Below are 139,236 nucleotides of genomic sequence, written 5' to 3' on the forward strand. Positions count from 1 at the left end.
TTGCACAGTAAATCAGTGCAAGTATATTTTGTTTTTATATGTAAAATTATGTCAAATTCCAACCTCAGATAAATAAAAGTGAGTTTTTCCTCTCGGAAGTGGAGCATTTTTTTGTTGATGAGGACTTCCTGCATAATATCTAGCATCCTTGACCCAACCTAATGAAAGCCAATGACAACTCCCATTCTTTGTAATAACAAAATGCATTTTCACTAATTTCCAAGTGACCCCTAAGGAAGGTAAGCTCCTGCTGAGACTCTTTAAATACTTGATGTGATATTCCCATCAATCTTCACTAGAGGGAGCAACTGGTCTTTGAGAAAATGATGTCTAGTCTATGAAGAACTTTGGAATGGTCTTTCACTATAAATGAAATACTCTTGTAATTTAAATTAAATCATAATCTTTTATTCCCACTGAACTGCAATTGTTACAAAATAGTTTTCTCAAACAGCTTTAGGTTTGTTATGATGGCTTCCAATAATCAAATCAGGCCAGAGTATCTCAAATGACCCTGCATAGTCTGACAAGGTCCCTACCTATGTAGACTAGAATCATGGACCTGGTTTCAAATTTGAGCTCTGCCATTTATTATTGGTTTGACCTGAGCAAATCATATCATCCCTCTGAACCACAGTTTCCTCATAGGTAAAATAGAGTTTATAATACATACTTTACAGGCCTATTAAGGAGAAGAAATAAGACATGTGCAAAGTATTTAACACTATAATCTTTTAATGAATAGAAGCTGGTAGTAAATTTGTATTGTTTTATGCCAAAATATGCATTAAAATTAAAGTATTGTACAAGATATAATTCTAAATTCTATTATAAAACAATTATGTGTGTAGGAGTCCAGAGAAAGACATCCACGTGGATTAGAGTGGTCAGTGAAAGATTCATGGAGGAAATGAGACTTGACTTATATCTTGCTATGGATAAGAGTTGAATAGTTTGAGAAGTGGGTGGGGCAGGAAGACATAGTAAACATACTTGTCCACTGTTCCCGCTATTTTAAATGCATTCTAGATCTGCAGTGTCACTAGCTACATGTGGTTATTTAAATTAATTAAAATAAATGAAATTAAAATTTTAGTTCGTCACCCTAACCATATTTCAAATACTCAGTAGCAACATCTAGCTAGCGGCTACTGTATTGGACAGCATACAACAGTTCATTATGGCAGAAAGTTCTATTGGATAGTGCTGTTCTAAACATAATAGTGTCTTCAGGTGGTAAAAAAGCGGGGGGTGGGGGGGGTCCTTGATAGAACTAAAATGTCATACCACAGAGATAGCAGGCCATTACTTTATAAAAGTATTAAGGAAAAAACATTAAAATTCATGTTTTCAGTTAGCATTTTTTTTGAGCAAAAATTGTGTGTATTTATAATTGGAAGTAAGTATACTAGAAGTACTTATCTACTAGCATAGATAATATCAAAAAGATAATCTAAATGTTGTGTTTCTTTACTATAAAACTTATAGACTTAAAATAATTTGCAAATGTGTCTGAGTCATTATCCTTCAGAGAGAGGAAGCTAAATGAGTCCAAATCAGGAGGTGTTAGTTGAAAAATTTGTGTAATTACATTCATCATTTAAATAATCGATAAAATATATGCTTGGTGAGACAAACCCCTACTGTATTTTTAGTAAGGTAAACTAATTTAAAACAAAATGAAAATAATGTATGTAAAACAAAAATAATTACATAGATTTACAAAAGTCATTGAATCACAATGATTTGTTCGGTACAATACCAAAAATTGATAGTCAAGCCTTTTAATAGACATTTCTTATATTTCGAAAGCACCTTAACATCCTAAGGTTCAGAAATTTCATACAAGAGAAAATGTTTCTTTGCATTTTCTAAATACTATGTTTCTTTGCATTTTCTAGAAGTTTAGATTAGTAGCTAAACCATTTAACAGTGTTCCTATGAATTTGTGTTGTCACTGTTCATTAAAACTCCAGAACTTGTATATAATCTTACAAAAATATCAGTAATTTTTGTGTGTGAGTACAGTCCCAGGGTCAAAGGATCTTAGAACAACTAGACTTTAATGATAAAACATAGCCCTCTTGTTTTAAACCAAGTTTCGTCAAAGTCATTTACTACTTTCCACATAAAAAATTTAATATGAAAAGTTCACATTATGATATCTAACTTGATACTTTGGTTGTCATAATATTTCATCCATTAGCTGAGACTTCTGCCTTGTGAATTCTTTGACTCTAAGACTGTAGTACAATTTCCTTTGGTTTGTGAGCAAGTCATTCTATGCACATCTGTTTTAAAAATGAAAGGTTAATTTGGAAAGAGACCACCATTCATTCATTTAATCATTAATAGAAATGATCTTATCCCTTCTATGACATAGGTAGAATTCACTGTGTTGTAAAGATAGGAAATTTTAAAGAAGTCAAATGACTTGCCTAAAGTTACATAGCTAGTAAGTAATAGAATGTGAATATAAACTCAGTTTGCCTGACTTCAAAGTTCTTTCTACTGTGCTTCGTTGCTTTTCTGATTTCTTGAAATTTTTGACAGTAATGGGGGAACTCAAGGACTGTTGTCTCTTTCCTGATAACTCATTTTTCCAGGGTTTGTATATTCATTGCCCAGTACCCAGAAGATTCTTGTACACTGTTGGCTACATTGATTGAATGATTCCACACTGAAGGCTAACTTAAACAGCCATGAGAACTTTAATATATTAATCTAACCAAAGCATATGGCTTTCAGGAAACAAATGCCCTAAGTGGAAGCATTTATTAAATATGAGACAGATTTAAGAAATAAAATCTCCTGACACTGCAGATACTTCTGATGATATCATTTCCAGATTCTCAGACTTGGGGTTCAGAAATTTTATTTGCTGAATAAACTCAAAGATAAAAGACCTCTAGCCAATAAATATTTCATTAGTTTACACTGTTCTATATCGAGGAGGAAGTTTTGAAAACAAAGCTTTGTTATCAGAAAATTTATGAAGTCCAATTTGGAAATAATTCTAACTCAGAAGAGAGAGGCAATCTGCGTCTACCCATTTAAGTCATCTACCCATATGAAGATGGTATTAAGGTTGCTAATCAGCTGACCTTGAGATAGGGAGATTTTCCTGGATTATCTGCGTGGGCCCAATGTAATTAAAAGGAATTTTTAAAGTGAAAGAGGGAAGCAGGAGAGGTTAGAATAATGCAATATGCTGTTGAGAGTGGAATATTGAAGTTTCTTACTATTTTTGTATTGCTATATATTTCTCCCTTCATTTCTGTTAATGTTTTCTTATATAATTACATGATCTGATATATATATACACACACACACACACACACACATATACACGTACATACACATGTACACACATACACACATATGTATATATTGATAATGTTTATGTTTTCCTGAATAAAATGACATTTTTACTATTAAAAATTAAAAAATAATGCAATGTGGAAAGAACGCTACCAGCATTGCTTGCTTTGAAGATGGAGGAAGAGGCCACTATTCAAGAAATGTGGACCACCTCTAGTAACTGGAAAGGGCAAGGAAATTGATTTTCTCCTGTGTGTCCAGAAAGGAATGTAGTTCTGCTGATTTCCTGAGCTTAGTCCAGTGAAATCCATATTGGATTTCTGATCTCCAAAACTCTAAAATATTAAATTTGTATTGTTTTAAACTGCTAAGTTTGTGGTCCTTTGTTACAGCCACTATAAAAAGCTAAGTATGTAAAACATTAATGTATTTTCTGACATTTAATGCTCATGCAACACTGTTAGCTAACTCAATTCCAGTGTCAAGACTCGCAAGAAGCAACTTGACCTTTTCTGTATTTTGAGATGTGGGCTGGGGGCCGAGGAGCCACCCTCTCCCACTCTCTATCTATTCATCGACACCCTTCTCAATCATTTAACTCCTGAATAAAATATTTTTAGATGCCTCAGCCTATATGTATTATCTTTTTCCTTTGAACTGTTAGGCGTTGTTTGTACAACTGTTATGTTGACTTGTTTTGTTTTACCTTGTTTTGAATTATTTGTGAATTTATTTTACTTATATCTCTTAATTTGGAAACAAGTTGAACATAAAGACAATTTTTACTAGTTTTTCTATTCCCAGGATAGTATCAGCTTGCATAAAGTAGGTAATTATTAAATATTGTTAAGTAATATGGGGAAATAAGACATGAAGGTGAGCAGTTTTCTAATGTGACCTAAAAATTCCAGAGTCATATCCACTCACATGCCAATGGCAAATCTTGGTTTGTAAAGACGGCAGAGAGAAATTAGTCTCTAGCTAATGTGGTTTCGTGTTCACCTAAAATTCTTGGGGAAGATGAGAGGACTGTATATTGAGAAATAAAAAGCAGTTTCTCCCTCTACCAGTTTTAAGAATAATTTGAGCCAATTAAAAGTTATCTATAATTATGAGTTTAGAAAGCTATTAGAGAACAGAATGCCTCAAAGTCATGGTACACTAAAAATGTTGTTAAACTCTCTCATCCTGAAAGGCGGCTTGAATTATAAAAAATTATTCTTTGATTTTGGGTTTCATTTGAGCTTATAAGTCTTACAACTATTATGACTAAAATATATTTGACTATCCTGGGCCAAAAATTTTAAGAGTATAAGCCAAGTTATATCAGTTTTGTAGAGTCTGCCCTTCAAAACGTCCTCATTTTTAAATTCCCTGTTTTAATGGTGAGCAGACAGCAAGACAAAAAGGAAAAGAAATGTGTGCCACATTTGTGGGTAGTGGAGAGGTGGGTAGGAGTAAACAGTTCTGAGTATAGTTACAAATATATATTAACTCAAGTTCTGGATGGATTTTTGAGGTATTACTGGTTGGACCATCAAGGATTTTTAGGAAGAAGAAACAAAATTCTAAACTGATCTATTCTTCTGGGGATGCTATCATTTTTACTTGGGATTTTTCTGCAATGTTATTAAATCTTTTAGTTAATGCAGAAGCCACAGCAGCATGTGTGTAAGTTACTTTAGAATGTGGGAGGGTTCCATCCTTTTTCCCAAATGAATCATAATGAAGAAGAGCTCAGGTAGAACCCCCATAGTAGAGGCCTCACAGCCTGTGGGCCTCACCTTTCCTTACCCTGTAGCTTAACAATAGATTGTCCCCCGAGGCTTGGAACATCCCCTTCCACAGAAAGTTGCCCTGAAATTTATGATTAATGTTCTTATGCTTACTGATCACAGTCTTTATGGTCTAGCATTCGTTCCAGACGACTCTCATCTTTGTTCCTGAGGACCACATTGCCAGAGGGGAGGCACCATGAAGCGCAACAGATGCCCCCAGAACCTTCGCACAGCCTCTGGAATAATGCCCAGATTTTCCCTTAAACTGGACTGAGAAAGTTAGGCAGTTTTTGAAGGTGTTAACTTTCTGCCTTCTCAAATCACCAGTCCTAGGACAATAAACACCCATTCTAAATGGCTCAACTCCTATGGGTCTATTGGCTGAGCTGCACAGGCAGCACAAGCCCTGGACTCAGTTGCCCTCAGGTTACAGTAAGGCATTATAAGCAGGGAAGACATAATCCAAAAATATATTGATCTAGATAGATATAGATTAGATATTAGATATATAGGAATAAAGACAGAGACAGAGATAGAGATGAGGGAGGTTTCTCTCAATTTGTAGGATGTCCACAACTTGAACAAAAATATTCATGGCTTTTTTTTTCTCACCTAAGAGATCCAAGCACAGCTTTAACAATTATTGATGTTGAAATGGACAATTCCACAGTATATTGTGACTTCAAATTGACCAAGTAAAATTAATATGGCCTAAAGGAAAGTTACTTAACACACTGCTGTTTTCTGAGATTGCTAGTGTTTGGGTGGTGGTTGGCTATGGGCAAGGATAATGTGGAACGTTAGATGGAAATATAGTTGTGGTGCTCGCTTTGGCAGCACATAGGCTAAAATTGGAAATATAGTTGTGAAATTTTAATAAACTGCCAGACTGCTAACAATATGCTTTTGTTCAAACCATTTTTTAAAAAAACTTTGGCAGTTATTCCTAAATCTTAGTTCAGAAAGAAAGTGTAAATTTTAATTAGAAAGATGGGTACAGTATTAAGAGAGTAAAGAGAAGACACACATTCACACATTTCAGAAAGACTTTATTCAATGCTAAACTACTAAATTTGAGATCCAAAGTCACAATTAGAGGGACAATTGGAAATAATAGAGTAACATTTGAATAGTAAGTTTCAAGTCTTGCCTTTTAGGTAGCTGTTACTATTTTTGGAATCCTAAGTAGTTTTTAATAGTACAGTACTCATTTCCTTCCATATTATAATATTATTTTCATATAGATGCAAAAATGAAAGAAAAAAAGCCCAACTTCAAGTGTACAAGTTCCTTTTACTTCTGAATATATAATTTTATCACTCATTGGTAAACTATTACAGTTGTGAAGAGCTGATAATTTCTAGAATTCAGAGGAATCACATATACCATTTGGCAATGGCTTAATATGTTTCATGACATATACTTATCTTATCTTTCCCCTCCTGCTAAAGATCTACTTTGCATAATTGTTTTCCTAATTACTCTGCCTCAGGCTATCAAGTCTAATGAAGGGATTTTTGGCCTTCTACTAACTTAGTTTTCTAGTGTCAAAGAACTATTGTCCTTTCTCCACTCCTCCCACCCTTTGAATCTAAGTCCAACATAAATGAATGGTAACAAGTTTTCTTCACTGCTTTTAGTATAGAGTTTCAGTTCAGGAAAAGTTCTGTTCAAGAATGAATTCCAGCAGTGTTCCTAATGCCAGCAGGCAGCATAAAAGTCTTGGAGTATGGAAGTAAGCCAGAGTAAATTCTGCCCTGTTTAAGTGAAGTCATTTATATATAACATAAGATTATGATTCTAATGCAAACTTCGTGGCCATCTTAAGAGTTTAAATGGTGAGCATTTATGAAAGACAAACTTAAAGGCAAAGTTATCCCAACTGTGATTTTTACTGGGATACTATTCAAACACACACACACACAAAATATCGAGGGAAGGCCTAAGAGATAGAGCATTCTTTGACTATAGAATTGTAGTTGGACTACTGAGGTAGTCAGGCCGAAATGTTATAGTGAGTGTGTGTGTGAGAAGGCAACATTTTCTGGGATAGGCTTCTTCCTCAGAGGTGAAAGATGGTCCTAACGACCCACCTGGAAGGGAGTCTTGATTCTTTTCCTTCCTGGAGACGGCAGATCCTTCCTGGAAGCCTTGGCCTTACCCATGTGGAGCAAGGCTTTGTAACCCGCTGTTTCAGGACCAGGGAGGTCCAGTTCGGCTCAGGGGCATGCTCATTTGGAGTGTTTTCATGTTACCTCTTCTATTAGATGTCTGTGTATCCTAAGAGGGAAGCACTATTTTATTCAATTCTTCATTCATTCACTCTTGATCTTACAATTCCTTCTCTTCCCACAACTGGAGTGATCTAATAAGTAGTATCTGATTAGGACACATCTTTACTTAAAGCCCCTCAATGGCTGATTATCTCTAAGGTTAAAGACTAAACTTCTTTACTTCACCCCAGGTTCTCTCTTTCTGCCCTCTAGCCACAGTTGTGGCTTTCACATCCACACTTTGGCCAAGTTCCTTCTTGCCTTAGGTCCTTTTAATGCAGATTGCTTTGTCAGCAATTCTCCCCACCTTCATTCTCCTCGCCCTCCTCTCGCTTTTCACTGGGCTACCAGGCTACCTTCTACTGGTTTTTCTCATCTCAGCTCAAAGGCCACTTCCTCTGGGAAGACTTCCTTGAGCTTCTATGCCAAGTTAGGCCCCTTCCTCCTCCTTACACACTTTTACCACAGTCTGCATCCCCATTTGTAGCACTTACTACAATTGTAGTTAATTATTCATTACTTATTTAATATCTTGGTAGACTGTAAACTCAATGATGACATTAAATATGTCTGTTAATTGCTGTACTTCAAGTACCTAAAACAGCGTCTGGCACATTATAGAGATTTAGTATATATTTTTTGAATGAATGAATGATCCAATAAATGACCAATCAGATGGTTGAATGGCTGGCTAGTCTGATTCCTTTTTGCACACACATCCCCACCTGCCAGGGTTTGGCACAGGACAGCAGGGAATAGGTGTAGGTTATGAGTCTCACAGGGCACAGCATAGTGAGGATGGAGTAAAGCTGAGGAGGGGAGGGGCTTTGTTTAGAGGAAGTTATGATTCAAGAGGGTCAGCGATCAAATAGCAAAAACCATATCAAGGAGAAGAGTGAGGCTTTGAATTGACTGGCGAGCCGGTATTGGTTGCTGAGACACAGAATCAAGTAAAGCGCCAAAGGTGCTGAAATGAGGAGCAGTCATTCTGGATATAAGGTGCCAAAGCTTGGGGGCCTTCTGTGAGCTCCACTCACATTTTCATCAGTGAAATGTTCATTTAAAGGCCACAGTCTAGGATGCAAATTATTTACCAACACTTTTTAAATACACTTCTGTATTTCCTTACCTGAAATCTTTCAGCGCCATGAATTTGAAATTCAGAATTTTTTAGAGTTTAGAAAGGAGAAAGATAGGGTAGATATACCATGAATTAATTATTATTCCCAGTGAGTTCTGAGGCAGCCTTTGTTATCAAAAATATTAATATTCATGCAGTGCAATGTATAAATATTCAGTGAGTGGGATAAATACACACTATCGAAAGCTTCAGAATCATTTCAGGTCAGGTTTTGCTGCCAAATGAGATACGAAAATAAGAGTATTTTTGGATTTGGAAATTCTGGATAAGGATGGCAGACCTGGTAGAAAGTGCTGTATGCTTTCGGAACTCTGTTAATTCCTGTTTGACTGATTCTCGGCAACAGGGGAGGAGCTGCCCTGATCCTCTGACTCAGGGATTCCTCAAGTTTTTTGGGAAATCCCCCCAGTCCTCTCAGCAGTCATCTTCCCAGAAGGAAATTTGGCCATATCTGGTCTATTCTTAGGCTACTGTGAGATGGTCGTCAGTCTACAATCTTTATTAAGCGTCTGCTGTGTTCAGAGCTCAGCCAGGAGATAGAAGGATAAGCAGAAGATGGGTTTATCTTTCTTTAGGTAATCCTCTATCCTAGATACCTCACCTGAGCTTCCTGTCTTATTTCTAACTGTATAATACACAGATGCACTTATAATTCAAAGACAAAACTGGTTATCTTCTTTCAACCTAAAATCAGACAAAAAGTAAAATTTATTTCTTATCTAATGATCCTTTTCACCATACATTAAATGGCCCAAGCTAGAATCAAACTCCATTTTCTTTATTTTTCACACACAATCAGCACTAAATGCTGTTGAATCACTCGCATGGGTGCCCTGCTCTCCCGTCCCATTAGGCCTTCATCACCTCAGCTGTTTTCATCTCCTGAGTCTCCTCTCTGCCCCTTGTTTGATGCTCTTTCTTAACCATCCACTTGTCACTGACTTTAGTCATTTTTCAATAATAAAGTATTTTAAAACATACCATTTGCTTTTAAAATCCTCCTTGGTTTTTTTAAAATGTCAATGTCATGAAAAATAAATAAAGGTTGAGGAACTTTCCAGATTAAATGACACTAAAGAGACAAGAAAATGAACTAAAGCACATGATCCTGGATTTAGTCTCATACAAGATAAACATTACTGTAGTAAAAGGTCATTATTAAGACAATGACAAAATTGGAATAGATAAAAGTATTACATCAGCATTAAAACTTCCTGAATTTAATAACAGTAATGTGGTTATAAAAAGGAATGTCTTTATTCTTGGAAAATAGACACTGAACAATTAAAAAGGTAGAAAAATTACTCTCAATTAGTTCAGCAAAAAAAATATGTGTATGTATGTGTGAGCCTATATGTGTGTATATATCCATGTATGTTTATATACATACACATGTACATCTATATATCTCTATTTTTATATGTTTACATAAGTAATACATTATACAGAGAGAGGAAAAGAGAATAATAAAGTAAACATGGTAAAATAGTAATAAACTGGGAAATCTGGGTAAAGAGTATACCGAAATTCTTTGTACTATTCTTGCAAACTTTCCGTAAGTTTGAAATTATTTCAACATTAAAAATTTTTAATATTCAGTTTTCAAATATTAAACTTGTATTACTGTCATCCAAACAACTTTATTATAATGCACACACACATACACATGCACACACACACACGCACACACAATTTCATCACACTTCCATTGCCCATAAAAAGAAATTTTAAGCTCCTTCACATCATGCTCAGGGACTATCTATAATCTGGTCTCAACTTAGTTTCTCTACCTCACTCTTTTTTTTTCCCCCTATAGGTAATCCTTACTCTATCTATGCTGAAATGCTCACCTTTAATTCCTCCTCCTGTGTTTTTGTGCCTGTCGTTTTCTCTGTATGGCATGCCCTCGCTATTCCTCCATTGCTGATCTCCTATGTCTGTTTTAAGACCAAGCTCAGGAGTCACTTCCTCTCCAACCATAGGCAAAGTTAACACTTCCCTCCTGTTATGGACTGACTGTTTCTGTTTCCTAAAATTCATATGTTGAAACCCTCACCCCGATTGTGATAGCATTTGGAGATGGGGACTTTGGGAGGTAATTAGGGTTATATGAGTTCATGAGGGTGAGACCTTCATAGGGGTTTCATGCCCTTATAAGAAGAGACACCAGAGAGCTTGTCTCTCTCTCAATCATGTGAAGACACAGCCAGAAGTTGGCTATCTGTTAGCCAGGAACAAAGTTCTCACCAGGAACCCAATCTGTTGACGCCTTAATCTGAGAGTTCCCAAACTTCAGAATCGTGAGAAAATACACTTGTTTGTTAAGCCATGCAGTCTGTGTATTTTGCTATGGCAGCCCTAGCAGACTAATGCACCTCCTCTGTGTATGCATAGCACTGCACAGAGGTAAGCGATAGCAGTTAGGACTGTCTTATACGGATTGCTGACGGAGCTTTCTCTTCCACTGGGGAGTGAACCCTCAGAGCAGAAGCTATGTGCTTTATCTTTCTGTCAAATCCCTTCTGCCTTTAAGGTCCAGCTATGTCTTCTTTCAGGAAGCCTTCCCTGACCAATAATTGTGCCCACAGAGACTTATCTTCCTCCACACCCTCACAGTGCTTGTGCTTGAATTATTTGACTGGCTACCATATTACTGATATCTTTCAAAATGCATTTATGTGTTTTTTTTTCAAAATAAGAAACACATTACATATGTCAAAGCTGAAAAAGTAAAAATATTGTTCTCTTACCACTGACCGCCCCCCATAGTCCCTAGACCTCCACACATCATCTAACCCTCAGCTCTGTCGTCTCTTCTGCAAAATCAAGGCTTGAATTAGATGATCTCTAAAGTTCCTTTCAGCCTGAAAACACTAAGGTCCTAACACAGATTTTAAGAATGAAAGGTAGCACATTATGTGGGTAGATATACTCTGGAATCCAACAGAACCTGATTAGGAAACTCAGTTCTATATCTTTCTTCTCTCATTTCTTACTTATATCTTACTCCAGCCACTGTTCTAGGCTCTGGGAAGGCAACTATAAATAAGGCTGTCAGGGTTCCTGCATTCAAGGTGTTTACATTCCTCTAGGAAAGACCAACAATTAAACATGTATAAATATATATGAGTAAATAATATAATTTTGGATGGTGATAATAACGCTGCAGAAAAATAAAGCAAGTCATGAGATTAATGAGTAAAGGGAATGTAGAAAATATTTTAAATAGTGTGTTGGGGAATGTTCTCAGAAAGGTCTGGAGAACATTCCAGACCAAAAGAGCAGCCCAGAGACAGCAAGGCAGATAGATAATCAGAGCACACATTCTGTAACTTCCTTTTTTCACCTGATTTTATAGATACACTGTGATCTTCTTAATTTTTTTTATATAGGTGCATCTTATTCTATCATATGCATGTTCCAAGATTTATTTAATAGCCATCTATTGATAGACATGTAGGTTATTGCCATTTTGTTGTTGTTATTATAGGCAAAAAGTAACAAATATGAAATAGTCAGCTCAGCCTGCTGGAATCCAGAATCTGAGCTGGAAACACAACTCTTTCTTTCTTTTTTTGCCTCACTCATTATTTCTATTATATTTCACTGACTGTTTTAGACACTAGGGATATAGCAGTGAACTAGATGCCCACGTCCCTGCCCTCAGGATGCTTATTTTCTGATGAGCAGAAGAAACAAAATGAAAAATGAACATGTACATTAAAAGGATATAGTTTTGGATTGTGGCAAATGCTTTAAAAGAAATAAAGGAGGACAAGGAAATAATAAAGGGCAGAGATGTGGGGAATTTTAGATATGTTGGCCAGGACAGCCTTTGAGGAGGTGGTGTTTGAGCAAGATGTAAATGATGTGAAGGACCAGCCATATAAAAGTGTGGGGAAGCATATATCTGGCAGAAGGAGCAGTGTGTGTAAAGACTTGAGGCAGGAAAGAACTTGGCACCCTGGAAGAACAACAAGAAAGCACAATGGTTGGGGTACACCCAGCCAGATGGAAGAAAACTGGAGCTGAAACTGGAGGCACAGGCAGGGCAGGGGACAGAGGTCCTGTGGCCATAGAATGCATTTGGATTTATTTGAAGTGTAACAGGAAGCCATCAGGGAGAAACACTGAAAAGAAGAATTACACGTTCTGATATATGTTTTGGAAAGCTCACTCTGGCTGTGTATAAAAGGAGACTATGAGGAACATGAGCGGAATGAGGAATATGAGTCTCGCTGTAGCCCGGGCAGGAGTCGATGATGGTGTATATCTATCTATTCTATCATCTATCTATCTATCTATCATCTATCTATCTCTTTAAATAGAGATTGGAGTTATGAATTTTAAAATAAAACCAAACAGAAATAAACCATCACACTGCTTTGTAAACAGGTTTATGGAGCACTTGGTAAATTTGATTAGAAATCTTTATATATGTTTTTGTTGATTAGTAACAATCATTGGCTCTCTAACACCCATAGATGTGAGCATCTTTTTTTTAAGATTTTTAAAATTTAGTTTATTTTCCATTTATAGTTCACATACAATATTATATTATTTTCAGGTGTACAACATAGTGATTAGACATTTATATACCTTATGAAGTGATCACCCAGATAAGTCTCATATATAAGTCTTATATTCATCTAACCATACATAGTTATTATAATATCATTGACTATATAGCCTATACTGTACTTTACATCCTAATTTATTTTTATTTATTTATTTTTTTTAGGCGAGGCAACCCTTGGTTGACCTCACAGATTGCAAGGACCTTGTCAGCTTACAATCCCTTATTTATTTATTTATTTATTTTTATGCTTACAGCATCTGGTCTTCCTAGGTGGTCTCCCATCCAAGTACTAACCAGATCCAATCCTGCTTAGCTTCCGAGATCAGACGGGATTGGGCTTGTTCAGGGTAGCATGGCCATAGCCAAATATCCTCATTTTTATAACTGGCAATTTGTACTTCTTAATGTCTTTCACCTTTTTCATCCATCCTCCTAAACTCCCTCCCATCTGGCAACCATCAATTTATTCTCTGTATCTGTGAGTTTGTTTTTGTTTGTTTGTTTGTTATGTTTTTTGATTCTACATATAAATGAAATTATATGGTATTTATTTTTCTTTGAGTTATTTCATTTGGCATAATGCCCTCTAGGTCTATCTATATAGACACAAATAGCAAGATTTCATTTTTTATTATGATCGAGTAATATTCCATTGCTTTATGTGTACCACATCTTTAACCATTCGTCTATTGACTCTTAAGCTACTTCCATATCTTGGCTATTGTAAATAACGCTGCAGTGAACATAGAGATGCATATATCTTTTCAAATTAGTGTTTTGGATTTCTTAGGATAAATAACAAGAAGTAGAATTGCTGGGACATATAGTAGTTCTACTTTAAATTTTTTTCTCTATACTATTTCCCATAGTGGCTATACCAATTTACAATCCCACTAACTACGTTCTCTTTTCTCCATATCCTCGCCAACACTTGTTGATGTGAGCCTCTTTAAATGTTTTGCGCGTGATTTTTTTTGTGTGTAAATTAATTGCCAACAGAGTTAGAATAACTTATGCTAACTCAGATTCTGAATCAGAGAGAAAATTCATAGAGCAATGAATTATATGTAAACTTAAGCCTCCTAGGCATGGAGCAATTTTCTCACTGTTTACATCAAGTCTCACTTTACTTATCTTTGTTTCCAAGCCTCTCAGCTATTGCCTTGATGATTTCCTTTTCCCTATTTTTTTTCTGTCAATTTAATCTCTTAAACCAAATCAAGAGTTACTGTTTTGTCTTTTTCTTTTCTGGTCCATATGCTTTCATAATAAAGACAAAAGAAGATTTTTGCTGCGTTATCATAAGGCATGACTAACAGAGCAAATTATGTTTTTCACATAGGTTCTAGAATGTTTTGCTACATGTTTAAATTGGTTGTTTCTTTTTCCTTTACTCAATCTCAAATTTATTTATTTTTTTTAGTTTTGAGAGTCATGGGAAAAAATTTCAGCTTGGTCACATCCTATGGGTCTTAACCTTCATAATTATCTTGTAATCCAAACAAATATTAATCATTCTAATAAAGGGTTAGGAGAATTGTTTGGACATCTCATAGGACTTTGGCTCAGATAAGTTATTCCAATAATACATTTTCTCAAGAAAATGTCTTCAATTATCGCTTTCCTGATTTCTGGTCTCTTGTAAGTTTTCTAAGTTCTATCTGTTTTTAAGAATGCTTTAAAATACTGCTCTGGCATAAGAATATTTTGGGAATTATCATATTTGCTTTATTCACACAATAGTCTATTTTATTTGAGGAAAAATTTAATAGAATAATAACAACTATTATTATATATTTATATATAAATATTATAATTTAATATAATAATAATTTATATATTTATATATAACTATTATAATTTAATATAATATAATAATTATATTAAATTATAATAGTTATATATAAATATATAAATTATTATATTAAATTATATCAAAATGCATTTTTTAGTGTCCTTTTACATTTTTCCTTAGCCATTGTTTACCTATTCATGATGTAAATAGAGATCAGTAGATAACTAACCCCTCATATGATTATTTTAATATAAAGATGCTTAAGGAGTTGATCCGTGCTACAGGCAAGGTGATTTCCTTTAGCCCTTTATCTTATCCATGTCCTCAGGGATGCCAAATAAAAACTGCATTCTGATGTATGGCATCAGCAAGAGCTACATTCAGGTACAAGAATCTGTGTCAAGAGACAGATCCTGGTCCCATTGTTTTAGCATTTGTCTTCCAGCTCCAGATTGAAATTCTTCTAGAAGTGAGTGAGGGGCTCTGGTGAGGGTCCAGAACCTGATTCACCTCCTCTTTTAGCGTTACTTGGCATATTGCTCCACTTCTCTGGATATTAGTCTCCTCATTGGTAAAATAAGAGAACGACAGCACTTACTGAATATTCTGTGCCAGGCACTGTTTCAACCACCTTACATATAAACTCTTTTTAATCTTCACAATTCTATGAGTGTGGAAGATCTAATAAACACACACACTTTCAATCCCCCTAACACACTTGGCCCCCTTGTTGTCATATCACCTTCATATACATGTTTTATGTTGTTTTGTCAGTGTCCTTACTCTAGAATGTAAATGTCACATGGGCAGGAATTTCCATATGTTTTGTTCACTAGAACATGTCCAAAACACAGCCTGGCACGCAAACACTGAATGTTGAATGAACGAGGTACAGAGAGATTAAGTAATTTACTGATGCTCACGAAGCTAGTAAAGGGCCAGAGTCGGGAACTGATCTCTGGTTGTTTATCTACAGAGCCCAGACTCTAATGCACCATGTTATACTGCATTAAATTAGGCAATCGATGGCTTTTGAAGCCATGACTCATGACACCGGTTTCACATCAGAACTGTATCTAGTGCTTTAAAAAATACAGATGTCTCCTGCTTCTCACTATCCCCCAATAAATACTTTGATTCCCTTTTAATGGGCCTGGAGTCACTGCATTTTGTCCTAAAATTCCCAAGTGAACTTAATTTGCATCTAAGGTAGAACATCAATGCTTAAAATTTACCTCAATAAATCTCTTAACTTCAGAAATCTTTGAAATGTATCCTGAAAGGAGTTCAGATTGAGACTAGAAAACAGAGGGACAAGTAGAAGACAGTAAGACCAAAGCTTTTGAGTTAGATTCATAATCTAGCTCATGGTTGGGTTCATGGTTAAGTTCATGAATCTTTCTGTAAATACTTTCCAACTAGTTTTAATTACATAGGATTGGCCTGTGGCTCATGAGCAGAGGTTTTATCATAGTGTGATAATGAACTAATAATAATCTACATGATTTCAAATTAGTGGTTTAACCATTTAGTGACTTAACCATCTGCCTAAATGCTCTATTATCTAGAATAAATGTCTTGTCTACAAGGAATACAAGAATATGCGCCAGCAAAGAAATAGATTTACCAGTCTAATATCCCAGCAGTAAAAATAACAATGAATGTTCTGATAAAACCTGTTATCATTGTTTTTACTAAAATAGTAATTACTAATTTCAAAATTATACTTCCCTTTCAGATATCTGTGTCTGACAATAAATGGACAGTCTAACTCACCATTGAGACTGGACTTTAGGAAATTGTTTCTTTCACAGCTTTTAATTAATATACCCCACTCTACTAGATAAGTAGGATTTTTAAAAAGTACATTTTGATAGAACATATCCCTTCAAGTCATGTGATAATCATTACCACAGCAATGCAATAGAATACAGTACCAAATAACCTGAAATAACAGCTAGCCCAGGAAGCTTGTTTTGTGTGTGTGTGTGTGTGGTTGTGCTATAGGTGATTTCCTGATCCTAAATCTAAAGACTGAAAATAAGGTATTTAACAGATACCCGAGAAATTGATTGAATATCTTTTTTTTTAAAATATGCTATTTAAATACCTTAACTCATTTACTTTTCTTAAAATTTCTGTAAGTTTGTGTTAGTATGTATTCTCCGTGACGCAGATGCCAATTCAAGATGAAATGCACAAGAAATTTATTAGAGTAAATGCTTGTGAGAGAAAATGGGGAGGAAAAATGAGGGATGTGAAATGTGAATCGATCATATCTTGGTTCTACTTAAAATCCTACCATGCCTTCATATGACCCTGAAAGTACGTACAGCATCCTTCATACAGTCTGTAAGGCTCTGCCTGATTTGGTGCTTACTTATCTTCACAGCCTCAAGTTTTGATTCTTTCCCTTTCATTTTCTTCACTCCAGACATGTTGGTAAACTCTTAGCTTCTTGAATATATTCTTCTCTCTTCTGTTTGCAAGCCTTTGCACTTGAAATTAGTTCCCACATTTCTATATAGCTAACTCCTACTCCACCTTCACATCTCAGTTTAATTCTGACTTATTCTGGGTAACTGTCTTTGTGTCTGTGTTAACATGTTGTTGAATCAGCTCCGACACTGGAGACCCTATGAATGAGTGATGCCCACAATGTCCTGTTCTCAGCAGCCCTGCTTAGCTCCTATAAACTCATGCCTATGGCTTCTTTTATGAAATCAGTCCATCTCATATTTAGTCTTTCTTTTTCCCTGCCACCTTCTATTTTTACCAGCATTATTGTCTTTTTCAAAGAACCCTGCCTTCTCCTGAAGGGTTGTGCCTGAAGTAAGACAGCTTCAGTTTTGCCATTTTTGCCTCCAGCAATGTTTTAGGCTTAATTTATTCCAGAATCCACTTGTTTGTCTTTCTGGCGGTCCAGAGTATCTCCAGTAAAAGGTCCCCTATTATAAGAACTCAACAGTCAATAGATCCCCTTCTCATTCCTTATCTCCAACCCTCAAAGAGATTTTTTTTATTCTTCAACACAGAAAACACAGGTCCTAAAGCCATGTCTGCTGTTGGTCTTTCCCACTAATTCCACCATTATTTTGATGTGACTTTATATTTTATTTAATCATCATGCCAGATTTTCCCTAGTTTTTCACCTGGCTCCAAGGTACATACAACAAGAGGCATAATCAGGGAAGTAAAGATATTTTGCTTATTTTTTTTTTCTTGTCTGCTTTAATAGCTGAGAATGAGCCACTTGATGGGATTTGGGAGTTTAGGAGTCAAACTCACTTTATAATCCCAACTCTACTCCCTAATAGCCATTTTTGCTGACACTGCGAGTCTCAGGTTTCCTCAGCCAAAGGGGCAGTGAAATCATGGTTGAATTGGAAGAACAGGGTAGTTGCAGGTTATGTAACTTTGGAAACTTCGCGAGATTGTTCTGCAGATTAAGGATTATGTGCAGTGATGTGTGTGTGTGTGTGTGTGTAGCACAAAGAGAGCCTGGCTTTGTTCAACACCAGTGGTAGACAAATCCACATGTCTCCAGATACCCATTATCTTTCCCTCTACACCCACCCGACTCTGACCCTCAGTTTGTAGTTCAATCAGCCTGAGTTAGCTCAAGGAAAACACAAGCTATATCTTGTTCACTGCTCTCTCCTACCCATCCCTATCAATGGGTGGAGCATTAGAGAGGCAGGGTCTCATTCTTCTGAGGGTGCATGTGATTCATGTCCGCCTGGCCTAAATTGTGGGTAATGAAGACTCAGGAGATTGTATGCACTCTCCTACTTTTCTCCTTGTCTCTCAATTTATCCCATTTCGTATTTGCACCATGAAATACTAGTAATAAGTGCTTGTTACCCCTTTATATGACAATTAGAGACTAAGTAGGGATGTATTCCAGTGTTAGGTTTTTTTGGAAGCAGCAGAGTTTAACTGGTCCACCCAGGGTGAGAAACAACCCTCCTAAAGTGACCAGCCACCTGAAAGGCTAGGGCCAGGTGTTTGCTAGCTCAGGATAATGTTGGGTGGCTTCAGAAGAGTCCTTCAGACACCAAAGATCTCAAATCCACAAGTCACTGAAAGAGGTGGATTTTCTGCAAAAGGAAACCCCAGAAGCATAAGACTGCTAGTTGCCCAAATCTTGCAAAGTTTCAAGGCTATGCTCTCAGACATTGTTTTAGTAGGTCTGGGGTGAGGCCGGGCACATTTTTGAAAATGTCCATCACAAGTCGTGGTATGTCATCCTGAATGAGGTCTGCTATAATATGTCATCTCCAAAGTCCTATCAGCTCTTTTGTTCTAGGAGCAGGCTTAATTGTATACATATGGGTTCTCTCCCTTGTTTTATTAGAGAAATTATGTAAAATAACTTGTACTTTCTACCTTGCCTTAATCCCCATATCCTTGTAACTTTCAACATTTTTCATAAAACTTAATGTCCTGTATTGCAACTGAGATAGGTAGATGGTCTCTTGCAAAGTTAAAATATTTATACAACTTCTCTTTGTCACATTGTGATGCTCTGATGCATGTTAAGTGATTTTTTTTCTTTCGCTTTCCATACGAAGACCAATACTCTCTGTTTTACCATTCTGCATCTCTAATGCATACCCACTTATAATTTGCTGTCTGACTTACAGCACACATGCAGATAGTCTCTTGGCTCATCACCATTGTAAGGGGGAGAGAGCCTCCATTCTGGAGGAGCTTAAAGAAGATGAAGGCCAGAAACCTGAGGAGTGAGAGCCTCTCTAGAGAAGCAATGAAAATCTGAGGTAAAGGTACCCTTGAGCTCTTTCTTTAAAAGAAAAACCTTTATCTGTGAAATATCTTTCAGTTTTGGGGACTGCTTGCACCAAGACTAATAAAATCATTTGGCAGTTACTGTGATCTTCATGCCAATTCATCTCTTTAGATCTTGCCAATAATATTTAAATGATGCTGCCATAACATTGTTTGACCATCTGTCTGTCTTCATTGCCATGGACTTCCATCCAGTGCTGTGGCACCATGGGTGTCTTTTGGCTGATGCTAAGGTGACCAAATCTTGACTTGTTACCGTCATACCCTGTGTCTCTTTTGCTTGTCCCTCCCCCCCAAAAAAACTGTTAGTTTCTCTCTTCATTTGTCAAATGTAAAAATTTTAAATGCTCCCTGAAATTTACTGCTGAATTATAGAGCATGAATTAGGGTAAAGACTGAATGGAAAGAAAAATACAATGCATCAAAATCTAAATGAGAAAAAGAATGTACAAAAGCAAAATAAAACAGAAAAATTCCTAAAAAAGATGAGAAAATAAATATATTTTCCTAAATTCATTCCAGTGAAATAGTCTATAAAGAAGGAAAAGCCCAAATTGAAACATAACTCTAAGTAGACTCTTTAAAATAATTAGGCAGTTAAATTTTCATGATGTTTCACATTTACAAAACTTCCTTTTTGATATTGGGTTCATTTGTGTGATCTTCAAATATGCAGATCTCCTACAAAGGCCTTCTAACTCCAGAAAAAATAGATGGGTTCCCCCTAATGAGCAACTGGAAAATTCTGAAGGGGTTTTCAGTACAGATAGCAAGGAAAAGGTAAACAAAGGAAAAGACAAAAACAGGGAAAAGTCAGAGAAAGGTATCTCCAGCTGCTATAGTGCTATCCTTCTTCAGAACAAACCTGTTTTTCTGTTACTTAGTTACACAGCACATCACAAAAAGTAAGCTATTGACTCAGGTACAGAGTTTAGTCAAAGACTTTATTTCCTAGTAGAAGATTAAAATAAATGTTTCATGGATTTCTCCTTCTTTTACAACACAAGGTGAACAAATAAGGAGAGGGTTAGTATAAATTTTTGAGCTCCCAAAAGTGACCTGGGAGGTCATTACTGCCCCCGAACTGTTTTATGAAGTTGGGGTTCCAGAAAAGGTGGAGTTGGAGGATGATGGATTTTCATGTCAGGACCTTGGGCAAATTATTTGCTGGGAGAACTGTAGCTGGTGTCAGGGGATAGAAATCACTGGCATTACAGGGAATTTGGAATTCAAAACTTTAAAGCATTCTCAGTACTTGACTCCTACCTCACTGACCATTTTAGATAGTTTTTAGAAAATGCCTTGTTTGTGTTGTATATTTTATCTGCTTAATTTTGAGGGCTGTTGAAACTGCTATGTGTGTTACAAAGAAATTATGTTCTTACACAAGTAAACCAAGAGGCACAACTGCAAAGCATCAGACTCTTCATTGGCATTTATGTTACTTTTAGTACAAGTTTAGGTCTGTTTCTCTGCACAGCATACTTCTACCACAGAGGCCAGAGCAGCACATCAAAGCCAGAAGTACAGCAAGTCTCCAGAGTTCAGATTCTTTCCTGCCCCGCTTTGGAGGGGTCAAGAATACAAACATCCTCAATTGCTACAGCAAGAGGGAACATTAGTTCATCAACAGAACCAAACAGGAAGCACCAAATGGGCATTTCTTCTGTTTATTTTGTGACTATTCAGACAGACATAGTTTAGTTCTGTCAATCAAATTTGTCAATGAAGCATAGAAACACCTTAAAAACACCTTACAAAGTGTAGTGATTTTGTTTAGTTTCAACTCTGCAAAAAGATTTAATGCTATTTTTTCCAGTTATTTTACTTACTACAATTTATGCAGTACTATATTCTTAAGATGTTGGAATTGTGTCATATCTTGTTATTTTTTAAGCTGTGAACCAGAAACTTAACATTTGCTGCAGTCTGCTGAGATTCACATTATGATTCTCTTAGACTTTAATTCAATTTCTCAGATATATCCTTTCTAGATCCAGGAGGATATGCGTATATTGAGCAGAATACTTTCACCTCCCTTCAGTTTGTGATAGGGCGTTAAACATTTCAGATAAGGCCAGGAAATACCTCAAATGGTACTGCAGAGATTTGTTTGTCTTACTGAAAATTTTAATCTTGGTATATCAGTTCATTATCCACTCCATTACATCAGAGTAAGTTCTATTTCTCCACTGCCAGTGGTGGCAGATAAGCAAACATGAGGCACGTTTATAATGATTTAAACAAGCCTAGTGAAGGAGCAAAAGGGAATGTAATTTGTATTTTTTTAATGAATAATTCTAGAAATAAATCAACGAGCCACATTATTCGTATAATTATTTAGAAACTCTTAATTCCAGAAGATTATTTGGCCTGCTGTTAAAAGGAAATAAATGTTTCTTTTCAGTTTTCATCATTATTTTTCTCATCCAGCCAGTAGTGTAGCAATGATGAGAGAGGTCCACCCCTAGGACAGGCAATAAGGGAGTGCTTTGTGTGTAGATAATTTTAAAGGAATAAAATGAAACAATAATAAATGATAGTCTTCTTTTTATCACTATGCACTGACAATCTAAGCAATGCCAATGACACTTCTCCTCTCTGGGGAAAAAGAACAAAAACAAAAACAACTTTTGTTGGTGTAAGTTCTAAACAACTGCTACAGTTACTGAAATTTAATAATATGCTATATGCAAGCTAAAAATTACCATGTTCTTTATTACTAATTCTTTAATAAACATTGTATGCTACATGGAAGTAATTCTAACCCTGCTGCACATAGACTCAGCTACATATGTTTATTTCAAGACTATTGCAAGTTCTGTTTCTTCATTTTCATAATCACTGTGTTATAATTGTTTATTTTTAATCAATGTTGAAACATAAGATTACACAGTACTGCATGGTTTAGAGATATGAACTGAGCCTGAAGCAAGCTCAAATAATTAACAACCATAACAAGCTTTGGAAAATTTTTACCAAATATAATAGAAATTTATGATAAATTTTCTGGTGAAAGTATTTTAGTGGAAATGTTTCAACTGCAGAAACGTTTGAGAGCTACTAGAACTGATCGCAAAGAACAAAGATAAGGACGATACTGCAATTTCTGGAATTTAAGTTAAATGAGAGTTTTATGAATTCCTGATAAACTTACCCTTGTTTTAAAGCTTTCCTATTTGTATATCTGTTTCTTCAAGTGAAAGAAGCATTTAAAATTAAAGTAAATAACGTGTCCTTCAATCAACCATGAGTGAAGATAGATTGACAAATCTGGCTATACTGATTCTGTCAACCATGAATATGTAAAGACCAATTTGACAAAGCCATTGACAAATTTGCTGAAGTGAAGGCTCAAAGCCAAAACATGTGATGGAATAATTCATCATTGTGGCAAATCAATATGTAAGTATAATTATTTTTTCTTTTTTTCTAAAAACACATTAATGCACTTAAAAAGTATTAAAACTTTGCTTTTTTTACATTTTACTAATTTTTTACTAACATTATTATATATGCAAAATTTAATAAATGAAAATTTTCACTTTCTGCATTTCTTTTCTGGACATAATAATTGTTATTTGTTTCATTTCATGATTATTACTGAAAATGCTTTTGTCAGGAAGGAAGGAAGGGATGTTAAAAATTATCCATTTCAGGTGACAAGTATACTAGGTATGCCACTGCATCCATCTTTTCATTTTAACTTGAAACAAATAAAATACATTCTCGGTCTTCTTAGTACCACAATTATGTTTTTGAAATTTATGCCAAAAAGTAGTTCATTTTAATAGGGCAAGGTCTTAATAACCAAGAAATAGTTTTCATTCACCATAGATTTTGATAATCTATTTCTAATAAATGTATTCTTCATGTTTTAACTATTTTATATAAGCTAATTAGGATAAATAATACAAAAAATTAGCCTACTGAAATTTGAAGGTGAAAAAACAGAAATTATGAATATCTCATGACAACTAAAAATAGTTGCATCTCTAATTTAAAACTATCCACTACAGGTTCAGATAGTTTCACTATTTAACTCTAGCAATTGTTTAATGAGTAATTAACTTTATGCCTTTTCAGAAAACAGAAAAACAGGGAACACGCTCCAACTTAATTTATGAGACCAACATATCCTGATATCAAAACAGGAAATTGCGTCCTGTTTTGGGGGATGCAATTTCTGGGCAACCTTAATTGTGAACATATACATCAAAATTCTAGGCAACCTCAATTGTGAACATATATATCAAAATTCCTAATGTCAGCTCACCAAACATGTACAAATGATAATATGTCACAAATAAGTTGAGTTTGTTGTAATTATGAAATGTTAGTTTAACATTAGAAAACTAATTAGTAGAATTTACCACATTAATGGAATAAAGGGAAAAAGTTAAATGATCATCTTACTAGAAAAGCAGTTGATTAAAGTAAGCGTTTGTTTATGATTAAAATACATCTTTCGGCAAACTAAGAATAGAAGAACATTTCTTTAATCTAATAGAAGATATCTACAAAACACCAATAGCAGACGCCATAGAAATATTGAAAGCTTTCCCTCTGAGATGAGGAATAAAACAAATCTGAGAACTATCACTACTTCTAGTTGGCCTACAACTACTACTTTGCTACCTTCCAGCAGAATTAAAGCTAAATCATGTTCTGAAAGATAAAGGTTTCTACTTCATTTTTCCATTTGAAGTGATTCACAAACAATTCCACTTTCTCTTGCTCTTTTCACACACTGCCTAAGTTTCACAAACCGTGTTCAGAGAGCAAGACTCTCTCTGCTGGTGGTATTGTTCTCTTCTGCATGTACTTAATCATAAACATTTCTTTCAGAATTATGAATGTCCCTGTTGTATATTTATATTCAGATGTGAACTCCTTTGGAATGCAAGAAGAATTTTATTTTGGCTATACTTGATAATAAGTAAATTTCTGTTTTAAAGAAGAAAATCTAAAAATACATATCTTGCAGTATATTAACAGAAGATACAATCCTGTTGAAAAGGTTCATGACGACCTAGACAAAATCTAAACTGCTGAATGAGAGAATGAAATACAAATTTACAAGCTGCTACAAGCTGCTAAATAACGTGATAGAGTTCATTTTAGCCAGTCTTGCTCATCTGAATGTAATGGTTAATTATAGCTTCTAAAAGTTGTGTTAAAAATAAAGAAGTATTATTTTAAAACTAATACCATATTCCCACCTACCTAATTGACATGTGGGTTGCTCTGTGTGCTTACATTCTTTAAAAAAAAAATCAAATTCTATTAGTATAATTTTATTGTGCTTAAAATACCAGACTATGTATTTTAGGCTAAGTTCATAGTTTTTGCTGCAAAAAATATTAATGACTATATATATATATATATATATATTAATGTTTATGACTAATGGGAATAGCTAATGATAGTGATTTACCGATAATGCCCATATTTACCTTTTTAATTCATAAACTGAGTCACAGGCAATAAATATTTGCTTAACATCACCCAGATGATAAGTGGTAGAGCTGGTACATAAATCTAAACAATCTGAGTCCAGAAACCCTGCTCCTCGCTGCCATGCTACAGTTCCTCATATAGGTGAGGAAAAAATATATTTAAAAAGTTGCTTTGCAAGGGATTTACTTTTGCTAAACTTTGCAATAGTATCATTATTCATCATTTAAAATTAGAAATGCCCTAATTGCAGAATTAATCTGGATGAACTGAAAAGCTTTGGTATTATTAATGGTTACAGACAGTCTCGAGGTGAAATAAAAGCTGGCGATTTAGAAAAATTATGTTTGGATGAAGTTTGAGATTTCAGATATATCATAGTAAAATGGTTTTGCACACTTCTTAATGCCAAAATGTCCTGTGTGATTTGTTTTTTCAGAAATAGCTTTGAGGACATTGAATATAAGTCTGCTCTGATTTATTTAGACTTTTTATTCCTGCATTCAATAACACCCTCGGCAGTTTTGGTAGACATTATGAAATGTGCTATAACTATGAATATCACACCTTCAGCTACTGCAACAGAAATTTTGCAGTTACCATTTTGCCCCCGCCACCCGAAAGTTGGGCGTTCCTATAAAACTCTTTGTAAGACAAAATGGCATAGAGAGTATCCTCCACCCCCTACTTTCAAAAAGTTTGCTTCATTCTGCTTCACTTTTGCGAAAGACCTAAGTTAGTACCTATTCTCACTAACCAAAAGAAATCCAAAGAAGATTTTTGCTTTTACAAAAGAAAGCCATTACTGTATTAATGTAGATATTTCGTAAAAGCAAAGTGGTATAATTCGAACTTTCAGAATTCAGGGGATACCTGCACCTTGATTCTGTGAGGTAAGAGAAATGATAATAACCACAAAGAATAAACTACATCAGTTCTTTCATGTAGTAAGAGCTTTGTTATTCTTCAGATCTCTGTTTGGTGTCCTGATTAACCTTGCTTTTGGTGCTCTATCTTTAATTAACATGAATCTTTTCATAGTGAAACATTTTAAATTTGAATCCTATGAATTCAGATTTCATTATAATTTATAGACTAAACCAAAGATTACTTTGGCAAAAGTACAGAGAGTAGAAGTCTTAGCTAAACAATTTGACCCACACCCAACCGCATTTGCAGAGTTTTTGTTACCTAATTTGCAAAATCCATGTAGCCTATTTCATTCACAAAGCTGTAGAGTGATACAAAGCTTTTTCCATTTTTCAGCAAAGCACTGTACAGGCAACAGCATGTTTATAAAAGCAGCTTCATGCCAGTTAATCAAGGTTCTTCAGCTCCCTATTGTCAAGGGTCTCTGGACCTCTGAGGGCTTGCCCATACATCCTTGCCCAGGTCCTTCTGGAACTACAAGTTCCTCTACAGTTCCAAATAGCAAAACTGAGTATTTCAGAATTGTTTACTTTATTCTTTGTTTTACTTATCTCATGTGTCCTGTGCTAGAAGCTCTGTTCATCTATATCCACTTATTAGTAATGTGCTCCTGTTCAGTAGAGGAATTAGTTTGTCTTCTTGTCTTGTAACTAGTTGAAAATGTCCAGGGTGGGAATCTCTTTCACCCTGACCCTATCCATTTGCTCACCATATTCCATGGCCACATGTCCTGAACTTTTTGTCTCCTTTAGCTGATGTGGCCACTCTACGTTTCCGAGAACTTACATAATGTTAAATCTTAGAACATTTACAAGTTGTCAGGAAACATGTGCCCACCCACAAGTAATAGCCCTTTTCCTCATTTTTTCTTTCTCTTTTTTTAAACTCTGTGGTTTATTTCAGTTGAATTGAAAAAAATCTACAAATTTTTTCATAACTGAAATTGGGGTTTGGTGAAGGGAAGTGGTGAATACACTTTAGAAAGGAATGTTCTGCTAACAAACTCAGATTTTACTTTTTTGAGTCATAAGAAACTATCATTTATTGTTTTAACAAGGAGTGAAGTCATCAGAGCTACACTTTAGAAATATTAACCTGACTCCTGACTACTAAATAGAGAAGAGGACAGGGTTGTGAAAGCCAGTTGTTGTTGTAGGATCAATCTGGGTGAGAAAGTAATAAAATCCTGAATTAGGGAACCAGCAGGAGAAATGAGTAGGAAGGAAAAATTGTCAGTAGAATTAGCAAGATTTAGCAACTGAGTCAAATTGGGAGAAAAGGAAAGTCAAAGGTGGCAGGGAGAAGCTCCAGGCCAGAATGTCCAATTCTCATTAATCTTATGCAAAGTTCAGCAGGTTTTCAAACCTAAACACTCCTCAGATTGCTGTATGCCTTTGGCTGACGTTTAGAATTGCTGAAGTGATTGTTTTTATCAATTTTATCCAGCTTTATAGTTGCCGTTTGGAGAGAACTTTTGTTAGTCTTCTCACTTGGCCATAACTGGAAATCCACGCCTATTTTTTGTCTTAAGAAGAATGGATTAAGTCTCAATTCTGTTTCAAGTTTACGTGCATAAAACTTTTTAAAAGATTACTTAAATATGCTTCTCCTTTTTGTAATGTTTAGGAATCTGACCTTGTAACTTTAAGGGACTAAATGACCCAAACCTAAGTTTCATTTTCAAATTTCATACTTTACTTTTTCTTGATTTCAAAGTTATTCATGTGTCATGAAGGAATAGGATAATAAGAAAATTAAAAAGTGATCATGCCATTTCAAATGCCTTAATCAAAATTATTCAAAAGAATATAGTCAGAAACTGTTAGAAGGTCAATGTAATATCGATCTACATTATTCCAGGACCTACTTCCTCACAGAGTGGAAAACATCTACTCTCTAACTTCTGTGTTAATAAACTTTATTTAAAGAAGCATAATTACATCAAAGCTCATTCTCCTGAGAAAGGAGCTTGCATCTCTCCTTTTCATATCATAAAAGCTTACTCCAGAGAACCCTGGGTAAGCCAATCTGAAAATCGCATTTAGAACTTGCAGGGTCTTCAAGCTATCTCAGGGAAATGTATCAGATAGGACCCTTATTAGCCCATCATCAGAAAAAAACCCACTGACACAATTGTCTATTCTTCGAAGGAGCAAAGAAACCAGTCAAGCGTTGTATTATATTCAAATGGTGATTATGATATTTAAGACTGTTCCTTAAACAACAATGTCTGTGGCTCTCCAAACACCAGGCAAGTCCTCACTGTTGTCACGGTGTTTTCAAAGAGAAGTTATGCTCCATACACTCATTTTTGTTAAACCTGCAGACTACTATATAATCTTCCTCCAGACATAAGGCTGCCTTGAATGACAGAGTATCTGTCTTTGAATCAATATGGTGCTGAATTGGCATGGGTCACTAATATTAATTTCTAGGCTCTGCTTGGAGATAGCTGTGCTTGGAATGGTGGTTCTGAAAAACAAAAAGATTTAAAATTCACAGGGTTAGTGCTAAGTGGGGCAGAGGTCAGCTGCTCTTGAACTAGTTGGTAAACAGCAAAGAAACAAGAAATAGAAAGCAGGGACTTTGGGATGCTTTGAGGAGCACACTCCAAACCACCACAACCTCAAATGTTTGTATTAGAAAAGAGGGCCAAGAAGAAAACATTAGTCAGATCTGGGACTCCACTCATTCTAATAATATTCCTGGCAGAGAAATCACTAGCCATATTTTTGCAACATAGCCTTAGGGCAAGCTCTGGGTGGGCAAAAAAATTGGCTTCCCCAAATTGACCTGGCTTGCCAACCTAACCTACACACATGCTCCACACATAGAATCTTCCGTTCTTTCCACCTTCCCTTTTTTCCCCTTTCATTTTCTCCTTCCCTTTTTTCCTTCTTCCCTTCCCTCTCCCTCTTTCTCTCTCTTTTTCTCTTTCTTTCTTTGCCAGAATGATTTGTGGGACTATGGAATGTGTTTGTCAGACAAGTCCATCAGGGACAGTTCAGAGTAAGAGAGAGACATGTGTTTCATGGTCATCATAAGTGCTTGAGCTTCCCTACCTACCCATTCATTTATGTTAGCTACGTACTACAATCAAGGTTTTTACTAATTTATACTTCGAATATACATGGGAGTAAATAGGTTTGTGTCTGTGTATATACATGGAAGTGTGTCTGTGTGTGGGTCTGCGTATGTGTAAACATTGATGGATATTTTTCCAAATGAACTGATGATGACCTCTCATTTGTGGTTTAGAGAAGGAACTTTGTATTCTACTTTTCCTCCGGAGAAATGAAGAGAGTACTAAGGGGGGTTTGGTGGGGCAGCACCAGGCATGTGTGTGTGTGTATGAATGTTAGGTAATACTGGATGGAAAATTTAGGGATATTTTCCTTCGTAGTATTCCAAATAAATATGTTTATGTCACGGATAGTTACAGGGAATAAATATGTCTCTTCATGAGGGCCTTCTCAATTTCCAGAAAATCTAATAAATGTTTATTGGCTAGGTCTTTAAATAGACTTTGTTTCAATAATAGTAACTACCTTTGAGCAGTTAGTCTGCCTAGCATTGTGTCCAAGATTTTGCATTCTTTGTGTTTCATGCTCACAACCTCATGAAATGGGCATTAACATCCCCAGAAAACTGAGATTTGATGAATGGATGATGGGTTCGTACAATAAGAGAACCAAGAAGCTCAAGGACTTGATGTACGATATGGCCTTACAAAAACTTCAGTTAGAACTCTGTCACAATGGGAAGAAGCTCAAGAAACTCTCTCTTTCCACCTTAGGGAAGGATGATATTTTTCTGGTCCATATATATTTATGATTGTTATATCTTTTTGAGGAATAGACCCTTTTATCATTATATAATGACCTTCTTTGTCTCTTGTTACCATTTTTGGCTTAAAGTCTATTTTGTCTAATGTAAGTATAGTTCCCATTGCTCTCTTGGTTTACACTGGAATAACTTTTACATCCCTTAACTTTGAGCCTATGTGTGTTCTTAAAGCCGAAGTAAGTCTCTTGTAAGTAGCAGATAGTTGGGCTTTTGAAAAAATCCGTACAGTCTCTGTATGTCTTTTTATTGGAGGATTCAATCCATTTACATTTAGAGTATTTATTGATAGAGAAAGACTTACTAATACCATCTTATTAACTCTTTTCTGTTGTTTTGCAATTCTTTTGTTTCTTTCTTCCTTTCTTGTTTCCTTTTTTTTGTGAATTGATGAATTCCCATAGTGGTACACTTTGATTCTCTTCTCTTTATCTTTTGTGAATCTATTATAAATTTTAGCTTTGTAGTTATCATAAGGCTTACATAAAACACTCGTAGATATGACAATTTATTTTGCATTGATAGCTTTTTAACTTAGCATACAACTTAGACTGCATCTATGTTTTTGATGTCACAATTTACCTCTTTTTATGTTGTGTATCCACTTCTTTCAGCATTTCTTGTTAAGTGGTGATGAATTCCCTCAGCTTTCCTTTGTTAGGAAAAGTATTTTTCTTGCCTTAATTTCTGAGAGATAACTTTGCTGTGTAAAATTTTTTGGTTGGTAGTTTCTTTCTTTCAGCATTTTGAATATATCACCCATTCTCTTCTGGCCTGCAAGGTCTCTAGTGAGAAATCTATTGATAGCCTTATGAGGGTTCCCTTATATGAGAAAAATTATTTTTCTCTTTCTGCTTTTAAAATTTCTCTTTGTCTCTGATTTTAAACAGTTTTATTATAATGTGTCTTGGAGAAAATTCTTTTGGATTGAAATTTTGGGGTGATCTATTAGTTTCATGAACTTGGATGTCCAAATTTCTCCCCAGGTTTAAGAAGTGTCAACTATTATTTCTTTAAATAAAATTTCTACCCCTTTCTTCCCTCTCTTCTTCTTGGACACTAATGACGTGAACATTGTTTCTTGTAATGGTGTCCCATAGGCTTTCTTCATTCTTTTTTTCTTCTATTGTTTTCTCCTGTGATTGAATAATTTTGATTGCTCTGTCTTATAGACCACTGATTCTTCTTCTTGGCCAAGTTGATGTTGAAACTCTCTATTCAGTTCTTCAGTCATGGTATTCTTCAGCTCTAAAATTTCTGTTTGGTTCATTTTAATGTTTTCTGTCTCTTTGTCGACCTCATTTTCTTCTTGTATTGTTTTCACGATATCGTTCAATTGTTTAGCTATGTTTTCTTACAGCTCTCTGAGCATCTCTAGAACAATTATTTTGAATTGTTTGTCAGGCATTCTCTGCATCTACATTTCTTTGGGGCCAATTCCTGGAGTTTACTGTATTCCTTTTGTGGACCCATATTTCCCTGATTGTTTGTGATTCCTGTAGCCTTGCATAGATGTCTGTACATTTGAAGAAGCAGTCACCTCTTCCAGAGTTTATGCATTGACTTTGTTAAGGGAAGACTTTCACCTGTGGGTGAGGGCACACTGGAGCTGCTGTGACCCCAGGTCTAGTGGTGCAAAGCACCAAGTGTGTGGGCATGTGGAAGGGCATGATGTCTCCTGGGTTCAGGCTGCTGTGGTCCACAGCATCAGCAACTGTGTGGTACTTGGTGAGCACTGAGAAGGGGTACACAGTGTCTTCAAGGGCTGTCAGGGTCCTCAGGAGCACTTCGCGGTCTAGTGGCTAGAAACCAGGGCAGGAGAGAGAGTGGGGAGGGACTCAGGAGGCTGGCATTAGTGAATGAAGATACCTGTGCGGTAAAAGCTGGTGAAACCTGCAGGTGGTTGTAGCAGCTATGTTGGTGATTAGTTTCTTCAGTGACAAAGACTGCTGGGTTTGTCTGAAGATCAGGTCACTGCAAACTGCAATTGCCCCTGCTGCTTGACTGCTATTGGCAGCCCTTGCTTTTTTTCTTTATTCCTAGCTGTTCCTATATTTCTCAGCTTTGCTGGTTTGGGTAGGGTGAAACCAAAGTGGAATCTTCATGTAGTGTCTGAAAAAGCTGGGTAAGCTTTTCTTTTTCCAGGCAAAGGGAACTCATTTTAGCTGGAAATTTCTCTTTTGGCACTGAGTAATGCTGACTGGGTGATGGGATGATGCAGGCAAAATAAAGCTGTGTTCATTCTCTTCTTTTGTGGTTGATCTCATGTCTTTTGTTCTACGGTTCTGCTAAACTCTCTTAAGTGGACTCCAGAGCTCTCCAAGAGCTGTTTTTGTTTGTGGATAACTGTCTAATCATTGATCTTTGTTGGGAGTACAAAGGCTGAATTCCCCTATTGTCACCATATTGGTCTCACCTACTGCTTTTCGCCTGATACTTTTAAACCTTTTCTCTAGGTAGACCACAGATACCCTCATCTACATTTGAGATCCCTTTCTTTTTCTTTTGGGATAACATTGGCTTGGGCTCATTTACCCCAATTTCGACTTACTTGTTTTCTGAAAATTCCCTGGTAGCCTCCTTTGTCCATGCTTAAATAATTTTGGAAGTCAAGAAGACATACTTTTTTCATGTCAGAAATATGAAAGTATTATGGGACTCTTCACTTCGATAAGTTCTCTCAACTACTCTATCGCCACTCAAATAAAGACATCTGAGAGTGAGAGTCAGTCCTAGATTGAGATTTTCAAACACTGCCCTGCAGACTGGTATGAATTGGATGCATGTCAGACTTATCTAGTGAGATTTTCCAAGATATGATCCATGCCCAAAGAAAAATGTAGCTCTTATGCCCATCCTGAGAACTTTATACTGCTCTCTAGAGCTGTACTGTCCTGTGTGCTAAACGTGACTATTGAGTTCTTGAAGTCTGTGTGGCTACTTGAGATTTTAGACATGTTGAAATGACAATATTTTGGACAAATTGAGTTAGATAAAAATATTATAAAACCTTATTTTACCTGTTTCTTCTTACATATTTAATGTAGCTATTAAATGCTTAAAGTTACTTGTATGGCTTGTGCTATATTTCTGCTGGACAGTTCTGATCTAGAAGGTATCTTCCCCATAGCTTAAAAACTTTGAATCATGAAATTCTAAAGTTCAAGAAATATTGTAGAAGATACAACTCTTTCATTTCATAAATGAAGATAATGGCATCCAAGTGAGTAAAATGAATTATTCAGGTCATCTGACTTGGTAATAGAGCAGAATGTCCCTGAATCCCAAATCCCTGGATCCCCATCCAATGCTAGCTTCTCCCTCCCATGCTGCCCATGTTTGGCTGCATAGCCACACTGAGTGTTTAAGAGTTTCTACAATTCTAGGTGTATAAAGGCTCACCTCCTGCAGACCTTGCTGCAGTCTCTGCTTATCGAATTCTGTCTGCATAGCTAGTGCTTCCAAAATTCATTTCTAAAGAGCTGTGTTTGGGCCTTAAGCTGATGTCTTTCCTTTTCGCCTTCTCACATTATTATTTTCAACTCCACACAGAGTTGTGGTTTTGTGAGGTCTTAGTATTCTTTTAAAGCATGGCTCCCCAAATAACTCCTTTTTGCTAATTGAGAAGCGTGAATCTTAGAAATTCATGAATAATGGTCCTCCTGCAAAATAATTTTACTATATCTTGGTTTTCTCTGGTATCCATAAAACAGTGTTTTTTCTCCTCCCTTCCCCAGTACTAGTGCATTTTTCAGAAGAATCAAGTGCTAATGGGTAGTGAGCCACTCCCTGGCTCCTGCCCTTTAGTCACAAAAACAAATTATTTTTTAAATGGCACCAGGAGAGCTTGCTTATATAAGACTGTTTTTTAAAGCCAAAAAAATATTTTTCTTTCTCTCTTATTCTTTGATAAACTGTTTGAAAATTTTAAGAAAATAGTGTTATTAGTAGCATCCAAAATATTTCTAGAATCCCTCCCCCAACCAATGGGAATATTTGCTGCTCTGAATGGTGCATTCCAGGGACCTACTTTTCTAGGTGATTCCAGGCCTGTTGAGATCCATGTACGTACATGTCCCAAAATGTATAAAAATCCATTTGTGTCTGTGTCAAAGTCAGTGAAGACACAGGGAAATACCTGACTGATGGCTTTGCATTTTGATATATATCCTTCTGGATTCTTTAAGTTTAAGTTGAGCTGTCAAAGGTAGAATTTATAGAGAGTAATTAACCCAAGTCACTGATAAATTAAAATGCCCCAGGCAAATAAGAGTATGTAAATAAATTTGGTTTTAGGGTTTCTTAGGAATAGGTCACAAAATGCTTTCTAAGTTTAGTCCTTTACTGTCTAGAATCCTCACTGCTGGAAGAAGGCAGGCAAGTCCTCTTTGCCTGGTTCCAAAGACCAGTATCCAACGGGGCAAAAATTTCTGCTTATGGCCCTGTTTTCCTCATCACTTATAGGTTTCTTTTACTACTGCTGATTCTCTCTGACATAGAGATATTCATTCTGTGAAAAAAACAAAAGTAATAATCAATACATGGCACGTTTAGAGATCACAGTATCAACACTATCTGTAACAGCAAATTGCAGCCTATGTGAGTATGTATACTACCATACAATTATTTATAAATGGCAGAGGTGGGAGGAGCTTTTAAAAGTCTCTAGCTTTGTTGAAGAGAAGAGCGACTCTTTAGTTATTAAAAACCTATGATTAGATAATAAAGGCATGCGGTGACTATAGTCTGGATGTGTAGTCCTTGGAAATATCCTTCCCAGTGACAGGAACTGATAACTCATGATCATCCAGGTGGACCTTCTCACTGATGAGCTGATGACTTCTAGGCTGTGGGGAACTCCTGGTACCTTACAGCTCTACCAATTGCAAAGTTTCTTAGTATGCCTCATAAATACATAATCTTCCTATTATGAGATCTATGTGGCCATTGAGAAAATCTTAAAGGTAATATATTGCTTTCGATCTTATCTATTTACTGTTTCCTTCTCCTGCCTGTATGGATTCTAAATGCCACCAGGTGTTTGTTTTTAAGAAAAGTTGCCTCAACTTCTTGTTTGGCTAAAGCATCAAGGCGTCTTCTTATGTGTTTAATAGTCAGATCTGTGTAGTTTAGAAAGAGACCAGAAGCCATTGTTTCAGTTGCATATTTCTTAGAGATCCATACTCTTAAACTTGAAAGTAAACATGAACAATATCTCTCTACACATACTTGATAACCCCAGTGCAATATTTCTAAGCTGCAAGTTGCAATCCACTAGTGGGTCTTAAAATCTATTTAGTTGATCAAAGACTGTCTTTCTTTTTTAATGAAATAGGCTAAAATAAAAATATAAACATTGGTTTCTGAAACTTTGTTTTTCTATATCTATTTCTATATTTTATTATCTATCTATCATCTATTGTCTATTATCTATCTATCTATATTAATTTTTACTTAAGAAAAAAAGATTTGAAGAAAAGCTGCCTTAAGGGAATGTCAGAAATAGATTGTTAGACTTTGTAACAATTCTTATGATTTCTTGTTAAATGAAATAGGGAACATTTCCTATAAGTTTACAAGTGTGATGACGTCCTTCTTTCACAACTTCCTCCTCCTGCAACTCCCACATTTTTTTCCTTTTAAAACAGTGTGTAGAGACATAATACCAAGGGGATAATAACAAGTTCTTAAGAACATCTAGATAAACTATCAATGACCTTTGCCTGGATGGACCCAATCTCTCTGAGGTAGACCTGGCTCATGTTTTTCCTCACTGATGCCTTCCAGCAGAAGACGCAGGTAGAACGTCAGCTCCTCGAAGACTTTGCCTTGATGGGCACTGATTGTCAATGATGCATTAAATGAAAGAGATTGTAGAAGAATTTAGGCACCTGTAAAAACACTGTCTTTCATGTATTATACCTCAGACTTGTTCTTAGAGGTCAGTAGCCAGTGAGACTGGTTTATACTTCTGAGCGGTACAAACACCAAGCCAGTAACAGAAATTTAAAGTGAAAACTTTATAATGACATATAAAGAAGAGCATAATTTCTAAAAGAGAAGGTATCATGAGAATTATTGCTTCCTAATACAATTCTGATACTTCCGTCACCCACTTAGGATATAGAATCTGGCACTTCTTTAATAGTCGATCAAAATAACTGAGCTGTCATTTGTCATCTCAATGTTGAAGCAACAAAAGTCACCTACAAAGATAGAGGCCAAAAATAATTTATATCTTCTCATTTTTCCTTCATCAGAACTTTTGTGCTCATTGAGGAAAGGAAGACACTGACACATTCTGCTTTCAGTTTCTGGTAAGGATGGCAAATACGACTTTCTTACATATTTCCGAACTAAGAAAATACGTAAGAGCTGACAATGCTTCTTTCAATAAAAATAAAAGAAAATTATGTTTAGAATGGTATTTTAGCAATTTCCTCACTGGAAGGGAACAGTATGTTTTACTCAGTTTCTTAGTAACAAAATGCAATTTAACAATAACCATGGTTATCAGAATGTTATGGATTTCAGTAGTCATTATCAACCTTCATTATCAAATTTAAATGTATTTTTCTTCCTATTAAAATTTTAGCCCAGCTGCTTTAGTCATATATCTTGTTTCCTATACATAGAAAATATTCTTTCAGTATTTGTGAAGTTCAGAATTTTCTTGACTTTCAGAGAATGACATCTGACAGATCAGGAACACACCGAAATTAGTAGTATTCCTTCACACTCAAAATAGATAACTCTGTAATATAGACCTTTCATTTCAATACAGTATATATAACAGGTGATGCAGTTAAGTGGAAACAGCTGAAAGTGTTATAATATTATTACAAATCAGAATTATGTAATACTTCCTTTTGTCTTCAAGCATTTGTTAATCTCAGCTCATTTGTGGTTATAAGTGTTATAACTTACTTTTCTCACAAAATCGTATGTGTTGACTTTTGAGGCAAGATGTCTTAGGTTAAATTGCTAGGCCATGGTCATTCTTAGAGGCATCCAATAGAAACAAAACTCATATTTAACATTCTTTTCAAACAGTTCCTCATCAAATTATTTTTTACTTATAAACTTGTTTACAAAGAAATATTGCCCTGTATCTGCATATGGAAAGAAAGTCACATCTTGACATGTATTCTAATATTTCATTTGCAATTTCCTGGTAATATTTACTTGTTGAAAGATGCATAAAATATTTGAAAGCTAGCTTGTGAAAGACTTGTAAACAAAGGTGACACCATAACCCCCTTTCAATAGAGCGTGGATTTTTGAGTGGCTGTACCAATTTCATGTGAATACCCCAGTTGCTTTGTGACCATTAGAATGGAGATTTAACACACCCACAAGTTGGAAAATGTGGCTACCTTCACCTCATCAGAACAGAATTTTAATTAAGCCAAGTGCTCAAATATTATTCTTAATAACTTTCCTATTAAACCCCAGGACTATTAAGAAGATTGTTAGTTTTAATTCATTAGTTACTTGTTCCTCTCTGATGAATCTTAAGTTTTTAAATGGAGTCTTTAAATGGTTTCTATGCCTGGAAGAGAAAAGAAAAATATCAAGAGGTTCTGTTTTCTACTTTTATGTGCCAGCTTTTGTGATGACAGACAGTATTACAGTTAAATTCACTGGTCAGAGGTCTGGTGATTTGAGATATTTTAAAATGTTATTTTTTATATAACTATTACTGCAAGTTTTGGGGGGAAAGGCATCTAAAATCCTACAGTCATTTATATCCTAGTATCAAAAGAGATTTTAAAATTATATAACTCTGAGTATAAGTTTTAATACTAAGAAATACCCATAGTTCCTTTATTTATATGGTTGAATGATCCTTTTGGAGATTTATAAAATAATCTCATTATGTTGTTTGCTTTTTAGAATTATCCCTGGAGTCTAAATTTAAAAAAACATATACATATATATATATATCTCATAAACATCTGGTTATTATCCAAACACTAGTTTTATACAGTGAAAAGACACTGACCATCAAATCAATTTTTGATTTTTATGAAGAATAAAAGATTATTTATCTAGCAAATGTACAACAAAAATGGTAATTCTTAAAAAAAATCCTGTTTAATGCATTATATCATCAAGTGATAGATGAAAAATGACTAACGAATGTGTTTGAAACTATAAAATAGAACTATCTTATCACCTTCTTTTGATATACATTATCTAGATTATGTATATTATATTACATATATATCGTATATGTGAATATATTAAAATCCATACTATTTTAGGACTAAAAAGACCCTTAGAGATTTTCCATGCCATTGGTTCTCAGATTGGATTCACCTGCAGAGCTTCAGAACTTGCTTAGAGTGAGCATTCTATAACAAATCAAAATCTCTGTAATTGGGCCCTAGACATCAAAAGTTTAAAAATTCCTCAGGTCATTCAATGTGCAGCTCAGTGTAAGAGCAAGTGGCCTAGGCCGTTGATTCTCAGATGTGACTGAGCATAAGAACTACTGGTAGAGTTTGTTAAAACATGGATTCCTAGTCCTTACTTTCAGAGACTCTAATTCAATAGAGCTGGGCTTGGTTTGGAAATTTTTCAAAATTTCAAGTACTGTGGACTGAATTAACCCCACAAAAAGATTTCACACGTTGAAGCCTTAAACCCCAATGTGACTGTATTTGTAGATAAGGCTTTCAGAAGGTAAAGTTACATGAGGTCATAAAGGTGGGGTCATAATGTGATAGGACTGGTGGCCCTGTAAGAAGAGAAAGAGGGAGAAAGATATGTCTCTCTCTACATTTGTGCATATACCAAGGAAAGGTCATGTGAGGATACAACAAGAAGACAGGAAGAGAGCTTTCACTGAAACCAAATCAGTCGGCACCTTGATCTTGAACTTTCCAGCCTCCAGAATTGTGAGAAATAAATTTCTGTTGTTTAAGCCACCCCAGTCTATGGTATTTTGTTGTGGCAGCCCAAGCTGACTAATATACCGAGTAATGCTAATGCTGGTGGTCCGTGGACCACATTTTGAATGCCACTAGCCTGTGCCACATACCCCAGAAATTCTGTTTTAATTTGTCAGAGGGTAGGGCAGAGAAGCATTATTTTTTACATTTCCTGAGTGATTCTAATGTTTAACCAGGATTGAGAATTACTGATCAAGGCCAGTTTCTTCAACTTACAGCTGAGGACACTGAGACTCAAAGAGATTAAGTGATTTGCCCAGGTTATCATGTATGCTATAGCTGAATTTTCCAAGTTCAAAGGAGAAAAAAGAAACAATTTCTTCTGGGTCAGATGGCTGGTATGTGAAAGACAGTGCTAGTACCCAGCACTCCAATTTCCAGTATTAACCCATTTATTTCCCCCAAATAACATTAAAATTTGTTTAATTCAGGCAGAATTACTTTAAGTGATTTTCCATTATAGTATAATCCGAGAATGTTGTATTCCATGTTCTAGTGCTGCTTCATAACAGTTGTATTTGTTGCAACATGCTTAATGACTCATCTGAAAGTGATATCATATATATATGTATATACGTATGTATATATGTGGCTGATCTCTACATCATAACATTAATCTACGCATCATGAACAGAAGCACTGCTATCTAGAATTCTCCTTCTTCTATATATAAGCAGAAAACTTAGCAAAATTGATTCATGCAATAAAAAAATGAAAATTTGTTAAAACTTTTGAGTGTCTTAAAAACCCAAGGTACATTGACGATAAATGACTCAAGATGGGTAAAGTGTATTAACAATTTCACCATAAGGACAAGAGCTAAGTAGCAACTCTAAGTACATGATGATGAACTTACTTTGCCCATGTAAGTGGAAAATTAGAAGTAACATATACCATCAAGTTTAACCATGCTAAACAAAAGGTACCATCCTATTTACATTTTGAGTAGATATTTGACTTCCTCCAAAAATAAAGTTAATTTCTCATTATGCATTGACATTTTGTTAATGGAAAGACTGCATTTTACATTTTTCTATAAATTGCCACAGTTTGTGTAAAAGATGAGAATCTCAGAAGGAAAAGTTAGTTGCGCTTTCTTGGCTGATGATGTAGCATGGAGAAGTGGAAAAAGAAAGTTTGGCTAGGAACGAGGAGGCTTGACTTTCTTCCCACCTCTATCAGTAATTAGTAGCAAGAACTGATAACAATCACCACCTATGTTAACCTTGATTTCTTTGTAAAATGAAATGGTTGGCATATAATTATTCTAAGTTTCCTTCTGCTTTTCTTGCACAGATGATAAGTTCTCAGGAATGCTGCTTTTCTATTAGACTTTAGTCAGGCTCTTATTTTTTGTTATTTTAGCATTTTTATTTATTTATTTTTATTTTAGCATTTTAAAAAACATGAATGTTTTCCATTTGGTCATGAAGAATTAAAATGGCCACCCCAAAACGGCACTATTTTTAAAAAATCATAAAAGTTAAAACATAGAAGAAGAAAGTCTGTATTCTCTGGAGTTAGATTAGAAAAAGATATAGAAAAATGTCATTAGATTACATAGTTCGGTTTGACATCAGCAAACTGTCAATTATTCGTCATCTAAAAGATACTGTAAGTGCAAAACAGCCAAGATTTTCTTTGCTTGATATAGTTAATCTCCTTAGCAGAAGAAAAAGTCTGAATAGCTTGGCTGTTACAATGTTTTATTGGAATTCATTATTTATATTATATTTGGGCCGCAAAAATGTGAAGAGAAATATTAACACAATTTGAAAGTAACTTCAATAGTTCAGCCAATACTGAAATCAAGTATCACTTTCCCAAATTGCATATATAACAAAAGGACTTAGAAATAAGTATATTAGTGAACTGGTGTAAATGAAATCTAATAAATGGTAGAATTTTTATTTAATATAAAAATAATCAAGACATGTAAGTCATAATGTAATTATCACCCTACCAGGAGCATACACATAATTTTATAGGCAGTCAAAGAAAGAAGAGATAAATACAGAGTTTGCATTTTTAGTGAAAACCAATCTTGACAATATTTTATATAATTATTAAACCAGTACAAACATGGCAGATACACATATTGTTTGAACCTACTACTTCATTTGGTTCAAGTGCCTGCTTAGTAATACTACTACAGAACAATGGTTCCCAAACTTTCTGTATGTTGGAATCAAAGGGCTTTACACACCCATTTTTATACTTTGATTGGTAGAAGCTACAGCCTGGGTGTCAGAAGTTCTAAAAGCTCTTTCTAGATGGTTCTAATGACTAGCAAAGTTTGGGAACCACTGCAATGGAGCATTGGTTCTAACTTTGGCTGCACACTGGAACCATCTGGTATCTAAAAGCATATGGGTTGCTTGGGCCTCATCCTGGAAAGAATTGAATTAGAATTTCTGAGACATTGGTGTGTTTTAAGTACTCCCCAGGTGATGTTAACATGAAGCCAGGGGTTAGAATTACTACTGTAGAATATTGCTCGAGCAACTCCTTATCTCTTCCTGAATATGTTAGCACAAAATCCCCCAAGGTGTGGCTTCCAAATTAGTGCAAATCTGGCATACTCTCTACTACTTTCAGTAGGGTCGTGAGTAAGTGGGGTACATGAAGAGAGCAGTTGTGCTATTTCTTGAAATAACAAACCATAACAGCATGTGCACATGGGAAATCAGATTCCCAGACCGTGAACTTGTCCTCAGAATCTTCTTCACACAATTCTTCCTTAACTGCACTTTTCCAGAAAAAGCCAGAGTTTGGTAAAAAGAGAAGGATAAAATACTATCTACGTACATATTATAAGGAATCACCAAATTAAATTAAGCTTCAGTAAACATTCATTTTCTAAACTTCTTAGTGATGTCTGCAGTCCTTTACAGTTCTCAAAAGTAATGTTTAGGAAAATGTCATATGCTTAAACTTCTTTTGGTCCATTTTATAACTCTGAGGAAAAAGACAAATATCTAATTTCATTCATTCATGTGGCAAATATCAGTAATCATTTTTGTAATTTCAGAGAATAGTGCTGTAATTTAAAGGTGTATGGGACAACTTGGGTAGTTTAAAATAAATCTATTTTATATCGCCAGGAAGTGATATAAAAATCATCCATTTCAAAAATCAATCAAAAACGGAGAATAACTTTTCCCTGAGGCCAGGACACTCAAACCATAGTGGGGCTTTCGAGTTACTACAGGCTGAATAGTTTAGTAGAAAAAGCCTGGATTTGATATCAGAAAACTTAATCATATGTGGTCAGAGCCATTTATATCTTGGGATATTCATTTCAACTTTCTGAGCCTCTGTTTTCTCATAAGTCTAATGAACATAGTAATGCCGACATCAGTGCCTCTGAGGATAAAATGAAACACATATCGAAGTTTCTGACATACTTAATGATGTTAGAAGATCGTGAAGCCAGAAAATATGTACCTGAAGAATTATATATAAAAGCCTCAAATTGTGACTGGGGTGGAGAGGGTGTGCAACTCAATTACGATTAAGAATGTAGGTAAATGTTTCCTTTTGTTTTTAATTAAGGTAATATTGGTTTATAACATAAAAGTTTTAGGTGTACATTATAATTCGACATCTATATTCACTATATTGTGCTCACCACCAGGTCTAGTTTCCATCTGTCACCATATAATTGAACCCTTTACCCATTTCACCTTTCTCCCACCCGCTTCCACTCTGGAAACCACCAATCTGCTGTCTGCAGCTATGAGTTTGTTTTTGCTTTGTTATGTTTGTTTTTGTTTTTATATGACACATATAAGTGAAATCATATAATACTTGTCTTTGTCTGACTTATTTCACTTAGTATAATACTCTCAAATTCCAATCATGTTGTCTCCTTTTGTTTTAATGATAAGAACTAAGTTCAGGAAGCTTGAGTCGGCAGAACAGTTTAGGTCATGGAGAGAAGCAGGCAGCACTGGAAAAGTCAGGGAGGCCTGAGTAAGGGAGGCTGGAGATGTCTTGGTGGCTGTCAGGCCAGGGCTGAATGCCCAGAAATACAAGGGGAGACTGAAAGAGATCATCACTAAGTAAGTAAGTACAAGTATAGAACAGTAGAGCTTGAGCAAAACAAGATGATCATACCTTTTCAGTGACTCGAGGATGAATCTTTTAGGTATAGAGTAAGGTTTTTTGTTTGTTTTTGTTTATTTGTTATTACAAATAGACTAATATGGCCTGAGGTAGTAGAAAAAAGCATTTTAAGGATTGAAGCAGTTGTACAGTTATACACAAGCTGGCCAGTTAGTAAAATGTAAAAGTAAAACTTGAGTTTAATTTAATGAATTATAAACTAGAGAATAGAAACCATGTAAGACTGGGGGCCGTTAGGCTAGAGTCAAGAATAAACTAAGGACAACAAAAAAATATACTTTGTTTTGTTTTGTTCAGACAAGAAAATAGAAAGGATATCTGTACTTGGAATAAATGGATAACCAGAACTAATTCCCTTTTTAATTCTTCTCTTCCCTATCATGAAAAAATAACCATCTAACTGAAAAAATAAAATGAACTTTGCAAGAGTTCATTGAAAACTAAGATAAGTGAAGAACTTGTAAGAAAATATCCTAGCTTTCTAAAACTTAACTTCTCTTACCTAGAAAAATATTACATCTCAGCAAAGAGAGTTTGTAAGTAAGGACTTAACATTTAGAATCAGCACAGAGTAAGATGTTTTTGGAAGAAAAAAACAAAACAACCAGCTTGATTCTTAAAACTAAGACAAGGGGCTTTTCATAAATCTTGAGCAAAATTAATAAACCTATTATTAAAGTAATATCTGAGGACTTAAAAAAGGAAGAAATTCAGAAGTTATTGAGAATTCACTAAGTAGTCATTTCCTTTGACAATGTTGCTACATCAGTAAAGCAAACACATCAGATAGACAAAGCACATCTGCTGTTTAGGGATCTTTCTGGAAGAGATTGCTTTTTCCTAATCTCTCAGCCTAGGTAAGGGTAGTATACTCTCTTCTAATTTCTGTAAAGATACCATGCACCCTGGGACAAGGAATGAAAATATGACTCAGTAACACATGAGTGCTCGACGAGATCATTAATCGACAGCATGCTAATTCAGTGACAGTTGGCAAGGAAAGTTCCCGAGAATGAGAACTCGAATGGTGACATGGCATATAGACCAAATTTACAGAAGATGTGAAATTGAAATTGAGAGGTAGAACTACTCAGTTACATCAATGATATTCAACATATCAACAAGCTAAAAGATGAGGCCTGAGTTAGCACACTGGAATGTTATAGACTAGCATGTTAAGTGCTAAACACAAATTGTAATGAGCGTAGGTTGAGAAGGTGTGTTTTGTAGCAGTTGTGAAAAAGACTTTACTACTTGAGAGTTTTAGTAAATTGTAATATAGGAGTCAATAGGGTAATATTGCTTCCATAATAGCTCCCAGGATTTACTTGCAGAAATATAGTAATTAGAACAAAGCCATAGATTACATTTTTACTGTGTGTTATTTGGATGAAACCTTGAATTCAGTTCTTAGGATCAAATTTTGAGAGGGATGATGGCAAAATAAATCACCTTCTAAGGGCTTTCAGAAAGGATGTAGAAAGACTGATACATTCTCCTGTGGAATCAGGCTAGATGCATTCTGAAAGACTCCAGAGGGCAGAATTGCAGATCTTTGAGGCCTATTGTATAGGGGATCCTTTGCAAGAGGTGGATATTATCCAGTAGCAGATTTCCAGGTCCACTGAAGGCAAAATGGGGTGAAAGGGAGCAATGCAGTGGGTACTGCCTCCTTTGAAGAGTTCTCAGTGCTTGTTGCACATTACGATCACCTGGAAAGATAGTTTAAAATGCTGATGCTTAAACTCCAGCCCTAGGATTCTGATTTATTGGTCTGGTGTGGGGCCCTTATTAAAAAGCATTTTATCAAGGCTCTTCTGATGATTTGATGTTCTAGGTTGGAGAATCACTGAGCGAGAAGGTTACTTGTTGAGAAGCTAAATCAATCAAAGCAGATGCTTTTTCTAAGGTCTCTTACAAATGTGAGAAGCTAAATGGAAATTAACAACTATGGGTTATGTACTATAGCTATGCACTCTCACAATTAATCATCTCTAATAATTAATACATGTAAGTCCCTAAACACAGTTTCTAGCATGAAATAACTCAAATATTAGCTATTTGTATTGTATTCTCTTTATAATTGTTCAATGAAAGTATTATAGCTCTACATTACAGACGAGGAAACAGGCTCTAAACTTAGTTTTCCAAGACACCTTGCAGTAAATTGCAAAATAAGAATTTAAAACCAGATTAAAACTAGTTCTAAAATTCTATAGCCCCTTGTTCTGTTTCCACAGGCCACCTCTAAAACATCTGGAAGTTTATGCAAATTAGTGGTTTACCTGAGTGAACAAAACAAAAATTTAACAAAACCCGTTCCTCTTGACCTATTTGTGTGGAATCTCTTCAAATGCAGTTTCTGAGAAAGAGAAGCATAAAAGTAGACATTCACAATTTTTTTTTTTTCCTAACGTAGCCTAATGGAAAATCTTCTGCAGGTCTTGAGAACAGGGGAAATGATGGAGGTGGCCCTTTAGAACTCAAACAAAGCACTTTGAAGCAAATGGGAAAAAAGCACTGCTCTTAGGTAAAACATCTCCAGTTCTAAGGAATGGGTAAACATCGGTCACTTCTGTACTCTAACTCTGGTAGGTTAATCACAGGCTAACAGTGAGGGACGCGAAGTTAGCCCTGAGGTGATGTCCCTGTCCATATCTGACACCTCCCTGAAGCCAGGTTGGTGCAGTGGCTGCTTTAAGAGAACGAAAGAAACTTCTCCAAGGGGGCTGTGACTACTAAGGTTGCAAATCCTCCCCCTGCAGAAGTCAGATGGATGAGGGGTTTCCCTCTCCCTCTCCTCCAACCACCCACACAGGCCTAGGAGATAGGGTAAATGGAATATCCTCGTGAGCTGCATACATCAAATGCTCTGTTCCTGACCCTTACCTTTGATGATTAAAATCTATTCAGTTTGCAGGGTTCATTGGTTTGGGTCTTACTGTATTTTGCTAGTACAGTTAAGGAGAGAACTGCTTCTAAATAGGTGATTTTCTCCCTTCTTTCTGAGAAGAAAGTAAAACTAAATGCAGGAGAAAAGGAGTAACTATTTTGGAGAAGGTGAGTGGAGCAGGCAACAGCCCCCAGTTGTAAGGTTCTCCACGTTTTCCTCGATTTCTTTCCCCAGGCTGTACGGAAGCATCGGCTTCTCCCCCTGGGCCTCTAAGAGTATCTTTCGGTTGGAGGCGATTCCAGAGTCAAATCCGAGACGCATGGGTCACTAGAACCTACTAGATCAAGTCAGAGTCCCAAAGGCCTGGCAGGGCTGTGTTCCGTGGAGTCGGGGCCCGGGTGGAAGGGAAGGCCAAGCGCAACTCGCAAGCTGCCATTCCCGGGAGAGGGGGGTGGGGGTGGGGAAAGCGGGGCGGGCCGGAGATCGGGGTCCAGCAGAGGGAGGGGGTCCCCTTTTTCCTCCTCCCCATCTTTGCCTCCTCGGGCTCTGGTGACGTTGTGGTTTCCTCCTCCCTCCGGCTGAGCCTCGGCGCCCGCCGCGTCCCGTCCCGCCCTCCCCCGGGTTCGCCCACACCCCACCCGCCCGCGCCTGCCCCGCTCGCAGTAGCGCCGCCTGAGGCTGCAGCGGCGCGTCCCGGGGCGCGGCGCCCACCGGCACCGATGGCGCGGCGGGCGCGCTGAGGGCTTGGCCCCGAGGGCGCCAGGCGCCCTGGAGTGAGGGGGGCCGCGGAGGGGCCCTGGAGCCTGGGCCAAGGCTGGGGAGGAGACGCCCGAGAAGACGAGGCTGCAGCGCGGAGCGGTGAGCGGAGGGGCGCGCGAGGGGCGGGAGGGGCGCGCGGCGGACGCCGCGCTGGGCCCGGCGCGGGGCCACTTTCTTCCGGAGTCCCGGGCGGGTCGCAAGCGGAGGCGGAGAGCCACGTCCCCCGCCCGGCGCCCGGGCGCGGCTCGGCGCGGTTTCTGGGGGCGCGCGAGGCGTGAAGCCGGAGCCGCGGCTTCCCTGGTGGCGGGGCAACCGCGGGGCCAGCCTTTCGTCTCTTCCCACCCTCCGCGCTCCCGGCGCCGATCCCGGCGCACCGTAAAATCTCCGAATCGCTCTTTGGGCGTCAGGTCCTGCCCGCCCAGCCGCGATTTCCCGGACGGCCCCCGTGGCTCCGGCTTCCTTCTGCCGGGTTGGCTGGCACAGACACTCCCGCCCTCCTTGGCCTGCGCCCCCTGGTAATGGGGCTGGTGGTGGTCGTGTGTGCCCATCCTGGCGCTGGCAGCCCGCCCGTGCAGCTGCGGAAGCCCGGGAAGCACATCCCAAGCCTCCATCAGTTGTTGGATTCCAGCGCCGCTAGGCTCGGCCGACGCTCGGCGAAATTGTTGGTCAGCCTCACTCCGAGATAGCCCCTGGTGGTGCTGGTGCTGCTGGTGGTGGGACGCTTGACTCACTGGCTGGGAAGTTCTGTAAGCAATGCCACATGGGCTCAACATCTGTCGTGGCTGGAATATGAGCTAAGTTTGTGACCCGAGAACTTTCTCATTTTCATCGCTCATTTGATTGCGGCTGTAGCCTCTGCTTGGGCCGGCTGGCATGAAAGGTTGAAACCGAATCCATTGCTTAAAAGCAGAGGTGATCCGCATTTACCTGGAATCCCTTAGATCAGGAAATGACAGCTTTTAGTTTCTATGGATCTTCGTGTAATAAAAATCTTTAAAAATTTTTTCCTGTTAGTCATGGATTACAAAATAATGGTTTACTTAATGTTACATTAAATTGAGAATGGATGTTTTCACTTAGAAATAGTTTCAAGACAGTTTTTTTTCCCCGGTATTTTCCACGTTATAGAAATCAATCTTTCGGGAATTAGCTTTTCCTCAGTTTTTTGGATCTCTCAAGAAATGATGACTTCTGAAATGAAATGTGATGTGCAATATTTTTGTAGAATATTTAGATAGTACTACTAAAATCGGATCACAAAATGTATATTGTTCACAAGAACAAATAAAATACAGGATTATTTGAGTATTTGCCTATTCTGTGCTACTATTTTTTTTTAAGGTCACCAAACAGATATGTCCTTTTATGGAGCGTGTAGGTAAGATGTGTTCTAGTTAAAATAAAGAAAGGATTGAATTTGATACCTCCATCATCTAGTCACCATCTGTGTGGCTTCGGCCAAAAGTACAAGACAGTGCTGGTCACTTAGAAGCCACATAGAAGTATATGAGAAACTACCCTAGCTCTCCTGGGGCTGCTAACGTAGAAATGGGCGGGGCGGCGGGGCGGGGGGAACTAAACTAAATAAACATCTGAAAATTTGAGCTTGGGAAGCATCACTTTTTCATTGATGGGTATATGTCAGAATCAGTTTCATTAAGTTTTGGTTAAATACATTTTTACATTCACGTTAAAAAATATTGATAGTAACAGTCACCAAGTAGAAGGGGATTCGCAACAAAAAAGAGAACTTGGACAAAGAGAAATTTGCAACAGAACACTGTAGACCTTTGTCACTGAGGGGATTATTAGGACCTTCCCAGTCCTGCTGGGTAGAGGCTGTTTAAAATTCCTCTCTCTGAGGCTGGGGCCTGGTTTTGGGAAAACACCCAATAAGAAGTCGGCTAGATTGGCCACTTGAGGTCAGGACGATCATAGTGACTAACATTTGTATGTGCATCTACTTTAATACTCATAAAATTAGTCAGCATATTAGTTAATATGGGTTTTCAATGAAATTTGTGGTCTTTTCAGTTCAGTATCCAACATTGCTGCATGGAGAGGACCTGGTGGTTTCCATAAGGTGAAATTCTTAACTTTATAGATGCTGTCCTGCCTTTCCTGATTCCTTATTATAAAGATTTTTTTCATCTCCAAAAAAGTGTTTTAAAATCATAGGTTAAAGTGCATTCTTCAATTAAACAAAATATTTAATTATACATTTCTTAATGTTCTTTGTGATAGATTTTTTGGTGTCTTTTTCTTTTGCCTTGGATCACACTGTGTTGCATGAAAGAAATTACATGATTCTCATTCAGAATTATGATTTCAACGAATAATTGGAGAGGCATGAAGGAAGATAAAATATTTAAATTTGGGTTTTAATAAAACAGTGATCTTTGTTTTTAAAAGGAATAAAGAAACTAATAATAAAAAGACTAGCATTTTGTAGTTGCAGCATATATTGAATATTACTTAACCATTAGCATGTTTGAGTCCTAAATATAGTAAATATTCTTATCATCTTTCACCACTCCAATAAAAAAAGAGAAATACTGTTATTATCCCATAATGTGTATGTGGCAGGTCTTTGAGGAGATCTAGAACCTGTGGCAGAGGGAACACCAACATCATAGTGGATATCGTCATTCCATTTACTGAGAAGGGCTGGATCTTTACTTTTCTGAAAAAGGGAGTAAGGGACGTGATGAGATTTGATGACCAGCAACCTTCTGAAAGAATGTGTCCAAGCAGAGGACATGACAGTTTTTATTACTCATGCCTTAGGTTTTTCTCATCTTGGAATTACATTATCTTCCCCTGTAGTGATCTCTAGAATAAAAGTCTTTTGGGGGAGGGGTCACCAAATTACCAGCAAATGATACAATAAAATTCTCTAAACCTAGTCAGTGCCCAACATGGAAATTAGGCAAGTATATAAACCCAGAGTACTGAAAAAAATTATTTTACCATGAAATTCATATAGTAAATTAGTGGCAGAACGAGAAATAGAGATTAACATTGCAGATTCCTGAGGCACTGATCCATGCTCCCATTTGGTGATAGCAATAATTAGAAATGGATGAGTTTCAAAAAGTCTTGCCAACTCTAATGCTCAATTCTAGTAGGGAATACCCTTTTAAAAATTAAATTTTGCACTAAGTGGATACTATTTTAATTGAAATAATTTTTTTTTTTTAAAGAAAATCTTTCTCTATATGTTAGTTAATAAACGTAGACCCAAGTTCTGACCTATCTAAATTTAGTGTTTCACAATTACTAGTTATGTATTCAGGAGTGGTTTGGTTAGTTGATGGTGGAGGTTTTGCAGAAAAGAATCAAACTAGAGAGAGAAATGCAAAGTATTGTAGATGGGTTTATTAAAGAGGGGTCATTAGGATTAATAAACTCCTCCTTACAAGTTCATATGCGTTTAGACAATTGAAGGAAAGGTGAAGTCCCTAATAAAACATACAGCTGCACATATACTTGCATTTTAAAATTGCCTAGTACTTTTTAATTTTTTTCAAATAATTCTAATATTTTCATGTTTTAGTCTAGTGGAAATGGAGAGTGATGTAGAGCAGGTGTCTACTCTTCTTTTTAGGGGTGGGGAAGTGGAAATACTGTGAAGGTAAACAGTTTGTTTTATCATACAAATAATCAGTGGCCTCTCTCAAACATGAGATTAACCTAAATTGCACATTTAATTATACTTTTCTCCTTTATGACTCCAAATTCATGTTATTAAAGTTTCATTTTCTTACAGATCCAGTTATTACTCTCTTTTACTACTTACTATATTGTCTATGAACTGTCAACTTCCTAGAATTGACAGGCTTCTGTAAACTGGCTACTTACAGACTTCCTTCCCACAGCTCCCTCCTCTTCCACTCCTCTATATCTCTTCTCATGCCTTATAATATAAGGATTCTATTGTGGGGCCACGTCTAGATTCTGCAGAGCCCGGGCCCTTGGATCAGTTTTTGTTAGCTGGCCTCAGGTCTTTGGGTGCTTTACCAGTTGTGTTGCTTATTTCTGCCTATCTAGGCAAGCTCCAGCCTGTTGAGGGTGTGGATTCTAGATCTTCTTTCAAATGCCCAGAAGAATATAAACCTGCAGGAGGCAGAGTCTTCAGAGAGATGGTTGGAGACCACAAAGAAGAAAAGGGAATGTTTTAATTTGGAAAGAGAAGAAAGGGTTGTTGAGGCCACATGTTTATTTTTTTAATGCAATAGTTTGTTCAATCTTTAATTCAAAATAACAGTACGAATTTTAATGTGCATAAAAATTACTGCTGGAGTTTTTGTATTTGCTTTAACTCTCTTGGGATATTCCATAATCGTGATCTTGGTGAGCATTGTCATCAAATTTTAGTTAGCAGTTACTGAAAGAACAGAATTTGCCTCTTCAGTAATATGTAGAAGCTATAAGCATACTGATAACAAGCTTGACTTATTTTGGCATTGTATATTTGGGAATAGTTATTATAACTATTAGGGAAGTGTGGTCTTGTTTTTAAAAATATAACAAAAGACAAAGATGCAGTTAACTCCCAATTATGCATACGTGACATGTCCATTGTAGGTTATTTGTGTCCGTGTGCTTTTCCTGGACAGGGTCGGAGTGAGTTTGCAAGTGAGTGCATGTGTCTGCATGCCAAAAAAATGTTTTTGGTATTATTTATAGAATTTATAGCTGCTCTCTTCTCCCCAATTAATGTGAAAAATAGCAGGACAATCATAGTAAAATTCCCTGTGTATGTTTAGTTTACACGCTCTTTTAACAGAATTTAAATAGGTTCACAGTCAGTTAAAAAGCTGCCATCTAAATCTTTCCATTTGAAATATTCATTGCACACACAGATACTATAGCATTGTGAATGCGTATTTGTTGATTAAATCTAGGCTTTTGTATTTTTCTCATGAGTAACAAACTTAGCTACTAAGCAATAGGTATTTAGTGCATGCGGATGTACCACAACAAAGTTGAATCAGCATTTCATAACTCTTAAAAGGGATTTGTATAGGAAATGGGCTCAACAAACTTGTGGGTCTATAATATTTTTATTGATGAAGTAGTCAGGCAATATACTGACTTTACTGTTGGAGTCTAATAGCTATTGCAAGAAGAATGAGGATATTTGTTAGCAATTCCTACAGTGGGAGATAACAACATTAGATTGGTTATATAAATTTAGGTGTAAAGTGTAGTAATCTGAAGGTTATATTACCATTGTAGTAGTAGAGATTACTTATATGAAGGAATAAGAGACTACAGATTGACACTGTCATTTAGAGTAGTACTTTAGATTGATGCAAGTATTGAAAGAGTTACTGCATTTCTAAAGTTAGCTTACATCCAGAAAGTTGCGTCAGGACAAGAAACTCAAGAATTGCATGATAAGAAGCTCTAAGTAGTTTAAACATGTTTCATGCCAAGATGCACTGAACACCCTAACATATGAAATAGAGTAGTAGCAAAGACCAACACGACCTGGCTGTAGGACAACACTTCTTACCGTCCCTACAGTTCAGACTGTAAACTTTTCTTCCTGAAACTGTGCTATTTTTGGTGTTTGAATATATCTGAGGACAGACTATAAGCCATGGATTTCCAGAATTCCACAAATCCTGGTAAAGAACTTACCTTGGGGCCTTGGCAGTTTAATGATGTCATTCCAAGAGGCATGAGTGGGGCCAGGCTCACCAACCCTGGATAATCTGGCTTGGGCCAGCTGGATTTTGGAATCACCTGTAGTGTTTATACTTCTCCCATGGGGAGAATGAGCCTGGCAAGAAAAAAAGAGTAACCTGAAAGGGCATGTTGAACAGCTGTTTTCCATATTCCCTGAAGAAAAAGAAGAGGAAATCGACTTACAGCAAGCATCAAGAGGGATTTATGCTAAATACAGGGAAGTTTTTCTGAAAGTTTTAACCTTCAGAATAGATTTCTAAAGGAAGCCTTTGAGTTATTCTCTGTTTAGAAAGGTTTAAGTGAGGTTGTCCTGAGGGAATGTTTGCATTTGTCTTCTGGGGTTCTAATTTTATGATTTCTGCTCATCGGGACTTGAAAATCTGAAAAATTAAAAATGATTTAATTGCAGTTGACCCTTGAACAACATGAATTTGAATTGCATGTGTCCACTTATATGTGGATTTTTTTCAATAAATATGTACAGCACTGTAAATGTATTTTCTCATGATTTTCTTAATAACATTTTCTTTTCTCTAGCTTACTTTATTATAGGAATACAGTATATAATACATCTGATATACAGCATATGTGTTATTTGACTGTGTTAGTTGTTAGGTTTTTGGAGTGTCCAAACTTAAACCATGTTTTCTCCTGTGTGGGGGGTCGGCACCCCTACTGCCATGTTGTTCAAGGTCAACTGTAAGTGAATGTAGAAGAAATGGTCAGTTTTAGTGTCTGAAATATAAGTTGCCTTTATAGATTCTACTTAGTATTTTTATTTGTTAGTACAAACTGTTTGCTAACTGGTTAAATATTGATCGTACATAAGAGTCCTTTAACTTTTCATTCAGGTACACGTTGCCATATCTGAAAATTTCTCTATGCTTAATCTGTTTTCACCTCAAACAGGTCACTTTCCTCCACGTTCCTTTTTTATTCTAGAAAAATCTTAAAAAAAAAAAAAAAGATGTTGGCACCAGACTATTGTGTTCCATTTGGACTTTCAGTAATATCTTTTATGTTTCTCTGCTCCATTTTTCATAATAGAACTATACTAGCAACAGTGGCCACAAAATATGGAGGTTGCCCATGTCAGAAAGAGTCTGGAAACTTCTCACATATACTAGACTTTTTGTAGCAGTAATTATGGTTAAAAATAATAATGGTATTTATAGAAACAATATGAGCTTTGTTTCATTTTTGTTTAAGAAGATGACTCTAATAGAATTAATTCTGTGGTTTCAGGCCAGTGGTTCTGTTTTTTTTCTTAATATTAAAATTAGACAGTACTTAGGATGTAATTATCGTAAAAGCAGGTTCATTTTGATGCAGCAAAAGGTGTTGGCAAATGCGCTCTCAGCCAATATTGAGTCAGTGGGCTTGGGAGAAGCCAAAAAGTTGAGCCCAGCAAAATCAATGTCTTAGGCAGTTGGAATTAAGTGTTTAATTTAGTTTTATAGCCCGTAGTTTTAAAGCAATTTTGAAATGCGTTTTTCAAAGGCAACTGATTCAAAGCACTGAAAAACATGCAATTATCTTAGGTAAGAGTATCTTTTGTTGTAAAATAATATTAAATATCAAGTATAATTGGAAAAAAAAAAGAGTGTCTTTTGCTGGCCCCTTGAGTTGTGAGGTTAATTTCTTCTTTTCTTTCTCTGTCCTTTCTATAAATCTTCTATAAATTAGACCCTGTTGGTTCTAATGAGAACCCAGGGGAAGTAGAGAGCGAACTAAGAATCTGTTGCTTTTATTCAGTAGTTCAATTTATTCTTTCCTAAACACTGGTATGGAATTTTAAGATCCACATTTTTTTTTAAAAGAAACCAATATCTTGTTAACCATGTGCTGTGATAAGGTTCATGAGATTTTCCCCTTTATGTGACTTGCATAGAATTCTATATAAAATTCATATTTACAAATGGTATTTGAATATCCACTGTGGGAACTTTAAAAATTCAATTTTACCTCTACTTGTTAAATTTCATCTTGCAAGTTTTAGGTTAAGTTGGAACACTTCCAATATCTCTTTCTTGGGGAAGAAATGTATTGCAGTATTTATACTACTAAATTGCCATAAAATGATAAGCCCCGTGCCTAAACAAGTTGAATTGAGCAAGCTATGTTAGGGTGGTTATATAACAGATCCTTCTTTGTGTGCTTATACCTTTTTTTCTTGATGAAGCCAGTGAAGTTTGGTTGAGTGATTGTAAATTTTAGAAAAGATAAGTCTGTGTTACTTGGGAATGAATGCTTTGATATATAACTTTTTCCAATGTACTTTTGAACCTGGAGAGTCAGATGAAAGAATGCTATACTTTAGCACTAGACATACTGAAAGGATTTAGTCATTCAGCAAGTATTTACCAGATACTTCTGTGTTTGAGGGGACATCTGGGTAGAGGCGAAGAGAGGAGGCATGCAAAATAAATATGACATAGTTTCCAGCCTTGGGGTGCTATAAAATCTGGATGGAGAAGGATAACCGAGTATGAAACTGTGAGAACAATTAAATGCTGAACAGAGACAAGCATGCAGTAGGATTGCACGAAGGAAGAAATCTGTAAGGGTTACATGGGCAGAGAATACTCACCCAGGAAGGGAGAATGAACTGGGTCTCAGGATTTTATGCCAAAAAGAGGAAAGGAAGAAGCATTGCAAGGAAGGTGAAAGAACAGGAAGATGAGTGAGCAACAAAATGGAGTGGCGCCAGGTAGAGGAGAACTTCTTGGAAAAATCATGACAATTCACTTATTACCTTTTATGACATTCTCTTTCTTTTCTTCCTTCCCTTACTCATGTATTCTTTCATTGTTTTCCACAAACATTTTTTGAAGGCCTGTATTGCGTGTAATCAGTGGTGCTTGATAATATAGGAAAGACAAGACTAAGATCCCTGCCTCCTAGCAGCTTATACCTGAGTAGGTGATATCTACCTTCAAATTCCTTTTGAGTTCAGAGAGGACTGAAACAATAAGCGTGAGAAAGAAAGGTAATATGTACCTTCAAATAACTTGTTATGCCTGTAACTAGTACTAAATGCATACATTAGTAGAGACAGTTAAAGCTATAAATATTCTTATTGACCCCCTTTTAAAGCCCAGTTCAGATAGCACATTCTCAGTGCATCCATCCTTTCTCCCAGCCAGAAGTGTTAATTTAATACCTTTAAATTTCAATAGTACTTTGTCACTCTCATGCATATACCTCCTTTTATTTTAGTGGTTTGTATAAACATTATTTTTTCTGCCATCTTGTAAGATGATACCTTCTTCGCTGGCCTCATCCCTGAATTCCCAAAGAATATTGGACAATGTGTATATGGGCCCACAGTGGGGACCACTTATGGATGGAATTGCTAGGGAAGCCTTCATAAAGAACATTGTGTTCTCTGAGAAAGGTTGGAGGTTGGGTGTGGAGCAGTAGTACAGAAGGCATTATAGGACAAAAATGTGAGTGGTGCTCAAGCAAGGATGAGCAGGGAAGCGTGAAGGGAGAGTCTGTGTAGAGAAGAAATGAGTGATAAATATTGAAACGGTAGGCCAGAGCTAGATTGTGGAAGTCTTGGTGGAGAAAGTTGTTCATTTTGCTGTAGGAAATAAAGGCTTTTGCATAGGAAAGTGATATGATGATGATTTATTTAATTTTTGAGAAACTTTATGGTTTACAAAGTTAGTATTTCGTGAGTAGAATTGGCACACTGCCTGGGTTTATATCTTGGCTCCTTCACTTTCTGTGTGGTCTTAGGTAACTCCCTTAATCTGTCTGTTCCTCAGTTTCCTCAGCTGTGGGGCTGTGGTGAAGATTAGATGAGTTAATCCATGTGAGGTACTTAGACCAGTTTTTTTTAGCAACATTTGGTGTAGATATAATAAGAATTATAGTCCTTACTTTGGAAATGAGAAAATTGTAGAGCTAGGATTCTATAATTTGCTAAGGCTTTTGTAACAAAGTACCTCCAACTGCGTGGTTTAAACACCACAAATTTATTGCCACACAGTTCTGGAGGGTAGAAATCCAAAATCAAGGTGTCAGCAGAATTGGTTCCTTCCGATGCCATGAAAGAGAATCCTTGCAATTCTTCTCCCTTTTTTTCTGTTAATTTTTCCTGAAGTTCCTGGGCTTGTAGATCCTTCACTCTGATCTCTACCTTTATCTTCACGTGGCCTTCTTTTTCTGTGTGTGTGTGTGTGTGTGTGTGTGTGTGTGTGTGTGTGTCTAAATTTCCTCAATAAAGATACCAGTCATATTGGATCAGAGGCCCATTCTACTCCAATATGACCTCATCTTCACTATATTTTCAATGACGCTGTTTCCAAATAAGGTCACATGATGAGGTATCACAGATTAGGATTCCAGCATTTGCATTTTTGCAGGACTCAATTCAACCCAAGAGACTCCAGGTCAGATCTTTGGAACCTATCACACTATGACCATGGTGTGCCGAAAGGATTGTAGAAAAGAGGAGGGATGTGTAGGTTTATATGAGAGACAGTTAATGAGCTCTCCTTGGCTCTTCCATATTTTATTTGCCTGGACCTGAACCATTTGCTGAACAGCCTCAGGAGTGGACATGTGACTGAGGGCTTTGGGATAGCGATTTGCTGCCCGTGTCCTAAAAGGATCTTTTGCCTTTCTTCTTCTTTCCAGCATGGCACTCTAGGTAACTTCTTTCCTTTTGGGATTGGAGTTATAAAGATAGTAAGATAAGTTTAGGGACATTATATTTGCCTTGGATAATTTCAGTCTTTTCTGTAAATTTTGAGGATATATCACTGTCTCAGAGTATAGGTGATAAAGGAAGAATTGAATACTTTTGGAAAGAGGCACAAATCTAAAGTATCAGTGGTAAAGATTTTATTGAGGAATCAATTGGAGATGAATAAATGGGTGGATCTGTAGCTATGAGATAAGATCAAAGTTAATGCTTCTCAAGTACATAGTAGGGATTAAGGTAGAATGAGCAAATATGATCGAGGTTCCTAAATCACAGAGGAAGTTAGAAGTATCCCCAAACAATAGAAGATTAAAAAGAGTACATAGACAAATGATGATTTTAAGTGATGAAAGCGCCAGGAGAATCACTACCAGAGAGTCACTAAGAGAACTAAGGTGGCCTCAGGAATGAAGAGGCTGGTTTCATCTTTCTTATAGATTGGGGAGAATGAGATTCAGCCTCTATGGGAAAGCACAACAGAGGATAAGGTGTCACTGAAAGAGTCAAAGTTATACTTCATGAAATCTTTAATTTGGAAGATCTTAAATGGCATCTTGTCCCCTCCCCTGCCCCATTTAACTCAGGAATTACCTGACAGATGGCCATATAATCTCTACATCCATTTAGAACAAGACATTAAAAAAGTTTTAAAAATTTAAAATTAGTACAGAAGGCATTTTGTCCACCACAGATTAAGAGAATTTCATCAGGTTTGCTTAAAGAAGTAGCTAAGTGGAATTTGGCTGTCAGCAGACATGGGATGAAATGGGCAGGGTGGATGGATATGAAAGGAAGATGCCTAGATAAGGAGATGCAAAGCATGGGGCTAATACTCCCAGAGTAGAATGTTAAAGACAGAGCAAAATATAGACAGTTGATTCATCAAGACAATGATATAGACACTGAATTAACATGATTTTGAACATACACACAGACACAAACATTAAATATCTAGTCCTATTTCAGGCTCTGAGTTGGGATATTTCTGGCAGGAACGTGCTTTTTTGGCCTGTGGATCTGTGGTCAGCAACTCAGAGATTATTCTTTTGTTCTGCAGTGTATGTAGTCTCCATCAGTACAGTAAAACTTTTCTTTTTCTCAGAAGTTGTTTCCTAACTAGTGGTAACACTATATAGATATAAAAACTCAGCATGATAAGTTTTTTTTTTAAGCACAAATAATAGGAATGATATTGGTATAAAAGTAATAATTCATTAGAAACCACTCTTATTCTAGATAAAAGAAATGTTAGCAATACAGAAAGTTTTTTTCTGAAATTTGCACATAATAGCACTACTAAAGCCCTTATACCAAACCATTAAATAATAAAAATAATCCTTAGAAATATGGTTAAATGGGGGACATGAAGGGAATTACTTTAAATTTCAAAACAGAACAACCTCAATAAAAGCACCCAAACAATCATCCAGGGGAGAGAGAGGCATGGCTAGTCTGGGCTGCATAGATGGGAGAATAATAGGATGTCTAATCTCATGCAAAATGGGCTGAAAGTTTGGGGATGGCATTTAGAAAAAGACCCCAAGAAACCCATGAAAACCATCCCTGGAATGTTGGAAAACAACAAAGGACTGCGATCTGAGGTGGGCCATACACATTAACAAGGGTGTGGCAAGACTTGGGGGTACAGCAAGCCAGCTGCAACCTGGGGTGGACATAGTGAAAGCTTTGTGCCTAAGAGAGAGTAGTAGAGATGGCACTGGGTATGGTGGCAGCTCTCAGTAAACCCTGTAATCATTGCCCTGAATAACCTTGAAAGGTTCAAGCATTGTAGTACATTTTACCTCCAAATGGTTTGTCTTGGTACACAGAGATTTTTATGGCTTCTTTTTATGTAGTTGTATATATAGCTATATAATATATGTATAGTTATTTCTGAGTTTTTAAAGGTTTACATCTTGACAAATTAGTTAATTCATTCAATAAACGATCTCTGGGTGTTTAAGTGATAGGCACTCTTTTAGGTGTTAGGGACATAGCAGAAAGCTAAGTGCCCTCATGGAGCTTACATTCTGAACAGGAGCCAGGCACACAAAAGAAATAAGTAAATTATCGAGTAGATTAGAAGGTTGTAAGTACCATGATGAAAAATAAAACCTTGAAGGGAGTTAGGGAATGGTGGCAGTTGTAATTTAAATAAGATGGTGATGGTCAGGGGCAGCCTCACTGAGAAAATGACATCTGAGCAAATATTTAAAGGGGGCGGGGAGCCAGCCACGTGGATGCCTGGGGGAAGCATTCTAGGCAGAACAAACAAACACGCAGGCTCTGAGGGGAGAGGACTCCCCTTCTGTACAAGACGAGAAGGGGTAAAGTGGTAGGAGAGCTGTAGGATGCAAAGGCAGAGAGATAACAGGCTCAGACTATATAGTTAGTGCCTAGAGAGCTATTGTCAGCGCTTTGATTCTTAACTTTGAATGAAATGGGAAGCCATCGGAGGATTTTCAACACAGCGGTGACATATTCTGGATTACAATTGAACAAGGATGGCTCTGGTTCCAATGTTGAGAGTGACTGTGGGGGTGGGGGGAGGGTAAGGGTGAAAAGCAGTGGGAGCTAGTTTGGAGGCCCTTGTGGTAAGATGTGGTGTGGCTTAGGCAGTTATGAGGTGGCAAAAGGGTTTGGATTCTGGACCTATTTTGAGGATGGGGTAACAGAATTTGCTGATAGTTTCCATATGGAAACAGAGATGGGAAGGGAAGGTGGGCGGGGGGCAGGGGTTGGGAGTTTGGGTCAGAATTGCTGGCAGGATTGATTGCCAGTAACCGAAATGGGGAAGTATGGAAAGGCGATGCCTGCATCCTTGGGTTAATTCATCTGTGTATCATTGTTTTACAAACCAAATCTGTGGTATTCTGAATTTTGATTATGATTCATAATGGGACATTTGGAAATTACTCACAAATTTTAATGCCAAAGAACTCTGATCTGTGAGACAAAAATGACCCAAAAAAGTACATACTAAATGTTTGAGAATGTAAAACAGCAAAAAAGTAAATTTATCATTGGTGAATATTTGAAGATTGAAAAATGGAAAAATACTTGATTATAAGGAAAAAATAAAAAAGAGCTTCCTGTATAGTGCTAAAAGCATCACTCCATATAAAGACTCATCCAATAAATGAAATTTTTATTTTAAATCAGACAAACTGGAAATGTAGGTTTAATGCCAGCAAATTACTTTCCCGTGAAATTCTTTTAAACCTTTTGCCTAACATCAATGTACTTCATTTTTAGACAGTATCCAAAGCTGTTAAACAATCTATAAGTCCAGTATATTCTGCTGTGTCCTTTGCTTCCATAGTAGCATCCTCAGACTGAATCCTTTTTCTGGGTATGAGTCAGAGAACAATAACAAAAGTTGAGTAAAGAGAAAGATTTGGTGAAAGTATCACAACATTTTCTATTCTAATGGGACAAAGTATTATGGCAAGACTCATAATTCTAACAGGAATTTAAATAGTCTGAAAATGAATGTTGGGGTCCCCAAAACCCCCGTTGGGTTCAGCGAGTCACTAGAAGGACTCACAAAAAGCTGCTATAATCAGGGTTATGGTTTAATTAGCCAAAGAATACAGATTAAAATCAGTGAGGGGAAAAGGTGCATGTAGCAAAGTTCAGAAGAAACCAAGCGCAGGCTGCCAGGTGTCTTTTTCCTAGTGGATTCGCACTCCCAGCAACAATATGCCACAACACATGCAAAGTGTTGCCAGCCAGGGAAACTCACCCCAGCTTGGTGTCCAGGGCTTTTACTGGCTTCAGTCATGTAGACACGCAACATCGTCATGACCGACTCTCAGCTATTCAGACTCTAGGCCCCCAGAGCAAAGACAAGAGTTTATCATAAATCACAATGTTAGTATAAACTGCCTCATCAAACTGGTACCACATGGCCCAAGGCCTCAGGCTTGCAAAATCTCTAATCAGGTAGAATATTACAAGAGCTCCCAGCTCATCTCCCCTGAGCTACACAAGGGCTCGTCCTATAGACAGGCCTTTCTCGGAAATGTGTAGTGTTTGAGCAATAGGCCTGCTGAGTCAATTTTTTTCTTGCAGAGCATGGTAAGGCCTGGAACATGGTATTAGTGCTTCTTAGAGGCATTATCATTAAGGTAAACTTATAGGACCTGATCCTGGAGGAGATGATATAAGAATATACCCAAAATATACATAGTTTTGGCTAAATTCATAAATTAGTGAACCAGAATCGATTACATAGAAGAGGTTATCTGTTTTGTGGTATTTCGCCTGAAAATCTATAAGTTGATGTTATGACTCATCCCACCAAAGTTTGCAGATACTGGGCTAACGGAGGAATATGTGGTAGTGATTGGAGAAGGAAGTGAAAAAGAGGAAAGGTAGCCTGGAAGATGATGCTAAGGCAGAGGAATTGGCTCATGTGACTGTGAAGGCTGAGAAGTCCGATGATCTGCTATCTGCAAGCTGGAGTCCAGGAAAGCTGGTGGTGTAAGTTCCAATCCAAAGGCAGAAGACTGATAGTGCAGAGACGGAGATGGGGGACAGGTTGGGGGCAGGGGGAGAGAGGGAGGAATGTTTTACTGTGTAAACACACACACACGTGTGGTATATCAGTAAGCTTTATCTCTTCATATAAATTTGGTTGATAAAGAAATAGTATTAGATGTGAACACTTCTTTTCTCCTTAGATGTGTTCAGTCACTTGGACTGTATGCCCTGAAAGTTAAAATTGTGCAGTTGAACAGGAAGGAGAAAACTCTTGGCATCGAATACTTTATATTTATCAAAGTATTTGCTATTTTTAGGCTCTTGAAGAGTCTGCAAAGTCATGAATCCACAATACATTGTTTTTTATGAACGCTTTATCCTGGTGTCATGGCAGAGTTCCTTTCAGTTCGTATGACCTCAGTGTTCTCATTGAAAAGATGATGATGACTGCTAGCATTTATTGGACACTTTGTAAATCCTAGGCACCCTTTTATTGCTTCAAGCGTATCAGCTCATTTAAGATCACAGAAACCTTGTGAGGAAGGTATTATTATTTTATCCAAAACAGAGACATAGCTTATGACATGGTGGCTCTGGGGATTCAAACCCTAGAAGTCTGTCTTCCGCTTGTGCCCTCGACCACTAATCATGTTCTGAGGTAAATGATGATAATTAGTTTTTTGGGGGGGAACAGAAATTTAACAGAAAGTGGTAGGTGCTTTATAGGTGTTATCTAATCTCTCAACCAGTCTTTCAGAAAAATATCACTTCCATCTTCATTTTAAATGAAGGACTTGGTTTCAATAGTTAGCTAGTCCAAAGTCATACAGTGGTGAAAAAAGCCACTCTGCCCCTTGTGCCGGCCCTTTTAACCACCTCACCCATCTACCCTTGTGAATTAATGGCAGGAAGAAAAATTTTACCTTAGTTCTCATGAGCATTTCATGGTTTAGTTTAACTGTTATTTGAAACTGTATGATGTTATATTTAGCTATTGGTTTCCTTATCTCTATTCATCTTCTTTTCTATGCTTTATTATTTTGTTTAGCCATTAGGCCAGAAAAGAGTATTTTCATGCTTAATGCTATTGCTGAGAAAGCTATAGGTGGTTTTTCAGACCCTTCCAGAAAATCTTTGGTTATTTACTATTTAGAAAAATTTTGAAAATAAAGATTGTTAATTTTCATTTGGGGCCAGTACAGTAAGGTAAATAAATTGCTTTGGACTAAGGGAGAAATTCCTATTTAACTTTAATGTCAGACAGTAATACAAGCACTGCATTAAAAAAAAAAAAAATCCTTGGAAACACCAGTTTCTTAGATTTTTTTTTTAACCTATATTTATTTAGGGCAGAGCATATTTTTCTTGTTTACTTTATATCCTCATGTCTAGCATAGTTTCTGAATTTAATAGCTGCTCAATACATAGATCAATTAATTAATTAATTAATTAATGTTTACAAGAAATTCTTGCACCCAACAGGGATAGGGTATCGATATTCCAATTCTGGAAAACAGTGCATTGGAAAGCTTAATACATATGCATAAATTACTATTTAAAAGATTCAGAATACCAAAAAGAAATACACTTGATTATACTCAGCATTAAATTATTGTGAAAATAATATCAGAATAAAAAATCCTGAAAATATTTTAGGATTTTGTGTTCCAACACCATCCTTAAGGAAATCAATTAAAAATAGTAAAACTATTTGTAAAAATAAATATAAAGAACATGAAAATAAAAAGAAAACCGATTAAATTTAAAATAAAGAAATACTAATCAGAAGATGTCCAATCATTAGACTGCTAGGTAAACTAGAACTTACTTATCTTAGAAAGTCTAACCATTTCACTTTCTCTTTTAACCTTTTTGTAAAGCGAAACTCCAGCAGTTGCATCAATGACATTGTAGATGCCCACTTCCAGCCTGCTTTCTCTTCGCCTCCATGAAAATTATACAGATTTTTCTTCCTTTGTATATTCCATAAGACAATCTGTTTCTCAAAAAACAGGATTATAATGGTTCTTAGTTCTGTAGTAATGTGCACCAGGATTATAATGGTTCTTAGTTATACAGTAATGTGCACCAGGCAAAACTCTACTGCTAATTTATATTTTCAGTTTGATAGCCACTAAATTACTCATAGAAGTAGTCTCTAGTGAATGGAGATGGAGCCTTCAGACTTGACACCAGAAAATATGTATACCCATTTTGAACATAATTTAGATTAATTATTCTTCTCACTTAAGGAAGTTATAAGAATTAACATTGTTGGTGTAGGGAAGAAATGAGCTTCAGATTATATTATGAGAAAATGTGGTATCTTCACAAATACTTTTCCTGGGGACAATGTAGAAATGTTCTTTGACTGCACAGAGCTGTACTTAACTTACAAACCTAACCTAGAGTTTCTCCAGTGTTGAGTGTGGAGGTGGTAGACACCATTATTATACACAGTGTGGTTTTGCTGTGTGGGTTCAGGGTTATAATTACTCCTTCAGTAGTGTGTGTAAATTCTTGAGGGTTCCATATGGTATAATTTCATATTGTGGATTTTTGTTTGGAAATGACTTCTTAGGGAGATATATTTTATTTCACCCTTAAATAAAGAAACAATAAGGCCTCAGTAAAAGGAACTTTCATTTTGATTAAGAGCCCTTGGTTTTTAAAATTTTCTTTTTTGGCTGAGTCCGCAGATTTTACACATCAGGGAATATAATTTTAGAGAAAGATTGTATAGTACCCAAACCATATGTTTTCTTAGGATTCTACATATTTGAGAATAATGTTAGATTTATTTCACTACGAAAATTTACCAAGAACATTTTTCTATTCAAGAAAAATTATTTTTAAAAAATTATCCTAACTATACATTTAATAAAATTGAAATAGAAAAGTAAGAACTTTGCACCTGGTGAAGAACTTTAAAAACGTGTTCATTCCATTAGTTAAAATGTGTGGAAACAGTGAGGATAATATGTATGAGACCACGGTGAGATGTTTCTTAAATACTTGGAAATAGATTTCTCTGAGAGTTAAATCCTAAAATAGATCAGAGAAGGAAACGTGCCCCTCTTTTAGGATATGTTAGTACTCTCAGGCCACCAGAATCTGCCTAAAACCAGATTAGAGTCCTAAAGAGGGAGGGAACTTGGGTTTAAATGGTTGCATGAATAAGGAAGAGTCATAGATGCTAAATTCTGTGAGTCTACACATTTTCCAAGGGAAATGATTGATGTCAGGGGCATTCAGTTGTCTATTCTGCTAGATTGTTTTAGCCCTTTGTAGATATGGGTACATCCAGTCCTAGTGTGGGAGGTATTTGACTGTCCTAATCCTGCAACTAACTGCATTGGGTTGGGCAAACTGGAACAGCTGTTCTTGGGCTGAGCTTGGTGGGGGTGGTGGCTGGAGCTGTGAGAGATATACAATTTCCTCTTCTTTCCTAAATTTCATTACAGTTCAGTTTTTAAAAATTTGTTTTTAATGATATCCCAGATGCTGACAATATAGCCTCCTTTCAAGTGCAGTTATGGCAGTGATCTTGACTGGTCGAGTTGCCCCAAGCCAAAGGCCCTTCCCACTGCCTTGGTTCTGATTCCTTGTTCAACAGGCAATTATCTAATAATTTTATTCCTGTGTAGTTTTCTGATGAAGCTAGAAACAGTTCCCATTCTTTTTTATCATTGTATTTCTTATAAGGGAACGCAGACATTCTGGTTTCGTATATGTTGGAGGAGGAGAGTTTTAGTTTTATTAACATCAGAGAGCATCTCCTGGGGTGATCAGCTGAAATACTGATGACATTGACTGATCCAAGACCAGATGCTGGAGTGAGGTTAGCTCACTAACTCTGGCAGTGGCAGCAGATGTCCCCCAAGTACTCTTGTACCCTTTCCGTAATATAAATTTGTTGCTAGGAAACAGCTTCTTCAGCCAGAGGTTGTAGTATAAGCCCCTATTATATCACTTGGCCTTTCTTTTGAAAGAATACAGTAAGAAGCAGTCACTTTTTATACACGAAGAGTTACTGGAAGCAATCAAACTCCGATAATGGTTTGTTTAGTTGCTGTTCTTTGCTTTGGGGGCAAAATCCCCAACAAATACCCAGATATTTTCAAAGGTCATATGCTTTCTTTTCTAGTGAGCATTGAGCTCACTATGAACGATGAGTTAAAGAGTCAGGAGCATGTGATCAAGTTTCAGAAGTCCCTCGTAGGTGGCATGACCTTGCCCTAGTCAGTTACCATCTCTGGTTCTCATTGTTTTGCTTATAATATTTAGTTTCTTTCAAATAAAATATTTTTGGGGGTAGGTTAATATAATCTTGCATGTTTGAAACTTCATTCCTTTTATTAAAAATGACAAATACTTATTGACCTCTTACTTTATGTCAGGTTCTATGCTAAATGCATCACATAATATTTAATTGTTCCATGAAGTTGGGACCATTTTATTGATGAGAGAATGGAGATTTTGAGAGCAGAAGTCAGTTGATCAAAACTAGTAGACAGTAGAGCTGAGATTATACTCATCTTTGCCCAGCTCCACACACATTATTATAAGAGGATTTTTAGTCCATCTTGATTTGGGATATGTTTTACTATCTACAGGGTGTTTTCTCTCTTCTATCCTTATACTTTCTATATTTTTCAATTTAACTTTTTTTTTTAATTTTTAAAATACTTTCTATTTTTCTAAAGCCAGAGGAATTGAAATAACTTTTGTACTACGATGTGTTTCATTTATAAACAGTCTCAGACCATTTGGAAACCCACTTCATTTTGGAAACTCAATGTACTAGTTTTCAGTTCTTTTCATTTACAGTGTATTCTTTTTGTGCTTTCTTTGTATAAGGATGGCAGAAACGGAGCCCTTAATGTTGAATGTTGTTAAAAATTTGGTTTAAAAGAAGAACTTTGGTTTAGGATTTAGGAGATTTGGGTTCTAATTCTGCCTCTGAAGTTAAGATGTTAGAGTAACAGTATACAGTAACTTTGAGTACTTCTTTGCTACACCAAGTTATTGTAAATAAAAGATAAATATGTGAAAAGCATTGCACACAAAATTTCTCTATGTGTCAGCAGTCATAATAGCTGCAGTGGATTGTTGGAATCAGAATTAAAGCAAAATAATTTTAGCCTTATTGTTGCTGTGTAAGGACCTACTTAAGATAATTAGAATTTGGGCATCTTGTTAAGTACTTTTTATATCCTTTGGCTTCGCCTAAGCAAAACATCAAACTAGGACCGCTGCAGATATATTTAGGGCACACAGGCAGAGAGATGATCAAATTGCTCTCTGAATTATCTTGTAGTGGCAGGTTAATTCTTAAAGGATTGCACCGTATTCGTTGATTAGGTCAAAATTTGGGAATGTTTTGCTCTCTGATCTGTGTTGAACAAGGCAAAAAAATGGGGGGGATAACTGGATTAGGAAAGCTAGTGTATCACAGTGGAGAAGAGGAAAGACTTTGGGGAAATGAGGCCCAATGGAGTCTTTCGGCATCTCCCAAAGTTTAGTTATTCAGGTGCCACCTTCTTCAACAAATTTTGCCTTATCCATTTACTTTTTTCTGTTAAACTTTCAAACTGAAATGTATTTTAAATAAGTACTTTATATATCTGTTGAAATCTCAGGTTTGATGTGCTAGTTATAGCTTTTCCTAATGTACATTGAAATAAGTACGTAAAATTAGCATAAAACCTGCCCATCTGTGGTCCACCAAAAATTGTCTTGAGAAATGTTCCTTTCATCTGATTTTAGCTGTTCTCTTTACAGAATGAGACTACAGAATGCTAAGGGTAGATGTGAAAGGGGAATCCCAAAGAAATGTGGGCTTTTCAGTGGAATTTTCTAGATAGATGTAAGATGGTAGATGGGAATTAGGTTTCCCTTTAGGGAAAAACAACTGAATAGTTTTTAGGCTACAGGAGTTTCTAGGCCTTGTGAGCATTTTTCTTCATTCATTTTCTAGCAGAATTTTTTTCTGAAGAATTCTAAACTTGCTTTGGCTTCAAATAAGGGAGAATAAGGTTTCTCTTTGCTCATTTTAGCTACCACCTCCTGAGCTCAAGAGTTAGTTCAGTACAGCCAGCATCCATGAGCTGCCTTTATATGTAAGCCAGAGTGCTAAGCCCTGTGATGCAAAGAGGAAGCTACAGTTTCATCTTCGGTGAGGCATGGCATGTAAACCGCCAGAACAGTCCAACGTAATACAGGTATGTGCCAGATACAGGAGAAATGAACTCTTTGGGTAGATCGACAAAGGCCTTAATAGCTGAAAGAGCAGTAGGGACTGGGCATATTGAGTGTGATACAAGGGAGGCAACTCATACTTTGTGCCACCATAAATGCTGTGGTTATTTTCCCCTCAGGCAGTCTTCGTAGATGATCGTTCTGCAGAATTTCTGTGGGTTCTGCACTGGCCTACATGGTATTCCTATCAGAATTAATGTTTTACATGTGCTGTAACTCACAGCCTTGCTGCCCTGATATCCTCTCATGAATTCGAAGTAATAACTAGGGAACTTTCAATAACAGCTGGCATATTGAGATGGCATCATTCCCAAAACAACATCTTAATGAGGTTCTGTGCTCCAGGAGCAACTCTTCTTGTTTAAATATACTCAGGCATGTCCTACATAACGGGAAGCAATGTGGTAGAAGTGGCGAGGCTCATAGTATTAGTCTTGAATTGTGAAGGACTCTCTGGAGCACCCCTAACTGTCTCAGTCACTCTGGACCTGGGTAGAGGGATGGTATGCGTAAGAGAGGAGAAAGAGAATATAAACACATAAGCTTTAAATACCTTTGTTTGTACAGAATTTGAAATAAAGAATTTCTAGTCTCCACATAGCTTCTTACCCACCCCCCAATAACTCAAGCCACCCCCTACCCACCCCTTGGACTTGAGCCACATATTCAGGTACCAGTAGTGGAGGAATCTTCAGTTGTGTGCGTGTAGGGATCAGTTAAAGGAGAAACTTTCAACTCATCCTCACCCTGAGTACCTAAAACCTCCATGATGTTAATTGTATTAATAGATGCATCCAATCTAGACTTTTGGAGACTAATATATACAGGATTAAAAAAAATCGTTAGCATAATTGTTCTCTGAAAAGAGCAAGAAATAAACCCCTGGGGGGAGGGGCAGTGGGGCCTGAGCATTACTTCAGACCCAGCCACATCTCTGTATTGCCAGAGACCACACCCCTCCACAGACATAACCACAAAATATTATTTCTTTTGGCCATGTCTCTGACCGTGAAGGATCCTGCCAGCCGCCTTGAAGCTTTGGATGCTAGACATAATATGGACAGAGTCCAAGAGTTATTTGTATTTTATATGTTTTATTTAGCATGGCTATACTAATTTTTTCATTCACCACAAGTTCTACTCCTAAAATGCTTTGCAAAATCGCTGCCTTTGATTCTATACACTATATATATAGTCCAGTGCACATTCAGAAATATAAATAACAGTAGAATTTTGACAGCATCCACAAATGATGCCATATTGCCTTTCTCTTGGAGATAGGACAAGTTGAGAATCTGGTTTGATCTTTAATATGTGTTAAATCGTTAGTTTTCTTTTTTCTGAGTATGATGAGACAGTTTTTCCTCGGAAAAGTAGTTTGTGTTCAGCTGGGGAGGTTGATTTTTCTCCATCAGTTTCTCCGTTTAATAATTGAAAACTACTGTTCATTATTTACATAAAACTGTCTTTTTCTGGTCTGCTTTCTATAACCTTTCCCCTCTGAAGAATTTTAAGAATTCCCTGACTTTCCTCTAGGGGATTTTATGCCTGCTTTATCCCAGATGTGAGACATGGACTAGGACTAGGCTGAGGGTTTTTTTTTTTTTTAATGTTCCTACATTTGAAAGACGTTCTTTTAACCTGTGAGCAAAGCTGCTACTGAAAAAAAGGACTTTTAAGAAAGTTGAGAAAATATGTGAGCTAGGTTTAAATGTCTGATTTACTGAATGGCACCAAAATCCCATATGCAAAATGAAGAAGTAGACGGAAATTTCAGATATTAAGGGGAAAATGCACACGTGTTATTTTAGCCTTTTGATTCTGGAATTTTATTTTCTGAATGAAGGCGTGTCAGTTTCTAGTTCCAGCAGCCCCGTGTCTGGTCTTTCACTGCATGCTTGATGATGTCAGTCCAGGGAATGCATGGGCCTGGCAGATGTTTACCCTCCTTTTGTCTTCTCTGTCCCTACCTTCTGTTGACACAAAGAGGATATTTAGCCTTACTCATAATATTTTGTCTGCTTACATTCTTATAGATGTATTGATCTTAATCCCTGGTTCTCAGCGTAGAATGTTAGGAAGCAGGGAGAAGTTAGAGTGATGGAGGCTGTCTTAAGAAAGTCAGGATTTTTTTATTTTCTCCTAATGTTCATTCAGATTCCCAGACATTTCACCACTAGCTATTGGTTATTGTAGTTTTCACATTAATATCTAAAAAATACCATAAAACCTAAACTTCCTTGTGTGATAAAATGCGAGAAGAATGCCAAGGAGTGTTTGTCTTGCCTACTTACATACATGTTATGGTTTCCCCAATTTCAAAGATCTGTTTTCCACAATGAATACATGTCTTATATCATGCTTAATTAACTAATTAATGACTAATGATCAGGTTTCATAAGTTTCTTTCTAGTTCAAATTTTGTTGTATTAAAACAATCTAAATTGATATGCTTTATTTTTCAGTAGACCTTTTGCTAGTAAGTGAGGTCACTCCCTACCATATGTTTCTACTTTGCCATGTTCCCATAGCTGACATATCCTCTTCTTTCTTCTCGTAGGATCTTTCAAAGATGGTTTGGCTGCCTTGGAGATTTGGAGAACTGATGTCACGATGAGGACTCACACACGGGGGGCTCCCAGTGTGTTTTTCATATGTTTATTTTGCTTTGTGTCAGCCTACATCACTGACAACAGCCCTGAAGTCATGATTCCCTTCACCAATGCCAACTATGACAGCCACCCAATGCTGTACTTCTCCAGGGCTGAGGTGACAGAACTCCAGCTCAGGGCCGCCAGCTCGCATGAGCACATTGCTGCCCGGCTCACCGAGGCTGTGCACACCATGCTGTCCAGCCCCTTGGAGTACCTCCCTCCTTGGGATCCCAAGGACTACAGCGCCCGCTGGAATGAAATTTATGGCAACAATTTGGGTGCCTTGGCAATGTTCTGTGTGCTGTATCCTGAGAACATCGAAGCCCGAGACATGGCCAAAGACTACATGGAGAGGATGGCAGCTCAGCCTAGTTGGTAGATTTTTGTCTTTTTCTTCTTACTGTATTAACTCTGCAATTTAAAGAAACATACTTATGTTCAGATGAACTCTCAGAGGCCTGGTTTTCACATACTTGTTTGTGTGTGTGTGTGTGTGTGTGAGAGAGAGAGAGAGAGAGAGAGAGAGAGAGTGAGTGTGTGAAAAGGAGGGGTTACTTGTTATTTCTGTTGCCAGTGGCTTATGAATGGTTCACAGTTTGAAAAGATCTAGTAACTCCCATGTTTAAAGTTAGAAAGAAAATATTTAGATGTAACTTAACCAAAGGAAAAATAATTTGTGAATTGAGTAAATAGTACCATTTTGGTTGTTGAGAATTCTTTCCACCTTGTTTAACAAACATGTATGACCATCTTCTGGCCTTAGGTTCCCGTCAGCCCCCATGTGGTTAAAACCTTTTGTCTAGGAGCTAAAAGTAGATGTGATGGGATTAACTTGCAGTATATAAACAAGATCTTACTCAATGACCAGCAAATTGTCCAAACCTATAGGAAAACCAGTGTTGTAGTTTAATCGTATGAGGAATTCTGGTTATATAATAATTTACTTTCAGGAGTTCAAGAAGAGAACAAACTTCCTGTCTCTTTTTGAAGAGTTTAACTTTATTTTATTTGTTTATAATTCATGTGTCTGCCTGTGCTTCCAAAAATATATGGATGAATTGATTAAGTTAGAAATTCAGTGGGTATTCTTACTTAAACTTTGTTTTAATACATATTCATGGTTCAGTTGCACTAAAAAATTACAAACTATATAAAATACCCTTTTAAAATTATATAAGCTGCTACTTTCCATAGGACTGGAGAGAGCTCATTTTTAAATGCTTAGAAAAATCAGTGAATTCATTTAATGCTGTGGTGAATTTCACTTTACATGTAGGGGTGAAGAATGATAGTTTGTAAGCTTCCTGAATTCTGCCAATATGGTAAAGAAATTTAATTCTTTCCAAATTTCTACCAATATGGTAAAGGCTGTTGTTTGCTTACAGAGTGTGAAGGATTTTCTAGAATTTCTCAATGAAAACTATTATGGAAGAGTTGGCATTAAATTCATATCAGAGCTGACTTTTAATGCTGATTAGTTAGGTATATAAAGTCATTTTGAAGCTTGCAATATTTTAGGTTGAAAAGAACCTTTTAATTTTGTTTCATAGCTGAATTATATGTGCAGTAATTTCTGACTTTGATGCTAATTAACTGATCTTATTCTATTCTTGACAATACAAGATGTATGAAAGAAAATACATTCTTTTAAGGGTACTTTTTCTTTTAAAGTCCTTTTTTTAATTTTAAGATATATAGCGAAATTTGACAGGTACTGATAAAAATGTTCCAGGGAGAGACAGTTACTGTAGAAAGCCATCTATTTGATTTCATAAAAGAGTAGCTGACTGTGAAGTACTATTTTTTTAATGGAGGTTTTTTTTTTTTATAGCACAAATACGATAACATTAAGACTTGCACAAGACTAGTGCAGTTTTATTACTATGATATAAAACATTCAGGCATATAAATATCAACTTGAATGAATGCTATTAGAGAGGATTAATAAAAGAAGAATAAATAACTTCAAATAAAAATGATAATTTTCACATAGTTTCTGCAGGTTTAGATTTACTGGTTATTGGGAATGTGTAGAAATTTACTAGAGGACTAGTACTTTATTCATGACAGTTTTGATAAAAAAGGTATAACTCTATGCCATTCTTCAGTAACCCAAAAGCCAGTCTGTGACTTAATAGAGCTAAACAGTTAACTTCTTTCATTTGACTTCCTAGAAGCTGAAGGTCCGAAACTGAAAATTTACCTTTACATCTAGTTTCTAGTTCCAGAAGTGATCCTAATATAAAAATTTGAGCTACTGGAACCTTTCATCTTGGCAAGTACTATTACTAGGCTGTGCTTTTTAATGATTTTTATGGAAATTTTAACTTTCTAAAAGCTACCACACCTAATCCCTAGACTCTTAAATTTTCATTCAAATTTGTAGTTGAACATAACCATTTTTTGACAATTTAAAATGCTGTTAAATGTTTTTATAGTTCAGCTATCTCTGTTTAAATCAACTAAATAATGTCCCTACTATGCACAAAGAAGATGATTGTGGGTGTTGTCATGGTCTTGGGAGAGTTCACCGATATTTGGTTTCAGAGAAAAAAAATAAAAAAGCTAGCTCTTATTTATAAAAGACCGATAATTAATCAATAATTAATATTTCGGAATCTAAAAAGAGCTTCCTACAATGGCCCCATCAGACTTAATACATTTGCAGTTTCCTAGAAGAACATTTCTACTCTTTTGAAAACCAGTGACTTAAATTGTGTTCATTGACTCATTCAATCAACAAACATTTATTGAGCTTCTGTCATATGTTACACACTGTCCTAGGTGAATGAGATTCAAAAATGAAGAAGTAGCCCAATGATTTTTTATAATTTGTCTAGGGTAAGGGACACACACATTGGGTATTTGAAACCTAAGCTAGGGCTGTATCATCTTCTCAGAAATGAGTGTAAGGATCACTTCATAAGGGGTTTCATTAGTTTTTGTTCATGACTTACTTAAAGGTTTGTGTCATGCTTCACTCTAGTACAGCAGAGAAGCGCCAGCTCTAGAGTCACTCTGCCTGGATTTGAATTCCAGCTCCCCACTCTTCAGCTGTGTAACTTTGGACTAATTTACTTAATTTGTCTGAACTTTCAGACAAATTGTAAAGTGATAATAATAGCAGTATCCACCTCATAGCATTGTTAGGATTAAAGGCGATAATGAAAACTACTTAGCACAGTTTCTGTCACATAGTAAGCCTTCAATAAATAAGAACAATGACAATAATAATAATTATTGTTACTGTTATTTACTTAGCACAGACCCTATTTGCTTTATAATTTGTTGTATGTAGGCTCTAAGGAAATAGTATTTGTTTGGGATTTATTTGGAGATTTTACTCATTTTTATTCAAATTGCTCTTAAAACTAGAACATCTGTTTAATTCATAAAATTTTCCTTTTGGCTTTGTTCTATTAAAACCTGCAGTGATGCTCCCCCTGGGCCCTTTTATTGTGCATCTGAGAATCTGATGGTAACACCAATAAAGAAGGCTTAGGGGAAGTAACAATGATGTGTCTTTTGTCTGGTATTAGAGGGAAGTACATCTGCAATATACACAAATAGATTTATTAAGTAGTTCATTTGAGTATTTTGTAAATAAAGAGCTGAAAGTTCACACCTATAGATTCCCTTACTTAAGAATCTTGGGCCATTGTAAAGGAAAAATTAAATGGAAAATATATAATTGTACTGATCTTGTCGTGTGTCCATCTGATATAATGTACTACAAAGTTGAGAGGAAATCTCTCAAATAGATTGATGATGATGATGGTTTTTGGCACCATGAAAGATGAGACATGTCTATGTGTGAAGTATCTGGTTTTGCAGAGATGCCCACATCCTGTCTCAGAAGCTCTCTCTCCTTTGTTCTCCTTTCTACAAATGCTCATACATTCTTCATGACAATAAAAGTAGCAGAGTAATTTAAGCTTGTTCTTAACTTAGTTCTAAAAAATAATTTTAAAAAAGATGTTATTTTAACCTCATGTATAAAATGTTTAGCATAACAAATAATGTCTTTGACACTTGAATTAGCCCTTTTCCCTATAGATCTCATCTTCCAAATAAGAGCTAGGATTTGAGTTGCAGTTAGCTCTGTGTTATGTAAAAGCTTTATTAGAATTTAATATGCAGCAACTTTAAGAATGCTTAATGAGCTGAAATCATAAATCTAGGGCTGATAAGAATAGAAAATGCATTTTCTGCACTTAAAGTAAATTTGTTTTTTATATAATATCACCTAGTCACTAGAACAAGTTCTGTGTGTGCCAGTTGGCACATGGGGGCATTCTCATTTATAAATGGTGGCTTTGTGTATTCAGTTCTTATATAGTTAAGAAAAAGAGCACAATTGGACCTTCAGATAACTAAAAATCTTTCATCAGTTTTTTTCCCCTGACAAGCTTAAACTTTTAAGGTAGCAAAATAATAAAAAGCAGTTCTTAGTAGAGATTTAAAAGGGATTTTCATAAAGTCGATTTCTAGGATGAGTTTTCAGAGTCAGCACATACTCTTTTCATAAAGTCGATTTCTAGGATGAGTTTTCAGAGTCAGCACACACTCTTACTTTCCTGAAATTTTTATGACATACGATGAGTTGCACAGTACAGTTCTTTTTACACCAACCTAGACTAAGGACAGGATCATGTCCGTTTTGCTCGTGTATATCTCCTACATCATGTGTATTTCTGTCAAATAAATGAATACTATAGCATCCTTGGATGGAAGCTCTCCGAGGTAAAGTTTCCTAAAACCAGGTGGAAGTAAAGGGGATGAACTTATGGTTTAGCCCCAGGCCAGTTTTTATTTTCTTGTCTAGCTTATTCCTTCAGTAGAATTTTTGCACATGTAGAAAAATGAAATGACTTCATATCTGTCTGGCAGCCTGGGATACATTGTGTGTCTCAGCCTGGTCCCTGGTAGACGAGTTGTGGTGATCTTGACATTACACTCTTCGACAAGTTCTTACAGTGATCTTCTATAGCTAAAAACAAACAAAACAAACAAAACTCACTCAAATGATTATTGGAAAACACTGCAGATCCTGACTCACTTAAGAAAGATGGAGTTAAGTTGACCGCATTTTAGTTAATAATATGAAGAGATGAATACATTTTTAAAAGATTTAAAAGGATTATAACAAAGGATTTGTTGTTCAAGCTCTAGTTGGTAGTGTATAGTTATCCCGTGTGCATTTCCAAGCAGCAGGCTTTTGGTATTGAAAACCCTGGCGAACAGGCCTAGCATAGTGAGTGGTCTTTGGAGGCAAGAGGTGCACTTCATCTTGACCCTGCCATTTGATTAGCCAGGTGTCCTTTAGCAAGTCCTTAACTTCTGTAAACCTCAGTTTCTTCATCTATAAAATGTGGGTGGTTCTTTCCATGTAAGGTTGTTCCAAAGATTAAACGAGATAATATATGTAAAGCTCTTAGCATAATGTGCCTGGCACATAATTTTACTAAAAAGTTCATTGTTATTACACAGCAATACGTATGAACATGCAGCTTTATTCTTACTAAATTTCTTGATACACAGTACTCTGTATTACCTACTCTGTCATTCTAGAGTTGTAATTTTGAGAAGTATTCATTGTGAATCATTCTTTCTCCCTTTCTTTATGGTATTTTTGCTTACTTATCGTCAGAAAATAAATCACAGAGGAAAGAAATTACTTCACTCTTGCACTGGAGCCAGTGAGCTACAGGAAATCAGAACTGGTGAAGGAAACAAAGATAGTTGAACTTTCAGACAGAGAAGTAATTATATTTTTATTCTCAACAGACTGAATATTAAATCCTTACCTGTGAATTCCAAACTTCTGGAGAGTGATATCTGAGGATGTATTTGCAAAATAAAATAAAATAATAAAGATAGTAAAAAAAAAAAAAGAAGAAGAAGAAGAAGAAGAAAGAAAAGCCTCTGGCATATTGAAATGAACAGTTTCATTCTTGCACATTCCAAAATGAAGAGTGTGCCTGTCTTTCTCAGCATGGTCTGCTGGACCCTAAACGCAGTTCCCTATAGCTCTTTTGCAGGCTTTTTACTTTTCCGAATTGCGCATTAAGGCTGGGAATCAAAGCGGGGGAGGATGTAGCTGGGCCCCAATGTGTGGAGCTACCGCTCTGTGAATGAAAAGATCAGAGTTTCCTCTTGTAACCTTACAGTGGCAAAGACTAGGAAGCTTATCCCAGAATGCACCTGGAATCCATTGACTTCAGGGAAACAAATCTAGTGGGCTCTTGGAAACGAATGCTGGGCTCTCAGAAAACCTAGCACCCCAGCTTATCCCTATTTATGTATTTTTTTTCCTTTTGCCCTTCCCCCTCCCTCTTTTTCTTCCTCTTTTTCTCTGTTCCTTTCATTCTGTGATCTAAAGAAAATTATCCCCTTTTTCCCTGCATCGGATCCTTTGGAATGAAAGGTTAAAACTGATGACTACAAGGCTTTTTATGATGACCAGATTCTTTAAAATTGACAGAAACACGTGTTTTAGGAAACTGGCCATTGGGGATTCCCTTCTTGAATGCCATTTAATAAGCAGGTTGTTGGCCCGCATCATTCCAAATGAAGACATGGGGCAACGATCGAGGTCAGGTGACCTGTGGCAGAGTTGCTAAGGGAGAGGTTAAGTCAGCTGTGCGGGTTAGCTGAGCACCTCAGAGTGTGATTGTTCAATACATATTAAGCAAATTGCTTCATCCTTTTCCAATGCAAGTCAGGATAAAGTTTTAATAATCTTACTAACAACAAATTGAAGATATTTTACAAAAGCTATAATAATACTCAGTTGAAAAGAAATCCAAAGTTAATTTTCTTTGTGGGATCTGTTTGTTGTTTGACTCTAAGATTCAGTATTGGTAGGATCTTCGACTCATCTCCATAAGTGACTCACTTTCTCCTACCTCCTGCCCTTCTGGTGTCATTTGTTGCCTTTTAAGTCTCAACAAGAGCTTTCAGAGTTGCCTGAGGGAGCTGTGCTTAAGGCCACAGGACTCCTCGTCCCCCTTTTGGTGGAGTTCTATGTCAGCGCCCTTCACCCATATATACAGACATGAATGTATTAAGTTCCACATGGTCTTCACAGTTTGGCTCTTAAATTTTTCTAATATTAAAATCTTGCCAAGCATGATGTTTAAATTTTGTGCATTTCTTGCCCCATCTCTTGAGGGAAAATGTTAGTTAGCAAGTGCTGCATATATATGTGTATTCTATTTCAATAATGTTTCATAATCATTTTTTAAAAGTTGGCTCTACCTATGAAGTAAAATAACTATTCAGTTTTAATACCACTTGAGAATAGAGTCTTATAGACATTAAGTTCTTACTAATGCTGGACAGACATTTATAACTGCTAGAGAGTAATAGTGACGTGAGTATGCGCATGGAGTCTAATAAAGCCAGGTAGTTCATTTAACCTTCATTATCTTCAGGATGGCTTTTTGCTGCTTCTCCTTCTGCCATATCCATTAAGGGAACATGTTTTAGCCATGCTTACGACTCTCATCCATCTTTCCTTTCCTTTCCAGTGTCAACATGCTGGCATAGGACAGCAGGAGGAGACACAGTCAAGAGCCAGATCTTTGCATATCCCACATAAGCCTGTGGTTTAGAAGCTTTGTTTGTGGAATGGTTTGGAGGAAAGGAATCAGGAGGAAGAGAACTAGGTAGCAGCTTATAATATTAGTCTGCGAAGGAGATGAAAACCACAATTAAGACAGAGAGGGTGGTAAGCAGATAGGATGAATTTAAGAGACATTTAAGAGAGAATCTACACAGAGATTGTTTGGATATGGGACACAGTTTCTCAAAGTATGATTCTTTCATCAGAATCATATAGGTGGTCTTGAGAAGGTGGAATCCTGGGCCCTACCCAGACTCAGTGAATCACTGTCTCTTGGAGTACACCAAAGAACCTGCCCTTTTAACAAAGTTCCCCCTGTGATTCTGAGGCACACTGAGATTTAAATAGTAAAGAAGGGAGGTGTAAAGAATGATACTTGGTTTTTGTCTTGAGTGAATGGCTGACAGTGATGCCACAGATGAGACAGAGAACATAGGAGAGAGTAGGTTTGTGGGAGAGAAAAGATAGCTCACTTTTTAAACGTTCTTTTTGTGTCACCTTCCCTCTTCTTTATTCTCCCTTCTTTCTCTTCCCCATTATTATATTCTTTACGCTTGCTACTTTGTGAATGCATTCGCTATTTATGTCATTATTGAATGTGGGTGAACTCTTCAGAAAGAATTAACTTTAGGTGGTAAAAAAGGATTAGCCTGTCATCACCATCACCATGAAACATGCCCACATTCAGAACTTACAGATTTTTAGGAGCTTTTTTTTCTAGAATTTTGTAATTTTAGTATTCTAGGCTTTTCACTGGCAGGCACTGATGTACATCTCTCCAGCGGTCTACTTGGAACACGTGCACTGGCATTTTCTTTTGTTTTAATTAAAAAAAATTTTTTTAATTACAGTTTCTGTATTTTATTAGTTTCAGGTATACAGCATAGCGGTTAGACATTTATGGGATTTACAAAGTGACCCCCCGATAAGTCTAGTATCCACCTAACACCATATATTGTCATTATAATATTATTGACTGTATTCTCTATGCTGTGCTTTACATGCCTGTGACTGTTTTGTAACTGCCAATTTGTACTTCTTAATCTTTCACCTTTTTCACCAAGTCCCCCCTTTTACCTGGCAGCCATCGCTGTATCCATGAGTTTGTTGTTTTGTTTGTTCATGTATTTTATTTTTTTGATTCCACATATAAATGAAATTATATGGTATTTGTCTTTCTGTGACTTATTTCACTTAGCATAATACCCTCCAGATCCTCCATGTTGTTGCAAATGGTAAGATTTCATTCTTTTTTATGGCGGAGGCATTTTCAGCTCTGCCCTGAGTCTAGTGGCAAGGTGTTTACAGACCAGCCCTGAGCTGGCCTGTCTGCCTGCCGGCATCCCAGATTTTTCCATCTCTTCTTCTTTTCCCTCTAACCCTGCCTAGACTTCAGCATGCAGTTTAACTTTTCCTTCTTCCATAATATTTTCTCTACCTCTTACCCCTCTCGATTCCTATAGGTATTTTTCATGTGACTCGTTGGTTTGCAGTAGTAACTCGGTTACTTACCTGGTTCTTTGATCAGGAGTGTATGTCTTTGAGATGCAGCCCCAAAGAAACTTCTTTCTAGAAACCACCTGGAGTCCTACTCATACCTTGGCCAATGTCATTCAAATATTCCAAGCAACCCATGCAAAACTCTAATAGGCTGTTTCACCTGCACTATAATTCTTGGTTTATTTGTTTGCCTTTCCCACTGGCTTCTTGAGTTTATTTGTTTGGCTCCCTCACCCACATAAGCTTATTGAGAGTGGCACCATCATCATGTTTTACTGTTGAGTCTTGAGAGCCAACTATGTTATACCTGCCACACAGACACTAATCAGTTATATTGAATGAATGGATAAATGATCTAATTTTCATTGAAAGTCTAAGCTTAACAAGAGCAGAAGGTCCTGCATTTACATACAGCTTTGAATCTGAGTTAGCACTTTGTGCACTGTGGGTGCTCATATTTGTCTGGCCTCACTTTTATTCTGAATACCCTCCTGCTGTTAGCCTGTAATCAGAGGTATTGTACCTTTGGCCCACTTGGCGGCCAGGAGGAGGTACGTCAGGATTTGACATCTTGGTGCCTGGTTTACCAGAAGCTCGGATTACCTACCCTTTGAAGTGCTCCTCCTGCACCTGGTGTTCTCTCCTCCCTAATCCCTTAAGCTTTGGCATCCAGCATCTAAACATGTCTGTAATATTCATGAATGTTTCCTTTCAGATAACCTCAAAAAAAAATTGGGGTTTTTTACTTTAAAGCCACCTGCTTCAGTCTTTGAAATGGATGGTAGTGACATTAGGTGATGCGAGGTAACACTTTATTGGAATTAAGGGCGAGGACTGTGGAGGCAGACCGCCTGTGTTCTAATTCTGTTTATGAGCTGTGTGACTTAGAGCATGTTACTTGCCTTCTCTATGGCTCAGTTTTGTCCCTGTAAATTGGTGATAAATATAATACCTTACAGCGTTGTTTAGAGGATTAAATGAGTTAATGAAAGCAGAACTTGTAATAATATGTTGGCTTTAGCTATTGCTTTTTAAAAATATTTTCCATTCTTACAAACTGATGCCAACAAAGGCAATTTTCACTTAATAAATATATGCACACATTGATTTTATGTAACTTTATTGTGTGTTTATTCTGTTCTAGGCATTGTGCTAGGTATTGGAGATACAAAAATTTGAGGACAAATTATACATCTTGCCTTAAGTTGTTGATCTCTGGAAGATATAAACTAACAGACAATATTAATGCAGATGATGCCTGTTGTGATAGGGAAAGTATACAGTTTGTAATGGGAAGACTTAACTCAACACTGGAGCATTGGGGAAGGCTTTCCTATTGGGGCCTGAAGGACAAATAGGAATTCGCCAACTGAGGGAGGAAGAGAGTGTGTTTGATTGTTCCACGTAGGAGTAACTGATAGTTAGAGACCGTGACATAAAGCAGAGTGCTCTTTAGGAACTGAAAATTTAATATAGTCAGCATGCTTTGAGGCTTTGAGTAGAGAAGCAGATGTTGCAAGGCCTTGTCCACCATGTGAAACAGCTTGAACTTTTCCTTACAAGCACTATGAGGCCATTGAAGGGTTTTAACAGAGCAGTGACACGATCAGATTTGTGTGTGGATTTTTTTTTTTAACCTTTTCATTGCAAAATAAAATAGAACACCATACAGACAAATGTTTAGCTTACTAAAGCAACTAAAGCAAGTATCTTGGTAACCACAGCCCAGATCAAAAAAACAGAACTTTGCCAGCCACCCAGAGAAGCTCTGTCGTGGGCCCCACCCCAATCACAGCTTCCTCTGTCCCCACAGAGATGACTTTGACTTCTATGGTCATCACATCCCTGGGTTTCTTTGTAGTTCATTCAAGTGTGCATCACTAGGCACAGATTTAATCTTGCTCATTTTTTAAAATGTTTTTTACGAGTCTTTTTTCTCTGTTGGCTGGTGCAATTCAGGGGTGAGCTGATAGTAAACTCCAGCTTAGGAAACAGGGTTGTTCTTCACATGGATGACTGTGCTGAGAGCATGGGAATATCTGGGGAAAAAAAGAGAGGAAAAAGGAAAAAAAAAAGTTTTTTATTTGCAGTTTCCCCTCCATTCCTTTATTTTTGTTACAATATATCTATGGAAGAACCTGGGGCCTTGGACCTGCACAACTTTCCACTGTATGCTGGAAGCGTAGCTCCGTGAGTTCCTCTACTCTTGCTATTTCCTGCAAACTGACCACCGGATGCTGAGGCTTGATCCAGCTCAGTGTTGATCACTTTGACATAGGTGGCGGCTGTGGTCTCATCAGCAGACTTAAAATGGCTGCTGATTCCTCCATGTGACAGATTTGTGTTTTACGAGGGAAGAATCTCTGACCGCATGTGAGGAGTAGATTTCAGAGGTCAAACCAGGAAGACAAGTTAGTCCTTTTGTGTTAATCCAGATGAGAGCCTGGAATAAGGGCTCTGAGAATGGAAAGAATTGATGATTTTCAGAAAGAGCATGTATAAGACTTGACAGTTGTGTTTGAGGACAAAGAAGATGAAGCAGTATTTTCCTGGGATGCGAAAAGGATGATGGGGCCTTTCAGTGAGATTGTAAAACTTGGAGCTGCTGGGGAATGATAATAAAGCATTTGGTTTAGGATATACTGAGTTTGAAGTGCCTGTGGACCTAAGGAGATGTCAAGTTCACATCTCTCAAACATTATTTTTAGCTACTTTCTGTTTGCCAGTAGTGTATTGTGACTTAAGTGTTGTTACCAGAAAAAAAAAAAAAAGATTTTATTCAATATAAAATATGCTGTCAAGTAAAACATACATAGTTTCTGTCAGTGATTTAAAAAAAAAAATGTAGAAGGAAAGTTCAAAGAAGGTTAGATTTAATTAAACGGGGCCTAAATAAATAAATGAATAACACAAATAAATAAATGAATAACAGAAAATAAATAAATGAATAACACAAATAAATAAATAAATGAATAACAGAAAAACGAAAAGGCAATGTGCTAACAGTATTCCAGCCACATGGGTGTCTTCACATCACTCTCTGGAGCTGAAACCAAAAAGAAGCATTGTGCAGGCAGTGCTCCAGGAGGGAGGCGTCAGCTTGGGTGAATTGGGCTGTTTCTTCTGAAATTATAAAAGAAATAGAAAAAAGATTATTGATGAAGAGTGGATAGCGACTCGGCTTGTAACAATTTAGTGAGCAAATTTTAGTTCATTTCTGTGATTCGTTTACAGTGAATTCACTATGATGAAAAAAAAAACGGACAGAAGACGTAAGAATAAATCCACACATACTGCTAAAACTTTAATATCTTCTCACCCTAAAATTTTGACCGTCATTTTGAAAAATCACATGGAGTGTACTGTTTTCCCTTCTTTGGAGAACCTGTTGACTTGGGAAAGATTTTAAAGTGTTACTGAAGCTAATTTGAATCTTTTGCTCTGGCCTGTCACTTGGTCAGAGATGGTGGAGAGAATGTGACTACATTCAGCCTTCGGGGTGCCGTCAGCTTTTATTTTCAATATGACAGGTAAATTTAGATCTAAAATTCTGAGAAGTGTTTAAGGTCCATGGCATGTCAAAGATTGCTCACAGTTTGACTTATAATTTAATTTAAATTTAGTTTACTCATTAATTCTGTTTTGTGGCAACACAATGAGGTAGCACATCTTCAAATTTTTGATGCTTCACAAAGAAAAATCCATTTCCTTGCCAAATTATTTTTTAAGAACTACTTGCAACTGTGTCCCCAGGGCATGAAATAAAATAAACAATATTAGCATAGGGTATACCCTGTAATAAACAATATTGGTATTGGTATAATAGCTAATGTTCATAGACATGGTTTCATTATCTCTCTGGAATGTAAATGGCTACAAAGCCAAACAATTGTTTCAAGGGATGAGAGACGTTTTATTATTTTCCTGCACAGTGATAAATTTTTTGTTCCTGCATCGACTGCTGGGGCCCATTTGGTGCTTCACATCTGCCCCCACCATGCAGCACCGTCTGCCCTCTACTTTGAACATTCTGGACTTCTCTGGTGTCCTGGGTTCCTTCCTAATGATCTCATAATGGGATATTCATTCCCTCAGTGCTGGCTCCAGACCCGCTGCCGGGAAGTGCTCTGGGAAGCGCAGGACTCAGCCAGTCAGTGAACCTGGGCCCGGGTCCTCTCTGCCTGCAGGATGCACCTGAGGGGCTGCTTGGTTGGTGTCACCTTTTTCCTCTAAGCCAATGGTTTTCAAACCTTTTGTGACTGTGACCTGTCACAGTAAGAACAGAGTTGGTGCCATGGCCCAATGTACACATAACTTTAACTCTACATATGTCAATATATAAGTAAAAGTTGCACAAATCAGCTCTTGCATTTGTTATGTTTTCTGGTCTGCTGTTTTCTATCTCATTCCATTAAATTCCACTAAAAATATGGTGCTCATAACCTATTATATGCATTCCACAGTCTATTAATAGCTTGTGATTTTTATATTTTGAAAACTCTGCCTAACATTCTGATGAACACGTGATACCTTTTCAGAGAATCCCTTTTCAGTATCCCTGTTCTTGAATATCTCCAGAGAGGGGACTGCTTTTTATTTCATATTTCTAGTATTTAGAATACTTGTTCCTCAAATATATTATGAAGCGTCTTTTTTCATTAGGAAATAGTGCAAGTCTGTGATTGAAGATTATGTTTCAGGTTTCCAAGGCTGAGTGGAATATTATTTCTTATTGCACACAGAAGAAAATCAGCCACACGGTTCATTCACTGTTTTAAAAAGGCAACTTCAGCAAAACCTTTGAAAAGCATATTATAAGAGGAAAATTTTGATAAAGCATTAGAAAGCGGGCATCTTGGGTAAATACCAATCTTACTGAGGAGAGCATAAGAGAAAGTAAAATACTGTTTCATGTACCTTAGCACGTTAAGATCCATCTCATTTTGGTTTTGATATTTTCTACCATTAGGGTGACTAGATTTAGCAATTTGAGTACAGCTTTTGCCATTGTTAAAGTGTCTCTCACTTTTTAAACTTTATATCACATGTAATTATTTGTCATTTTCCATGTTGTGTTGTCAGAATATTAGAGGATTGCTCTTTAAAATAAATGAGAGCATTCAGGTAGGAACATAGTGGGTGCAAGACGGCAGTGATGGCAGGTGACATTTAAGGTTCATGTAATCAATGCTAGTGCAGCAGTAACCAAACACCATAGACTGGGTGGCTTAAAACAAACAAATCGATTCTCTCACAGTCCTGGAGACTAGAAGTCTGAAATCAAGGTGTTAGCGAGACTGGTTCTTTCTGGAGGCTCCAAAGAGAAACTGTCTCATGCCGCTATCCTAGCTTTGGTGGTTGTAGCAACCCTTGGTGTTCCATGGCTTGTTGATGCCATCATTCATCTATCTCTCACATATGCCATCTACCACCAACACATGCATACTCTTCTTTTCCCTCCATCTTCTTAATATAGAAATATCGTAATTTTAAATCTCATGTTGTCTTCTTTTTTGGCATGTATCCTAATTTGGGTGGACAAATTCTCCACTGGTTTCCACAGACAGTATTCAAGAGAAGTAAATTTTGCAACCTTGGATGCCTACATGTGTTTATTCTACCCCGGTGTTTAAATGGTAGCTTGTCTAGATGTGGAAATGTACTCTGAAAATTGCCTCTGAGTTTTGGAGGCATCGTTTCGTTGTCTTCTAGCTTCTGGTGTGCTATTGAGATATCTGATCCCACTGTGATTCTTGATGCTTTGAATGGAATCTGATTTTTCTCTCTGGCACCAGTGTTGTTTAGAGTCTTTTCTATGGCACCAGTGTTATGAAATTGTGGGATCATGTGCCTTGGTTTGGCATGGGTCTGTTTTCATTCATGTCCTATGCACTTGATGGACTATTTCAGTCTTGAAACTCAAGCTCTGTAGTTCTAGGAATTTTCTTGACATGTTTGATTTCTTCGCCTTTATTTTTCATTGTTTTCTTTTTTCGTTCTCTTCTTTTTTAGATATTTATCTTCTTGACCAATCCTCTAATTTTTTCCTCTGTTTTCTTTGTTTCATTTACCCGCTGTCTTGATATTTCTTCAACTTTCCTTCAGCCCTTCTATTGAGCTTGTCTTCCAGCTATTTCATTTTTCATTTTCAAGAGCTCTTTTTTGTTTTGAAATTTTTTCTACCTGCATGGTTAGTTTGATCATTTAGTTGATTTGCTGCATTTATCATTTTGTTTATTTGGACCTCTTCTTTTCTATTATGGGATTTCCTTAAATCTCTGGTAGTCACTGATTGCCTACTCATATATAAGAGCAGGGTTTATATATTAGTTTCCTATTGTTGCTATAACAAATTACCACAAACTTAGTGACTTAGCAGACTTATTTTACATTTCTGTGCATTAGAAGTCTAATGTGGGTCTTACTAGACTAAAATTAAGGTGTTAGTAGGACTGCCTCCCTTTCTGGAAGCTCTAGAGGAGAGTTTGTTTCCTTGACTTTTTTGAGCTTCTATGGGCTATATAAATTCCTTTGCCCTTGTCTCCTTCCATCTTCAAGGCCAGCAACATTGTATCTCTCTGATTTTTCCACTGTAGTTACATTTCCCTCTAATCACAGCCATGAAATAAGACCAAGTTCACCCAGATAATCTAGGATAATCCCGTACCACAAAGCCCTTAATTTAATCACATCTATAAAGTCCTTTTGCCATGAAAAGTTATATATTTATAGATTCTAGGAATTAGGATGTAGATATATTTGAGGGGACTATTATTTGCCTACCACAACTTCTAAACAGCTAATTGTTCACTCTGTGTTTTGGGGGGTGGTATGCTATAAGGTACACTATAAGATTGATAACAATTTGGCTAAACTTTTTCCTTGGGAAACCCTTGATGTCAGAATCTTTAGATCTTGACTCTCAGTCCTAGAGTACTTACCCTGTATGTATCATGTTATATTTGAAATAGCATGTTTTTAATGTTTCATGTTATAAAATTTATTGAATTTTGGAAAACAAATAAACACGTAAAAATACACACAATTACTATAACATTTATAAATGATCATTTTTTCTGAAATTTTTAATTTGAAAAATTTCAAACATACAGAAGTTAAAGTTTGTATAGTTAATATCTACTTACATATTCAGTTCCTGTTCAACCATTATTTGTATTTTCAGAGAACTAATTTTGCCTTTGTTGATTTTCTCTTATTATTCGTCTGTTTCATATTTCATGTTTTTGTCTTATCTGTATTATTTGTTTTTTACTATTGTCATTGGATTTAATTTGCTCTTTTTTAGCTCCTTAAGGTGGAAGCTTAGATCATTAATTTTATGCCTTTTTGTTTTCTGATATAAAACTTATAGTGCCATAAAATTTTCTCTAAAGACTGCATTAGCTGTATCCTCACAAATTTAGACGTGTTGTATTTCCATTATCATTAGCAATAATTTATAATTTTGCTTATAATTTTTTCTTTGACCTATGAGTTATATAGAAGTGTGTTGCTTTTGTATAACTATATATATTTGAAAGCTCTTAAGCTCATGGTAGTGGTTATAAGTTTTCCAAAGTTCTTATTTTTGCTTGAAAGCTCAAATTTTATCATTGGCAACCAAGACTTTCCATTTTCCTTGAACTGTCAGGCTTCCTTGTTCATTTTCAAGAAAACTTCCACTTAAATACTCAAGTCTAAATAGCTATAATTTGTCGGTTGGTCATTTTTCTCATGTAAAAATGATGTTTCATGAAAAAAAGCAGCTAGCTCAGTTCTTCACTCAATGCACAAATTCTTTTCCTCGTGACTGTTTTTGCACTTTGATATTCATTGTGCTTTTTTACATATTTCCCATTTCATCACACAGAATAGTGAAGAGACATATACACAAAAGATTGAGATTTTATAAAATTAATCATTTTTACCGCTTTATAAAGGATGTTATTAAGTGAAACTGGCTTTTTAACTTTAACTTAGAGTGAATGACAGCAGTACAGAATCATACGAGGATTACTAGTGCAGGTTGATGCCCCAGTCTGCATCCTTGCTAAGGTGACAGAATTTTTAGCTGTTAGTGCTTTTGCACCACTAGTGCAAATATCAACGTATAACATCTTTACATTATTATGAAAATAATTTTTATTTGGGATCCCTTAAAAGAGTCTTGGAGACCCCACGGGTCCATGGACCTTAACTTTAAGAACATCTCTCTAAGGGGCAAAAGTATAGCTTATAAAAACAGGAATAAAGTAAAAGTTTTCCTAACCTCCTCTTAACTGACTTGCCAATGAAATTAACCTCCATTCCTTGTATAACCAAGCAGCATCTTACCTAGACTGCTGGTCGGGCTTTCTCTACCACGTTCATTCATTTCTGTTCCCACCAATAGAGTTGTGTGCTTAACAAATATCAGTTGTATTTGTTCTTAAACCAGTTGATGCCAGTTTTACTAATACCTGTAATTACACAATTTTAATACTATTATGTAAATAGAATAAATGTGAGTTCAAAAATAAAAAGAATTTGATGTTTCTAAAACCAACTTTAATGTTTTGGAGCGACTTACTGTAAAATGTTGCTGTTATAATTTAGTGTGGGTGAGATTTATAAACTTTAGGGGATAACTTAAAAATCTGGAAGGATTCTACAGCCTTTCACAGGTATCTATAATTTCTTCCTATAGTATAAAGAAAACAAAGCTAGAAATTATGATGATGTGTTATCTGCAGGAAGGAACAATGAAACTCAAATCTGTAGACCCATATTCAAAGAAAAGGCATTTAGGTCACCTTCAGACGATTGGTGAATGGTGTGTCTATAGCTATTTTAAGCTGAAATAAAATTCATAAATGGATACCTGTATATATTTTTTATTGATTCCCCACTTAACCAGCTTTACAGTAAATTGATTAACCACTAGTCAGAATCACATTTTATTAGATATTTTCTTCTCTGCCATCCATGAGCTAGAAGCAATTTCCTTTGCTTTTCATGACAGTAAAATATGTTCTCTGCCATTATTGCACTTTGTATTTGAGGCTGGATATGATCGTATTGGTAAAGGACTTAGGTAACCTTTGTGAAATATAGCTATTACAAGTCATATTTCATAATATAGTGATGAACCTGATAGTATCATAAACTTTTTTTTTTTTTTATCAGTGTGCTAGTATTTTGTTGAATTAAAAACTATTTGGAATAAGCAACTATGTGGGAGCTTAGAAATTATCACAGAAATTACATAGTGATATTTCCTGAAGGATATTCTTTTATCTATAAAAAAAATAAGTTCATTGGTTAATCAGACGTGTCAGGGTTCGGTAGGTAGAAGCAGTTTGCTGATGTCACCTTATTATGGCTCGGTGAATATGCTGTCATTTATAGATGCAGCATGACATGGTGCAGACACAGAGCTGAGAAACGGATGACCTGATTTCTCTGCCTGGCTCACCAGTCGTCATGAGTCAGTGAAGACTGTGGTCCTCACTCGCTGACAGGGAACTTGCAGTATGAGTTGTTGCTTTTTTTCCCTAGAAATAGGGAATTAATTCACACTCTTCACATTCTGTTTACAAACAATACATACTGGCAAGCCAACTGGCAAGGCAGCTTTGTCTATGACCAAATGGCTTAGAAACTCATCAACCGTAATCATTTTAGCACCAGGCTGTCTCACTAGAAAAACCTATCAAACACATATCATTATGAAATACCAAGAGATTCCTCCAAATTCCTGATTGCATAATGATTGCATATTCATTGTCAACAGTGTGGCCTAGTTTTATAAGCATTCTTTCATTTTTTTCTATCTTTCCAAAAATATTTATTTAGAGTCTCCTGTGTGCCTGACACTGTTGTAGGATTGGGGATCCAATAGTGAATACAATAGAAGAAAAAAACTCCTGCTTTTACAGTACTTAAATTCCAGTAAGGGACACATATGCATACAGTATACATATACACACATATATGCTAAGAGAACAAAAAGTAAGGAAAAGAAATGAGAGATTGTTGGTTGGGGAGTGACGTTGCCATTCTGACAGGGCAACCAGAGGAGGCTTCACTAAGATCACTTCGTTAATATTAACTCCTAAAGGAAGAACATAGTCTAGAAGTAATCTCTCTGAACATTTTTAAGTGTTCTTAACCTGGGGTGTGTGGGTTTCATATGAGGGAAATACTGCATCTTGCTTTCACTAACTCTAACTGAAATTTAGCATTTCTTTCCAATCATGAATATAGATAACCAACTTTAGTAATATTGGGAGAACTTGTAACTTTGTCACAGATAGATATCACAGTTATTTTCATATCACGTTACAGTTATTGTAGACATTTCAAAATATTATTTTTTCTCATCATTCCTTATAAGTTATGTTTGTTACTATCCATGCTGTTAAATCTTACTTAATACCTTAGTAAAGAAACCTATATAACATAATTTTAAAAAATAATATGCATTGATAATTACATTTCAGAGTAATAGCTTTCCTTGTATCACTATATCTTTTATCTTATGACTTTTAAAACATACTGAGAAAGAGATTAAGACTTCACTAGATTGCCAAAAGAGGCTTATGGCATAGAAATGTTAAGCTTCAGTCTAATCCCTGAGAGCTTCCTTCTCCCTCCGACCAGAACAGCACGCTCTTCATTTGTTTCCCTCTCTTAGAGATTACTCGAATACATCCTGAACATATGGGGAGGGTTTTCTGGATAATTCCATAGAGTTGTGATTGTGAAAAATCCTTTTTAGCTCCCTGTTTAACACAGGCCACACACTGTTAAAATACTGGCTGAATGATGTATAGCAAGTCAAGCAAAAATTTGGCTTCCTCGAAAATGACAGTTTAATGCTTCTAGATCCAGTTTTAGACTTTTCTGAAAGATGCTCAAAGGACTTTAGAGGCAGTGCATTTCATTTTATGAGAAGAACGAGATGTAGAAATAGTTATAATCAGCTTATTGCTGATTCTCACTTACACCAGTTTTTTAGCTAATCTCCCCATGATGGTGTCGACAAAGTTGGCCTGTCCAGACTGAGAGGTCATAAACTATAGATCATGCTACCTTCACCTTGACCAGCTTATGGGAAATAAAATGAGATGTACGTGTTCACCCTTTTTAGCAAGGCAGCCATGAGAACAGAACTGAGAAACTTATGCAGGTAAAAAGGGGAGAGCGAGCACCAGTTAAATGGGTACGCCAGAGAATTTTGCCTTGCTACTACATGTTATATGCTTTAGATCTTTTTGAATATATTCTACTATCTGTCATCAAGAATAAAAATATCAAAAGTAAAAATTCTCAACATGTCGATGTTACCGGAAGCCTAAGAGAGAAAAGTGTTGACTTTGTAATTTTCACATTAGATAAATTTTATGTGTGTGTCTAATGAGTAGGGAAGTCGATTCTGTGTCATAAACCTCTTGGATTATATCTCCAATCGCGTCCTTTAGTTCTGAGTAATAGACATTTAAAAAGTACGATGAAAGCTGTGGGCCTTGTTGTACTCATTTGCATGGCTTACTTTCTTTTACAGGTTGGTGAAAGATGCTCCTTGGGATGAAGTCCCTCTCGCTCACTCCCTGGTCGGTTTTGCCACTGCCTATGACTTCTTGTATAGCTACCTGAGCAAGACACAACAGGAAAGGTTTCTTGAAGTGATTGCCAATGCCTCTGGATATATGTATGAAACCTCATATAGGAGAGGATGGGGATTTCAATATCTGCACAATCATCAGCCTACCAACTGCATGGCTTTGCTCACAGGAAGCCTAGTTCTGATGAACCAAGGTGCGTATGGACACAACTGAGGGATGCCCAAACTGACATGAGTCAAAATTGCCATGTTGTGAGCAAAGCATTTTTCTAACCAGTACATGTTCATACTTGGATCCTAACTAAGCCAATGTGATGAAGTAATACCAAGGTCATCTCTTAGAGAGTTGAGAGACATCTCTTTCCTCATTTCATGCCTGCAGGTTATTTAATTATGTCTTTTGATTGTCCCAAGCCATATTCTTATGGCACATGATCAGTGGCAAATATTCACTTTTCCAGGGAATTCTGACAGTGAAGACAGCCAGCCTAGATAAATGGAGTTTTTAAAAGCTAAACAGGTGGTTTATTATTTGAAATGAATGTTCCTTGCACACAGATGAGTAATCATTACACCACTACTCTTTTATTCTCTAAAGAATTAAAACAACCAATCTAGATCATTTAGGTCAAATTTGTAAGTGACTTTTGTAGATTATGTAACGACTTTACCTTAAAATATAATGTAATTGCTAATATTATATTTTCTCTCTCATAATTCTGACTTAATTACAGCTCCTGTGGAAGTCTATAAGTGACTAAATAAGATTGTATTTAAGAAAAGCAACCCTAAGATCACAGTGAAAATTAGGATATTAAATAGGTACTTGGAGCTGGCAAATCTAAAAGAATTTAACTCTTGATTATATTCTCCATAGAATAAAGCATTTTGTAGATTATCCAGCATCAGATTTTCCTCAAGATTAGCTTTCACACTTGTTAAATCAACCAACCATCACTTTTAATTAGACCTTAGAGGTAAAGAAACTAACATTAATTGAGCATATGACATGTGCTGATCCTTGTCCATATTTTATTTACTTCTCACATCAATCATATAAGGTAGCTGGGATTTGGACCCAGTTCTGGCCAAACTCAAAAGTTCCATCTCTTTCTACTGTATTTTGTTGCCTCTATCAGAATAGAAATTCAATTCATAGTAATTTAAGAAAAGCTTGATTAAAAGGGTGAATTTTCATCCTAGTTCCCTTTGCCCCTTACTCTCACAAAAACAAATAAAATTTAATCTCAAAGTCTGAGACTGGTTCATATTGGATCAAAATTTGTACTTCTCCTCTGACAGGAGTTTTCAGATGCATTTTTTTTTCTGATTAAAGTTATAGGTGGCTCTAGGATACACTTCTCCAGAGCCCCTACATAAGAAGCACACACATTTATTAAAAGACTGGGCAGAAAAAGGAGTGAAATCTCTGGTCCTGTACGTCTCAGTTCACAATTAGGCTTACGGTCCCCGCTTTTTTGGCAGACTCACTCTAACTTTTGGAGCTACTTTGGCCAGCCTGTTTCATTAATTCCGTGTTCTCCAGACCATGGATACTGACTGAGGTAGCATAGAGCATATCTGTAGTACCCACTGGACTCATAAAATCTCAAAAGTGGGAGAATTAGAATTTTCTGTCCGTTCTGCTAACCCTGTCTAAGGCTTGGTGCACAGACCACAGGATCACATGTAAGCAATTTACAAATCAGTTGGAAAGGAGACCGATGTGAATGAGATGTTTAAATGATCACCCAATAGTTATAGTAGCACTAGGGAATGAAATAAGAGGTATTACATAGTTATGGTTACATATCAATAGAGTGTATTAAGTTTTAATTCAAAAGAACAATGTTCTTTAAGTGAGTTTGAGATGGTTCATGGAACTTTGAAGGCTGGATAGAATATGGTAAGTGAAAATAATGAACATTCTAGGTGAGCTGTATGGATGGTGGGAAAATAGCATCAGTAACAACTCTGGTAAGTCATATTGACAGATTTGTAGTTTGCAAAGTATGTTGGCAGAGATTTCCTCATATCTCCTGAACATGATTGTTATAAGGAAAAATATCCAGGGAGCAGTGAGTAACAGGCCTGATTTTAAGCATCAGTCACATTGGTGTCTGGTTGCAGATGGAAGATACAGAGTCGAAAAAGATGAAGATGATTGGAATTTTAAACTCTAACGATTAGAGAATGGAAATTGAAAACTATCCAGAAGACTGGCACGTCAGGTGTGGAGCTGGATGGAAGGTGGATATAGGGCACAATTAAGTCACCTCCCTGCACAGCTGAGCCTGAGAAACAGTGTTGCCTGCATGAGAGAGGAGCCAGGACTTACTTACCCTGGGACCTTAGGTTTAGGCTGGGAACTGTGGTACCTGGGCCCCTGGAAACGCCCACACCTGGGAGACGGTGGTAGACTGTTCAGCACCGATGATCACACACATGTCTGGGAGTGAAGCAATAAGACTCCACCCACATTAGCACTGAGCTTCATTTTATCCTCAGGGGTTGTGTGTTTTAAATACAAGCCAACAAAACCTTAAATCTTATGACCTGGGTTCAGATCAAAGTTCTGTTCATTTGTAGTCATGCACCAGAGGTCTTGAACAAGTCAACTTCTCTGTAATTTTGGAGTAATAATGCATAATTGAATTGTTAAAAGGATTAAGTAAGATTATGTTCAGTACTGTGTAAACTACGAATGTTAAAGAAAGGTGAGCAGTTGTTACCTAAAATCTAGTCTTGAAAATATTGTAGAAAGCTAGCATTTCTGAGTGGAAAGGATTTTTTAAAAAGCTTTTAGACCTTTAATTTTCAATTGGGAAGATGGAAGAATGTGACAGGTTGAAGAAGTGCTCAAAATTACGTAGCTTATGTTTGGCATGTTGTGGACTCCAAATCGATTTTGTTTGCCCTTAGATTGCCCCTCCAATGACCTCTTCGCCCCGCTGTGCTGCCTTTTCAGATCCTAAGGAACCTAAAAGTACAAAAAGAATGAGAAATTGTCTTCTAATGACAGAACGAATTGAAGACTGCCCATTTTGTCTTTATAGTATTTGCAGCTAATTATAAATCCTATAAAATAATGGTGAAAGTTTTATAAAGTGGTAAACTTCAAAAACTATTTTCAAGTAGTAGTTTTTAGGAAAATTGAATTAAAAGTCTCAGTATATAGATCTTTTCCTGTCGACATAAACTAATGTACAATTCATAGTCTTAGACGTGATGTGGTTTCAGTTTATTAAAGATTGGAGAATGACTGACACTCATTTAAAGGTGTATCTTTATTTCATTAATAAATGATCTGTATTTAAGAACTTTTAACTTACATCATGGACCCATCACAAACCTGGATTAGCAGGATGTTATTTATAATGTTGATTAGTGAGAGTTTTACAAAATGCTGTTTGTAATATAAAACTAGTCAGATAACTCTGAGAGTTTAATTTGGCTATATTTTTGTTTGTGTTTGTTACAGCCTTAGTCATTGTTTCCATGTGTTTTCATCCATCAGGGTATCTTCAAGAAGCCTACTTATGGACCAAACAAGTTCTGACCATCATGGAGAAGTCTCTGGTCTTGCTCCGAGAGGTGACAGATGGCTCCCTCTATGAAGGAGTTGCATATGGCAGCTATACCACTAGATCACTCTTCCAGTATATGTTTCTCGTTCAGAGACACTTTGACATCAACCACTTTGGCCATCCATGGCTTAAACAACACTTTGCATTTATGTATAGAACCATCCTGCCAGGTATAGTAAGGAATCACAAGGGAGCAATGTTAACTATTGTAATTTTTCCTGATTTTGAAAATGGGCTAGAGAAGTGTGGGGTTTGAGTCAAATGGTGGTTAAAAGGACTTTTTCAAAGTAGAATTCAATTCAAGAGTTATATAGGCAAAACATCGTGGGAGTTAACATAAGGATTTGTGATTTAGGTATTGTAAAGCTTGGAGCATAATGGATCAAACATAATTTGTAGTCCCCACAGAACTTTTGTTTTTGTATATGTGAAACTTGGGTACATATACAAATTTATTTCCTTGAATCTAAACAGAATGTAAGCATTTATGATTACATGTTAATTTTCCTTTTTGTGTGATCCCTATCGATCCTATTTTGGTTTTTAGTTAATAATTGTTTCTTCCAAACTATATGGGCATGATTCAAAATGAAAGATTGAACCTACATATTTAAGTTGGAGCTTTATTATTTTCTTTATATATTTATTGAAATAAATAGTATTAAATATAGAAAACTAACCAAAAAATGAATTGTTATAAAACTAATCTCTTGTTGCTTGTGCCTTAGCTTTCTTAAAAAAAAAAAGATATATGTGATTTAAGACCTTATTTATTTCTAGGAGAGCTTTGTAATTCGCCTTGTTTCTAAACAGAACTGAGATGTTAGAAAAAGTTTAGGAGGTACGTTTTCATCAGGATGGGTATTTTTACTCCAGTGAAATGCAGTTTTAAGATGATGATTCTAGACTTACAGTAAAGCATTCAGTATTTAAATCTTTTTTGCTTCATTGTATACTCATGGATTGGATAGAATCTCCATTATTGGATTAGTTTTCCAAAAAATACTGCAGAGCAAAAGAACTGTATTAAGATTTAGTTTAGACTTACATTCAGGACACTATTGTTTCATTCCTCATTCTTAGAGACCTGTTTTGTAGTTTATCTTGATAAACAAAGGCCCTCTAGAACAAGGGACCTTTAAGTGGTCGCAGTGCTTTGTAATTTGAGCTGAGCTCTAACAGCCAACCACAGCAGGGCTTGAGTCTGCTGTGAGTTTGTAGTGGCTACTTTCTAAGCTAGGAAGGACAGGATGAACACCTCTAAGAGGGAGATTCAAATATTTGTGTCAATTCGTTCAACAAAACTTTACTGAACATCTCTGTGCGGTTCACTGTACTAGGCATGAGATTCAAAGAGGAATAAAACATCATGTTTTCAAAGAACTCACAGATTAGTAAAAGATTCAGAAAAATCACATCGTATAATAAGATTTACTTGAAAGAACATTCACTAAACTTGTAAGAGCAAAAATTTCAGCTGTAAGTTATAGAAATAGAGCCCTGGTAACATTTAGAAGGGATTCTGTGTTAAGTCGGTCTGTTTTCAGCATTTCTCTTTTTTTTTCCTCTACAATGGCTATTCTAGTAGTGATTATTGTCTCACCCAGAGGTTTCTCCCATTCTTTTTTAAGACTGCCTGGAGCATATGCAGTGTTACTGGCTTTTATTTTTCTGATCTGTTCCTGTATGATCTTTGCATTTTCTCTCTTTTCTTTAACTTCCAGCAATCCATACTGGCAGGATCTTCTGTGGGAATTGTTATGTTTTCTTCCTATAGAAACTCAGTTTCTCCCCTATACCTTATAACTTCCACATTATTGGAGGCCAAATTGAAGCATCTTTTTGGATTATCTTGGTGTAGGATGTGAGATGAGTTGGTAGGAGAGCTTGTGCTCGCTTTAGGTTCAGGAACTCACCATGCACAAGAGGATAGTGTATGTATCACTGCCAATGTAATTGCATATAGCATGGATACTGGAAAATGAGAAAGGTGGGCAGTTATGTACGCATTAATTGTTGCAGCTTTTTCATTATCAATGACGAGTTGCCGTATAACAAATACACTTACACACAGATTTGTGGAAGACCGTCAAGAGGGATTCTGATTAATTGGTGTTGGGTGGAGCATGGGCTTGAGGTTTTGTTTGTTATTTTTATCCAAGATAACAAAATTGACTCTAATTGCAGGCAGGATTGAAAATCATTGTTTAGACCTTTAAGGGAGTATGCAATTTTAAACTTATCTTAGTTCTGTCAAACTTCTTTCCCCAGGGTTTCAAAGGACTGTGGCTATTGCAGACTCAAATTACAACTGGTTTTATGGTCCAGAAAGCCAATTAGTGTTCCTGGATAAATTTGTCATGCGTAATGGCAGTGGTAACTGGCTGGCTGATCAAATCAGAAAGAACCGTGTGATGGAAGGTCCAGGGACACCATCCAAAGGCCAGCGCTGGTGTACTCTTCATACAGAATTTCTCTGGTAAGACACGTTGGGCTGGCTTTAAGAAGAAACTGTACCCAGAGATACAGTGTGCTAGTTTTTTTGCATTTGAAAAAAAAAAAAAAAGACTAATCCTAAAACATTTTTAAACTTTTTCTTTATGCCAGCTAAGTACCTGCAACTTCAATAACTTCAATGCAAATCGCGGTGTTTGAAACTCTGTTAGAAACATTTCCTTACATTTAAGATCTAATTACTGTTTGCAGTTTTTGGTTTTCTATTAGGGATGTCCTAGGTTCACACTATATCATAGATATGCATGTTTTGATTTACGTCGTTTTTGAAATCATATAAAGAGAAAACCACAAAATTAGACTGGTTTATTCCGATAATGACACCAAAAAAAAAAAAAAAGTAAAAGGTTTTGTTTTGTTTTAGTAAATGGAGCATTATAATCTTCTAACAGGAAAGTTGTTACTAAATTTTTGAAACTATTTAAAAGTGTTTGACAATATTTGACAGTTTTACTTTGATAATAAAAGAACTGTGTAATTTTTTTTTGCCTTAATCTTTTAAGCTCAGAAAGAGAAGCCAGAGCCTCCTTTTTAAAGTACTGCCAAATATATTGCGAAATATATTGCATCCAATAAATTAAAATAAAAATTACAGGGAACTAGTTAATCCCTGATGTCTTTTCAAGTTTTTAAAAATTTGCGTTTGACTCCAAAATAAGCTTCTGTCATTTGATTGTCTTTATTATTTTTTTAATTTAAACAATTAAGAGGACAATAACAATAGAAAAAGAGGTGTCTATAGTTTAACCAGTTTTTTTTAAAACTATTCGCAGATGAACTAAATATATTAACATACAGCCATTCTTGATTCTTTTTAGGGGTATAAAGTAGTTATTTAATAGTGTTTTCACTTACTTATAAATAAGCAACGAAGAGAGTTCTATAAAGTTGATTATAGGAGTCAGATTAATGCTAAGTCTAACTTGATTTAAAATCTGCCTTATAGGAATATTCAAACTAACCAAAAACTGAGAGAAGGATGGCAAATTCAGCTGGTATCTGGACTTGTTAAATCACAAAATTAACCCAACTTTATTATACAAGATCTAAGTAGAGACACAATTTCTAATGTTCTGAAACAGACTCTAGAACAATAGACAAAACAGCCAAATTCAAGCACCAATAAAATTAACCCTCCCATTGATCATTTATTTACATTAGAAAAAAGTATCTAAGCTAATAATACAGACCTGCTTTTCTTCTCTTGGGCAGGAAATCTTATGAACCTATCAAGGCTGTTATCTCAAATCATCAAAAACAAACAATTATGTTTATTATTATTTTTGTAGCCTTTCCAAATTAAAAACCCGTGTTCTTAATCACTGTGGAAGTTTAATGTTAATTTTTGTATTACTTAGATAAAAAACATTTATTATAAAAATAAGATGCCATTTATTGTCCAAAATGTGTGACATCATCTGCAGACTAAAACAGAACCTTTGGATCTGGGCTCGGCAGTGGTAGCCGCATTTAGAAATCCTCCAGTATTGTTAGTTTTCTGAATTTCCTCCATATATTTTCTTAGATGTAATATCGGCAGTAAATTTGATCTAATATGTGAAGTTCAACTCTACTTAAATTTATTTTTTAGAGAGTAAAAAGTACTCGACCAAAATTTTAATAATACCATTTGTTGCAGAAAAATTATTTTATTACAACTCAAGGCTTGTTAGGGTCTAGATCTTAACACGAGGTTCCCTAGTATAGGAGCCCTTTATCCAGATTTAGATGAAGTGCTTAATTCTCTGCGCCCCAGTCGTTTGGATGGCAGCTCCGACATCGTTAAGTGAGGAAGGTTCGTATAGTGATTAGCAGCAGCAATCTATTTCAGACTTGAACCCAAGGATCACATGCTGTAAGGCACGTGTCCTCTCCCTTTCACCAAAGGTGTTCCCCTACACATCTGATCATCCATAGGTGTTCTCAGAAATGTCTCTAACACAGTCTACATTTGTCTAATACAGTCTAATTAGCTAGTGCTCTAGATAGCTTTTGGGCATTGTTTCCACCAGCTTCATTACCAAATGTGGCATCACAGTTCTCATGTGTTATTTTCAGTTCCTCAGAAAATCAATTAATTTTTTAAAATTAATTCTTTCAGGTATGATGCCAGCTTGAAATCTGTCCCTCCTCCAGATTTTGGCACTCCTACATTACATTATTTTGACGACTGGGGTGTTGTGACTTATGGAAGTGCGCTGCCTGCAGAAATCAATAGATCTTTTCTTTCCTTCAAGTCAGGAAAACTTGGGGGACGTGCAATATATGACATTGTCCACAGAAACAAATACAAAGATTGGATCAAAGGATGGAGAAATTTTAATGCAGGACATGAACATCCTGATCAAAACTCATTTACTTTTGCTCCCAATGGTGTGCCTTTCATTACTGAGGCTCTCTATGGGCCGAAGTACACCTTCTTCAACAATGCCTTGATGTTTTCCCCAGCTGTGTCTAAGAGCTGTTTTTCTCCCTGGGAGGGTCAGGTCACAGAAGACTGCTCATCAAAATGGTCCAAGTATAAGCATGACCTGGCAGCTAGCTGTCAAGGGAGAGTGGTTGCAGCAGTGGAGAAAAATGGGGTGGTTTTCATCCGAGGAGAAGGTGTGGGAGCTTATAACCCCCAGCTCAATTTGAAGAATGTTCGGAGGAATCTGATCCTCCTGCATCCACAGCTTCTCCTCCTTGTGGATGAAATACATCTGGGAGAGGAGAGTCCCTTGGAGACAGCAGCAAGCTTCTTCCACAATGTGGATTTCCCTTTTGAGGAGACAGTGGTCGATGGGGTCCATGGGGCTTTCATCAGGCAGCGAGACGGTCTCTATAAAATGTACTGGATGGATGATACAGGTTACAGTAAGAAAGCAACCTTTGCTTCAGTGACATACCCTCGGGGCTATCCCTACAATGGGACAAACTATGTGAATGTCACAATGCACCTCCGAAGTCCCATCACCAGGGCAGCTTACCTCTTCATAGGGCCATCCGTAGATGTTCAGAGCTTCAGCATCCACGGAGACTCTCAACAACTGGATGTGTTCATAGCCACTAGCAAGCACGCCTACGCCATCTACCTTTGGACAGGTGAGATCACAGGACAGTCTGCCTTCGCACAAGTCATTGCAGATCGTCAGAAAATTCTCTTTGACCGGAGTTCAGCCATCAAGAGCACCATTGTCCCTGAGGTAAAGGACTATGCCGCTGTTGTGGAACAGAACTTGCAGCGTTTTAAACCAGTATTCCAGCTGCTGGAGAAGCAGATCCTGTCCCGGGTCCGGAACACAGCTAGCTTTAGGAAGACTGCTGAGCGCCTGCTGAGGTTTTCAGATAAGAGACAGACTGAAGAGGCCATCGACAGGATTTTTGCCATATCACAGCAACATCAGCAGCAGCAAAGCAAGTCAAAGAAAAACCGAAAGGCAGGCAAACGTTATAAATTTGTGGATGCTGTCCCTGATATTTTTGCACAGATTGAAGTCAATGAAAAAAAGATTCGGCAGAAAGCTCAGATTTTGGCACAGAAAGAACTGCCCATTGATGAAGATGAAGAAATGAAAGATCTTTTAGATTTTGCAGATGTAACATATGAGAAACACAAAAATAATGGCTTGATAAAAGGTCAATTTGGACAGGAACGGATGATGACAACTACTCATAGCAAAGCTTCATCACTGTCTGCTTCATATACCAGACTGTTCCTGATTCTGAACATTGCTATTTTCTTTGTCATGTTGGCAATGCAACTTACATATTTCCAGAGGGCCCAGAGCCTACATGGCCAAAGATGTCTTTATGCAGTCCTTCTAATAGATAGCTGTATTTTATTATGGTTGTACTCTTCTTGTTCCCAATCGCAGTGTTAGCACTGAAGCTATCAATTGTTTGATCATTTGTGGTCACAAATCTATGCAAAAAAAAATTATCGCCCTAGTTTGTCATTGGATATTTTTTTTCAGATTTATTTTAACAAATTAAGGGGTAGGAAGATATGTTCACACAAGAAGGCAAGGACATACATTGGCACAGGCAAAGACTTTATCAAAGAATTGTCACATGGTGTTTCTGGAAGTGTTTGGCTTGGCTAATTTAGCAGTTCACATAATACTACTCTTAGGAGAAACAAAAAGTCTGGTTTTAAGTAATATTTTTTCTTAAGAGAAACCAAAAAGAGATAGAAATTGATTTTATTCATGTTAATTTAATGCTATTAGCAATTTCCAGATACTATTTTATGAAAAGACTGAAGCACACATTCTGAGAAATATGGACTTTTTTAAATGGTGTATTCATGTTGAAAATAAATGTTGCTAAGTCCTGGTATGGTGGTGTCGACTTCCTTAGAGAGTAATTCATTAGTTAAGTGAATAATAGCACCTGCATATTGGATTACTGTCCAGATAACATAATAAAATGGTGGCAGAAAATCATTAAAAACTTAAAATATATTTCCAGTAGAAAATGTGTATCTATGAATGAATATTTCTTTGATGATATTAGACTATACATATGTAACTGATTTTTTGGTGCATCCATTGGTTGTTCAACAAATAAAACATAGGTAACTTAATTTTCTATTTTCTTTATATGGAAAACTGTTGTAGACCCAATGACTAAACTTCAAAATAAAATATTTTATATCCTGCACATTGATTTCAATACCAAAGAAGATGGGGAAGCTAGAATTACGTTTTTTAATAGACAACTTTCTTTAAATTTATTTTGCTAAATAAACATCATAATTATGATTTTCTATAGTGTCTTTCTTCTTTGTCTCATTACATTCAACGTGTATACAACATTCGAAATCTCTGAAGAGAAATGTTTATTTGGATATGCATTAATTAAACTTATAAAGTATTGTTTGAATGGAAAGAAGTAATTTCTCTGCTTACTTATCTTTTTGTTATTTAGATATATTTTAAACATTTAAAACAAAAGCCAACTTCTGGTATTTGAGTAGTACCAAACTTTTAAAAACATAAAATTTTCTTGTTTATTTACAATTGAGTCCTCAGGAGTTAAGGGCAGCACAGAGTACTAGAATCATTCCACAGTTCACACTTCAGCATAAGACAGTGATGTACTTCAAAGGAACTTAAAAGGAAGTAAGTATGCATTTAGCATATCTGAGTCCTCTATATTTCTCCCTTGAAAACGGAAAATGTGTTTGGCTCAAATTTTATAGTGAGGACACATTCGCTGATTTACAGGTCTAAAGTCATAATGGTGATCTTCTTTTTGTTTGTGGAAATGCCAGCATGTTACAGAAAAGCAGGACACGTAGACTCCTTTATGAGCACCTTTTTGCAGTTCTAATTTTGAACCTTCTTACATAAAGAAAACACAAGTTTGACTTTTAACTGTGTTTCACTCATTAGACTTAGAATCTAGAAAATGATTTCTGAGGAAGTATTTTTTTCTTTCATGGAAAAAGTCTCTAGGGAGGATGTCATTACACACTGTTTAAAAGAGTAATGTTTTCAAAAGAATAATGCTTCCGTTTGTCCTGCATGGATGCTGTTACTGGGATTTAAACTTGCTTTATGTGACAGATTCTCCGTTTACTTAACCTCATTCAACATTCCTGTCTTCTACTCTTTCTCATTCAGAAAGATGAATTGTCTGAAATGAGCAAAAGCAAATTTTGAAAAAAAAAAAAGGGAAAATTGCCCTTTGAGGCTACCAAGCAAACCGGATCTCAGATCCAAACACTCAGGCATACTTTCTAATAGAGATGAAAAGTGCAAGGGAGTGCCAAGTCCAGCTTTCCTTTTGTTTTCATTAGGTTAGGGCAGATGTAAATTAGTCACAATAGCATGATCCACTCAAACACATTAGCTTTTTTTAAAAGTAATTTTTAAAAATATGGTAATCATGTGTCTTTAAAAGAAAATGAATTAAATGGGCTTTTTCCCCTTTCTAATGGACCTTGTATCTATTTCACTTAAAAAAGAAAATTCCACAGGCAAGTGACTTAAGTGGTTAAGAGGAAAAAAAAAGCTGAACCAAATCACTGCTCTTCATAGAGACATGTTTTATATCAGGGAAAGTGCATATTTAATTAAAACTAAGGAACTCTTTGTTTCTTCCAGAAAACCAAGCAATGTTAAATCTCCCTTATAACTGAGTAATCAATTATGGAATCCGTTTCAGCACTGCTCACTATGAAAGGAGTTTTTTAAGTTCATGGGATAATATGTGAACTGTTTGTTGTTCAGGGAATTGGCAGGACTTTTAGTCCTAGCCTTAAAGAAAATTTGGGAATCATTTAGCATACAGAGCTCGTCTTTGCAGTGGAAGGGACATATTCTCCAGCTGGTAACAGCCATCATGATGGACGAAACCTATAATCTGCTGAGAGAACATTCTTTTGAGATTACTGTCATAATTGATGATAAACTCAGGTAGAAGACCTTATTCTGGGACTGTTTTATAATTAAAATTTCTTGTATTGTCTAGAATATTGAATTCTACAATGTTTTAGTCATAATTTTTAAGAAGTACCCAATGTTCTAAGATTACTAGAAAAGTTTAAATATTATGCACACTGAAAAATATTTTAAAAAGAGAGTTTGCATTATCACTTACTCTGTTTTTTAAAAATTCTTGATCGTTCACAAACCACCCATAAAGGAATCAGAAACTTCTCTAAAATTTTAAGAAAAAGCAAATTATGAAATGTTACATTAGTAAGTTACAAAGTTCCTGTTTTTACTTAGAAATATAAAACAAGATTAAAATGGATATGGTCATGGGTAAGAGGGACATGTAATTTTATCTTCCAAACGGCATGTTTGAGAGTTAAAGGAGGAATAGCAGATATAAACTAAGACTGGTCTAGGAAAACTAGGGCATGTGGTTACTGTGTCAGAGATTAATTCAGGAAATAAAAGGGGTTAAGGAAGTGTATGAAGGTCTAACTTGAAGTTTCATACTGGAAAAAAAAAAAACGAGATCATCTGATCAAGCTTGCAAAATCTGCAGTTAAGGAAACTAAGGTTCAAACGAAAGGGGTTGTCCTCTCTCCCACTCCCTGCCCTGTGCTTATTTCTTTTGGAGAATCCCATTGGCTTGATTCTCTCCTCTTTACGTTCATGTTGAGAAGAGGTAGGTTTCTGCAATTTATTTAGCTTACTGGCAAAGATGACATATTTTTCCAGCAATGTTTTAGCTAGACATTTGCTTCATCCTATGTAATGTCAATGAAGTACTGACAGTTTTCAAAAAATGACAGAAAAGTCATACATTCCACTACATAGTCTAAATATTTAATTTTTTGGTCATCTGTTTTAATAGGAAGGTTCTAACTGTTAAACAAGACATGTGGTCACCATGTGAAGCATAAAAGTCGAAGTTGCATTGACTTCTTTTTCTTTACTATAATTTCTCTCTGTTTTGAGGGTTTCTTTTTTGGTTTAGGTTGTATTTTTTTTTTTTTTGCATAAACCATAAACGTACATGAGTGAAAAAATAAAGTAGTACTGGAAGGCTAGTATTTTTAAAAATCTGCCCACTCCCTTCTTTGATTTGTGTTTCCCAGAATTAACCAATTTCTGATTATCTTGGCTGTTGTATACGTTGTCCTTGTTTATGATAAGGTCTGAAACTTCCTACCTTTGAAGGAGAGACGATTTAGTTCTCTTATCTACCTCCCCTCTCTTCATACCTGTTTAATTCCTCTCCAACCTTCTAACAGAGTTATCATAATTTGGGGGTAAGTCACTATTCAGTATTTATGTTATAACTATGTAAATATGACTCCTAGGTCAGCCATGTAGAGAACTATCTTCCTTTCCTATATAACTTTGGCTTCCCCAGAGTGAATGATCTTTTTTTCATGTATTTAGTTGTCAAGCAATCTCATTTTATCCCTGAGCTTTCCAATTTAACTGAATCTCTTCACTCTGGGTTATCACATGTATAAAATCTGATGGTTCTTTTTGTTCTTGGGGCCAGCCCTCCTCGCATGTTGGCTGTCCTCAGATCTCCTTTCAACATTATTCTGAGGGTTCTCTATGCCTCTTTTCTGTGTAAATCTGTTTTCTGAATCCCATGCTTTCCTTTTCCTTCATTAATGCCTCATTTCGGTGGAGCATATCTTCCCTGAAATTCCACAGGGAGTAAATACTTTGCCACCTTCATTTTTGCAAATATCTTTATTACCTCCTTCACTCGATTGATTAATTAGCCAACAATTCTAGATTGGAAATAACTTTTTCTCAGATTTGTTTGTAGCGAGCAAGGCTCCCTGATCTTCCAATTTCTGGTGTTGCTGTTGAGAAGTCTGTTCCAGAGTTTTCTCTTCAACAGAACAATTTTAACCAGAGAGGAACTCTGCAATCTCCAACCTGGTTTGCTCAGTGGAGGTATGCTGGAGGAGGGAGTTGCTTAATAGGCCCAACTGCTTGTGTTCTCAAAGTCAAGGGGAGAAGGGGGCCAGAGGTCTCTGTTTCATCAGTAGACACTCATCTTCTGGTTAAGCACAGCGTCTCCACTTAGCTGGGTCATGTCTTTAATCCAGAATCCCTCTTCTCAGTCTCTCCAGTGAGTCAAAGCCTCATCTGCTGGGGTCTGAGTGCGCTCTGCCCACTGTGGTTCCGCTTTCCGCTCAGGTGTGTTTCCACTTGCAGAGGTACCTGCTGATAATGCCTAAGCCTCTTTGCAGTTCTGCCGAGCTGACTGACTTGTTTCTGTCAACGCCAGCCCCATTCTCTCCGCTGGCTTGGATTTCAGCCTTCTGTTTAGTTACTCTACAACCATCTTCTTTTAGCTTCCACGGCCTTGTTCTATTTTCCATTAATTTATTCTACAAATCTTTTTTTTTTTTTTGATTGCCCACTAAGTGCTAGGCACTGGTCTGGTGCTTAGAATACTACATTAGTGAATAATATTAAGATCTTGCCTTCTTGACACTTAAGTCCTAGGGATGGGTCTGAAAAATTAGCATAATTTATAAGTAAATTATATAATCTATTGAAAGATAATAGGTGCTACAGGGAGGAAGGGAAAGGCAGGATAAGGAGACAGAGGGGAGGGTCTAATTTTAAATAGGGTAGTCAAGGTAGACTTTTAATATTCCCCCTCCCATTCTCTTTTTCTGTTTTTCGAAATCTCTTTACTGTCAATTTAGTAGGGTTTCAGGAAGGAACAGAAATAAACTCATATATTGAACCCAATATGTTTAAATGGGATCCCCACATCATTTTTCAGATGAGTTGACAAAAAAGAATGACAATAACACCTGTTGACTGAGCATCTACTATGTACCAGGTACTGTTTTAGGAACTGGAGATTTGGTAGAGAACAATAATAACAAAACCTTGTTCCCATGTACTTTACGTTCTGATGTGAGTGTGTGTGAACGGGAAGTAAATAAGAACAACAAAAATACAATATGTCTAGTAATGATAAGTATTATGGGGAAAGAAACAAGAGGAGGGGATGTGAAGTGATGGTGAGCTGGTACTATTCTATAAAAAGTGCTTTTAGATGTGATGATATTCAAACAGGCACTCAAAAGAAATGAGGGTATGAACCCTCGGGACATCGATGAGAAGAGAATTCCAGGTGGAGAGAGCAGCAGTTACAAAGCCGAGAGGGCAAAACATGTTTGGCGTGTTTCAGGAATAGGAGGCCAGTGTGGCTGGAGCAGAGTGGATGAGAAGAGAATGGTGGAAAGCAAGATCTGATTATATATGCTCTCATAGGTTGTAGCAAAGACTTGGATTTTGAGGTGGGATGTCAGCTGAATGAATGGAGTTACAATTAAGTGAGATGTGGCGGGCTGCAGGAGGAACAAGTATGTGGAGGTAAGTCCAGGAGCTTGTATGCTTTCTAAACTATCCAAGAGGGGATGTGCAAGCCTGGAATTCAGAAGTGGGCTCTAGCAGGAGATATAACTGTCAGTACCTTCTTAAAGGTTAAATGCCTCAAAATAACTGAGGTGTACAACAAACACCCGTTACTGAGCAAGCATGGCAGCGATTTTCACCAGGTGGTGAGATATGTAGATGGGAAGCAAAAAGGACTTGGGTGAGGGGAGATGATGATGATGTCACACATCTGTGTGTGTGTGTGTGTGTGTGTGTGTGTGAGGTTTTGAAAAATCCTCGAAGTTGTGCTGATGTGCCTTCAATTCCCATACATTCACTTTACAGGAAGGTTTCCCTCTAGTTGGAAATCACTGCAAACAATGGGGAGCCATTGAAGGATTTTATTTTTAAATAATCAGATTTTCATTTTAGAAGGACAACTTTAGCATCCACACAGAGAACGGGACCCAGTGAGGAAGAGGTCAGGAGGCTATTTCCATAGTCCTGGTAGGAGATAATCAGCTCTTTAACTAAGTCAAGAGAGGGAATATTTAAGGCCCAGCTCACAGGTGAAACATATAACCAAAGGAACACATATTTTGTGGGAATATTGGTCAAAAGATGATAAACCAAGGAGCCCTCAGGATGTATGTGTCTCTGAGTCCCATTGACTATAGAAGAACATGGTTTCCTGCTGTGGCTCTGCCCCAATTACCCTGTCTTTCCCTTAATAAACTTAAGAAATTGTTCAAATCTTCATGCCGTTTCAATTTTCAGCCTCCTGTTTCAGGGATATCACCTAGACCGGTGTGGCCTGGAGTGCAGGATGTGTAATGGAGGGTGGTAGAAAACAAGACTGGAAAGGCAGACAGGGAGGCAGAGGGGAGTTCCCCGCTCTACCCCCGCCTCCCCTTTTAACGGTTTAAAGTAATGTCAGTTGTATGAGCATTGTGATTAACCCAGGCAGTTGGAGTACCTTCAAAAGTGGAAAAGTAAAAGTGGTGCTCTTTCTGCATGTCTCTAGAAATTAGCTCTTGCGAAGTCTTTGTCATGGAAGGATCATATGATTTTAGTAGTGAGTCCCAAAGGAAACACTCGTGATTTGGGATGGGCCTTTGAGGCTTTGGTTTAAAGTAGAATTTCTTTAAGCAACAGCTTCGAAAAGCATTTCAGTCAGCCAGCCCAGCACTTTCCAAATTAAACAATGAAAAATGATTGCAGTATATATTTAGGAATTATTTTCTGAACAAGTTTTCAGTGGCTTAGGTACCTTTTTCTTTCAAAGAAATAGTAATAAGAGGGTATTTTTCTGTATGAGGGGAAAATCTTGTAAGTTTTCTCTGCTTCCCACTTTTCAGTTTACCACTTTTCAATTTTGTCCAGAATAAGAGACAGCCAGTAAAATAAAATAATTTGACTTCCTGTGCAGATAACCTTGATTTCTTAGCTCCTTCACCTCGCTCTCTAAAGAATTCATTTTACTAACAAGAGATGGATCCATGTCATTTATTAGAATTCTGAGAAAAAATTCCTGGAGCACTGTATATATTTAAAGCTTTGTTCTTGATACAAAAAGGACTGAAGAAAGGAAAATGATTATTCTGAAATATGAATTCACAGAACTTTTTTTAATCAAAGTTGAAATATAAATTACAATAATATATTAAAACGTCACTCTTACTAAATACTGCCCTTGGGTAGCTCACACTTAGGTGACATAAAATCTCTGCTCTATCTTTATCCCCCTCTAAGCTACACTCTTTGAGGGCAGGGATTGTGTCTCTTGCTTGTTATATACGCTTAGTTCTTCCACAGTGACTGGCACAAGCATGGTAGTCAAAAAATACTTAATGATTGACTGACAGTAAATGAATGGAGTACAGGAGATTGTGGTCCCAAAAGTCCTTAACATATAGAGTTCCAGCTCTTACGAGCTAACATCACTAACCTCCAATAAAGCTATGAGACACCCCACCTAGATCCTGAAGCTGTTTCAACATTGTCACCTCTGGGCTGTGGTGACCCTAAAATTCAATCTCCACAACAGGCTACATCAGAAAGACAGATGTTAATAAGTACATGTGCAGTTGTTATATGACTATTATACATGCAGTAGTCCCAAGTGGGATAGAAAGCCCAGATGCCAAAGCACAGCTTAAAATAACACACCATTTGTGTGGGATGTTGTAAACCACAGTCATCAACAGACTGTTGCTAAGCTTCATCAATTGCGTATGAGAAAGCCTCTTCAGTTCGCAACATTGTGCAATCCAGCAATCAAGGCCTCACCAGCACAGCTGACTTCCTAGAGAACATAGGACAATGTGGCGTGGGCGCAGGGGTGTGGGCAGGCAGTGTGGATGGTTGGGAGGGTTGGTTATTCAGCTGGCTTTGTAGGCACACCAACACACGCGGAGAGTCACATCATGGTACCTCAGAGTACACCAGACTTTCTGAAAAGACATTGACAAGGGCGGTATCCCATATAAGTTATTGCATTTTTTTCTCGATTTCTAAATAGAGCTCCTGTGTTGTCTAGTGGATGTTTTAAGAGCCTTATCGATGATGAGAGAAACTTTGTGAATTTACTGCTGAGGAGAGGTCATTTTTTTATCCAAAAAAGTAATTCGGATGCCAGAGGAAGAAGTGGAGAATGAAAGGATATTTGATAATTCTGTAAAATAAGTTTTGTTTTTAAAATAGGATATAAAGAGCCCATCTGCTAAGATTATTTTATAAAATGTGCTCAGTTCATGCTTACACCATTATTATGTTAAAGCATGCTGAACAGCAATGATAATAATATTATCTTACTGAGGCCTATAGGCTTCAAGAACATACCTCGGCATGTCAGTTCTGTAAGGATGATACTAGCTACAGCCCCATCTCATAAATTAGGAAGCTAGCCACAGAGAGGTTAAGAAATGTGATCAGAAAGACACAGCCAGCATTTATTATTATTGCATGAAGCTGAAAATAAAATATTTTAATATTTGTTTTTAATTATTTGGAATGTTCAAATGCTACATTATAATAATTTAAACTATTAATTGAATGATGAACACAAGTATATAGATAATATTAAAGTCACTCCAGTGCTTTACTTTTAATCTTGTGAAATGGAAAAGAGCAAGAAAAAAAACTTTTTATCAAAGTAGGTTTTTAAAATGCGCTAGATTAAAGGACACCCCCAAATTTTAGAAATTACTACAACTATTTGTCATTGTTTAGAATCCTGCAGTGTGGCTTACAGAGAATATAAGATATATCATCAGTGCAAAATCAGATATCTGCTTGCTGTTTCTAATCTCATCTTGTACCCAAACTGTGTGTTGCTTTGATTCTTTCATGGTAGAAGAGCTTCATAAACATAGAAACAAATTATTTACTAAGTTCTTCATATCTATCTCTTAATTTAGTGTTGTTCTCCAGACTTTGCCCGTAGTTACAGATGGTGTTTTCAGGCGGTTAAAATGAATGAAGTCATTGTAAAACTATCATGCTTTAGATTGGCTGGCTAATAATTTATATAAAATAAGCCTACTTTATCACCTTCTCCTAAAGAAGACAAACATTTGGCTGAAATAATTATTAACAGGTATGGAGATATAGTAGAGGCTAGAAAATATTTCATAATCAATGCATCATCTCAGGGAGTCAATCACTTGTCACTCACATTGCTTTTTAAACCCTAGCGTTACATGAAAGGAAAAAACAGAACTGCAGGGTTTTTCCCTCTGTTTTGGCAGATTTTAAAAATTCTTTGTTTTTTTTTTACTTTTGACTGAATTTTGTCACTTCTTGCTTAAGTGTTTGTATTTTTGGAGATCATGTCTGTTCTTTTCTAGAACTAGAATTGTGTATTATAGAATGTTAGAGCTGAAAGTGACCTTGAAGATGATCTAGTCTACCCTCCCATTTTACAGTTAAGGAAACATCTTGCTTGGCATTTATTCACTTTAGGGCAGGTGAGGGTATTGCCTAAATCAACATTGTCTGCTTTGACTTTTCCACTACTAGTTAGACAACCCTAAGTTGGGGAAGAAACAGGGATGAAAACAAGTTTATGGTGCCTTCAATTTGACTGTTGGAATGCTCCCAAAATATTCCCAAAATATTTTCAAGTAAGTTATAGACTTAAATGTTTAAACTATATTCATTAATTTCATTGAACAAAGATGGCTGATATTTTGTTTACTAAACGTCTGAGTCTTTGTTTCCTGGTTAGATGAGCAAGTCAACTGTTAATGCCCCATAGAGCACAATAGCTTATTATGGCAGTGAATTAGCGCCCTCTAGCATATTTTTGAGTCACCCTGTTAAAAAAAATATTTTATAAAATGTAGCTGTGAAACTAAAATGTTTTAAATAAAAACTAAAATGAGCTGGGTTCTTTACACTGTCTCACATTAATACTCACAAAAATGGAACGACGTCAGTTGAGAAAATTTTGTAAGGAGATAAAGCTAATACAAAATGTGGTGAGTGCTACTTCACATGTGAGGGGTGCAATGATGAATAAAAAGAAGTCCTGGCTCTCTGGGAGCTCCCAGATTAGCAGGGGAGACAGAACACTAGAAAGAAATGTTGCAATAGGTACTTTAGGAACTATTGCAGCATTATTATTATTATTATTGTTATTATTATTATTAATTATTATTATTATTTTTAATGTTGTGGGAGTAATGAAACAGAACAACTAACTCTGCTTGGAGATTTTGAAGATGGCTTCGATGAAGAGATAACGTTGGACCGAGCATTAAAAGAGCATAGTTTGTCAAGTGAAGAACAGAGAAATGTCATTCAAGGCAACAAGAAAGAGTAAGTGAGAGAGCACAGAACTGAGGAAGGCTATGATATGTAAGTTCAGGTACTGTAGGGGAGATCAGTGCTGTTGCAAACCGGGGTGCATGGGTTAAATTGGGGCTGCAATGGGTGGAGCAAGGTTAGAAAGAGCTTGTGTGCCAACATAAGGAATATGGAACTTGTCCTCCTGACAGTTGGGAGCATTAGAGGTTTTTAACTAGAAAATAATATAATTGGACTTCTTTCTTTTCCTGCCTTATAAGTAAAAAAATATAACCCATAGCCAGAAAACTAGTAAAACAAACATACTGTACGAAACATAATTAGAAAGCAAACACTTCTGTATAACCCTCATCCTGGTATAGAAATATAACATTGTGAACATCCTTCCCTTCCTCTCTACCCCAATCATAATCTCATTCAAGCCCACTGTCTTTGTGATTCTTAATCACTATTTTGGTTTTCTTTATAGTTTTGTTACATCCTCAAGAAATAAAGTTTAACTTTGGTTGTTTCTGAGCTTCTTCTAAATGAAATCATACTGAATATATTCTTTGTGTTTGATTTCTATTACTCAATATTACATTTTTACGATTCATCCTTGTTATCAATTTTGCTATAGCAGCATTTATTTATTTATTTATTTATTTATTTATTTATTTATTTATTTTCATTGCTGTTTAGTATTCTCTTGTTTGCTTACTTCACACTTTATCTTGTCTGCCATTTTTGGATATTCGTTCTTTGATTTTTTAAAACAAGTTCTTGCCTAATGCAAACAGTATTGCTATGAAATGTGTACCCTATATCCTATTCACATGTGCGTGTTTAACAGTTTCTCGAGCATATTCGAATTCTTTTTTCAGGAAGTTAACTCTGATAGGACTGTGTGGCATAAACTGGAGTGGAGTAAGGTGCTAAGGGTCTGGTCCACATTCATTGAGGGTTGAGAGGAAATGTCCAATCTGAGGGACAGTCCCGGAACAGAATCGAGCTACACAGTAAATGGAGTTGTACCCACAGGTAACCCTGAGTTTTTAGCTTGAAAGACTGATATCCTTCACTGATTTACAAATTCTGAAGGAGAAATAAGTTTTAGAGGAAAATGAGTCCTATTTTGGGTTTCAGGTGACTGCTGGACACACGACAGTTTCCACAATTGTGGAAATCTTGGCTAGGCGATCAGAAATGCCTCTCAAGAACTTAGGAGATGAAGATTTGGAAATGATAACTAACAATTCACTGTCAGAGCCATGGGAAAAGAGAATAATGATAATTGACAATCTTTTTTGAGCATTTACTATGTGCCAGGCACTATTCTAAGAATGTTACATGTATTAACTCATCTAATCTTCACAACAACCCAATGAGGCAGGTAATAGTACTATTTTCATTTTATAGATGAGAGAACTGAACAGAGAGATCAATTAGCTTGCCCACTGACACACATCAAGTCAGCGGTGGCATCAAGAGGAGATTATTTAGGAAGTATAAGTGGAAAGGATTGAACTTTAGTGACTACCAATATTAATAGTTAGGAAGAGGAGGAACCTGGAAGAGAGACTTAGATGAATAGTCATCGAGTTAGGAGGAGAGCCAGAAGACTGTCATTAATAGCCAAATTTAAATTAACTTAATAAGGTAAGTACTGCAGGTGCCTGGCACAACTGGAGGAAGTAAAATGCCAAAGCAGGAATCACAGAGAGTCAAACTCTGAATCTAGGTGTCAACAAAACCTATTCAGGCTTGGTCATTGTTTGCAAGAAGGAAAGTGAAACCTCTTTAAGAAATCTAATAATAAAATATAGAAAAATAATTATTTCCCTTTGGTAGCTGTCTACCTCTAAAGCAAAAAGAAAATCCCTCCCTTAAGTAATTCAGTTATGTGTGGGCATGGGAAGATAGCAGAGAACTGGAGAAGGTAGTGGGGAAGATGAGCATTACATATCAGACAAGTCTGCTGAATAAATGAGCTGAGCTGGGCAGGAAGGAGATTGGGAGGAAGTCATGGGAGAGTCTCTGCTTTGCCAAGGCCTGCAGTTCCATCATCCCTCACTGTGGCTTGGTGACTCTGATGAAAGCGGGTGGCAGTAGGTATCCAGATGGCCCTTTAGCTGTACCTGAAACCTGCCCACATGGCCCTATCTTCTCCCTGGTGTTGTCTTGTTTCTCTCTGGATAGACTTAGCTACAGTTTGTCATAAGATTGGCATTTGAAATGTCAAAGAAAAGGTCTAATTTTTCTTTCTGTTTATACTTCTGTAGGAAGAACTTTTTGTAAACAATCAAAAATCTTAAGATAACAATAGGTTCCAGATTTTCAAATATATATTACTTAACATAAATGATATATCTATAAATCATAACATGAAGAAAGGTATTCTTTAAGATTAAGAGAGTCAGACCTTCTAAATTTACTTGTTAATTTTAGTATCTAAAGTTGTGTCTTGCACATGGTAGATGCTTAAAAGATATATGAACCTTAATTTGATTTTACTCTCATGTGTGAGTCTTGGAGCCAGGGTGTACGCTTTGCTTCTCTAGCAGTCCTTTTCCAAGGCCGTACTACTATTCTGAGTTCTCATGAGAGGTGTAGAAAATAATATTTCAGGACTAGTTCCCTTGAAAATGACTACAAGGAACTTTCAGATTCACAGTTTAAATGTGTACTTCCCTTCAAGAGTTTCTCTTGCTTTCTTTTCTGAGAAATGTTTTGTGGTTTCTGAAACCCATTCCTGACACTGACAATGATAGTGCTGAGAAACTACTGCAGTTAAAAACAAACAAAACCCATAACCATTGGTTTTATAATATGCTTAACATGAGAATATCTCACTCATTTCTTAAAAGCTAAAGTAAATTAGTGTTGAATTATAGATTTTCAAAAATGTAAAAGTCTTTATACTTTTACTTAGTGTACTCCCAGAGAAAATTCTTGAATCTTCTCCACACCGTATTTTCTTACTATATTTCCACTAAGGGCTGGAAGTCTGAGTGATGTCCTCTCAGAACAGAGATGGGTATAAAGAGTTGGGTGATCTTCCATAGACCAAGGACTAGAACTACCCACTGCTCCAGAGGCAGTGAGGGTAGATGTCAGGGTACTAGACTCAACCTTATATGCTGGAGAAAATTTGGACTGGCAGGGAGAACTTTGACTCTCATGGCTACAGGAACCCGTAATGAGAACAAAATGATCACAATACTTGGAGAACCCATGACTAGGGGATCACAGTGGTGACAACCCCAGGTAGTGTTTGGAGACACAATCTGACAGGATAGCAGGTCAGGATGCAGCTGAGTCTGTAATGAGATTCAGGGGCAGGATTGTAAACTACATACTCTAATCTATAAAGCCCCTAAACCTGACCTTTTACCTGTAGCTCTCCCCTCATGATGTGCCACCTTCCTCTTCAACCTCAATACTCCCATCACTCTGGCTTTCTTTCCAATCACAGAACAAATAAAATGAACCTAGTGGATGGTGCGCCCTTAGCTGTCTACCTCACTACTAAGAGGGTGCCTGGATATGGAATCTGGGTGAGCAGGTAACAGTGAATTGGTTGCTGTTGGCACCCACCCACTAGGTCTACTTTATTTATTTGAGAAAAAGAAGTTGCATATGTAACCAAGTGGACTGTCAGAGAAGGGGCAATACAATCCTTGGTCTAAAACTGAGCATTCATTTAGATTCTTAATTTATGTACAACAGTTATTTGTTGTCTATTTCCAGAGTTGCAATGCAAGAGGTAATCCCTCACACTGAACATTCATTTAATAACCACACACTATATGCAGAGGTGCTTTACATATGCTACTCAATTTACTTGTCTCAACAGTCTTAAAAAGTGAGCACTATTATCCTTTTCCAAATGAGAATGCTGTGTCTCAGAGGGATTAACATCACACACACACACATACACACACACACACACACACACACACACACACACACACTGCACCTAACTTCAAAGGCTATATTCTTTCAAATACCTCATCTCACTCTGGAGCCACACAGAGAGGCTCAGTTTCACGGAAGTGGTTACAGGTGAAGGGAACATGTTAGTTAGATGTAGCTGCAGTTTGAAATGTTTTTCATTCAAGTAGTATTTTTGGATAACTATGTACCCATCCACCCCCCAATCTCAGTGATCAACTTGGTGGTCATTTAGTTAAGAATTCAACATTCCTCCAGGCACTGACAGTATAAAGACATACCTGGGAAAAAAGAGGCAGAAGTCAACATAATATATCTAGTCTAATGTCCTTGATGTCCTTTGGGAGATAAACAGAGGAGAGAACAATCAGGGTGAATGAGGCCAGAGGTTCTATCCAGAAGGGGGTCAGGAAGGAGGCAGAACATCATGGAGTTACTAGCACTTGAGCTGGGCTTCCTTGTGGATTAGCTAAAGAAAGAGAAACCAGAAATTTGTCCTTGAATAATGTTTCCTGTAAATGATTTTTTTTTGTTGTTGTTTTAACTCTGGTCTCACTGAAAATTGACTTAGAACTAGGGTGGTTGTAATAGAGGAAAATCTGGTCTTTCCTAATTTGACCAAGTAAAATGTATTGTTTGCATTGGGCAGCTGCATTGGGGCAGGAATGATAAGCAAAGTCCCCGGTTGGTTGTCAGCTGCGTGACAACAAAGGTTACAATGGAACAGAGTCCGTCTTCGGTCTGAGTTCCTGAACTGGGAAAGATCACCAGTGTGGCAGTCCCTGGAAAGGGGTTGGTATTGGGAAGGTCAAAGGGGCTTGCGCTTGGGTCTGTTTGTCAGCCAGGGCTGGCAAATAAGAAAGCGAAAGCTTTAAATAAGAAACCAAAAGCTCACAAAGTTAAATGAAACCCTCTTCCCTCTTTAGAAACTGCTTCTTAGCAGAGGGCATTAACCCCCAGCCCCAGCCCGCCCAAACCATTGAGGAGCAGGGCAGGATAGGGGCAGGAGCAGCCACAGCACTCTGAGAAAGGAGGCCCATGGAGAAGTTTCAAGCAGTGCTGAATCTGCACCATAAGCACCAGAGCGCGTTGGGCTACGGCGTGGTAACTCTGCTCACTGCGGGCATGGAGCGCATCTTCTCCACCGCAGTGTTTCAGTGCCCCTGCAGCGCAACCTGGAACCTGTCCTACGGCCTGGTGTTTCTGCTGGTACCCGCTCTGGCACTCTTCCTCCTGGGCTACGTGTTGAGTGCGCGCACGTGGCGCCTGCTGACCGGCTGTTGCGCGCCGGGCGCCCGCGCGGGCTGCGGCGCGGGGCTGCGCAGGACCCTGGTGTGTGCGCAGCTCAGCGGGGTCGCCGCACTCGCGCCTCTCACCTGGGTGGCCGTAGCGCTGCTCGGGGGCGCCTTCTACGAGTGCGCGGCCAGCGGAAGCAACGTAGTGGCGCGGCACTTGTGTCCCGGCGATGACCCCGACTGTGCTGCCCAGCTGCCGCTGGTGCCCTGCAATCAGGCCAAGGCTCCCGTGCAGGGCCTCCTGAAGGAGCTCAGGGCCCAGTCGCAGGTCAGGCGCTGGCGTCGACCCGGGGAGGTTGGAGTTTAGGAGGTGGTGGTGGGGTGAGGGATGGGCTACTGCCGGGCGGACTGGGTAAAGTAGGAATCGGTACCCTTTTTCCAGACAAATGACACCGAAGACAAATTAGAATGGCTTCTTGGCGTCTAATGAGCCGACAGGCAAATATTTAAATAAACCGAAGAAAGGAGGGAAGGCGCTCTTTTAGTGTCAGGCACCTACCTACTCTGTGCCAGATACTGCTCTAGGTCCTTTACCTCCTACATCATTCCCTTAGGTTTTTCTAACGATCAAGTTGTTTGCCTAGCCAGAAGAAAGCAGAATTGTTTCAATAAAATGGATCTGCTTGGCTCTAAAGCCGCCACCCCACACACTGCTTCTGGGCATATAGAACTCAGAAGTTTTGAAAATGAATGCTTGTTTCATTGGATTTGCCTTAATTCCACATGTTTTGAATTCTAGGGAAGTGACGTAGATATCTCCCTGGGCCCTTGATATGATTTGAAGTATAACTGACTTGCTAAGCAACCATTGAGAGGTTACTTGTTACTCCTTTCTCTTAAGGAATTAAGACCTAAAACTGTTGCTTGTTCATTATGACCAGTGAGCAGTTCAAACTTTAGCTGAGGATTTTAAAATGTCTTCTTAAAAAAAGGTGATTAAATTAGTATTTTGTTGTGTTTTTCTAGGTCCTGGGCTGGATCCTGATAGCAGCTGTTATCATCTTCCTTCTGATTGTTACATCTATCAGCCAATGCATCTCTCCAGTTAGTTTTATGCAGCTGAAATTTTGGAAAATCTATTTGGAACAGGAGCAGAAGATCCTCAAAAGTGAAGCTACACAGCATGCAGCGGAATTGGCAAAAGAAAATGTTAAATGTTTCCTTGACTGCTCACAGCCAAAGGAGTTCAACACCCCAACCATGAAAGACTGGCAGCAGATTTCATCATTATATACGTTCAATCCAAAGGAACAGTACTACAGCATGTTGCACAAATATGTGAACAGAAAAGTGAAGAGCCAAAGTATCAGATCTTCTGAAGGGGATGCAGTGGTTCCTGTTCTTGGCTTTGTAGATTCACCTGGTATGAACACCACCGCCGAGTTATGACCTTATTTATGTATAGAAAAAATGTTCTTTTGAGTTACTTCTTTATTAAAAAAATTGATATAGTTTATGATGGCTTTTTTTTTTGTCTTCCAAATTGTAGAACCATGGAATTTTAGATCTGAAATGAAAATTTAGAACTTTACCTCTTTATTATATTATTAAGGAAGTTGAGGTTCAATGATTCAAAGTGACAAAATGGAAGTAGATCAGCGGTTTTATATCCCTAGTCTAGGGTTCTTTTCACTGAATAATAATAAATAATGCTGCTTTCAAATAAAAGACTTTAGTAGCAAAAACAGTGCAAGAACGATTGAACTTCAGACCATTTTTTCAGTTTATCTGAAAGTTTACTTTCTTGCAGGCAGCATTTTGTTTGGAATTTTAAAATACTGGGATTTTATGTCTCTGATATGGTTACTAAACAAAAATACAAAAATGCATCATGAAAAGGAAAGTAAATTTTTTTAAAATACAAATTTGAAAAACTAGTTTAGGTTAATTGCATGCAATAATTGTTTTCAGTTTGTAGGATGAAAGGGAAAGTTTTAAAGCTGTTTATTGTGGTAAATTTCCAATGCGCACAAAAGAGAAGATAGTATTATGAACTTCCATATAGTCATTACACAGCTTCAACAGAATGGAAAAGTCAGATAAAACACACACCATGCAAATAAATATAGAAATAGAAATTGTGACCTGATTTAGATTAGAGGAAGAAGGGTTTGGGGAAGTCTGTGAGAACCAAATCTGTAGAGTAGGAGTAGAGCATTTCAGTTTGCAGGAACAGTTATGTGCAAAGATTCGGGCGAGAAAGAACAAGGGACAGATCGTGGAGCCCCTTGAAGTCATGCAAACAATTTTGGTTTTCACCCTATGAGCGTTTTAGAAGGATTGATCTGCTTTTCTTGTGGAAAAAGGAATGGCAGGGGAAAGAGGGAAAGCCAGAGTGGAAATGAGAAGACTCATCAGGAGGCCACTGCAGTGGTAATAGGCAGGAGTGAACTTGAACTGGGTTGATGGTAATGAAGATAGAAAAAGTAGATAGATTCAAGGTAGATTTTGATTATAGACATAGACAGGATTTGTTGATAAAAAGAATGCAAGGATTTATTGAAAACAATGGTATCTATAGATATATTCTGTTGCTTGATGATGCCAGGATTATTCAGGGGACATTAGATTGTCATTCACGCCCATCCCACAAATTTGTGGCTGTTTTGTGCATTTTCAAAAAAAGATATGAAAACTTTAAACTGTAAAATAATTGATCACTGATCACTTTTAGCCCTTTCTCTCTTGGCATACCCTTGTGCAAACTTCCATTTACCCTTTGTTGCACAGGGCCATTAAAAAGAACTTGTCAGTGGGGCTAAATATGCTGTTGCTGAGAGCCGTATATAACAAGAAAATTGACAGCAGACCCTGCATGATCAGATTTTTTCTATTCCCTAATGAATACTTTTGAAAATCATATATCTGTTTTCAGTTTTGCTGCCTTTATTTCATTTTCCAATTTCTTTTGTACATTATTCCCTTTCAATACTTTTTTTTCCGGTCTACCTTTTATACTTGCATCTTCAATCGTATTGCATTATCTCCATTTTGTTGACTTATGTTTCACTTTCTCTGACAAAGTCTTTAATAATTATTGTTAAAGTATATATGCTTAAGATAAAAAATGATAACGGTAGAAAAGTATGTAAAGTAAAAAGTAAAAACTACCTCATTTTTTTGCAATATATTCTTCCCAGAGCGAATCATATACTCTTTGTCTACACAAATACCATATTATAAATGTAGTTCTGCAAATTTTCACATAAAATATCATTGTTCCATGTACATATGTAACAATTTACCTCATAAAATTACGGCATACCATTCTACTAATCAGTAGTCTATGATCCCTTTTTTTGTTGGGAAAAAAAGGACATGTGCACACATTCAACACATACATTTAAAAAGTATATAAAGATAAGCACCAAACTGTCAAATTTGGTCAATTCTGGGAGCTAATAATTGGGGAGGAGATTTTTTTAAATCTCATGCACTCCTGATCTTCGGATTTTTTTGGTAATGAATAATAAATATTAACTGTTATTAGGGCTTTATAGTCAAAAAAGCAGTTTTCATCTTTCACTTCATTTTATTTTCATGTGTTTCTGGGATACCCATGAAACAGATCACTCATATGAGTGAGGAACTGAAAGTTAAAGAGGTTATATTACTAGTCCAAGGTCATGTGGTCAGCAAAGGCAGAACTGAAGCTCAGGGGCTTATCCTCTCTGGATCATGTGTTCCAAAGTGTCCACCTAGTAGTTTTTAATACAGATTTTTTCCCTTTTTAGCAAATGTGCTCTTGTAAGTAGAGAAGATAAAGATGACCCCAATATTTTTAATTTCATTCAGAAACTTTGGCAATTGTTGATACCTAGAACTACTTCGAATAACCTTAGTGAGATCAAGGCAAACATAGTTATCCCATGGTGGAAACATGTCACCACTGTTTGATAGGACACACTAGTCCTCCGAGCCTAGCCCCATTCAGGCCACATCATGGGCTCAAGAAACATTTCTGAACTCAGTGTATATTTATTCGCTAGTTCCCCAAATAAATCTTCATAAACACTCTGGCTTTATGTTGCCCTGAAGCTTTAATCTTGGAAGAGATTCAGACACAGCATCTGCTATTAATATTTGTTGAAAAATGACCATATTATTCTAAGAGATGATTCTACAATGTATTGACTACTGGCAAGATGATACAGTTTACAGAACATAAGATTAGGCATGGCCTCCTTGCTCCATCTAAAACCACAGACAGAAATATAATGGTCTATGAACTAATTAAAGAAGCAAATTCTGAGGGAAGCATCCGGAAATCAAATTAATCATGTACACAAATGTCTCTGGCTGATAAACATCTTGGAACTCATAAGTTTCACAACATCTTGTATCTTATCTACCAGGTGACCTATTGTGAATAACCCTTCCAAAGACAAGAGATGGAGACATACTCCCTTGTCTGAGTCAGCCCCAGCAGCAACAACCACTGCCTACTTTGTGAGCAACAAACTCCCACTGAGTGCTTGCTGTGTGTCCAACACTGGGCCTGCCTTGAACGCTAAGCCTTTACTTGATCTTATTTTGACTTTTTCTCTTTATTACCTACTTATGAAATATCTGTTGTGAATGCAATGTAAGGACTGTGGAATTGATTATATTACATTCTTATCTACGGAAAGAAACTTGTGTCAAAAAAGGGATATGGTCGGTCAAGACCCTTTGCCGCAAGGAACAGAACATTAAAACCTTCCAAATGAAAGAAAAATTCTACAAGATTAGGCAATTTATTGCCACTTTGAAAACTGTGAGATATCAAAAATAGAGAAGAGTATATGAAACATTTATGCACTGTTTAAAAAATAATGACAAAGCAATCATGTAGGTAATCACCACAGAGAGGAAAGAAATAGTACATTTGCCGCATCACCCAAATCCCTCGCCTCTTCACAATCTCAGCTCTCTCCACCTAGTGGTGGTGGTAGTGGTAGGGAGTGTGATGATTTCTTTATTGTTGTTTATAGCTTTACCACCTATATGTACATTCCTAAACTATTAATTTTTAGTTTTGTCTATTTTTGAACTTTTTATAAGTGAAATCCTCTAAAAAGTGTTTTATCATCTTTTTAATTTGTTGTTGTTGTTGTTGTTTGGACAATTCATCTACATTGTGTCTAGAACATCTTATTTATTTTGATTGCTATATAGTATTCCACTGCATGACTATAGCATCTATAACAATCTAGTTGTCCATTTAACTGCCGCTCCCAGTTTCTGGCTCTTATGAGCAATGCTGAAGAGAATATTAATGTACTTGTACTCTGCTATACCTGGGCAAGTGTTTCTTCGTGGTGTGTTCCTAGGAATACATGATAACACAAGGACATGTACATATTCTAGTTTGCTAGATAATGTCGAACACTTGCCATAAGGGTGGTACCCATTTATACTACTACGAGAGTTCAAGTTCGCAGTGTTTCTTATCTCTGTAACACTTAGTATTTCTAATTATTTACTTTTTGTCACTCTGGAGAATATGTAGCATTTCTCATTGTGGTTTTAAATGGCATTTCTTTAACCATTAAAGTCTTTTGGCAGCTTTTCATATGTTTACTAGCCATTTGGATATCCTCTTTTATGAAATGCCTATTCAAGACTTTTGCTCATTTGTTAATGGTTAGGTTATCTATTTCCTACTGATTTATAAGATTTTATTACTATTTTGTTCACTTAAACCAGCAAATATTTATTGACTGCTTGCTATGTTCTGGGCATATTTCAGGTATTTGGGCTGCATCAGTGAACCAACAGCAAAGACCCGACCTTGTAAGCTTACATGCTAAGGGGAGAAAGAGATAATAGACAGTAAGCATTATAAAGAAGTAAATACTTGGGTATGTAAGGATGAAAAGAATACTAAATAAAAAAGGGAGAACACTCTAGGAGGCAATAGAAATGCCAGGGGTTGGAGAACTGTTGTCCTCATTGAGATATAACCTTTGAACAGAGACATGAAGGGGTGGCCTAAGTAGTGAGCTAGGGGACAAAATTAGGCCATGCGGTCAGAGAAGTAAGAGGGTGGGGGACAGATCATATAAGTCCTTTGGGCCATTGTAAGGTCTTTGGTTTTTACTCTGAATTAACTCAATAACCACCTCATACATCCCCTACAACACCTAAATTATCTGATGACTGAGTCAGACCATTGGACACTCTGAGATAATCAATAGAAAGCAAGAAGATACTGATTTAAAAAAGAGGAAGTGATGCTCCCTTTTACACTCTAGGTGTCCATAGCCCTGGAATTAGGAAAATGATGCCTAAGACCTAATGAACTATGTTACTGTGGAATTAAAGTCTGATGAGAAATATATGTTAATATATACATGTGTATTTGCGTGTGTACTTGAGTTCTCTTATGGCACTTGGCATACATTTTGTTTTGATAGGAGAAGTACAATTTTTAAAGTGAAACTATTGCTGATTGGCTGAATTTCAGAATTATGGGATTGTAACTGGCTGACTTTTCAGAAGTGTGAGATTATCACTGACTGGTTGGCTCTCAGCATCACGGTTACTGAAGCAAAGTTATCAGTGGTCAATTGGGACAGGTTTCTCTAGACAGAGACTGTCTGCTCTTGTTCCCCAATATATGCCCAGTGCTTAATATGGTTAACTTATTAAAGACATTAGATCCCTTGTCCATCGGTCTCAGTGTGTTTGGGCTGCTATAACAAAATACCATAGCCTGGGTGGCTTATAAACAATAGAAATTTGTTTCTCACAGTTCTGGAAGCTAGGAAGTCCAAGATCAAGGCCCTGACAGATTCAGTGTCTGGGGAGAGCCTGCTTTCTCATCCAGGGACAGCTGTCTTTTCACTGTAACTTCACATGACAGAAGGAGTGAGAGATCTCTATGCAGCCTCTTTTAAAAGGGCGCTAATCCAATTCATGAGGGCTACAGCCTCGTGACCTAATTACCTCCGAAAGGCCCCACTTCCAAACATTATTACTTTGGGGATTAGGTTTCAACACATGAATTTTGAAGGGATACAAATATTCAGTTCATAGCACTATCATTCAAAGCCTTTAAAATCTACCTGCCCTCCCCCACTCCATTCCACCTGTCTACCCTTATCTTTCAATATTTCCTATTATATTATCTCTGATTTAATCAGGCTTCTGACTCTTCTACCACACTTATTTAACAGCATGAAACACACAGGCTCATTTGTACCCCTCCACTCAACTGATTCTCTTTTCTGTTACTATCCCAATGTCTTGTCTGGGATTTGATTTTACTCACTTATAAGCTAATAGTTAATCTACTACTGTATCATGTGAGCTGGCAGAGAAATGAAATTTCTGGGCCAATGACAAAATCTATATTTATCACAGTAGAGGAAACAACAAAAATATCATTTCTGCTTTGGTTCCCCTTGCCCCCAAGGAATCAACGTGGAAGGCTAACATGGATAAATGCACCAGCAGTAGGTTGTATTGCTAGAAAGAACACTGAGTTTGGGGCACCACCGTTTTATAGGAAGTAGTAATAAAATCTGCTCTTTATCCAAGAGTAAGCTTAACTTCATCTCTCAAGCTTGCTGCAAACACAACCCTGAAAAAGACCTGGGTAAAACGCAGTCAGAGTTTTGCATGCTGGAATACTAGAAAGATATATAAGAGTGTGAGAGATCCATGGAGGACTGCCTTCTAATACATAATATTTTTCATTTTTTAAGCCTCATCTCAATCATACTTCTTCCTCAATGTATTTTCCAACTATATCACAGTAATGCCTTCTTTCTTGGAACTCTTATGACTTTGACTCTCAAACTCACTGTAGCTCTTGATCATATAACTCTTTATATAATATGAAAACTATTTGTTTTCTTTTCCAAGTATGATTTTATGACTTCTGAAGACTTTTAAAAAAGCATTATCTTGCAAATGTAGCAAAACAGCAACAAGTAAAACAAGGTGATAAAAGCAAGTGAGAAAGATTAAATATTTTATTGTTTTATTAAGAAGAAAAAAGTTAAAGTCTCACAAATATTTCTTGAACTTTTTAGACACAAGGTATATAACCATAGATAATAAATCAACAACCACATTTTTAAACTTTAAAACTGCTTGCCACTATTCATACCAACAGAATTCCACAATCTTTCCAGCCTCATGAGCACATTTATCCCAGCTAGAAGCTGCCTAACTCTCCCTGCAGATGTACGGTGAAGCTCTCTCTATAAAATAGTTCTTTTATTTTCTTAAACTCTAAACTTTTATTCCAGATCTTTTATATTCCTACTACAATTTGAGATTCAACAGTTTATACATATTAAAAATCATGCTTGGTAAATATGGCTATTAGCAGTTAAAGACAACTAAAAGAGATACTTCTGGTTAAAATTGTTGGTTTGAAAGTACATATTCAACCACAATAAAACAAAGCAAAGGGATCTTTTTTTTTTTTTAATGTCGTAAAGCAAACAAAGAACAGGAATGGAAAAAGCAACACAATCTTTGAAATTGAAAAGCAGATTTTACGTGGTAATTGGATTAACAGACCTGAGAAATCTGAATTCTAAGCCAGAACTAGAGAAAGATAAGAAGCAATATAAATTGTACCATGGAAGCTGTAAAAAAAAGCCCAGGAATTAGCTGTACCAGTCACCTCTGGAAGTGGGGTTGGAGGTGGGGCTAAAATCAGGAAAGTTTGTTTAAGAAATGGTCCTTCAGATCTCTGTCCCCATTCCAAGTATCTGGGCAACTGCAAAAGATGAGAGTTTTAATCTCTAGATGTAGTTTTCAAAAAAGATTTAACTGAGAGACACTAGGCTACTTGAAGTTCAAGACACTATATTGAACAAATGTGAATTAAGTTAAAATGTACATACAGCTTTTTTGAAACTCCTTCCTTCAAGAGATAAATTCCCTTGACTGTGTGCTTAGTGACTTAGTGACTCACTTCTAATGAATAGAAAAAAAAGTGGAAGTAATGATATGTATCTTCAGAACCTAGGTCATAAAAGGTGTTGCAACTGTTCTTCTCAGTCTCTGTCTCTGTCTCTGTCTCTCTCTCTCTGTCTCTCTGTCTCTGTCTCTCTGTCTCTGTCTCTCTGTCTCTCTCTCTCTCAGACGGAATTCGACTGCCAGGTTGTGAGGAAAATAAAGCAGCTGCTAGAGAGGCTCATGTGATAAGAAACTGAAACCTCCTGATGACAGCCATGTGAGTGGCCTGTCTTGGAATTAGTCAAGCCTTCAGGTGGATGCAGACTCTACTGACATCCTGATTGCAGCCTTGAGAGAAATCTCGAATCATAACCACCCAGCTAAGCTGTTCCTAAATTCTTGATGTACAGAAACTGTGAGATAAGAAATTGTTGTTATAAGCCACTAAGTTAAGAGATGGTTTGTCACACAACAAAAGTTAACTGATACACAGCCTTTTGAAATTTACTAATTTATAACTATAAGGTCTATCTTCCCCTCTGATACTGAGTGACATTACATCTCATTTTCCCTACTTGAGTGTCACAGGCTTTTCTTTTCCTACTGGTCAAAAGACAATTTTGGTGAGACCTGGGATTTGTATATGCCCTGCTTCTTACTGGTGAGCGCCCTATTCTTCCTTCCTGCCTTACAGTTCTCAGCAACATCAAAATTTTATTATAAATTTAAGTCAGCTTTTCTCTTCCCCACAGAAATAGCTAAGCAACAAGGCAACATCAGAAAGCTCAGGAGAGACTTTTTTAAGAAGATAAATTGATAGAAAACTTAACTTGTTTGAAAATATTGAGAGGAGATTTATGCAAGTGGAGGAAGAGTCTGGGGATTAGTAATAAGAATAGAGAAAGCTACAAAAAATGTAAAAATCTGTTCTACTATTAACTCTAGGGAAAACCAAAAGTTGTGGAGGAAAGGAAATCTACTCTTACTTGCTATATGGTCCAGTGGTCAATAGCGTTTACACAATCATTGTAGTGTAACCACTGACTATTGATCTAACCCCAATTACACTATACCAGGAAGAATGAGGATCAAGAAGTTTGCCTATGTATGTGGTTAGATTAGAGGATGTGTGTGAGAAAGTCTCATGTTTCTTATGTAAAAATTTAAAAAGTCATGTCTCAAAGTAAAAAATCCGGAAAGAGCTCTATAAGCATACTATATATGGTAATGCAAGAAATGCCAAAAAAAATAAATGGTTACAAGAGCAGAAAGGAGATACTGGTGTGAAGCAGGAAGTGGTAGAAGGCAGAAGTGGAGGTCAAGGAGAGGAGCTAGGCAGATTACTTACACTGACTCTAAATTATTTGCATGAATACATTTTTAAAAAGTAAATTAAAAAGAAAAGAGAAACAATAACTAAAATAATCACTAAAATGCATGAAGAGAATCTATAAATGTTATAAATGTTACTAATTGGTGCTTTACATCTTTTGCAATGTCAAATATTCTCTGAGGTTCCAAAATATGGTCCTTACATCTGCAGAAAGGAATATCTACTTAACATTAACTTCCACTTAAGATCTTCCAGGGTTTTCTGAACTTATTTAAAACAATCCTATGAAAACAGCCATAATAATTTGCTCTTTGAGAAAAATCTTTTTGTATTGAGATGGAAAAATATCTCTAGTGATCCCTTTAATCTGTTCTGTTGACTATTTTTTTCTCTATTGTATAAAAAATATTGTATAAAAAACAATATTTTTATTTTAGAATATTGTATAAAAAACAATATTCTAGTTATTTAATAAATTTTCTTCATTTTAACCTTCCTTTCTCTTCGTAATGTCACCCCAAAAATTTTAAAATGGGACTCAGCTTGATTTAATAAATTTTTATCAAGCATTTATTACATGATCATAATCTAGTGTGTTGTGGGGAGCAGACCTGTAATCAAATAATTATAATGCAATTGAATTTGTGTGATGATTAATGTGTGTAAATATCAGAGAAATAGTCTAGTGATAATTTGCCTGGAAGCTGCCTCAGATATTTATGGAATGAGGCAAGATACAACTAAAAAGTGGGGTAGAGGTGATATGAGAAGGTTTTAGAGAATGTGAGCCCCGAAGAGGTTTTTGGAAGAATTGTTTACCAGGTAGATGAGAAGGGGAGGGGCAGTGCAAGAAGAAGGAACAGCTTGTGAAAAGGTACAAAGGCACCAATAGCATTGTGTATTGAAGAATTGAATTACTTCAGCATTGCTCTGAGTGCAAGGACTGGAGAGGAAGATAGAGGGCTGATCACATAGGGCTTAAGTTGTCATTATAGGGGACTTACACCTCATCTAGTCGATAATGGAGAGGCAGTAAAGAAATTGATGATACCATTAGATATAAATGGATCATCCTGGTGGAGGAATTTTTTTACCTGATGTTATGAAAATTATATAAACAGAAAAATAAGTAGTATGATGAAGTACCATAGACATAGATTTAACAATTTTTAATATTAAAGAGTTTATTATGAGATGTTTCAAGAATAAACAAAAGTAGAGAAAGTCATATAATGAAGTCTCATGTACCCATAAGTCAGTTTCAACAATTATCTACTCATTACCAATGTTTTCTATGCTCCAACACACTCCCATCATGCACGGATTATTTTGAGGCACGTCCAAATGTCATATAATTTTGATGCAAGACAGGGCAAATTTCCCCATGCTGTGGGGAGACCAAGCCCTGTACTTAGAGAGGAAGAGGGTCCTTTAGAGGAGAGTATAGAAAGAATTCAACACACACGCCAAAGTTAGAGTCAGAAAGAAAGTTTATTAGAAGAGAGGTAACACTCCACAGATAGAATGTGGTCTCCCCTCAGAGGCAGAGAGTGAGAGAGTCCAAGAAAGATGTGGAAAGACAGTGAGTAGGGGCTGAGACAGAGACAACAGAGAGACAAGGACAGTGAGAGAGACAGAATAAAGGCACTGAGAGGGAAAGTGAGACAATAGAGAGGGGACAGGCATGAGAGGGACTCTGAGTGGTCGGGGAATTCAGTTTATATATCATTCTTTAAAACCTGTGAGTTATAGTTTAAGAGACTTCGTTAACCCATTTCCTTTGATATGGACTCACAGTGAGAAAGGTGAATATTATGTAGCAAGAAAAGGTAGAGTGAAAGCCCATCAGGCAGTTCCCAGCCTTTAATCCATAGGTTCCCCATGGGTTTAGCCATTGGCAATGACCCTGCTGGTGCCTGGTTCCCCTTCACAGGTGTGGGGAATGGGTTGTTAGCAATCCCAGCAGGAATCTTCCTTTGTTCTGAAGGTGTCCTCCTGGCCTGGACACAGGGCTGATCAGCATATTGCAGTCTCTGATTGTGGCTTGATTAATATTTTAATTCTCTTGCTTCCTCTCTACATTAATTTCATCTGTAAATATATAAGTACATATCTCAAAAGAAAAGGATACTGTAAAAAAACAGGATGAGTACAAACTGGCAGTTACAAAATAGTCACGGGAATGTAAAGTGCAGCATAAGGAATATAGTCAATAATATTGTAATAACTATGTATGGTGCCAGGTGAGTATTAGACTCCTTGAAAGATCAGTTCATAAGTAATATAAATGTCTAACTGCTATGCTGTACACCTAAAACAAATATAATATTGAATGTAATGTAATGTAAAAATAAATGTAAAAATAAAAAATTTTTAAAAACTTGCCCCAAACTACTCATTGTTGTTGTGCTATAGATGTCCTCGCTTTTTTAAAGAGATATTAAAATAATGTGTTGTTTGTATTACAGAATATATACCCTTTAAAGATATTAAGTTAGAAAATTAAAAAAAAAACATAGAATGTACACCACCAAGAGTGAATCATAATATAAACTACAGACTCTGGGTGATTATGATATGTCAATGTAGATTTATCAGCTGTAACAAATGTACCAATCTGGTAGTAGCTATTGATGATAGGGGAGGCTATGAATGTATGAAGGCAGGGGTATATGGGAAAGCTTTGTACCTTGCAATAAAGTCTTAATTAAAACAACAAAACAAAAGAAACTAACATAAAACCCACAATACAATCACCACACCTATGAAATAACAATTTCTTAATATCAACTATATAGTCAGTACTTAAATTCTCACATACCTCATAAAGGTATTACTTATTAGAACTGGGATTCAAATAAGGTCCATATACTACAAAAGTGCTCTTAAATATCTTTTTAATTAATTCTTATTGTAGTCATTATTATTTAAAAATTTTTTAATTGTGGTAAAGTACACATAACATAAAATGTACCATCTGAATCCTTTTTAAGTGTAGAATTCAGTAGTATTAAGTACTTTACATTGTTGTGAGACCATAAACACCATCCATCTCCAGAATTCTCTTTATCTTGCAAAACTGAAACTCCATACCCATTAAACAATAACTCCCATCCCCTCTCCTCTCTGCCCCTGACTACCATCATTCTACTTTCTGTCTCTATGCACTTGACTACTCTAGGTATCTCATATAAGTGGAATCATACAATATTTGCCTTTTTGTGACTGGCTTATTAAGCTTAGCATAATGTCTTCAAGGATCATCTATGTTGTAGCATATGACAGAATCTCCTTCCCTTTTAAGGCTGAATAATATTCCATTATAAGTATATACCACATTTTGTTTATTCATTCATCCTCTGATGGACATTTGGGTTATTTCTATTGTGAATAATGCTGCTAAGAACATGAGTATACAAATGTGTCTTTGAAATCCTGCTCATAATATTTTTGTGTATATACCCAGAAGTGGAATTGCTGAATCATATAGTATTCTATTTTGAGGACTTGCTGAATCATATATGAATATAATATTGAATATAATATTGAATGTAATGTAATGTAAGGAATTACCAAACAATGTACATTATAATGTAAATGTCATTGCACCATTTTACATTCCCATCAACAATGCACAAGGGTTCCAATTTCTCTACATCCTAGCTCATACTTGTTATTTTCTGTTGTTGTTGTCGTCATTCATAATAGCCATCCTAACGGATGTGAGGTGATATCTCATTGTGGTTTTTATTTGCCTTTCTCTAATGATTAGTGATGTCAAGCATTTTTTCATGTACTTATTGGCTATTTGTATATTCTTTATGTATTCTGGATATTAACCCCTTATCAGATATATGATTTGCAAATATATTCTCCTGTTCCATGGATTGTTTTTTCACCCTGTTAATTTTGTCCTTTGACACATAAATTTTTAATTTTGATGTAGTACAATTTATCTGTTTTTCCTTTCGCTGCCTGTGCTTGTGATGTCATATCTGGATTTTTAAGAAGCTGTATATACATCATAAATTCATACTGATAGCTTCCAGTTAAAATCTAGACTACAAAGTTTTTAAAATTAAATTTAAATTTATTGAACATATATTTTAATCTCCTTTTTCTTATGTCAAAAATTCCAGGTCTTAACAACACCAACTTGATTAGTACTTTTCTTTACACCATGATACACATCTAAAATAATGACTCCAACAGTACCATAAACAATTTGATTACTGAGAGAAGTTTCAGATTTTTTATTTTGTATTCTTGGCTGTTCTTTTTTGTCCTTAAGGTATATTCCTCTAAAGTTATAGAATCAAATTACTGTGTTTAAAATCACTTGAATTAGTTCTTCTCTATATTTTATACCACTAACTCAATATGCAGTTAGGTTTATTTATTTAGTTTTGCTTTCATCTGTGAAGAATTGCTTTAATTTGAAATGTTTAATTATTGTGTAAAGTGATTGCATGGCTACAAAGTTAAATCATCCAAGCAAGATGTATTTTGAGAAGTCTAGCCTTTTATCCTTGTTGCTTCCACATTGATCTCTCCCTCACATGGTAACCTTTAAAAAATATTTTTGGTTAAGCCTTCCATTAAAAGGAAAAAAATATATATGTATATATATATTTGTATACATATATATATAAATATATAAATATGTATATATATGTATATGTGTGTGTATTTATTTGTAACTCATCTTTCTTAGGTAAATGTTAGTTTACTATGCACATTTGTCTCTACTTTTCTTTTCTTTTTTTTTTACTTAACAACATATCCTAGAGAGCATATCATCATGCTATACAATAAATATTATTTATTTCTTTTTTTATAGTAGTATAGTACTCCATTATGTGGATATGCTATAATTTATTCAATCAGTCCTCTGTTGATAGACATTTCACTGTTTTTGTTCTTTAGTTAATACATATAAATGGTTTTGTGCATATGCCTACACTTAATATTTTGGCATATTTGATTATTATTTTTTGTGAATTAGTTTAAAGAAAAGTATAGATATCATTTTCCAAAACTATTTAACATATATCTGTAAAAATGATATCCTAAATAACCACAATTCCATTATCACACATAATTAACAAAATGGTAGTTGATTTTTAGAAAGAGGAAGAAGAGAAAGCCATTGCTGGTGGTGGTAAAGATGAAAACATGGTTCTTTTAAGATATGTTCAATCTAACCATGAGGATAAATAAAATCTCTTTTGATCATGTACTCACTTTCATTATATTATATAGTCCATATGTTTTTTCATTTCAAAGCATATGCATTGAAGAAAATGAGCCCTTTAAGGAAACAAAGGACAGGTAAAATAAAAATCGTTTACTCTATTTGTTATGGAAACTCTGGCCACTCCAGGAAATTAAGAGGCAGACCAAATATGCAGTAAAGTTATGTTCTCCAGCCTAATTCCCACCTTCTTGAGCAAAGCAAATTACGTGGTTCTGTGCGTAATCAGTCAAGACATCCTATATATCCTCATGACCAAAGGAGTCTGTAATTTCAAGAACACATTCCATGAGCTTTATATCGGTATTTTAGACAACACTGTCCTAAAAGCTTGGCATTAACAATAGAAGACCAAATGAATAATATAAAATGACAAACGATCTTCCAAGATGGGCCAATTAGACCTATAGGTTATTATCTCATTTTTTTTCATCCATTTTGTTTATTTGTCACTCAAAAAATACCATCTAGTATTGATTGAGTGTCAAGGACCATGCCAGATTCTGGGAATACAAAGATAAATAGGATATGCTCTTTGCCAAAGAGTAACTCATAGATAAATTGGGAAGAAAGACAAATAGGAAAATACTCAGATTATTTAAGGTAGAGATGTGTGAAAGGTACTAAAGACACCAGAGATTAGGGGGCAACTCACTCAGTCTAGAAATGGGGTGATGGTTGTTAGGATAGTCTTCACTGAGTAAGTGGCATATGCAGGAAGTTGATGACTTTGACTTCTCTTGATGGATAAGGAGTATAGTATGTTCTAGAAGCTCTATCCTATAGACAAGACAACCTCTGAGAGATTTGCAGTGTGGCAGTACTGCTATCTGATTTGTCTTTTCTAGAAAGCACTCGATTCCAATGTGGAGAGTGAAATGGATGTAAAAACTAGAGGTGGGAAACCAGTTAGAAAGCAGCTAAAAGAGTACAGATGAGCCCCTGAAATAGGGAGAGAAAGAGATCAAAAGGAGTTTAAGATGCAGAATTAAAAGAACTTAGTGACAAATTAGATGTAAGTCGTAATAAGGAGGAAGGAGTGAAAAATGAATGAGGCTTTTAGTTTTGACAATGGGATCATTAACCAGAAAACGAAGTATTGGAGGGAAAGAGATTTAGCAGAGGATGAGAGAAAATAATGAGTTGAGTTTTGGACACACTAAATATGTGCTTCTGGGACATCTAGGTGGAGTGAGTAGTAGAGAATAGGAGCAGATGGGTGAAGAGAGTGGAGAGGAGAAGTTTTCTGTGTAAGGGTCATATTGTCCAGGTAAAATGTTTACCTTGAGAAAAGTGCCAACTACAGAGCCTGCATATATCAAAATATTTGAAACGAAGAGGAAATGGAGGGGAATGAAGGGGATTTAGAATTAATAGCCAAGTGAAATACAGGAGAAGAATCAGAATGGAGAAATTTAAGGTAAACATTTTAACATAGGATTGTCCAGTTTCAAAGCTAGCACTGTGTCATAGTCAGTTCAGGCTGCTATAACAAAAGAGGTTACCAGAGGGGAAGGGGGGTAGGGGGGAGGTAGATGGGGTAAAAGGGGTCAGATATATTGTGACAGAAAGAAATCTAACTATGGGCGGTAAACACACCACGCAATATATATATGCCTTACTATTGAATTGTACACCTGAAACTTACTGGAATTTGTTAACCAATGTCACCATAATAAAAATTAATAAATTAAAAAAAAGACCATAGACTTTTTGGCTTAAAATTTTTTATTTCTTATAGTTCTGGAAGCTAGAAAGGCTGAGACCAAGGTGCTAGAAGATTCGTTGTCTGGTTTGCAGATGGCTGTCCTGATGTGTCCTCACAGGGCAGAAAGAGGGGAGAAGATCTTGTGTCCCTTTCTCTTCTTCTAAAAACATCAATGCCATTATGAGAGCCTAGCCCTTATGAGCTAATCTAACCCTAATTACTTACCAAAGTTTTCACCTCTAAATACTATCACATTGGGGATCAGGGCTTCAGACATTTGGGGGTAGACTTTCAGTCCATAGAACATTCTATCTCCTACATCATGTTTTCTTAAAGTTTGCCGGTGAAAGGATGAGGGATGCACTGGCTCTGGTGGCCTGTTAGGGAAGCAGTGTTAAGAGGAGGGTTTTTTTTTTCTTTCCCTAGGATGATAGAGACTTAGTCACACTTTTAGGCTTATTAGAAGGAGCTAAGTGGAAGGACAGAGGGGATAAGTGATGATGTAAGGTACCTGAGGAGGTAGTGGGTGCTAGAGCATGCTGTGTCTGTATAAGAATAAGCAATTCCATATTCTAATAATTATTTATTCAATTTACTCTTCTCTGGGGTCTTCCTCAGAACATCATTATCAATTTTCCTGGTCTTAGTAACCTCATTCATTAAAAAAGTAGCATACTTTAGATAATTTCCAAGACCAATTTTGGTCCTAAACTCTTATCTTTATAGCTTTTTCTATAAAGTCTACCATTCTAGAACTGGAAAGAATCTTCTGAGTTACTGCATGGTCTGTGCCGCTGCCTCCGAGCCAAATTTGCCACGAATATTTCTACCTCTAAAAGGCAACTACCAGGCCTATTACTGAGAATTAGTTCAACTATGTTCAGCTACATTTAACTTTATAGAGTACAAATCTTTACCGAGACAGTTGGCCCAGTCCACACATAGAAATATCATCCTAATCAACTGTTAGACCTGGAGAAGTTGAATTCTTGGCAAAAAAGAATTGCCCTTGAGCTGTCTAAACTTGAGCAACTAGTTTTAGGGCTCCTTTTCCCCCAGTTCATTCATTTTGATTTGACATCCTCATGAGGAACTCTACCCAGCAGGTGTTCAGAAAAGTTTAAAAGGGCAATTTTTCACCTCTCAAGAGAGTTGAAGAGTAGGTGTGTCGCTTAGACCCAGAGCTCTTCCAGACTGTCTGAAACATCTTGGGCAGCCAGAAGACAGTGCAGGTTACAATTTTTAAGGACTGTTGACAGTGAGGTGGGAATTTTCCACTTTCTGTCGATTTTTAAGTGTTCTTGCAAAAGTAAAAATTGTGTCTGTGGTCACTTTCACTTATTGGCTCCAGCTTTTGTACTGCTTTTCCTGAAGCTTTTTTTTTTTTTTTTTTTTTTTAAACACTGGCATTTTAGTCAGCTTTCCACAGATTCTGTACAAACACTTGGAAATCCTTCCCAAAGGGAGCAACACCATTTTTTTTTTTTTTTTTACCACTGTTGGAAATCTCCTTACAAGACTTTGCAGTCCATTATGTGGCTTTCCATGGTTTTCCTCAGTGATTATTCCTATTTGTGAACCATGAGCAGTTTCAGAATTTCAGTTGCACCTGGGGCAACCTATTCACTGCATGGAAAAGCTTCCTGAGAGAGTCTGCAACCAAATTTGGGGAGTTTCCTGCTTTGGGGTGTGAGAGCTGACAGTACGAGCAGTGGCCTACAGCAGAAGGTTTCTTCATCGAGCCCCTGCCCGCCTGCATCTCCCATAGACCTTGAATCTTGCTTCGCAGGGGAGATTGAGCTAACAGTCGAGGTCTTCCTTAACACCTTCAATCTCATCCCCGTCTATGCTCACCCTCACCTTCTGAGGAAGGGTTAGTCTTTATGTAGTTCAGAACCAAATCTTTCTTTTAGGGTCTGAATCCTGCCCTATTTCACCTCCTCACAGCCTCGCTTCATCAGTCATTCCGTCTCTCCTATATTTTCAAACGCCTGCATTCTCAAAAAGTAAAAAGAGTAAACAGCCTAACTTTGCACTAAGAATCCTATTTCTCTTTTCATTTAAAGTTAATTTCTAAGAATCATCTGTGCACAATATTTCATCTCCTGTTGATTCTTCAATCCACTGCAATGAGGCTGTGGCTTCCATTTAGCTCTGAAATTGCTCTGAGGCAAAGATCTTCTCCTTATCTTCCAGTATCCCTTTCTGGCTTAACTTCCATGGCTTTTCTGGGGGCATCTAATACCTCTGACCAGTCTATTCTCTTTGAAATTCACTTGGTATCAGTATAACAAGTTTCTCCCATCTACATTGCTAACTGAAAATTCTGCCTCACTTGTGCTATTCTTTCCTCGCTGCCTTTTGAGATTCTTCCTTTGCTCTTTACATTTTCTCAACTCTGTGCTCTCCCTAGATGTTGCTATGACACCCACTGCTTACACTGTTACCCATACACTGATGACTCCAAAGTCCATCTTCAGTTCTGACCTCTCTTCTGAGCTCCTAGTGTTGTTTAGATGTTTCAAAGGCACCTTGAAATCAAAACATTAAAAATTTATTAGCTTCTTTATAAATCTGGCTCTGCCTCCTATGGTCCTTCATTCGGCCTCCCAAACTAGACACGCAGAAGCCCTTGCCAACACCTGTTTCTCATCTTTTTTTTTATTATTAAAAATTATTGGGGTGACATTGTTTAATAAAATCAAATAAGTTTCAAGTGTACGAGCTCCACATCTTTATGCACATAAATCACTGGCAAATTTAGCTCCTTAGTAGTTTCATTTGCAACACCCCACACACTGTTACCAACTTAATGCGTCAGATTGTTGTGAAAATTAAGTGACATACCACATAATTAATGAGCCTAGCACCTGATAAAAATCTTAATTGAATCTAAACTTGAGACAGCGGCATTTCCAGGTGTTTGTATTCTTTGGCATGTACAGACCATAAACATTTCCTCTTTTAAGTCATTAAAATCAGTGTGATTCACGCAGTACACTGAAGTGGCAAGTCACTAAATAGAGTCTACTGGCTTGAAAGATTTAAGCCACTGGGAGGCTCCAAAAATCAGAGGATTATTCTGACTTTGGAATTCTCATGTGACTACTGAAGTGATTTAAGTTTCCAGTGGAAATAATTGAAGCACGAACCTAAAATGTATGAAGTTGTTTTTTTCTTTAAAGAACTTGTACTGCACTCATATAAAATGTCATCTCCCTACAGAATCTCTCTTTTCTGGAACTTGCGTGCTGGGTAGATGTGAACTATAATGCGAACTTCTATTTCTCTCTCACATAACCCTTTCCTCTCTATGGTATGAGGGCTATTGTAAATCCAAGTTTTATTTTGTGGAGCATTCAACCGTGTGAAAAATGTAATAATAAACAGTTTGTTCTCTTTGGTATTCTCCAATATGTTGCAAATTATCTATCACTTAGTTATCATGCAATGAACTTTGTTGTGTAACTATAACAGAAACCCAAGTCTACTCTCTTAAAGAACATAGTAAATTTATTGGCTCATATAACAGGCAGGCTTTTCTTCTCTTCAGTCCAGTCATTCTTGTCATCCTCCCTATGTCAATAGCAATGATTGTGGTCTGGGAAATGCCATGTCCTGATTGGCTTATATTTGGCTGGAAAGGGGGTGGTTTTAAACTGAGAATGAGACGCCATGACCAGAAAATGGTCATTCTATCCAGAGGCAGAGTTTATAGGCAGCCAACAAATGTCTACTACATGAAGCATAAATAAAGGAAATGGAAGAGGGAATAAAGAAGGAAGTAAAGGAATTGCGGGTCCTTCATAAACAGGGAGAAGAGAGAACTTTCCACTTTTTCATAATAGTCCATTGCAACTGCTAAAGAGCAGGATTATAATAACTAATAGATGAAATGGAGAGATTTGAGAAGATTTGAGAGATTTGAGAAGACAATGAACAAGTGTACAGGCTGCTGAGAGAAGTATTCCTGATTCCTGGTAACTTTAAATAGGTAATAGGCAGCCCTCCTCAGTAAACAGCTTGGGCAACAATCTGGTGATGTCACTTGAAAGCACTAATCTACCTCTCTGCCCCAAAACTCTCTTCCTTTTGGATATTCCAAGATTAAAAAAAAAAAACAAAACTCTGAATTGATAAAAGCAACAGATTCCTTCAGGTCTTGTGTGGAACTGGTTTGAAGGTCTTTCCATTGATGCTTCAGCTGTCCTAGTGACCCTATTTGGTTCTTAATACCTACCTCAATGTTCTTTTGACAAGACAGCGAGGTAGGTGGGGAACAAACAATTTCCTCATAGTCTCTTAATGTCTAAAAATTTCAGTGGTTATTGATATCATTTAACTCATATATATCATTTTAGATATTTATCATATCCTTTCCTCTCATTTTACAGAGAGATAGGGAGAAAGAGAGAGAGGGAGAGAGAGGGAATGAGAGAGAGAAAGAGAGATTATACACCTTAGAGAAATAGATATTATATACTTTACCCAGGATCAGCTAAAGCCACTGTTTAAACAGAACTAGGACTGTATCTTCAGGGTCCTGAGTCCTAGTTGAGGTCTGTCACTACCATATCACTTATACCAGTTTTCTCTGATGGTGCTTCACTAATTGTAACTTTAATTTTAGTTCTTTGAAGAATCCAGTAGATTCTGGACTGCCATATAGAATGTCCTTGTACGCCAGTGGTCTGGTGGAAATTATTGTTTATTTAATCCAGTACATTTTGAATTTTAAATATGTTCCAGTTTTTATGGGTTTTTGTAAGGTTTTTATGGGATAAAAATGATTGTAAAAATTCTAACCGAATAACTTCTATATTCTCAAAGAACATTATTTACTTTTTATTTTAGTGATTTCTTAGCCTTGCCATCAGAAATATT

The 139,236-nt window shown here is 36.7% G+C and overlaps 2 protein-coding genes and 1 pseudogene across 7 annotated transcripts; 2 read left to right on the forward strand and 1 right to left on the reverse strand.

Annotated features, from left to right (window-relative positions):
• Positions 1 to 13,337: 13,337 nt before the first annotated feature.
• Positions 13,338 to 13,456, reverse strand: LOC120609709 (uncharacterized; annotated as a pseudogene).
• A 32,591-nt stretch (positions 13,457 to 46,047) lies between these two features.
• On the forward strand, positions 46,048 to 102,057 carry DSE (dermatan sulfate epimerase). Of its 6 annotated transcripts, XM_039870825.1 has the most exons (7): positions 46,630 to 46,762; positions 67,619 to 67,783; positions 70,381 to 70,849; positions 91,147 to 91,400; positions 94,724 to 94,963; positions 97,065 to 97,272; positions 99,409 to 102,052. In XM_039870825.1, exons 3-7 carry the CDS (start codon positions 70,434 to 70,436, stop codon positions 101,168 to 101,170), a joined length of 2,880 nt encoding a protein of 959 aa, XP_039726759.1. In that variant the 5' UTR covers positions 46,630 to 46,762; positions 67,619 to 67,783; positions 70,381 to 70,433; the 3' UTR covers positions 101,171 to 102,052. The 6 variants fall into 6 exon arrangements, with proteins under 6 accessions (XP_039726742.1, XP_039726759.1, XP_039726750.1 ...); XM_039870808.1 differs by lacking the exons at positions 46,630 to 46,762; positions 67,619 to 67,783 and adding an exon at positions 46,048 to 46,071 and having other exon boundaries at positions 99,409 to 102,057; XM_039870816.1 differs by lacking the exon at positions 67,619 to 67,783.
• Positions 102,058 to 116,754: 14,697 nt separating this feature from the next.
• On the forward strand, positions 116,755 to 120,272 carry CALHM6 (calcium homeostasis modulator family member 6). The gene is made up of 2 exons (XM_039870858.1): positions 116,755 to 117,424; positions 118,123 to 120,272. The coding sequence occupies exons 1-2, from the start codon at positions 116,900 to 116,902 to the stop codon at positions 118,543 to 118,545; spliced, it is 948 nt and encodes a 315-aa protein (XP_039726792.1). The 5' UTR covers positions 116,755 to 116,899; the 3' UTR covers positions 118,546 to 120,272.
• Positions 120,273 to 139,236: the final 18,964 nt, after the last annotated feature.

The sequence above is a fragment of the Pteropus medius genome, unplaced genomic scaffold (assembly GCF_902729225.1).
Source record: "Pteropus medius unplaced genomic scaffold, Ma_sr-lr_union100, whole genome shotgun sequence".
NCBI classification, from domain to species: Eukaryota; Metazoa; Chordata; class Mammalia; order Chiroptera; family Pteropodidae; genus Pteropus; species Pteropus medius.

Coding starts and splice junctions, on each gene's coding strand:
- CALHM6 (XM_039870858.1), top strand. CDS start 116,900: ATGGAGAAGTTTCAAGCAGTGCTGAATCTGCACCATAAGCACCAGAGC. Junction 117,425..118,122: donor AGCTCAGGGCCCAGTCGCAG/GTCAGGCGCTGG, acceptor GTGTTTTTCTAG/GTCCTGGGCTGGATCCTGAT.
- DSE (XM_039870808.1), top strand. CDS start 70,434: ATGAGGACTCACACACGGGGGGCTCCCAGTGTGTTTTTCATATGTTTA. Junction 94,964..97,064: donor GTATAGAACCATCCTGCCAG/GTATAGTAAGGA, acceptor TTCTTTCCCCAG/GGTTTCAAAGGACTGTGGCT. Junction 97,273..99,408: donor CTTCATACAGAATTTCTCTG/GTAAGACACGTT, acceptor TAATTCTTTCAG/GTATGATGCCAGCTTGAAAT.